The sequence below is a fragment of the Perna viridis genome, chromosome 9, assembly GCF_037379345.1.
Source record: "Perna viridis isolate PV_CMFRI_1.1 ecotype Kerala chromosome 9, ASM3737934v1, whole genome shotgun sequence".
NCBI lineage: Eukaryota > Metazoa > Mollusca > Bivalvia > Mytilida > Mytilidae > Perna > Perna viridis.
Genome location: NC_142453.1, coordinates 29,476,731 through 29,600,541, shown reverse-complemented (window position 1 = coordinate 29,600,541; position 123,811 = coordinate 29,476,731). Strand labels below are relative to the sequence as shown.

Sequence of the window (123,811 nt, the reverse complement as noted above, 5' to 3'; positions counted from 1 at the left end):
TTTCCTTCGTTTGATTTATGATTTTAATCGATTAACTTTCTTTGCATTAATCTGAATTAAAAGCTTGTATTTAGGAAAGAGCGCGAATATTTCTTTTTCAAAAACTCGGTAGCCACCAAATAACATGACTTTTCCATGGGGCATTTTTTATTAAAAGTTATAACTCATACCCGACCATCGCACTCGCGGTGTACAATTTATCAATATATCGAAGTGGCAGTTGAAGCTAAGCTCAGCGGGTCAGAATACCCGAAAACAGTATCTATTTGATTTGTCAAACGTTCCCGGCCTGAAATACCTGGACAATCCGGCTGCTTCCAAATTTCCGGTTCTTCTTTGATATTTCCGTTTAGTATATGGAAGTTTGTCTATTGCCTGGAGTTTATCAAGTCGGTAACATTGTTATTATCTTTTACTATGCATGCGATATCTACAATAGCAAAAGGAAGAGATATAGTGAAACACAACAAATGCATCAACGTATAACCTTTACAAAAGTAGTAAATACTTACGGAGATCACCAAAAGGTCTTAGGTTGTCGATTCACAGTTAATCAATCAACAAATGGTTTGTTCATGTTGGATGTAGACTTATACACACATTCTACTATACAAAAAGATATATAGCATCATAACATTTTAACGCAAAAAAGATGAAAGTATAAAAAATACCCACGTTACCTTACAGAAAAAAGCCACTGTTCCAAATCCGTACATGATTTCAATGGGAGTTGTGAGAGTTAAGGTTTGTAGACAGCAAATTAAGCACTGACATGTATTCAAAAACTGAAAATAATTTCTGTATCAAGCTTTGATTTGATTGAGTAAATACGTGTTCTCAAATAGTATCTGCGATATAGCTACATTAAACAAGGATTTAAGTACCCACAGCTAGTTCCAACATTTCTAACATTATAAGCAATACACTATACGTTGTAAAGTAAAAAAAAAACCTAGTATATTTGTATGTTTTATCATTACATTTCCCTTTTCAAGTTTTTAGAATCAAATTCGTTTTACATTTTGCGAAAACATATCCGTCAATGCATGGATTTCCACATCAGAGGCTTTTGCAATCAAACTTACATGAACTTGTTAAAGTTGTCAAGATCTTTTTGATACAGTTGTATATCATATCGTTTTTGCTTTTTTGTCTATCATATCTTTTTTGGCAACTTAGTAACCATTTGCAATGATCGAAATGCATTTTGAGGCTGTTGGTTTAAAAACCAATTTATACATACATATCAAAATTTTACGTACATGTGACTTTTAGTAATCGCCTACATAAAAAAAAAGTTTCAAAGCTTACCAGGGAAATCCGTATCTCTGCATTCACAAAAAATAGCATTGTCTAATGCTGACTTATTGTGTTTTAACAAAAAAATATACTGAAAGTACTTAAATGTATTTTATAGCTTTGCTCTACCACTCTCAATATCATTTAACTAGAATATGTGTTTATTTTGTGTATTTGTGTTTTGATTTCCTCTAAAGAGTTTTTACGTTTTAATTCAAATCTATTAAACGCTAGATGCAGCAAAATGTACTTGTACTGATCCAGATACTGTCCATTCATCTAATACCGACTACTTCAGTTAGATTCAATTTAATCAATATTTTAGCGGTATTTATACTAACTTAACCATATCTCTGACCTTAAAACATCACTGTGAATCGTACTACATCGCGTTACTCTCAATGTTACTATTGTGTATTATTTTGACGAACGAATGAATATCACATTATAATATGAGTTGTGAAACCAGTAAAATGTAGCTATGTATAAGGTTTTAGAGTGGATTTTGTGTATTTTCTCCTGCCATGTACTACAATACGTCGTGCTATAAGTTACAACTCTGAGTAAAACTTACGAGGAGGAGTTATCCTGCCTGCACAAGCTAAATTTGTATATAATCTAGTTGACCGAGTGGTCTTGAGCGTTTGACATGGTGCGGGCGGTGTTCCAATAAATGTCAGAGCAGAGAATGGGTTATAGGGGATCAAATAAACAGTACATGTTACTTCATCAAAAAACATCAAATATGTGTTTCAGAATGTAGTTTCATTGCAGCAAGTATCAGGTATGAGGCACATCAATAAAACAGAACTCAAATATAAAACTGTATTCTATAAAATAAAACAAATATAGGTTGTATTCATTTTTGTGTTTATTATATTTCAAACGTTTAATTCAGATTTTGAACCACTTTTTTTCGGTACACTGTTCAATCGAATCGTGTTTGACACAAGCCTGAGAATGATTACGTTAACATAGAAGGTTAGCAAAACTTCCCACTGATGTTAGAACTGCTAAGTTGCATTTTTGTTGTTGTTTTGTTTTCTCCAGCGTTTGTCTATATTAGACATTTCCCAAGTTTTCCCAAAGACAAAGCTTTCGACAACATTATTCAGTACCTTTGACTAATTTCGTAATGTTTATATAGTAGGTGTAATTGCAAATTCTTTTATCATCATGACAAAATCTGGAAATTATATAGTTTCATTCCTGCAATTTCATTAGTTGTAGATCCTTTTAAGAATGTGGTCTTTTTGAATATTTTGCTCCTTTCCTTTTTGTCGGAATACTCCCTAATTAAATCAATCATTAAGGAAGCTAAATGACTCAAATGGTATAGTATAGTCCGAAGAAGACAATCTGAAAATTTGAAATCAAATTGAATACAAAAAAAAAATGGTGATCAAAAGTATATAATTTGCGTGTATTTTGATACTTTTGATATTTTGGTACATCACAGGTGACTGCAAACACGACTAAAAGTCGGGGAATCTGTTTTACTATGTAAAATATAAAATTGGCAGAAAATATGATAGTAGATTCTGCGTTATTGTACCCTAGCAGCATAGGGACCTGTAAGTACATGCGTTCAGCCATGGTTATATACTGAAAAGAAAGATATGTACCTATACACCAGGCGTCGATTTTACAAAAAATCGTAGGAGTAAAGTTGATCGTAAGTAATGACGTTACAACCTAAATTGTGACGTCATTACTTACGATCAACTTCACGCTTACTACTTTTTGTGAAATCGACCCAGGCGCTGAAGACTGAGGAAAGAACAATTATACAAAGTACCTGAATGTTACTAATTGACTTCAATGGTTAATACAAATTGAGCCATTTTGTAGCATAAGTAGCTTATCCAATATTGTTCAAGAGGAAACAACCTCTTGGGCGGCTTTATATACCGACAGTAGTATGCTCAAATAATCTATTCCTGACAGATCATCTGCTGTCGAGTTTTTTTTTTGTGTGTGATTTTCCTCCTGTTTTTTATGCCAAATTTCTTACAAAATATCCTGACGTAGTTAAAGCTGAATGTATTTAATCTTTAGGAATTTTTCGACACACAAATATACGCGCAAGGAAAGTAATATATGGATCAACCGATATGATCATGATAGGGACAATTTATCTTGGTGTAATAACTCATAAATCAATTAAAGTCTTCATATATGGACTATATTTTTAGACTGGTGATGTTTTCATCAGGAGCATGGATTTTTTTTATCAGGAAGAATTTAAAAAAAAAACAGTACTTATACATTATGTTCTCTACATTTATTTGTTAAAATGTCGGTCTGTTTGAAATTTTGTATATTCTGAAAGCATCGCGGATGTCAATGAAAAATCTTACTTTGGATCTGAATTTATGTCAAATTGACTGACGAACATAGCAATGCAACATTACACCCCTCACAAAGACTAGAACCTGTGATATTCCGCAGATTTCAAGCTTAGAATTTCTGTATGGGGTTTGGAATGTCGTGATTTAGTTCAAATACCCTCGTCTTAAAATGTGTTGCATTATTGGTCATAATTGAATGCATATAGAATGTACTTTTCTATATTTCTATGAATGTATCCCTTCTTTAATCCTGAAATGTTGTTTTATCATACCGTAACTAGGGACAGATTGTTCACAATTAAATAATGATAAAGTTTTGCATAGCATCACACTTCTTAGAAAATCATTGGCCTGTGTGATAAAGTTTAGTATTGAATAGCAGTTGGAATAATAATTCCATTTAATTATTATAACTTTATTAGTACTATTGTTTTAGAACATACCGACTGTGAAAGTACTATTGTTTGTGAGGTACTAATTTTCGTGGTTTTCGTGGGTAGACCAAAACACGAAATTTGGTTCCAACGAAAAGAAGATTTCGTTGAAGTGTATACTGAAAACAACAAAACCACGAATTCAAGAATCTACGAACTTGTGTTTCTTCCCTAATCCACGAAAATTGGTATCCACAAATTGGAGTACTTTCACAGTAATTAATTTTGTGCATCTAAAATATCACCAAACATTAATACCGAGGCATAAAAACTGATGTGAGATAAAATTTTAACATGATCTCTTTATTTTCAATACTTTCTAATTATGTATAAATTTATAAATTTTTCAAAGCTATAAACAAAACAAACTTATCAGATGTCTAATATCCCGTCAAAGATTTTAAGTCTAGTACAATATTTTGCTATTTACATCGGCAAATCTCCTTATCTTCAAAGGTTTAAGTGTCTACATGGAGTAATCCTCATACATGTAGATCAACTAATATTTGATGTATCGAATTAAAACTAATCCAGATTTGTAAACCTTTAAAATATTTTGAGCCATTACTTTCATGACATGCATATATTTTTCTGCATTTCAAATACATCTATTTAAATACGACGTCAAAAAGATATAAAGAAAGTATTTACGTTATTTGAACTGTTTTTATATCAACCACGTTTTAATATGCAATATTAGGACAACGTTGTGTCTGTCAACAATGTTGTTTATTTTACCACACCTTGACGTAGCAACGGGATATTTAGTGCACGTTCCTGTATGTATCAAAATGCTACAGTTTTCATATTCGATATCTTTTAGAGGAGTCCGAATTGCTCTTATAATCGTGTTTCTTTGTACGTGTTACATTGTTATTTTAGTTTCTTTGTTGTATGTGTCTTGGTTCTCTTGATAACTCTTTCATATTATGAATACAATATGAAAGGAAATTGATGTAACAGTATTTCCGTATCTACCCCGTTCCCCCGCGATCTGGTTGTTTTTTTCCTATGAGCTACGCGATACAACATTACGTTACCGGGAACCATGGAAAGAGCACTTTTTCAAGACCAGTTCTACATTAAACGCTGTTGACTAGCATTATAGCTAATGCTAATTGTTAACCATAATTTTATTTTCTTCACTGTTTTACCACTCGCATTTTACTATTGTTCTATTATATTGATCAATAGTGATGTCGTCAAAATACAGAAACAAAAATAATGAAATTGTTGATTGCCAACAAATTAAACCATATCGGACTTGTTTAAGGTTACAACCCTTGAAGTCTGAAACTTGAATATCCAACAGAGGAAAACACGAAATCTTATATGAGCGACACTATTGCCCTAATCAATGATAAAAACGGAAGACCGAGTAAACTGTCAAGCCTTTTGAAGTTATTCGTTTAAATGCTTCACTCGTTATACTATACAAAATAAATAGTGAAATTAGCATTTGCTTTATTATTCGTTCCGTTATTACACGCTAATTTGCAACCAGCAGCCAACATAATAATCGCAAGACATGTAGCTATAGCTACAACATTTTCATTTCTGAATAAGAAAGCTAGTAGTTTTTAATGCATCATTAAAAGAAGTATTTTATTACTTATTTACTCAGAATGCTATATTTTAATGAAATGCACATTGCGCAGATAAAGCGTCATTTATTTCATTACTTGTCCTGCGATATGTATCAAAACGCGCAATATTTGGTATTAAAGTTACAAATTATCATTCCATGTCTGTATTTTTGCCTTGTGATGTAAATAGAGGAATAATAACGTTTAAAAATGAGCCATCGATGTGTTATTTTGAAATCAAATGTTTAATTATAGACCCCCGCCGAAACGCGTAAAATGACATAGATGTAACGGTCCGTGCGTCCGGCCTTTATACTCTGTGGAGGCAACTCCTTATCGGAAACTACTCAACTGGTTTTGTTCAAAATTAGTAGGAATGTTACTCACTACAATTGCATAAACTGAGTACTTTCTACAGAATGTGAGAGCAGAATACTAACTTGCAATATCAAACAAATCTTAAAGACACAATAGTATGTCGATAACCGTTTCAATGTTGTTTTTTTTTAAATTATCATCAGTATGTGTTATCCGCATCTGGTTATAGAAAACTGAATTCTGTCTCGAATATGACGAAAGTGCATGTGTCGAGAAAAGATAGAAACTTCTTCCACGGCTGCTTAAGTTGCTTTGGTATTGACAGTTGTTAGGTTATTATTAAAATCCTTGTTGTCTAATATGAAGGGAACAAATGCAATTCATACAGTATTCTCCCAATGTGAACACAATCAATATTTTCAAAAGTGGTACTTTCTTCCTATTCCGTAAACCACGCTTTTTTAAAAAGATATAATTAATATAAAGTAATATCCAAATCCTCTTTGATAGAGATTTGTCGATTTCGCATAACTGACAGAAGTTCGAACTATGTACTCTGAAAGCGAAATAATAATCTTTTTGTCTTGCGAAGTGCACAAAATATGTTTTGAGTGTCGTTCTTGTTTCTGGGAATCCAAAAACAAACTATCAAATTTTGACAATTCATCCCACTAGTGGACAGATATTAACTCGTTATAGCATAATACGTTTGGCATACATGTTCATAAAGAGATCATTATTACCACCAAAATATCACCAATAGTTCATATCTTTCTTTTGGAAACCGGCACAAACTTGAAACTATTCGATTTTAATCTTATTTCAATGAATAAGTAAAGATATTATTGGTTCATCCCAAAATTCTTAAGTTACTAAAGAAGAAGTTATCCCTTTATTAATATCAAATATGTTTTCATAGATACAAAATAAACAAAATTTTGTTTTCATATAAAGTTGCGATATGCATATTTGAAGTGTTGATAAGAACTCCTTCTTCAAATTAGCAATAAATTGCCGACTATCGGTTACACAAAAGGGCAGCGGGATTTCTGTTCGGCTCAACAATCAGGAAATTAATTATAACTCAAATGTAAGTTATTAACAAATCATAAATCTTTTTTTTGAAGATTAATAACATCATTGCCTCAATTATATAGGTTGCTAAAACCTATGATTAAAATGGATATGAAATTTCAAATTTCAAACATATATCTTAATTGATGATATACCATGCAAGAACATCGATTTATGTACTTGGAATACTATGATTTGCATTTTCATTAAGGCAACTTGTTTTTGTCTTTTAAAAAGAATAGCACACCTATATTATCAGGGATTGATAGTGATCTTTGTAAGAAAAATGGTATTTTACCTTGTGATCGGTAATTCCATATTACCGTTTTGTTTTAGTATTTGTGTTCCTTGTGATGAATGATCCAAACCAACATTATGGTTAACGTAGTATATTTTTTGAGATTTGAAGTGCAATGAAGTCACTGAATGAAGTTGGCTGATGTTGATGAAGAAGTGCATTGGTATCCCACTCAATCTTTCATTACCACGAAGGATTACGAATATAAGTGCGTATTTAAGGGAGGTATTACTTGAATCGAATTGACTTTCCTTCCTCGTCAAGGGCCTTTGCAGGATTAATTTACAAAAAAGATATGTTCGACTCTAAAATCAAAATATTTGATGATTGGTCGATTACCGAATTTTTCGTTTACTTTCTGATTTTCTTTTTATTTTAAAAGCTATAATGGTGAAAGTTGTTTCAAATCTATTTCAAACTGATAACTTTAAAGCCTTCATTTTCTCAAGTAAAACTTAAATACAACAGGAAAATATTTATACCCTTTTTTACATCTTTTCGAAGTAACCAATATTTCATTTTTATCAAAGTCGTACTCGATCTTGTGCAAAAGTGGGATAGCCTAAAGATGCTGCTTTTTTTCTGTAAGTCTCAGACACAACTGATTTGAAATTAATGAAAACAGGAAAAAAAATTTTTTTGGCATATTGTACACTTATTTCGATACAATTTAAGATTGTGTACAATTGTAGAATTATAAGTTGTATGTTTCTGATTCATTTAACAAATTTACACAAATTAATATGTATATGAAATAATCACACAACTAGACTTTGTATTCAGGTAATATAAGTGAATTTCAAGTACTTCTCCTTACAGTCAGCAAGTTGCTGCCTGTATAAACAAATGTAACATGCAACATAAACAAGTTTCGAGTGTTTATGTTTTGTTTGTTTGTTTGTTTGTTGGGGTTTAACGTCCGAGCAGCAATATTTCAGCTATATTCAGACAATGAACATGAAATGGATGATAAAATGAACATGAAATGAAAAAAAAAGGATGGGTCACAAGGATAATAGGGTCGACAAATTTTGATTGCCACTGGAAAAAGGGGGGATGGGTAAGGTCGGGCAATTTAGCCTCCTGTGGCGGACCGCAAAGGTTCCTACGCCTATCGAATACCACAGCAGGGTTCTTTAACGTGCAATGAACGTGGCATATTTCCCAACACGGTGCACGACTATGGTTTGCGGTCAGGTTTTCCTGACAACCCCAGCATGTAACACGCCAGGGGTACCCCATTCCCTCACCTGGGGCACACATCCCAGTTGCTCTGTGGGCAGAGCGCCTAGTCCCCGGCTAGGTTTCTGAGCACTATTTAGTCGCCTTATACGACAAGCTTAGCGCTGCTGCAGGCCTATTCTTTTAACACCCGGACTTGCACGGGGCTCGAGTGTTTAAAACAGTTTATGTTTTATATGTTCATACAGAATCAAAACTTAACATAAACGTCCCCGCGGTAATCTGAAACAATTACATGCCACAGAAGATAAGGTAACTGAAGATTGCAGATACTAAAAACTGTCTTTTTTGCATCATAATGTATCTTTGTTTTTGATATGGGTTTTTCAGTCTAAAATATAACATAACTTCGTAGATATTTGTTGAAAAGCAAAAATTCTACTTTACGACTATATTGTGTTCCCATTGCGTAATTTAATTACGGCATGCGTTCATGTTTCAGTAATAGCCAATATGAACATTTTGCTTTGATTAAAACTGTATTAAGTAGCTGTCTTTGTAAGAATCATGCAAAATCTAAAATATTTGCTATACTCCAAAATAGGCCACATATGCTTCCTTTTGTAAATAAGTTGTTTAAAGGGTCTATATCATGAAATGTGTAATTATTCTTTCAAATCTGCCTGCTCTTAGGGAATAATCAATATTAAAAATCCAATAGATTCTATTGCATTTGAGAGTCATGTTTAGAGTTATCTCCTTTAATTTTGAAATCTACAGTGCATCCAATACTTTTCTTATCTCCGGAGAACAAGGGTTATCTGAAAAACCGAATGTTAATTTCTGTTTACTTTGGCAATGCAAAAAAAAAAAAAAATAAAATTATGTAGGCTTTTCACCCATGAATCACATTTTGCCTGATTCTTAGCTGGAGTGCTACCTAAATACTAAGAGTAATATGGAACACTTAACAATCAATCGTTGTAAAGACGATGTTATAGTCTATATGTACCGGATACGCCAATACATAGTTATCCACATCCGTTCAATAGATGTACGTAGTAAGCTTAGTTATCCAAGCTTTCTTTAATCTACTATTACTTTGAAATGTGAAACATTTTTACTACATTTTGTGTAAATTATCCACTGGGTTTAGGACAAAAATGGAAATACAATTATTATTAATTATTATTTTTTTCATATTTTAAAATTTTGAGAGTATGAACAGACATGTATAGAATTAAAGAAAAATATATAATTATATGTTCTAGTATCATACCTATGATATCATGCTGACTTAATAAAAAAATCATGATATTAACGAAAATAACGGCACACCTACATGACAGTCACAACATTTCAACGAAGTGAAAAACTTTACTTCCGAGTAGTGAAACACGCATTTCCACATTGTCATTTCAGATATAGCAGCCAACAATCATTTCTTACAACTGCTGTTAGGCCTTATCATTAACACATTTGAGCGTTATACCATCGCACTTCCGTGCGACCCCCGAATACCCACGTCCCATCGCGCGTCTGAGTCTAATATATTTTTTTAAACAAATGCAAATTATTCGAGAAGTGACTTTATTAAGTTTTAACTCATTCATTCACGATATGCATTGTTTGAAAATGTCAACGATTCGGTGGTACTTCTGATCGAGTACCAAAGTATTACATGTATTACTTGACTATTCGGTTGGTAATTGGAAGGTATTTATTCCCATCTGCCCGTTTCATACAATTAAAAGTTGAAAAAAGCTAACCGGAAATAAAAATTAAGTAAAAACGAAACTTTTTTTCAGTACGTAATTATTTGATTTACATTCTGTATACTATTAATGTATACATATACAGTCATTTTAGCAATTCAGTAAGAATATGCCTCGTTTCCAATACGACAATTTCAATTCCCTTAATAACCATTGTTAATTTCCTATTCTGTGACAGATTGACGTAAAGTGTTATACGTTTTTACTTCGAGTTGAGATCTTTTTTTTTTTCAGTAAAGATCTCGAAGCATTAATATAATTACTCAATATATCGAATGAACTACTAAGTTGAATTTCGAAACTTTCCTCATAATAAATTACTTAGTATTTGCACATGTATTTGTGTGTTGGTTAGTAACTATTCAAGGTAGTACTCAATTATCAATAGTAAAAAAAAAAACAAGCGAGTATGTCGAGAATCTTTGAGTAGTCTAGTATTGATTAATTACAGAATTTACATCCCTATTGCGACGGATGATTTATATATCAATCAGTTTCATGCTGTGCATTTCATAACATTTTGACAGATCTAAAGAGTACGATCACACATATGACATTGCATGCTTATTCCAAAACGATAGCTCAAAAAACAAATAGCATGTGTTTTAGAGAAAATATCGGTTCAATTTTTTAGCTTATCCCAAAAATTTAATAATACGAGCAAATGATTTAGTTTTGTCATTTGTTTTAATTCGCTATCTTCCTATCATATTGTTTATTGGCTTATCGTATTGTCTCCCCATGTTTTCATTTAAGTCTACTATAGGCGAATTTAAAAAGCATAACGGCGTCTTTACTTGGTAACAAAAGATAACACAGGCTGTTATAACAAAATAATCGGCATATGAAATAATCCGAAAAAAAGATGTCATACCTGTGTGTTATGAAATCTGATCAATTTGTGTTCCTCTGTTGCATATTTCTGGAAACTTTAGTATACGACATGTCCTGCATTCTTCAATTGTGCATTAAAAGAATGTTGGATTTTTTTTTCTAGATGAAGATTGCACTTGCAGTTCTGTTTTTTTGGTACATGGATGGCATCTTCTTTGGGTATGCTAATGAAACAAGATAATCATTGTGATCGTTTACGATTGGGTGAGAAATTCATATTTGCAAAATCAAAATTACAAAATAAACTAAAAATATACCTTACATATTATCATTGTTCACCTTCTTTGATTACTACAAACGGTAAAATGCAGCGTTTTTACTTTTGCGGTAATTATCAAACTTCATTAAATATTTTGTTAGTAACTGATTTAAGTTTAAAGTCAATTGCAAATTTCAATGCTTACAGTATCAAAATAAAATTTAAAAAAAAACCGGTTAACTTATAAAAAACCCACTAAAAACCATGCAAATTTATATTTGTACAGACGACTAGTTATTTTAAAACAAATTGTAAATAGAACTTCGTGAAACATGTAGTCATGTACATTTGTAGTGCAATTGATTTAGAAATATATATTTGCGTGCAACAAATTAAATATAGTGAGAAAATGAGTCATTGTTATATATTCTATTAAAAAAAAAGTAAAAACAAATCAACAGTGTTGTCCATTGTCTAAAAATGCTGAATATCAAGATATGTTTTCTTTGTTCATTAGGTGCTACAATGACCATAACCTCTGGTACAACTGTGCTATCGACAGGAGGCGGTGCAAAAACGACTTCAAGTCCAACGACGACCCCTGACAACTCTGCCGTCTTCGCAATGCCTTTGCATTCTGTTCTGTTCCTTTCAGCGTCAGCCACAGTAATTTTGAACTATAATGGATGATTTAATAAACACTTATTTACAAACTTGTCATTGTCCGTCCGATTTTAGATATTGTCGATAAAACGACGGACGATTTAAGAGTAGCAATAAACCTATCGTGAAAAATAGTTATTTAAATCAGATCGGTACTCCTGTTTCAATGTCTTCAATTTGGTGGGATTTTTTGTTTGCTTGTTTGTTTTTTGCAGACTTTTGTGCTAGATGTGTTTTTTTAATGAAACTGTTAGAGATATTTGAATTGATTAATTTAAATATTTATCATACCTTAACCATGTCTGTAGATGTCTGAAAGAGTAATCAATGGAACCAAGGTTAACTTATTTCTTGTTCATGAGGTCGACCACGTATATAGAGCGATTTTGATCAATAAATGAACAAGACTATCTTATTGATATGCGTTCTTGACTCGTTTTTATTCATTAAAATTATTTATCACTTAACTTTTGCAATTAAACAGAATTGTTCGCAATTTCTGTGTTATTTTTTATGCCTTGACTTTGTCAATCAGCAATATATGCAAAGCTTTGTATTTTGAAAAAAAAGTGATACCACTGGAGATGCACCTCTTACCATAATTGAAAACATGCATTTTAAATATGAGTTTGCAATTTCAGTCCATAGAGCATGAGAACAAAATTTGCGCCGTTTTACATAAACAAAAACATATTGTTTCCCAAATATGTCGTTCGTCATATTGCAGTAGAATCATGAACACTGAAACCATTAAAGTATATAATCTCTATACAGTGTTATCGTTAAATAATGACAGATCAAAAGAAAAAAAATACTGAACATAAATACGAACACTCATTATCTATAAGTCAATGTAAAGATTCGATATTTTTTCTTCACGCATTTTTTTTTTCTATTCAACTATATTGTAATAATGCTTAAAACATTGATTCTAATATAGGGCTTTACGACTATTACGTCAGAGTTTATATTTATTGACAAATTAGAATATTTTATTTTTGTTTGTATCCAGTATTTGCATTAAGTTTGTTACATGTACGTAAATGACCGCTCATGAAAATTTAATTATAATAATGCCATCTAAAATTATCACTCCGTTTCCATAAGCTATTTTAAAGGGACATTTACATTGACTCAGTTTCTGGAAATGAGTGAGCAAGAATGGAGAAGCTGTCTGAGACGGAGATATACTTTAATTACTTGATTTGTTTACGCACATGTGTGATATGTGATGTGGGACCTCGTTGTATGAAAGATTCCGTTAAGAGCCGTATCGTGGCGGATTTTCTTGTTTCATGCGCCAAGTATTCGTAATAATGCATTTTATTTGGCGAGGTTCTAGTTTTCTGTGTTCTTATTTGTCATTAGTCGAAAATATTGGTTGTGTATTTGTGCATTTAACTACACAATTTGAATAACACCGGTAATTATTTTAAAATATAGATGAATCATGAACATGTCTACAAATATGGGCTATATCTCAGGTACTCTCGATAATTACAAAGTAATTGATTAGATTAAAATTAGGATTATAAGCTTAACTGTAAGTCAAGCGTGCATGTTTCCTTGCACCATGAACGGAGAAAAATGTATGCACTGAATAAATGTCTGAACCCTTGCCTAGATTTTAGAAAAAGTAGCACGTTTTCATCCAACATATGTTGATTTAACTACTTTGTATCTAACCTCAATGACAAAGTAATCAACGGAACCAGCTTTTGGGCGGTAATCAATAAATTACATTATGATGATAAAGACGAGACAATGCAAATAGACACAAACAACAAAGAACATGAAATTACCAAAGTAACACCCAGTTTACAATGTATTTATCTTTGGTTGATGAATAACGATAATAGATATAGTGAATATTTCAAAGAAACAACAACAATCCCACCGGAATGACAAATGTCAGCTCAAGGCCACCCATGTGTCTTTATTAAAGGACGAGGAAACCCTCAGGGCAGGGCAGGCTGCAGCATGACCAGAAAACAACTTTTTAATATAGGTACAACGAAATAATTATCCACATATTCTTCAGCAACAAAAAAATTAAACCGAAAATAAAAACAAAAAAAACAAAAACGAAATAATACATACAGAGGCCAGAAATTCCTGACTTGGGACATGTGCAAAACAATGCCGAGGGGTTGTATATTACCCTCATGCGTTTATCATGAAGTACTCTTGATGACAAATATTTCAGATTGTTTGAAGGAAGAAAGACGGATCCATATATCGTAGCATGCTCCCGACCGTATTGTTTGTGACAGAAAAACTCAATAGTGTTGAATAAGGCTTGTCTTATTGTGTAATGGTGAAATGACTGTCTGGACTGTATTTGCTAAGTTTTATTAAAACTCATTCTTCATACATAGACACCAGATAAAATCTAGAAACATTATTAACGGCCGGAATGAGGATTTTTACATCCGACTTAAACGTATTGTTTTAGAGGAACATTAAATAAAGACTTCATTACTTGCGATTCAAAAGAAAAAGGCCTCAACAAAACAATATTGAAGAAGGATACACATAATTCATTTTGCAGTAATGTTATTTGAGGCTATTCCAAGCAATGGTCAAACGAGAAGTCAAACGATTTATGTTCAATATAATAAATGGTAATATCATACAATTAAAAACTCGGAAAATTGGAAATAAGAGGGGTGGAACAGACTTCGTAGAGGCATATTGAAAAGAAATATTGGTTTAAACCAGGTTTATAATGCGCGAACGCTAACCCTGTTGTTACGGTTATTGTTTTTTCTCCTTTATGTTTAAATACAAACAGGCAGCACAAAATAACAACCAAAACAAAGTCAAATCAAATCTGTAGTCAGAACAATAGAGAAGATATAATTATGTTATAATGAAAATACATCGCCTGTATTTTTGTCAGGAACAGACTATTTCTTGATAGGATTGCAAATTATACTTTTTTTCAATAGGAGTATTAGGCATGTCTCTCGGACAACGATAGTGTTTAACGAAGCCATAATAATGGCTACTAAATCTTGGATCTTAAGAACTGAGTGATATAAACACCATATACATGATAACTAGAATATAACTGCACAAGAAAAGTATACGTTTATTTATAATTTTAAAATTCAATTCGAATTTGTCTCGTTGCCTGACATTTGTCTTGAAATGGATTGACGACTATGAATACTATGAGTTTCAGGTCTAAGAATTACACGGAGGAGGTGTATCAGTAGTCACTTTAAATTAGTTCTAGGAGATAAATGGTGAATGTCATTCTTCAAGTTCAATATTATCCTCGGTGTAAAAAAGAAAAAGTGGCAACAAAATTAATTGAAAGAATTTATAATAAAAATTAGTTTAAAATTGGAAATAAATATTAGTGTCTGAATACACGAAATTTGTCCAACCACAATGATAATACGTATCTAATGTTCCGTATGTTTATTACAATTGTAATGGAATTTTAATATATGTAAGCATATGACGATGTTCAACCAAATTCCTTCTTAACTCAAGAATCAATTCCTGCAGTTACCATAACGTTTGGAAAGTATGCAAGTAACGGTATGCATGCAATACAGTGCAAAAAGGACTCTGTCTTACATAAGTCATGTCATGCCCTCTTTTGATACATGTTTTGTATTTTCGATGTTAGTCCATCTTTGGGACAAATATTATACAACAATCAAGTACACACCACAAATAAAACAACATTATTAACCTACTTCCTACCATATGCATCGAAATGCCCATCCTTTATGAACCGAAACTTTCGACAGCTGGTCACTACGAAGCGGTAATTCCTACAGCCAGTCATTACTAAATCATAACCATGCATTAGGAAGTTAAAAACGGGCATCAATACGGAACAAACATGGACTTAATCAAAATGGCGTATATTTCTTATAACTTTTATTAATTGTGACCTGAAAATTTAATTCATTAAATTATGAGATTTAAAGTTTCAGATAGACGGTACTGGGACAAAGTATATTGAATTCTTTAGTGAAATCACATGCATTAATACGGACTCTGATTATTTTTAGCTGAAATAAAGTTGCTTAATAAAAGTATTAATGTATGGCTCTTTCAACATTGGCCCTGTAACATGCCCTTGGTATTAATAATGACCTTAGATGGCTGTAACGGCCCTCGGCGTTGCCTCTGGCCATAACAGCCAATATCATTACCTCGGGCATTTTAGAGAGCCAATATGGAAAAGGCCATACATTGATAATATAATACAACAAAATATCTAAGCGAAATTAACTGATCATATTGATCTTCTTACTTTAATTTTTTTAATGTGTTATAAATATATTGTTGTAAAGAAGTAAGTTCTTTGGATTGTCAAGTGGCCAATGTCATATAAAACAAAAAAATGTAAAACATAAATTTAATAAACAAAACAAACTAAAGTAAATTCAAGATAAATGACATCATGAAATGAATAAACATAAATGTAACTAAATATTAACTCACAAGACAGAACTAACTATAATGGAATGAAATAAACACATAAACTAAATGATTCGCAGTCTCAACACACCACCATTTTTTCTGCACACCTCCCGGTAAGGTCGAACGTTGCATGTACTGTAAAATTAACGAATGAAATGGGTTGTTTCCCTTGGACTTTTGTTATAATTATAACTGGACGAAATATAGACTAATTTCACACATTTTTTGTAGATTTCTACATTGACGAAGAGAACACCAGATGATATTTATTTCACTATAATGCTGTATTCAGTAAGCCATGACTGGTTAAACGAACATATCTAGCACGGACTTCTCGGTTACTTTACAAATTAATATAACGGACTTTGTGCTCCAAAAATAATAAATTCCTAGCTTTCCAACGGTTTTTTTTAATCACCGACATTACTTCACCGACTCTAGGCGTTATTACACCATCTCGGGAACATCAGGTTGATAACCATTTTATCACCGACAGGTCGACGCTTCTAGCTATGTGCAAGACGCACACCAAAACCGGGTCTAAAAACCCCTAAGTATTGTAAACATTAGCCTAGGGATATCCATGTCCTGAATTGACAATTATAATTCCCCACTGCTACTTTACCAAACTCAACGCTTCACTCAATGACCATGTGCCAACTGATATAAACCTCACCTGTTAAATTTCTATACGTGTACAATCTCGTGATTTCACAAAAGGTCTACTTGATTCGATTTACCGGTGTTAGTGGTATTTAAAGCTAGGATAGTTTAAATAGTCCTGTATGGAAAAAATGTAAACGACAATTAACTGAAGTTTGTTACAAATGTCCCTTTCCTAAAGACTAAAGAACATTTAGTCCAACCAAAACACAAACTTCAGAAAAGTTCTGTAAGAAATATATATAAAATCACAATACAAAATGTACATGAATATCATAATAAAAAATTATGTAACACTCAGGGGTTGTCTAAACGTCATCACATCTTGATAACACATCTGCAACAATATTCGTCTTGCCTGCAATGTAACAAATATTATATTTAAATTCCTGAAGTATCAAACTCCAACGTAGTAACCGTTGGTTGGTAGTTTTCATTCTCTGTAACCACTGTAAAGGAGCGTGATCTGTATTAATAGTAAACTCTTTACCCTCAAGGAAATTTCTCAATGTTTTTACCGCCCAAATGATAGCAAAGCACTCTTTCTCTACCACTGCATAGTTGCATTCAGATCCGGAAAGTTTCTTGCTGATAAACATGATTGGATGTCTCCCATCGTCAAACTCTTGTTCAAGCACAGCACCTAGACCCTTTCCTGATGCACCAGTCTGCAAAATAAACTTTTTAGAAAAATCTGGACTCCGTAATACAGAGTCACTACAAATACAATCTTTCAGTTTGTCAAAAGCTTTTTGTGTTGTGTCTGACCATTTAACTTTGTTTGGTGCGTTTTTCTTTGTGAGGTCAGTTAACGGTACAGATATGTCTGAAAACTGTGGTATGAATTTCCTGTAAAAGCCGATGAGACCGAGGAATGATCTGACCTGTTTCTTAGTTACAGGTGCCGGAAACTGCCGTATAGCGGAAACTTTGTCCTGTACAGGTTTAAGCTTACCACTTCCTGCAATGTGACCTAAAAATTCCAGCTCACCATAACCAAATAAACATTTACTTGGTTTTGCCTGTCTAAGCGAATCAAATACTGCTCGTAAATGCTCAATATGATACTCCCACGTGTCGCTAAATATGCCAATATCGTCGATGAATGAATCAGCGAACTCGTCGTATCCTGCCAAAACTTTGCCCATCATACGAACAAAAGTAGCACCTGAATTCATCATTCCAAACGGAGCAACAGTAAACTGATAATGTCCGAACGGTGAAATAAATGCGCTCTTCTGTCGACTAGCTGAATCAAGGGGGACTTGCCAATAGCCCTTCGTTAAATCTAATTTACTTATGTATCGTGCTCTGCTGACTTTATTTAGTACTTCATCCATTCTAGGCATCAAAACCGGATCAAAGATTGTCTGTTTGTTTAAGTCCCGATAATCGACACAAAAACGAATTGTATTGTCTTTTTTCTTAACTAATACTATAGGAGCCGCATCCGGACTATCGGAAGGCTCAACAATACCTGCAGCTAACATATCATCAATCTTTTTCTTAACTTTGTCTCTAAGTGCGTATGGTACTGGATACGGACGCTTGTATATTGGTTCATCTGTTTTTGTAATTACTTTATGTTCTATAATATTGGTTACCTTAGGTACATCACTAAAGATGTCTTCATACTCAGACAGTAGTTCTTGTAGCTGTTTGTTCTCTTCAACTGTCAGCTCTGGAGAAATGTTAACATCTTCAACACTTTCTTTTCTACGTACGACGGGAGTAATTGCTGTATTCATCTCACTGTCATCTGTACCTTCATCTGTGTTAAGACCTGAAATTACCTTTAAGCACGCAGCAACATCTGCTTTAACAGTATTACCCTTATCATTATCTACCCTTTCATGCCATAATTTGAGCATATTAACATGAAATACTTTTTCTTTTCCTCCTCTTACTCTGATTTTATAGTCAACTGGACTAACTTTGTCAGTAACTTCAAACGGTCCTTTCCAACTAGCTAATAACTTTGATGTATGTGTAGGCAATAACACCAGTACTTTTTGGCCAACCTCTAACTTCCTATCTCTTGCTTTTCTATCATAGTATAGTTTTTGTCTCTGTTTTGCCTGTTTCTCGTTTCCAGTGGCATACTCAGCCATTGTTCTCATTTTTTCTCTTGTATCTAATAAATAGCTCAATACAGAATGTTGACATGTACTCGGCTCTTCCCACTCCTCTTTCAGCACCACAAGAGGACCTCTTATATGTCTGCCATACAACAGTTCAAATGGCGGAAACCCAGTGCTCTCATTTGGCATCTCTCTATATGCAAATAATAAGTAGGGGATATATTCATCCCATGTCTTTGGCTTTGCTCTTGCATATGCTTTCAACATTTTCCTTAGTACACCATTGAACTTTTCGCAAAGTCCATTACACATTGCATGATAAGGACTAGTGTATAATTTACTTATTTGTAGTAATCTACATACCTCAAGCATCAATTCTGACATAAAGTTACTGCCTTGGTCTGTCAACAGCTCTCTAGCAATGCCAACCCTAGAAAATAGACTTATAAGAGCATTAGCAACGGTACTAGCCTCCTGATCTTTCAAAGGAATCGCTTCAGGGTATTTAGTTGCATAATCAACGCATACTAAAATGTAACGGTTTTTGCTATCAGTCATAGGCAAAGGGCGAACAAAATCAAGAGCAATTCGCTGGAATGGCTCATCAATAGGGGCTATGCTAATCAGAGGAGCTCGTGGTACTCTCCCCTTTGCTGTACCCATTTGACAATCGGGGCACGATCTACAGTATTCTGCTACTTCATTAAATATACCTGGCCAGAAGAAATGCTGCATAATTCGGTCTCTTGTCTTCTTATTCCCAAGATGTCCCGCTAACGGTATATCATGTCCTAAAGAAAGAACTGTCTCTCTCAGCTGTCGTGGTAATACAATCTGATGTATAACTTCACCACTAGGCTTCGTATACACTCTATAAAGTAAATCTGAATTGTACATGAAATACGATTGTTGATCTTGATGATCGTCACAAACATATGATCTTACCTTATCTAAAGTCTCATCACTCTTCTGTAACTTAATCAGCTGTTTCCTGTCACAAACCTTAAAATCATTAGAAATATCTGAAAATTCTATAGGTTGTGATATGGGTGTATCACCACTAAGCCTAACTGTAGTCTCACCTATATTCCTATATTCTTCAACCTGCTTCTTTCTTTGAGACCGAGTCTCAACTGCATGACATGGAATCTTATCCTCTGAAACAAAAACATTTTCACCTCTGGTCTCTGGTACTTTTTCAATACTAAGTGGTACTGAGATATTCACAAAGTTACCAACTATCAAATCTGCGAACGGTGTATCTAAAATCAATGCTTTAACATCGCCTGAAATATAAGGGGTTGAAACATTAATGCACACCTCTGGACACTGCTTCACTGTACCGTCTGCTAAACATATGTCTCTATTATGACCTGTATAATGATCTGAGCTAGTAAATTTACTATGAACAAATACAGTAGAACACCCAGTATCTCTTAAAACAGAGATTTTATCACTGTTAATCTTACCCTCAACTATATCGAGACCATGTACCTGCACTTTGTCTCCATTACATGAAACACCCGGTAACTTAACGGTTATACCACTGATATAGTCATCAACTGTATGACCCTGCTGTGTTTGTATGCATAAACCAAACTTACTTTGCTTATTCGTGCTCTCTTTGGACTTGTTTGCTCTTGAAGAACAATTTGGTGCTTTATGACCTACCTTCTTACAAATAAAGCAAGTTCTAGTCTCTTGTCGTCTTCCTTTCTGTTGAAAATTCTTACCTTGATGCTTTGCCTGATCTATATTTATTCTCATATATGATTGTGGTTTAGAACTAACATGTTCGATTTTATGGGCTTGCTGAAATACCTCTGCTTTTTCTATCAACTCGTCAACAGTTTTCGGTTTCTGCTCCTTAATCCAAAGTTTGAGCTCTTGACTACAACTTACCATCAACTGTTCTCTTGTTACTAAATCAAAAAATTTACTAAAGTCAGTACCTATCTCTTCGCGTTCCAGCCAGTGCCTAAGAAAACCTACTAATCTGACGGCATACTCCTTGAATGATTCATCAGAAGATTGCCGGGCACTTCTGAACTTCTCCCTGTATGTCTCAGCAGTGAGCTCATATCTAGATAAAATAGCAGTCTTAATTTGACCATAATCTCTACTGTCCTCTTCTGACAATCTAGAAAACGCTTCTAAAGCTTTCCCACAAAGTAAAGGGACTAATCTAAGGGCCCATTCTGACTTGGGTATTTTGTGTAGGGTTACTAACTTCTCAAATGACTTCAAAAATATATCTGGGTCTTGATTTTCCTGAAACTTCGGAAGTTTTGATTTCAAATGTGAACTTGTCTGAGGTTGTGCTACACCCTGAGATAATTCTTTCTCTCTAAGTTCTAGCTCTTTTAACTTTACCTCCCTCTCCATCTCAGCCCTTCTCATCTCTCTTTCGGCTGCCCTCTCTTCCCTTTCTGTCGCCTGCATGTTTCTCAACAATTCTAGGCATACCTCTACTTTTTCACCCTTCTCTAACAACTCTGTAACCCATGTTGGCAGACCACCGGTTGCCATACTATATAATACAAAATACAAAAATCAAAAATCAAATAAAAAAAAAAATTCCAACAAACATAAAATAACACAAATATGTGTCAGAATAACACTCTCTGTCTATCTCTGACAGTCAATCTAATATGACAATTGACACAGTGACAATCCCACCGCTGCCACCATTGTAAAGAAGTAAGTTCTTTGGATTGTCAAGTGGCCAATGTCATATAAAACAAAAAAATGTAAAACATAAATTTAATAAACAAAACAAACTAAAGTAAATTCAAGATAAATGACATCATGAAATGAATAAACATAAATGTAACTAAATATTAACTCACAAGACAGAACTAACTATAATGGAATGAAATAAACACATAAACTAAATGATTCGCAGTCTCAACACACCACCATTTTTTCTGCACACCTCCCGGTAAGGTCGAACGTTGCATGTACTGTAAAATTAACGAATGAAATGGGTTGTTTCCCTTGGACTTTTGTTATAATTATAACTGGACGAAATATAGACTAATTACACACATTTTTTGTAGATTTCTATATTGACGAAGAGAACACCAGATGATATATATTTCACTATAATGCTGTATTCAGTAAGCCATGACTGGTTAAACGAACATATCTAGCACGGACTTCTCGGTTACTTTACAAATTAATATAACGGACTTTGTGCTCCAAAAATAATAAATTCCTAGCTTTCCAACGGTTTTTTTTAATCACCGACATTACTTCACCGACTCTAGGCGTTATTACACCATCTCGGGAACATCAGGTTGATAACCATTTTATCACCGACAGGTCGACGCTTCTAGCTATGTGCAAGACGCACACCAAAACCGGGTCTAAAAACCCCTAAGTATTGTAAACATTAGCCTAGGGATATCCATGTCCTGAATTGACAATTATAATTCCCCACTGCTACTTTACCAAACTCAATGCTTCACTCAATGACCATGTGCCGACTGATATAAAACTCACCTGTTAAATTTCTATACGTGTACAATCTCGTGATTTCACAAAAGGTCTACTTGATTCGATTTACCGGTGTTAGTGGTATTTAAAGCTAGGATAGTTTAAATAGTCCTGTATGGAAAAAATGTAAACGACAATTAACTGAAGTTTGTTACAATTGTATTAGATATGTTCGGAATTATGAAATGTACCGTTATGACTAGACGATACAAGAAATATTATATTGCTAAATCAGTAAGCTTGTTACAAATCAAATTATAGCTTAATATATGCATAATTACAAACTTTTTTAGTATTAATGATACACGAATACTGTCACATCATTTGTATCATTATGAACACACAACTAAGAAATAATGATGAGGCGTGGTGTTATACTTATTTACATATTGGTTTGATATTCATATTCGATTTATTTATATTGAGAGTTAGCAAGATATAAAACACGCAAAATAAAAAGACCAAAATGTATGCAAATGAGCACACCATAACTAACATATTGTTTTCATTTCTAACATGACAATATGTTTGTTTATGTGTTGGGGTTTAACGTCCGAGCAGCAGTATTTCAGCTATATTCAGACGATGAACATGAAATTGATGATAAAATGAACATGAAATGATGATGAAATGAAAAAGGGATGGGACACAAGGGCAATGGGGTCGACAAATTTTGATTGCCACTGGAAATAGGGAGAGTTGGGTAGGGTCGGGCAATGTAAGCTCCTGTGGTGGAGCCCTATGGTTCCTACTCCAGGAGAATACCACAGTGGGGTTCTTTAACGTACGAGGAACGTGGCATCTTTCCCAATACGGTGCACCACTATGGTTTGCGGTCAGGTTTTCCGTATTATAGCCTGACAACCCCAGCATGTAGCACGCCAGGGGTACCCCATTCCACCTCCTGGGGCAAACATCCCAGTTGCTATGGGCAGAGCGCCCTAGCCCCCCGTTAGGTTTTTGAGCATTATTTAGTCGCCTTTTACGACAAGCTTAGTGCTGCTGCATGGGAAGCTTGTCTTTAATTTATTTTTCTAGAGAAAAATGACCAACACTTTATTAATGCTGACAACGTTCATGCATCGTTATTTTTCCGCAACTTTCAACCGTTACTTTCCGCCTGTCGCTGACAAAACTAAAGGCAAATTGACTAGCTAATCATGTAGTATACGTTATGATTTGTTTTAGTTTATTTCTTTTTTTAAAGAGATTCTTTTCTTGTGATTAACTTGTAACAACAATCATTATGTCTAGAAGTGTTTGATGCATAGAATAGGAGATACTGATATTATTTGGTCTTATCTAAAAAGTTCAGTGACCGTACAAATTAAAGAACTTATTTTAACTTAATTTATATTATCTAATTTTAATGAATCAACCATTAAATTCATTTATTGCATTAATACAATTTGTTATCATTTATATGTTATCATTTAGTTGAAATTTTTAAATACCTAAGCAATATTCAAAAGAATTTTAAACGGTATAAGCGATTGTGTGTTTTGAAGTCGGTGCAAAGGCATGTACTTTTCCCGCTTTCAAAAGGGTTTTATTTACAAAGGAATGTTATTAGTTCATCATTGGCAGTTTGATATTGGAAGGAATACGATCGAAATACCTTCCACCCAAAACCTTTCATTTTGATACGTTTTTCTGCTGTTTGGTTTCTTTTTTCAGATAGAACAGTATCATCAGTAACCACAAAGCTTCATGACTAACCATAGAATGTGTGTCTAGAAAAAAAAAATGTGTATTGGCGGAAATTATCAATCGTCCTTCTGGTAACCCGGTGGTGACTTTAAAAACGGTTCAATGATGGTTGCCCGTCATTGAACATCAATATATTTATTTCATTCCTGCGTCAACATACAATTTGTTTTTGACAAGTTGATTTTGTTGAGTTGAAGTCATGACAATTTACGCCAAAACCAATAGTTGAGTTGTTTGGTTTAATAGAAGCATAATTAAAATCAATCAAATTGTTTTATTAGGTCACAAAATTATTCAGTTGATCATATTTCAAGAAATTTAAATGAGAAATTCTGTATTTAAAGGATGGTTTTGTTTAATATATGCAATAAGTATAATATATTAACGTAGTTATTGTCCACATATGACTATGCAATTTACGACGTCAAATTTTATTTTATTTTATTTATGCTTCACTATCATTATTACAATTGTAATTTTTATTTATTATTTTTTCTTTTCCTATACATTTTAATTAAAAAAAAATCAAAAGTGGTCAAGCTTATAAATGAGTCAAATTGATCAGGAAGACTGTATGTATTATTATTACTTGGGCTAACACATGCATATTTACATTTGGATAAGAACAATAACATATTATTAAAAGTACCCACTTCCAGAGATTAATTTTGTCCGTATACACTTTCCCTGGAGCTTGGATCATTTTTGTTCAAACACGTTTAACTTTGCTTCCTTTTATAAAATTTTCAGACACAAACACTTCTCGTATATCTCTTTTTCAAAGTCGTTTTTTTTTTCTAAACGGCTGTATGCTTTGAATATTTTCGAGACAGCCTACATCCTGATGTATTGCAGAGTCGTGTTGTTTTCCAATTGAATTTTAAAATGCATAAAATATAGCTTTACAGAATTTAGTTCACTCGACCAAGTTATTTAAAGAAAAACTGCAATGCAAATCATCTTATATAATTCACCACTGAAATTGTCTTTGCTCAACTAATTAAAAGGTATACATGACACTATTAAACTACAAAAAACTAGGCCTAAGTAGCTGGATCCGCTACAAACATGATTAGGGGACCGTCTTTATCTATATATTTAATTATTTGAAACGAGAATGTAACAGAATTATTGTATAAACCAAATTCACCTTTTTCAATTCATTTATAGATCTATACAGTTGAATTGCATATACGTGATACTGTTCATCATGTTTAATACGGAAAACAAACAAGTAATGGTACTATTCAAAAGAGATTGAAGTATTTTGGAGATAAATAACCAGAATAATAATTGACTAAAATTTATGTCCTTACTTTTCTGTTAGTTTTGAAGCTTAGTTATCTATATTACCTCACAAGACGACATATTCCGAAAAAATCTTACAAACGAAAATAGATATCTTGGTTCCTTGATTTCTCTTTTACATCATACGGTCAATTTCTTTGCTAGTGGATTTTGTCCTTGAGGGTATCATCGGCAAATAGTCAATCTGATGGTACAGGAGAAATATTATTGCATCACAGAATAATCGAGGAACCAATATTTTAGCGGGAATCCAGAAAATGTAATCTAGTAGGTACAAAGACCAGACTCGGGTCGTCGCCATGTCTAAAAGGTCCGAACCTGACACACTGTTGTTTTGTAAGTATGCGTCTCTCCAGTTGGGAATCGCAGCACACTCTCATCAGATGGGGGTTCTGTCTCGGCGATACCGATCAAGACTAATCAAACCTACGTCCAGTGTGCTGACCGACAGTTCCAGTACAAAAGTTTGGACATTCACAAATTTATGAAAACGTGCTCTATAACTTCGAATAATGCATTTGACTACAGTGATGACTAACCACACTGTACAATATATGTCAAAACGAGAAACAAATATTGCAAAACATGCGGTTCTGATAATCGACTTTTGCCTTTACAGACAATACTGGTCACACGAAGTCATGACGAATTTGCAAATCAACCAACCTTTTTATGCATTATAATGGAATTCGCAGTCATCGTTAAAAATTAACACCACCAAATTCCCCACTATCAACATTTCGTGGCTAGAGATCAGGAAGGCAATAATCCAGCTGAAAATGAGAAATCACCGGATTTGGACTCGATAACATCAGAAATGCTGAAAGTAGATCTGGAGACTAGCACAAAAGTATTTTACAACTTATTTCAGCACATCTGAAAATATAACACAATTCATAATGACTGACCGAAAGGACTCATTATAAAGCTACCCAAAGCAGATTATTTAAGAGACTGCAACAACGGGCGGGGTATAACCTTACTATCAGTACCCAGGAAGATACTGTTTAAATAGAATTAAATAGAATAGATGATGTAAAAGATGATCTGCTAAAACGAGCAGGCAGGGTTTAGATCAGGTCGAGGATGTATTACCACATATTTACCATCCGTAACATTATAAAGCAAAGTATTAAGTGGCAAAATAAACTAATCCCCAATATTATAGACTTCCAGAAAGCCTTTGATAGCACCAGAGGAGGCTGCTTGTGGGCCATTCTTAGATCATATGGATTAACATCAAACATAGCTGTCTTGATACAAGTTTTCTACAAAAACTATGAATGCTGTGTATTGCATAATGGTCAACAGTCATATTGGTTCCCGGTGACATGAGGGGTACGACAAGGATGTATCATGACCCCTCCTCTATTCATCACTGCAATATTCTGATGTATGATAACAGCACTAGGAAGTAAAAACACAGGCATCAGATGGACCATCAACGGCTTCTTAGAAGACTAAGTTATTGCTGATGACATCTGCTTTCCGTCTAGTAATATTAACAACGAAATTAAATAAAGTAGCACAAATTATAGGCCTGACAACAACAAAAAGAAGACCAAAGTAATGACTGTAAATAGTAACACAGACCAATCAGTCATATTAGAAAATAACATCATAGAAGAGGTTGAGGACTTCAAATATCTTGAAAAGATGTTAAGTAACACCAATAGGACAGCAAAAGACATCAGAGCCAAAATCAGCAAGGCTAAAAATGCATTCTGCCAACTGCAATCCATATGGAGAAGTTAGTCAGTCAGTATGATTGATTGATTGATTGTTGAGGTTTGACGTCCGAGCAGCAATATTTTAGCTATATTTAGGCGATGAACATGAAATGGATGATAAAATGGACATGAATGATGATGAAATGAAACAAGGGATGGGACACAAGGATAATAGGGTCGACAAATTTTGATTGCCACTAGAAAAAGGGAGGATGGGTAGGGTCGGGCAATTTATCCCCCTGTGGCGGAGCCCTATGGTTCCTATTCCGGGAGAATACCACAGTAGAGTCCTTAACGTGATAGGAACGTGGCATCTTTCCCAATACGGTGCACCACTATGGTTTGCGGTAAGGTTTTCCGTATTATAGCCTGACAATCCCAGCATGTAACTCTCGTCACTCCACAATAACTGCCTTCGAAAAATCAAATAAAGAACTATACCTTAAGACCAAGCAGTGCTACGTGGAGATAGAGATACAAATAAGGAGGTGGCGATGGATTGGGCATGTTTTGCAAAAAGAAGGAGCGGATATCACTAAGATTGCACTAATATGGACACCTGATGGGAAGCAAAAAAGAGGACGCCCACAAGAGAAATGACGAAGGAAGACATGGAGGGAAATAGAGTAGAGAGCAAAAGACAGGCAGTTGTGACATCAGCTGGTTGAGGCCTTATGTGCTGATGGACACGAAGAGGATAGATATATTAACAACATTTCAATCTGCATGATCATTCATTTCATCCATGATAGTTACATGTAAGTGACAAAAAGTACTAACCATCGAACCGTCATATCTAAAGCAAAATAGAGAAAGCGAGGGTTAATGTACCCACATAAAAGGTATAAAACTAACGCACACATGTAAATAACGATCCAAGGCGGATAAGGAGGCATTACCATCGGACTTAACTTCAAAATGCGTGCAGTCGTACAGAAACATCTTACATTTTATTATTTTGTAACTAAACTTTACTCTATACCTTACACTCATCTGTATTTCTGTATTTTCTTTACAAAACCAGTTGTCACTCCAATATCTCGGCCTACCTCATCATAATACAGACTTGTGGCCATTATTCTTGATATAAAAAAAAAATCTTTTTAACCAATTTGTGTTAACGGTCAGTATGAAAAAAAAAGAATGTTTATTTCATCCATTTTCGTTTACAATTTTCAACAAAGGCATAAACACGTTGATTTGGCTAAATCCTCCAACATTAAAACGTCACAAAATGATTCTGCTGTATTTCAATCACAAATCGATACCGCCGATTATGTCATATTTCTCTAACTTTTGTATATTTACAAAAATGTTATTGCAGGACCTCTGTAAAGATTGGATATAAAGAACACCACAGACACCATAAAGTCAGGATGGAAAAGTCAAAATCATCGCCAAACTATACGATAAACGCAATTACTTTTATATGGCATTGTCAACTTTCCTTTCATCTGTCATCTATGTCAACATCCATTCATTACCTTTGTATTGGGTTTTGCTATATCACAACTCATGCGTAATTCCAAAGCTTGCCGAAACCCAGCAATGCAGTGATTAGGACCGTGCTAGACCTCTCATAATTATGCTTCTGGAACATTCTTTTTTTTCGAACCGGGTCATTTGCATGAGGATTAGAGTTCTCACTACAAAATTGTTAAAGTCTCGCAAACTCCTCGATCGTTGCACCATGAGATCCTAATTATTCATTGTTTCATAATTTTTCTTTCCTATTCCTCGATGCTTAATGTGCCATTTTATGAACAACTCGACGGGTGTCGTTAAAACAGCAGAGAATATATATCCCTCCGGGCTCATTGTTCATGCTTCCAATTCTTTGTGGAGTCTGGGTAGCTCGTTTACTTTTGATTCGTTGTACAAGGTTGTTTTTGTTATCTTCTTTTGTTAGTTACATATTTATGTTTTGTCCTTTTTTTAACACATGCTTTTAACTACCTTCCATTTCACTACCCTGAAATACTATTTTAGCTTCTGAAGCAAGTATGCTGTGTGCTATATATTAGATAATTTCCTTGGTCAACGAATTTCGTCAACTTCCGATTTCAGGCCAAATACTATGCGGCTTTTTGGTTGCATTTTGTTATGTGTAACAGACCATGAAAAAAAGGGAACTCTCCATTATGATTTTAGTAATACGTCACATTTAATTGAAATAAAATTCCTGTTTAAATATACCGGGTTGGATTGGGCATTGACGTTTTTCTCTTGTAAATGAAAAGTACGACATATGCTAAAGAATACTTGTATTAAAAAACTACATAAAGATTTTACAATACCTTTCCCAGTCATTTTTACAGACAATAACTGGTATTTAGGAACACCAAAATTCTAGACAAATTGATAACAAATGGAATAATATATATATATATATAGCCTAGCTGGCCGAGTGGTCTAGGGCGCTGGACTTTGTGCGGGCGGTGTTGCCATAGATGTCACAGCGGTACGAATTCGTGTCCCGCGGAGGGAACGACAAAAATTTGCTTCGACTACGGTATTCGTGATTACCTTTATAATTTATATCAGTGACTTGGGCATTACTTATTATTACCCATAGCATTGTTCTCGAAAACTTATTTTCATTGCATTTATCCAAAGTAACTGTAACCGTATTTAAATTATGGTTCTGAATGTTTGTATGGAATCAATAGAGTTACCTTTCTTTTGTCGTTTAGTCATTTCAATTGATTATAATATACATACTGTTTAATTCATGAATTTAAGTTGGAGTCTGATTTAAATCTCATAGAGACATAAATAAACATTTAAATTTACCTAAACATGAGTGAAAGATGATAGGTACTAAACTTGCATTCATCCCAGAAAATTGTTGTTAATATTCTTAAATTTGAATGTTTATTTTTGAAAACTGCCCCGTGCAGGCCCGGGTGTCGAAGAATAGGCCTACAGCAGCGCTTGTCGTAAAAGGCGACTAAATGGTGCTCAGAACCCTATCCGGGGAGGGGGGGGCTAAGGCGCTTTGCCCACAGCCCAGCAGGATTGTGTGCCCCATGTGGTCAAATGAGGTACCTTTGGTATGTTGCATGCTGGGGTTTGTCAGGCTATATTACGGAAAACCTGTCCGCAAACCATAGTGATGCACCGTGTTGGGAAAGATGCCACGTTCCTCTCACGTTAAGGACCCTACGGTGGTATTCTCCCGGAGTAGGAACCATAAGGCTCCGCCACAGGAGGCTAAATTGCCCGACCCTACCCACCTCTCCTTATTTCCAGTGGCAATCAAAATTTATCCTTGCGTCACATCCCATTTTTCATTTCATCATCATTTCATGTTCATTTTATCATCCACTTCATGTTCATTGCTTGAATATAACTGAAATATTGCTGCTCGGGCATTAAACCCTAACAATCAATCAATCATTATTTTAGAAAACTAAATCAATGTCATATTTGACTCGAACTTGTACCGCTGAATTTGAAATAGTTAATTTGTCCTATCACATTTTTTCTAATTGACGTCTTTTTAAATAATAAGTTTAAATTTTTCGGAATATGCAAAGAAATAAAATGTTGGATAAAGAAGATGATACTAAGTTTTTTACGATTGAATTATTCCACTTTAGAATTACCTTTAATCAAATTTACAGTCATTACATTTAACTTCAAATATACAATAGTCTCCAGTGTATTTCTGTTTCAAGGAAGACAATTCTATCTTAAAAAAGAAGAAAATAATAAGATACACTTAAAAGCACGTTTCGATTAAAATTATTATTAAACATTTAGACTGAACAAACAAATGCAACATGGTTTTACATGAATTAAGTTTTTGAACTAATTTTAAAAAGATTCTTTTCGAGCATTTATTTTCATCATCATCTAAATTGATATAGATTGCATTCCCGCAAAACTGTTTATTCATGCGTTCGAAGTAATAAAACAATGACCATGCTCTATAATTATTCGCTCTTTTTGGTAAATTTGGTTCTTTAATATTTACGTAAAGCCTTTCCCAGTCCTGTGAAAAGATAACAGTATGATGGAACGTTTCGTATGTGAACATTTGAACATAATGACACTCGTAAATCGCATGATAAGTTACAAAATCAATAATTTAAGTAAATAAAGTTTGAAAACGTGTCATCGTACATGCAAACAAAAATGCATAGTCCAGCACTGATATCAATTCAATCCTCTAAGTTATCAAGCAATTGATAACTCCGTTAAGTGAAATCAAAGATAGGGAAAAGCCATATTCGTAAATTTGAATTAAGCTTAATTTCAAATTGCTTCCAAATTGTAGCAATTAACTTTTTTTCTGCATTTTTTTATAATTTGCATGTTCGGCTGTATTGTGGTCAAGCAGAAGCATGGTGTTAAAAAGAAAACAAACTCGAAATGTATGCAGCAATTCTATCTTATTCATATCTTGTATAGCCCCGTGCAGGTCCGGGTGTCAAAAGATTAGGCCTGCAGTGGTGCTAAGCTTGTCGTAAAAGGCGACTAAATAGTGCTCAGAAACCTAGCCGGGGTTAGGCGCTCTGCCCACAGAGCAACTGGGTTATGTGCCTCGGGTTGTGGAATGGGGTTCCCCTGGCGTGTTACATGCTGGGATTGGAAGGCTATAATACGGAAAACCTGACCGCAAACCATAGTGGTACACCGTGTTTGGTAAGATGCTACATTCCTCGCACATTAACAAACCCTACTGTGGTATTCGACAGGAGCAGGAATCTTTGCGGAGTAGTTGTTAATGTCGAATCGTAGGTTTTGTAGAAAAGCAAATACATGATATGCTTTAAAGTTGAGTTAGATGTACTAAAAAAAGGACGTTTCGGATTACTCACTAACCCCAAACCACACATTGCTGATTTATTTCATATGGCATTTAGTATATGTAAAAACAGGAATTTCTTTGTCGTGGATAGGACCAAATAGAACAATTTTTTTTCACTTTTACAGGTAGAATGAGGATATATAGTAGGGTCTTCAAGACATAACAGAAGCTCGATATGTTTGTTTTTCTGATTACTTAATATAATATCAGCGACAGATTCATGTAAATGATATTTCAAAAAGCCTTTTGTTTACATGATTAACTATGTGATTTACCATTAAATAAAATGAAATTAAGCTATCATTGTCATGAATGGTTTCTTGAAACATGTCTTTACAATAAGAACAAACACTAAATGAAAGTAATAGAAAATGAAATTGTGTGTACTTCTTTATGCTTGAACATACGTTATCTGTTTATAAATTGTTTCACAATTCTTATTATTGGTTTGTTTGATTTTAAAGGACTTTCAGTTACATGTATAGACAATTGTTGTATTTTGAACCCATATAGGCTTTCTGAAACGTGTTTATAGTTTTTATAAAAGGTAAATTTATATATTTTTTTTTATAAAAAAAATTCGAAAGTACCGAACGTTCGTGTTGATATTGGTATTACTTATTATGTGTGATGTATGTACGCTCATGTCTGTTTGAAAAATAATGCACACGTGAAAAAAAAAGACACATACAAAACGAAGACTAATTAACAAGGAAGAGTGTTAAAAATAAATAGCAACGACAATAGCTACAATACACATGATATAAAACAATATGAAATGTTAATTGGTTATATCAGAGGGTTAAGCTATATATTTTTGTAGACCTTCTCGCCTGATCGACTTCAAAATTTACCACATTTGATAATCATATAGTGCTCGTTTCATATGATAATCATATGGTGCTTGATTCGTATGATAAGCATTTGGTACAGAATGTAGTCATAAGAAAATCATATGTTGCTTTATTTATATGATAACCATATTGTAATCATAATATAATTATATGATAATTTAGATATGATTGTCGTCCGAATCTCATATGATTTTCATACGTCAATTTGACAGGAAACATATGGTATTAAAAGTTGTAAAAAAGACATATCAGTATCCTATAATAACTATGCGAATATCATATGTAAACAGAAAGATATGATTAACATAGTACGTTCATTTCATATAGTTATCATACACTTAATGACTTTGATGAGGTTAATATAATCAGTTATTGTCGGCCGAGATGATTATACATCTCGAATGTTGGTAAATCATAATATTGACTGAAATCCAAAGTTATCAATAGTTTTATAATATGGCTATCCACAGTTTCTGAATGAAAATAACATGAGTCTAAATGTAAGCATTTGAGACTTTCCTCATTCATCGTAAATCATAGAAATAGTTTGTTCCCTGTGCGCGTGTATTGTTTTGCTTTTTTGTTTTCTGTTTTTTTTTTTTATGTTTCCCATTAAGTCCATCCCATGATTTACAGGTAAAAAACTCAAATAACCCTTAAAGGTCCGCACTAGAGAATCATCGCCCTGCTAGTACGTTTTACGTCTTCGTAGTAAAGATACTTTTAATTCTGTCGTCGTTAAAGGCTGCAATCAATTTTGGTCTACTTCGGGGACCGGACTATTTACTTCCATGTGATAATGTTGTTAAAGCCGTTTTGAGTGGTTATAAATTCCTACTTCATAATTGTATAAGTCAATGTCGAAATGATCCCCATTCTGATTCGTAGAGCCAAAAACGAGTAATATCTGAATTCCAACCATTGAGACACTTAGGGAATGGCAACCCCGAATCATATAGCACTGTTCTATCGAGTTAACATGACGACCTCGTGTATACGGTTAAGTAAAGCTACGTGTTAGAAGGTAACTCGAGTTGATTGTATGTAAGCAATGAGGTTTAAATTGATGCAGACAGAAAAATATGTTGAAATAGCATTTAAAAAAGCATAGATCATTATTGACAAACATTTTAGAAACTTAATGTTTGTCTTTCCTAGACTCTACTTTATTGCCTTCCAGCATTTATTACGCAAACATGCAAAAGCGGACCAATAAAAGGAAAGGTATGTAACTATTTCCAAATTTCAGGCGTTTCAAATCAATGTGAAAAATCAACTTGGTATAAACCCCATTATTTCTGGTCAAAATGTATTACGGGTAAAGATTGGTGGTACAGGTTACAAATCATAGTATAAAAATGTCACAAAAACCAAAACATATTTAAAATTACTGTATTCTGAAATTTTCTAATCCTCAGTTTATAATTATTGCAATTTTTGTTTTGTTCAATTGTAACATTTTTTCTTCTTCTTTATCTTCAAATACTCATCTTAAATCAGATGCCTTCATCAGAATTGATCATACATGAATGTGGTCATTGATTATGTTACATGGTGTCATATAAATACGTGCCTGTTAGATATGTCTAATAATGTGTGGACATATCACTTATTCAGTCATTTATCAATAATATTGCCTTTTTTTCCCCTTTGAACTGACGTGTGATTAAGTGTTACTTTTTAAATAATTTTCTACCGATTAATCTAATTTATTATGATAGATGCTAAGATTTATTTTTCCCTTTTGACTTATGTGGGTTTTATCTCACCACAAGTAAAATAAGTACTCAGTTCGCGATTTATCAGTGTTTGACGAACAAATTTTACTATATTTAGATTAGTATAAAATAGGTAAGGTTCAATAATTGTCTTATTAGAGAATTATTATTTATTGACGAACGCTACGTATCTTATTTTTTTAAGTACATTCATATTGTTTCTCTACATGAAATACAACAGGATTGTTTCCCTTTAACCTAACCACAATATATATCATGTCCATTCAATAACAGACCAAAATATAACAAGTAGATGTGTTTAAAAAAAAAAGCAAAAGTGGTGTCATTACAATACCATAGTTCAAATGACTCCCTTTTTAGTATAAATGTCACTTGTAATTATTAAACAAATTCATCCTTCTATATATTCCTAAAATGAAATTTGTCTCTTACATCTAAAAAAAAAAACACTTCGAATAAGATAGTTTTGTAACAATATCAATAAATAATCGTATTTTCAGTTGGTAAAAACATTTATACTTAGAAATGTCAGTCATTCACCCATTTTTATATACGCAGCTACTTACAAATATGTTACTTTAACAAAATTTCGCGTGTCTTTAACAATGTAACGGTTCTTGTGAGGTATTTTATTGCAAAATCTTAAGTGTTTGAAAGGTGAGAACAGCTAGCTCCAGCAGCCCTTTTCACAAAGTAAATCGTAAGAGTAAAATTAGTCGTAAGTTGTGACTTAACTCTAATATGACATCATACATCATAACTTACGACTAATTTTACACAAAAGATTTTTTGTGAAAAGGACCGTAGTATTTTAACTGGATTTGTTTATTGAATTAACAATATGTACTTTCTTGATCTTTACATCTTACTAGCCTAAGGTCAGCAACTTATTTTTTGTTCTCATGATATTAAGTTCGTGAAAAATTGTAAGTATTACGTGTAATATCGTTTATTACTTTGTAGTATTGTAAGTTATGATTTTGTCTTTAAGAAGATAGTGTATGAGCAATTCTAGATGATATAGAATTATTTTCTGTTTTTCGAACTGTAGTTTGAACGAAATTAAAGTGTCGACATTGATTGTGCTATGACCTTGTGATAATTTATATATTATAAATACTTTAATTCTTTTTTCAATTGCTTTTCAATATTTCAGTATTCATATTCATATTGTTGCCACTATCGTTTACCATGCCAAGTCAGTAGACTACGGATTTTTCATTTCCTCGTAAGGTATTTGAGTTTAGCAATTTATGTTAAAATGCAAGACAAAACGTAATACTGGTATTATCGAAACACAAAACACTTGACAATAATGATACTCATGTTTGTATACAGATTTACAACGCGCTCGGATGTTATTAAATAACATGTGGACAGTCTAGTAAATCGTTCCCATCGGAAATATGTTAATTTTCAATATTAAAGTGACATAGTTTGAACAGTATCAATATCTTGGCAAATTTATTACTTTTTGAACCTTAATAAAGAACAACTAGAGTGTCATAAAGTTGAGAAAAAAACTTCAAATGAAGAATTGTCTGCATTGCGTAATTTGAACGGATTGAACTTGAATAGTGAATAGATATCGATATTCAGCTAATCTCATTTAACGCTCTTTTATGGTTAAGAAGAGTAACATTAAAAGTATCGAACACTTCTCCGATCCATAATCAAGTCATGTCCACAATAAATATGACAAAATAGATATTATACCACCGGAATGGCTGATACTGCAATGGTGAAATAATAATAAAAAAAGAAACCAATGTAATGTACACTATTAACACTAAGCATTACTAAATTCAGTAATTGGCCTTGTTATATCATAATGCAAAGTACATATTTTGAAAAATCGGTTAAAATTTATTATTTGTTTATATACCTTTGTTCTTAGATAAAGGAGTTACTGTGACTGTAAATTGTGGCGCAATAACTGACATAGAGTATGTAACAAAAATATACCAATTGCTTTAATGATCAATAGGAGGGAACATTCCTTTGTGAGTCATTTCTTTTATCAAGTTAAACTTGAACAATATAAAGAAACATTCATACTTAAAATGATAAATTTGAACATTTCGGAAAAATATTTGACTTTGAAATTAAAAATATTGTTATGAGTAGGATGTAGATAGTCATCAACAAAAAGAAATTCTATCTGTACAATACGCTGATATATATATATATATATATATATATATATATATATATATAACATTATCGTGTGGAATAGTCCAGCTGCTGCATGAGAAAAATCAAGTTGTCTTGCTCGTTCTTCTTCAGTAAGAGATAGCGCATGGAAGATCTGGTAAGGAAAGAAAATCTAGAGGCTGTAAACAGCCTAAATTGGTTACCTACTTAGATAAGTAACATTCCATTTTTGTAAAAGTGACCATGTTTTTTCTTTGAAAAAAAAACATCCTAAGGCTCATACCAAATGAAAAATCATATTAATTTTGATCATATTCAGTTCTATTCAGAACACACCGAGGAAAATACCAAGTTTTGTTTTAATTGATCCAGTAGTGTTAGAGGAGAAGATCTTTTTAAAAGAAATGTCGAAATAGGGCAATGACTCTAAAATGGCATAACAGGTTTACATGAACATGGGACCACTGTTTGATCTTATCACGCTTAACACTTTTACTCTGCCAGATTTGTGCAAACCTTAAGTTCTATTTTAGTAACGGGGGCCATGCTTTCCCACGGATCAAAACACTAAATAACATTCATAACAGGTTTGGTTCTAATTGGTCCAGTTAGCAAATGAAGAAGTAGTCCATTGTGTCAAGGGAATATATTGTTTCCTTTTTTTCGTTTTAACCCTATTTATAAATTATACGAGAATCTTTCATTATGTTTATATGAAATTTATAGATTGATATTTAAAGTGATCATAAGCTCTGTATTCAAAATAGATCCTGTGTCACACAACTTAAGTGCCTAAACAAAAGAAACGTTTCGAGTCAACCTTGCTTCTAGGTTGTTATTCCGTTATTTTATTACTGTTATTGTTTATTTGTTATATTGACGTACTATATATAGTTTTCTGTCGAGATTTGCATCGTTTAAAAATGGTCAATGAGAACTTATCGATTAATACCAGTCGTGAACCCTATTGTAGATTAGACGTCATCTTCTTGTCATTGTATTTATTGTGTCGCTGCTTTGATGGTCTTTCTTAAACATGACTTTACTTCCCTTATTGTGGCTGGGATAAAGTAATTTTATTCGAAACAGTCATAGTATAAAACTTTCAGCCAAAAATAAAATCGCGAATCGTGTTAGCTGATAGAAGCCAAAATCAAAAGTCAAAATCTCTAACGTAATCTGCATATATCATTGGAAGTAAAAAAACTAGCGTGCATGAAAATCAACAATGAAAAAAACATTGGAATACACCCATTATTATAAGTTTTATTGTGTCTTTGTTGCTTTATATTTGAAATACTATTTGCCTTGAAAGGTTGGTAAAATATTACGCCTTTGGAAGATTTACATTATAAAATGTACATTAAAGAAAGCTTAATTAAATGTTTAACATACCATATACATTTGTAAACATAAACAATTACCTTAATTGCGATACTTAATTTCAATTAGGATTTGACAGTGTGGATAATACCTCTCATTATAGATTGAACAAATTTTTTCGCTTGTTTATTTGTTTATATTTTTTTTTTGCTTGTATGTTTGAGAGGCTTATTATTAATTGTTGGTTTAAAATTTTGTTAGTTTTTGTTCGTTAGTTTTTGTTTATGTTTTGTTTGTTTGCTGTTGATGTCATTGTTGTTGTTGCTTTTTATTCTGTTTTTATTTTGTTTACTTTACTTTAATCGTTTATTTATAAATACATATGGAGTACAAAATACTTTTATCTGAATATTTAAGGCTATTTCGGGTGCAATTTAAAACATCTTTATCTACACTATTTTGCTAGATATTGGACATTTTTTTGATTAATTTACGGTACTTTAATCTAATTTGCCCTAAAATATAAAACAATACGTTCTGATTATAGTACGAAAACATCGATTGTATTAGCTCTCAAGTGTTATGTTGGTTTTCATGCATATAGTTATGCATCTGCCTTTTTTCCATGTTACTGTTTTGTTAATATACTTGCTATTCATACAATTTCAACAACATAATCGACTTAAGGTCGTGGAAAACTAAACGAAATGTTGACAAATCCCAGGTTTTGATCTAGATTTACAATGTGTCTACATTGATCTTTCATTCTGGTTCACTAATCACAACGTCAATTTAACGTATTTTCCCTTCTGAAATGACCTACCTGTCACCGTACAAGTTATGCAAGCAACTCGATTCATTTGTAAATTCATTGGATTCTTTGATAGCCTTAACATTTATTTTTGAAAAAAATATAATCTGGGGTTCTTCAGAATAGTAATAATAATACACATACTTATTGGTTGTTTTAATTGCTTGATTTTTAGTGTCATGTTTAATTGCCAACGAAAGTCAACTTCAAAGAATCTTTATTTATATATTTACATGTGAAAACATACTTTGTGGTAAAAGTAAATTAAAGGTTCCAGGTTACCACAGGTCATCAATGACGTTATTATAAGCCATGTAGTTGCTTTAAAGCAAACCTAATCTACGATCTAGTTACTTTTTATATTTGGCCAGGAAATGGATAAATATACGTCTTTAAATGGGTTGGACAACCTGACTAATATTTAAAACATTAAAATTGGCAACAAATACAGAAGAACAATTAAGAAAATCAAATATTCAAAGACACGGCCAAAACGTGAAAGTATGTAAATTAATTAGGCGATTCACATTTGCGATATATACAATAGAATATAACGCATTTGCTTGGGAATACTGGATATTTGCAAAGCAAAAGCGCACACAGGGATACGGATGTAATGTACTGCCACTTGACACCAGGTGCACATATCCTGTCCCGCCAGCAGCACCCGTCACATTGCAAGAGAGTAAGAGTGGGGTTCACTTTGTTGTTACACGCTTAGACGGAAAGTCTTGCCGAAATTGCGATATTTCAGATCTCACAATCAAATTCAAATACTGATAACTTCTGAAGTAATTATATCACAAGGGCAGAATATATTCCCGCCTTACCAGCTTATATGACAATATACTCGCCCTACAAAGAAAATCAGTGTACTAATTACATGCACGACGGTAACGAATCAACCGTGAATAGGCTAGAGATGTTGGTATAGTGTCACTTATAAATGGGAATTCTACAATTTGAAAGTCAAATTAACACGTTACTCTTAAATTTTAGATATTTAAGGTCTATGTTAAAGATAAAGTCAAAGAATCATGCGAAAAGGTCTTACACTGAATTTATGCAGAGGTCAAATATTTTCGGTTAGACTGTGTTTCAATTAATTGAATACTTTTAGTAACATGGCCTAAAACAATTATATAATATGTTATATTACAATAACTGATTTTTTAAATACAAGCCAAACGGTAGCAAATTGATCTGTCCACTTATCAGCTTGAATGATCCATGAAGATAATTGGATGTTCCATGATTTTAATTTTTTTTTTGTTTTGCTTAAAATGCTAGTCTCAGCAAGAAACACAGTTGGGCAACATTAATTAAAAAATTCATTTAAGAATTAAAAGGCATTTTTTTCGCGTCATTTAATGGCAATTATGAATTATTGCAACACAAACGTACATGTTTAGAATTGATGGGGAACAAATTGTTGAAAAATATATGACTAATTTATTCGTCCTAATTTGAGTCCGTTGTTTTAAGTGCTTGGTGACATTCTGTATTTAGCAGTCACATGTATTGATGCTGACATATAATGAGATGACGTTGTTACGTTTAGTTTTGAGTTATCCTAAGCAAAATTTGATTTAAAATACCATTTTGTTAATAAAAAAAGATACGCTGCACTAAACTGTCATTGCATCCTTGACTGCTCGATTCAGACCTTTTCATTTCATGCTTCAAAACGTAAAATGGCTTGATCTCTTTGAAAAATGTATCATTACAAGAGAAAGCCAACAGAGTTGAATAATTGATTTTATAATTCTATTTTTAATACTGCGTCTAAAGAAAGTTAACCTAAATAAATATAATTAGATATATCATACATTTCTTTTTTTTAATATGAAAAACGAAGTAAATGCCAATGTTTGACATGTTCTTGCCAATTGATTGGTCTTTCCTTGATATTGCCCGTTCAAATTTGCACTTCACGATCGGAATTTCCGCTTTTTTTAGAAGATGCATTCTTGTTTACGTTCCTTTCTTTGACAACTGGTGTGTTTAAAATATTGAAAAGTGCAATTGCCCTCCTATAAGTCAAGAAAATGATAAATGATTTGATTGAAGTTATTAATCATAATAATGTAAAAGAAAACGAAATAATTCTACGATTTGAAATTGGCTCATATTTACACCGTTTTCCTTTGTTTAACGTAGTCAAGCTCATACTTTTTTTTGTTTTGTTTTATTTTTACCTTTTCTTATTATTCAGTTGGCAAAGCAATTTCAATATATAGTCTTGCCATTAGCCGACCCATTGGAACATAGTTTAGGTGAATCAAAATGTCGTATTTCCATCAGCAGTTTATCTGATAAGAAGTATGTTAAAATATGGCCCACTGCAGTGGTATATTTTAAGGTGACGTTCCATATTTTCAATAGTAAATACCCGTTGATAATTCTCATTCTTTTTAAAAAAGATTAACGATACGTGTCACAACAAATCAATATTATACAAGGTCTCAGAATGTGATGACACTATTCGCTACACTGCTCCATCGGATCAAAATGACACAGGGGAGATAATGTAAACTTATAGAAGGGTCTGAAAAATTCCCAACGGTGTTAGAACTGTGTAATTTGCGAAGCAAATTTTTTGTCGTTGCCTCGGCGGGACTCGAACTCGTACCGCTGTGACATCTATCGCAACACTGCCTGTACAAAGTCCAGCTGGGTTATGTAAAAATTATAGCCTTCGCTGGCCGGGTCATTCCTCCGGTTTTGCCACAGATGTCACAGTGGTACGAGTTGGGAATTTTTCATACCCTTCTATACTTTCTTTTGATACGATGGAGATCATTACGGCTGATAGCTCTGACTGCGACCAGAAAGAAAGTGATCAATACACTCAAAAATTCAAGAAGACCATTTTATAGGCTCCTAAACCGAATAAAAGTGCCACGCTAGAAAATGTTATTGACAAAAGAAAATCAAATGACAAGCACTTATCCAACAACTACACCTTTCTTCAACATTACGCCCAATGAGAAAAAAAGCAGTACTGTCGTTGAAAAAAACGTTACGATACAGTAATAAAACCAGCAGATAATGGCATTGCCATAGTCGTCATGGATAAAACTAACTACAGCTCAGAGACAATGCGTCAATTTTCGAACGGAAGATTTTATGAAATGCTACCCAGCGACGCTACTAAATCTTCTAGTAAAAATCACTTTAGAATTGAACAAAATGTTCTTACCAATGCAACTTGTCAATGTTTCCAGGCTGACTTTATAGCCGATCTGATTCTAAAGAAAGACCATCGTTTAGCTAGACCCTTTCATCTCAGTTTCCGCTATATAGATGACGTATTATCTTTAAACAATCCTAATTATGAAGCTTTCATACATCGCATCTACCCCAAGGAACTTTAAATAAAGGATACTACAGACACTGTGAAGTCAGTCACATATCTTGACCTACACTTAGATATCGATGGTAATAGAAAACTATTGACCAAATTTTACGACAAACGTGATGAATTTTCATTCAGAATTGTCAACTTTCCTTTCATCTGTGGCAACATCCCTTCAGCACCTGCGTATGGATAGTTCATAACACAACTCATACGTTATGCCAAAGCTTGCCGAGACTACGCAGACATTTTGTATCGCGCTACAATTCTAACAAATAGGCTTCTGGAACAGGGCTATGTTGCTACAAGTTTGAAGTCTTTACTACAGAAGTTTCATGGTCGTCATCATGAACTCATGGATCGTTACGGTGTATCCATCTGCACCATAAAAACGGATTTGTTCAACTTGTCATCTTTTTCCTTTCCTCTTTCGTCTACCCCGGACTTTTTATGAGCAACTCGGCAGATGTTTCTAGAAAAGCAGAGGATGTTTACCCTACCGGTGCACCTGGTCCATGCTCCCAATTGTTAGTGGAGTCTGAGTTGCTCAATTGTTTTTGTTGCTTTGTGTGTATGATTTTAGTTACTTTATGTTCTTTGTTGTGTATGTCTGTTTTCCACGTCTGGTATTTGTCCCTTAATTGCATTTTTTTATTACCGCTATAACCTTGGTTCTTTTGATTACTCTTTCAGTTTTTAGTCGACTCAATATTGGATTGTATTCTTTTGATTGCCTCTATAACATTGGTTCCCTTGATGACTCGTCCAGTTTTTAGTTGCACCTTTACTTATTTTTCTTTGTTATTTTTTTTTATTATTTCAAGGTTTCCCTTGTGGGTGTTTATTTTCCCTGTCCGGCATTTATCCTTAAAATATAAATATCATTTTTTGGTGTCCTTGGCCATTCTCTCATAATATTATATGATGGTTTAGTATATATTTCCAACAAAAAAAAAGAAATTAAGAAGTTTGTAGAAAATTATAAATATCATCCCATCCTAACATGTTCTCCTTATAAAAAATCCTGATAGTTTAAAGCCATAATCAAAGTCCATGTGTGTCATACCCTTTCGTGAAATATGAGGGTTTTGACGTCTTGTTGTCTTTATCTCCAGTTATTTTATGTAATATCTTATTCAGTTCGCTATATGTATGTATGTAGACCTTCTTTGTTTCCTGTTTTCGCGTTGTGACCTTATATTTGGTTTTCAAAGTATTTGAAATATTTACTTAACATGTTTAATCACGTTTTGAATTTTTTTTTTGTGTTTGTTTGTTTGTTTGGTTTTTTTTGTTATGTTTTGTTTGTTTTTCGGTTTCAGTTTGTTTGTTTGTTTGTTTGTTTTTTTTTTATCGTTTTGCATTGTAATTGGCCTTGTGTGTTCTAATATAATTCTTTAGAAATTGCTTTAGTTGATTAACCAAATAGTCAATAAGTCTGCATCTAACAGTTATTACATGTATACATTAAAGCAAATAGTGAATAACTTGTAATTCAAAGATCTAACGTTGCTTTGGTGTCGAACTTCATACAGTGTATAGGTTTTTGTGATTCACTCTACCTCAACTATTTCGCTGATTTTCAAACATATAATTTTTGTAATTTTCTGTTAAGAGACATTGATACTTTTTTTTAAAATCTGAATTATAAGAATGTTGTTCTCCATCTTTTATAATAAAGGAAGACAAGATCTTTCTTTTTTCCTTTACCTCATAAATAAACACACCATTCATAACCTACTAACCCATTTTCTGCTCTTTATCTGAAAATAAAAATCATAGAAAAATAGAATTCCTGAAATCTAAAATTATCCTAATTTTTAAAAATATGCTTTAGTTCAACGTTTTGTTTTACAATATCTTGACCAAATAAAAATTACCATTCTAAGGCATCAGTTTGAGCTGATTTTTAGATAAAGAAGGTTGTTGGATAGGGTTGTGTGTTCACTTCGAGTGGCATAGGACAATACCGATCATGAAAAGGTGTATATGTGACATCTTATTTTGTTCCTCAGCGTACTTACTATCCAAACTGTACCAGAAGGACGTTTAATGATTGCAAACGAAGCTACAGGTAATCTATTTCTACAAAAGGACTATGGTCATGACAAAATATTGCATTATACCAAACAAGAGGTTGATATGCAAGTTGGTATCTTAGTACATATCAAATAGTTGATTATGAATTGCACATATTAAGTTGCTTTTATCATGACTCTGGGGAGAAAAAACATATCGTTGATCCCTACAAATAAAATATTGTCCTCTCAGGGGTTCTAAATTTACGACATGTTTTGTATATTCACTACACGATAGGTATTAAAAAAGTTTAGAAAACATAATTTATTAAAGATCCTCCTTCAAAATGAAAGACATTCCTATTGAACGTGGGTCTTTTCTTTTAATTTCAATATTATTCAAATTTGTAATATGTTGTCAACTTAATAAGATTTCAAAACAAATTATGGCCCATAGAGCAGTATTTTTTACACTTTGGCATATTATATAAGTTTATTGATTACTCATAATTCCTATGATACCGGCAGATGTTCAACTAACTTGTTGTAACATTATATACTAGTAAGCAAGACAATGGTGAGTATACTGTTCTTACATTTCTGTCTTGTCAGTATAAATTTATAAATGTCAAGTTATCAGAAAGCCTATTTTCAAGATCAAAGTTTTATCGGGTAAAAAATTGTATCAAATTTCCAATAATAGAAAATAGTTTTCATATTGAAGAATTGGCAAATACAAAACATAAGTACAACATATTAAAGAGTAATCAAGGGAACCAAGGTTATAGCGGTAATCAAAAGAATGTAATCCAGGGACAAAGACCAGAATGGAAAACAGACATACACAACAAAGAACATAAAGTATCTAAAATCATACATAAAAAGTAACAAAAGTAAATAAGCAACCTGGACTCCAGTAAAAACTGGGAGCATGGACCAGGTGCACCGGTAGGGTAAGCGTACTCTGCTTTTCTAGAAACATCCGCCGGATTGCTCATAAATAGACAAGTCCGGTGTAGACAAACGAGGAAAGAAAACCATGACCCGTTGAATAAATCAGTTTTTTATGGTGCTGATGGACAATAAAAATAATAATATAAAAACAATTCAAGTGATGAATCTATAGTTAACGAGACAATGAGAAATTGAAAATAGTGAAAACATATAATTTTTTTAATATGGCGTGACACGTACGCTTTAACAACTGAGTGCTTGAAATATCGTAATGCCTTGCTTACACTGGCGCAATCATTATAATGAACTGTTCGCTTTTTATTTTATTCTTCGATTTTTATCGTTCACTAATTATGAACGTGACATAATATTATTATTTCTTAATATTCGCCTCTTTTACAATTTTAGCGTAGTACATAATGACATACTGAAATAAAATATAATGTTAAATATTTTAGGCTGTTCTATCAAGTAAACACTTCAGGCTCTTCTATCGACTCCCAAGTAAAACATGTGTAAAAAGTGTCGTCGGGAAAATAAACAAGTACATATGGCTTCCCAGCCGGTACCACCGTTGCAGATTAGTTTAATTTTGAATAACCTGAATTTAAATTATAAAAAAAAACTATAACGAGGAGCCAAATCGAACCGGAAAATTTCAATGGCATTTTACCCATTCAAAATACCATTTGTATGCCGTATGTGAAAGACGGCTTCGGCCAATCCATTGAATCGCTCGGTGAAAAATAATGACATATTTAGTGCCTATCCATGTTAGAATAGGCATAAAGTCAAGGATTTAGAATTTTTTTTCTTCAGTCAATTAAAAATGAACCATTCAACAGTTGTTAAAATGAAATTTGCCTTGATACCTATCAAATTACGAAAATAAAATAAAATATTTTTAAATTGTTCGTAAATGTACAGCTCTTGAATGGTAAATTTCATTAGTGGCATTTACATAATAAACCATTCCCGCTTCACTGCAAAAATCAGTTCCCCGACAAATTATCTGCGTTCCTAATAAAACTATCATAGCATTTTGTTTTGTTTATCCATTTAAACGAAGTAAAAAAAGGTTAATGTTACATATTAAAGCATTTTAACGTAATTGTATAATTTAGGGATAAAATAAAACATTTCAGTACTTTAAAAGCAATTTTCTAACACTACCTAGTCAATCTTTATGTCCCACTCATTCGTAATTTCAAATCGTAATTCCGTTGTGTTCCGATTTTAAAAATTTGTGCAAATGACAATTGATGGTAACAAAGTATGCCACATATTATAACTATAGGTAATTACATTATTTTTTTTTTCATTATTTTTTTGGAGGGCGGTTCCCATATCACACCCGAAACGCAATTATGTTATAATCAATTTATTACATATTGATACAATGTATAATAATATATAATTTAATAAACCAAACATATTAATTCCATAAAAAAAGAACAATAACTCTGCTCAAGGTAATATGAAAAGTAGTTCGAATTTTCGAAGTTCGATACATATTGTTGCAAACACACAGGCTCTATAAATGTATTAAAGCATAGCTTTTTTACGTTTTCTGCCTTTATATCAATAATAATATTAGAGGGTAGGAAACATGTTTCCGGTCCTCGGAACAGCCTAAATGACTTTTCTTTCGATCGACTTTAAACAATCGTTCGCAACAGAACACAAAACTGAGCAAAGTCGTATTTCGTTCATTTTCGTTGAGAGATTCGGAAATGAAAGAGAAATACAATAACAAATTGGACAAGTTGAACAATAATTATTTAATGGTGGTGTAAAATATATGATGAACAGATTAATAAATGGATATCAAATATTACTCTTGACACATGTACCTATCCTCGATTGATATCTTACTTGGACTAAAGCACTCAGCGTTTAATAAAATCAGGGTAATATCAGGGAAACATTTAAAAGATCGTGTACTAATATTTGATATTCGTCTTCCACATTCATGGTCAACCATGAAGTCTAAGTGATATGTTCGTTCCATAAGCTTCTCTCATATATCCCCTAGTCACTTGGGCGTCTTCTATCTTCTGATAGGCAGAGCCTATTTGGCGTAATTTTGTTTACTTTTATCTTATTTGATTTTCAAAATATAAAAGAAAAACATGTCTTTCAACTTATTTGTAATATGAGGAAGGTGAAACCAAAGTCCATTTACAATTAGTCGCACCTGTTATTATTTACTTCAATTTGGTAAAATGTGTCCAGATATACGGTTTTTATTGTCCTCATGCATTCTCCTTTTATCATGGTCTGAAATAGGTATGGACTGAAATGTCCAGCTTTGGTAAGTAACTGCGGGTTGTCATGGTCCGAAATTCCTTTCCTAATTTCTTTTCTAATTATCTGGTATTGACTACGTCATGTTCGTAAACATTCAGGTGCCATGTTTTGATCATCCCTATCTTAGAAAAAGCTCACTTTCGATTTGTATTTAATCATCGAAGCTAGTTTATGTTTCCTAGATTGGTATGGTCCTCAATCGCATTTACCAAGTACACGAATATGAACCTGCTATTATATTGGAATCTGGGTTATTTCGCCTTAATTCCGGTTCGCACCTGAGTGGTTGCGCCCTACTACCGGTTTGCCCTGGGTGGTTTCGCCCTAAATCTTGTTCGCCTTGGGTGGTTTCGACCTGATGTTTGTATTTAAATGCTACCATTGGTAATATGTGTTATAGTATATGTAATATTCAACCATTTCGTAACATCTTGATGAAAAGATAAATGGAATTTCTATACTTTTCTATATTTCTATATTTTCTATATTTTTGATTGAGTATTCATTAAGTTCAACTTTCCCCTTAAATTTCTCTTTGTGGATTTTAAATTTTATGAATTATATTTTGTTTGAATATTCCAGAATAAATTTTCTATATGAAACCAAAATTACCCGACATAAAAGGAAATGATGGGAGGGGGTATGGTTGATCACCGAAACTTTGGCTAAAGAATTTAGGGGCCCACCCCCACACATTTTATATGTTGAAGTCATGACCGTATGTAAATGTCTACAGAAATGCACCAAAATATTTATTTTAGCTAAAAATAAAAGAACATCACAATTTAGATACAAATAAACTTTTATTCAATAAAATAAATCAATATTTCGGTACCAGTCTTTAGCAGACTTTTGTGCACTTTACCACTCTTTGTTTAGTAGTGATGGTATGTTGACAAGGTCGGACTGTCTGGTTACAAGAAATATAAGTTGTCTGCCATAAGGACATGTCAAGATGCGAATTCAAGAATGAAAATGCCAGTTCGAACTTATGTATTTTATACATTTTCGGCAATTGTTTGAAGATCAAAAGTTTGCAAGCTGAGTTAAAGCTGAAAATAACATCTATTGTCAATTACTGTTAGAAGAATATTTCTGTAATAACAATGTCGGTTATATTAATTTTCCCAACAATTGAAAAACCAATCAACATTTCAATAAAATACCTAATTGGTTCTTAATTAGGATTAATTACTTCTTTTCTGCAAACATGTTTTTTTTAACGATTTCTTTTATTTTTCTTTAGAGTACTAATTAGTTTATCATGAATAACAATACCTTTTATTTATTAAAATATCAATCATTTACCTGTTAAGGGCGAAACCACTCACCAATCAGGGCGAAACAACTCGGGGCGAAACAATCCGAACATGTAACTAGGGCGAAACCATCCGTTACCATTATATTGTTTAAAGCTCCCGATTTTACATGCACAAACCAGATATTAATGTTCTTTCTGCTCATAAGTATGCAGGACCCAGTTGATAATACAGGAATTTACGCTCCATTCGGGAGCGTATTATTTTCGATAAAAATTTACACTTATTTAGTAAAATGAGATATTTCAATTTTTTGTTGTTGTTTAACTTTGATTTCATAAGCGGTAAATTGTTCATATATCGTGCATATCCCTCGCTGGTTACATGAGTCAATATTTCAAGCTATCATAGGGTCGCTTATGATATCGCTATGAACCCAGTTTAACTTTGATTTCATAAGCGGTAAATTGTTCATATATCGTGCATATCCCTCGCTGGTTACATGAGTCAATATTTCAAGCTATCATAGGGTCGCTTATGATATCGCTATGAACCCAGTTTAATCCATGGCAAATCCAAGTTCCAAACCGAATAATTATGCGCACACTTATCTAATACAAGGAATTATAAAATTGACTGATAACGATATCACCTGCGACTGATAAAGTTAATGTCCCAGAATGATAACTTTTATCAAAGGTGAAAAAAAAATCACACATCAATATGTTAAATATGAATAAAGACTGGTAGTTAATATGAGGAAGGTGAAACCTTAAACGCTACCGAAAAAAAATATATGAATTCAAACACCTTAATCCTGACGTAATTTTTGTAATTTGTAAAATGTGTAATGATTTTCGGTTTTTATTGTCCTCTTGTATTCCTTTCTTGTCATGGTCTGAAATATGTATGGACTGAAATGTCAAGCTTCCGTAGCTTTGGTTATCATGATCCGAAATTTCTTTGGGTCGACCTGTCCGGTATCGATTACGTAATGTTTGTAAGCATTTGGGTGACATGTTTTGACCATCCAAATCTAAGAAAAAGCTCAGACTCGATTCAATCATCGAAGCTAGTTTATGTTTCCTGCACTGATGTGGTCCTAAATCGCATTTACCAAGTATATGAAAATGAAGCTGCCATAATACTATTTTAAGCTCCCGATTTTACATGTACCAAGCCGGATATTGATATTTTTCCTGTCATAAGTATGCAGGACCCAGTTAATACAGTCAATTACGCTCCCTTCGGGAGCGTAATAATTAAAAGATGCTTAAGGCCTTTTTAACGGAAATAAAGTATTTACAAATATAACTTTGTATCCGTTCTTTTCTTTGTTTAGTATAAGATTGTTTTAACTAAAGTCATTTGATGTCCTTTTTTTAAAAAAAAAAAGATAACAATACAACCCGGAAGATTACAAAGTCATCCCGTAATACAATGCTATAACAGAAAGAAATTTGAGAATCCCTTGATCCATTTGTATAATGAAATACAATGTGCAATTTTCAATTGTTTTCGTTGTACATAATGCATACTATTAAATACAATACCTTGGTGTTTGTGATAAAATTATTCATTACATGGGGTTGGTAATAATATACTTGTTGATAAATCATATATGTTTTTTGATTTACAACCTATGCAATCAATTGTTTTATACTATTTTGAAACGCTAGGTCAATTTTGTGTTTCGTTCCCATCAAACAGACCTGACCTGGTAGAAGGACAGATAAAACTATGCAATAAATTCTTCCTCGTGGCAACTCAGCACTTCTCGATTTCAAACAGGACTGTTTAAACTCATAACCTCTCAAATCTTGAAAATGGCTGATGAAACAAACATTTGATTATGATTCATAAGATTGACAAAACAAAAATATTTTGCTTTTATATTTCTTAATAGCACAGCCAAATATGTTTTTACACTGAACTATTTGAACAATAAGAATGTTTCCGCGGTTATAAGCCTCGTCCGTATACTCGGCTTACATGTATGTCAAGACCGTCTTATTTCATTGCGTGTGTGAATGAGTAAAAAACGTCGGATGGTTTACTAATATATTTTATCTTTCGAAAACAAACCTGCATATTTGAAATAAACAAATAAATCAACAGAAATCATACTTATTGCATATTTCTTAAAACGAATATCTATGCAAAAATCTATTGGTAAATACTGATCGTATTTGGAGTATTAGTAACATCTTCTGAACAATATATCACCTCATTTCTATTACTAATAAATGTATACATTATGATATACGTGTAACTTTTTCTGTTGAAAGTGGGAATATGCTTTTATAATTGTCACTTGCTACAGTATATATATATTTTTAAACATATGAGAAGCCTTTTTTCTTTTAATTTCAGATGAAAGTAACGACTGCATTTTTAATAACCCTTATTATAGCTTTTATGGGCACAGGTTTGTACTCCGTTTACCTGTTTGTACAAAACTATTTGATTTCTGTAAAAAATTGTTTTATAATAGCTGACATACACGTTTTATAATATTTACAGATAACAATTGGTACGTTTTACAAAATATTCGAAATCGAAATGAATTACATTGTTTTAATTTTTGCAATATGCTGTTTTGAGAAAAAATTCGGTTTACAAAAGCTTATATACATGTAGGTAGGTCCTTTAAAAAAGGACTATAAAACTGTTTGGTTATACAATATGTACATATTATTATATGTTACTCAATCTATTAACAGCTGCTGCTCAAACAACCAATTCAACAAATACACCAGATAGTGGTACAAGCCTTACTCCCAGCATCATTATGTTTGGTATTATTGCTATCACAGTTGCCAAAATGATTTTCCAAAGATAGTGAAGACTCTAAACATGGAAAAAGGAGCATATGAGAATACCATGTTATACGGATGACGCAGCATTGGCAAACGACAAAACAAATTTGCATAGTGTTCGATGCCCTTAACTATTTATTGATTGTAGTGATATATGTAAAACTCAATAATCGGTTGATATGAATATATAAAGTGTTTCTATTTATCAAATAAAAAATTGTATCATGCTTTTGAGTCATAAATCCACAAGGCAGCATGTTGAAATGATATTTCAGATTAAAATTTTGTCTGTAAGCTATGCTAGAGAGTATATCAATTTATAAGGCAGTAAAAACCACTCTAGTTTGTTTACTACATTGAGAATCTGCACTAAGACTCTTTGATCACAAACCGTATAAAATTATCTCTTATATGCACGGTTACAATGATAAGATATCTTTCGTATATTTTTTATACACATTGAACCACTATAGGCTAGGGGTTTAAGATCTAGAGATTACTGAAAACACAATCTAAGAAAACAAGAAACTAATATGAATACAAAAGTATAAACAAATATTTTGATTTCCTCTTTGTTATACGGATATACGGAGGCTTGAATTTTCTGGGGTATTTTTGTAAAACAAGGTAGATTTCTGTAACTGAAAAGAAAAAAGAAAAAAAAAAGAAAAAAAGTCCATAGATTATGAAATCAATTTTAAGTAACATTTTGTGTAAGAATCAGGCAATGAGTGGTTCATCATTTTTCTCAATTTGGTATTTTTGCCTCAAACATATTCAAATACATCTAGAAAAGAACAATAAAGCTACTTAAATTTAAGCATTGGCGACGTAGATATTTTTTCACTGCTTATATAAGGATATGTTCGGAAAAAATTTTCCAACCATTTTTCCATTTTTCAATTAAATTTGACCTATCAATATCTTAAAAAGGCAAACTTTACAATCACTTTGACAGTAATTTCTTGAGGTTGTGAGGTATACTCGGATAAAGCAATAAAATTTGTGTATTTTTTCGTTATGTGCCACACCTTATACACATTTTGCCTGATTCTTAGAAGGAGAAGTATTCAAGTTTTGATCAAATGTACTAATATTGTGCATCTACTTTATATCTTTTTATTTAGTTAAACAGAGCAAAGACTTTTATTTCCTTAATTTATCACAGCACATATTTACAAAGTTACGAATTCTCTACATGTATAATGAGCATGAAATCCGTTTTAAAAAGTCAACTTGGTTTGATACATATGCCGAATACATTGAGTAACACATTTTGTTTATAACATACATTGGTCTGACTTTAAGTCAAAAACACGAAGGCAGCCATATTGGCCATATATCTGGGTATAGGATCGTCTTGTACAATCACAGATTACATTTCTGACCGGGAAAAATTTTAATTTTATTTCTTCTGGGTTGTTATAGTGTATGCATCTGCACCGTGATAATCCGATTGTTCAACGTGTCATATTTTTTCTTTTCTATTTTGTCTAATCCAGACTTGACTTTAAATGAGCAACTCGGCGGTTGTAGAAAAGCAGCTAGGACGCCTACCCTACTGGTGCATCTGGGCCATGCTCCCAGTTTTTAGGCCGAGTTACTCATTCATATTTTTTGCTTTTTTCGTGTTATTTTGGTTATTTTATTTTCCTCGTTTTGCGTAACTGTTTTCCTAGTCTGGTCTTTGTCCCTGGATTACATTCCTCTGATTTCCGCTAGAATCCTGGTTCCTTTGATTACTCTTTTTACCTTGTATTTCTGTTACCGTTCGCATCTGACGAATCCGAAGAAATCATCAAATAAAAAATATTCTAAAACGAGAACCATCAAATGTAATCGTAATTTTGTGAAATATCATGGATAGCTAGACTGGTGAATACCATACTCGTATTCAGATTGTACATCGCAAATAAAAGGATGTTAAATTGACGAATCTTATCTTTTACACCTAAAGTTTCCTCATATAAACAAACTTTTGAGCAGACGTTCCACCTGTCCACAGGACTTAAGTAAACAAAATAAGATTCGAGTACGTTCACATCCTAAGTATTACAAAATGTAGGTGTTTGTTGATTAAAAATCGATATTAAATAACACGTCATAGTGTTTACAAGAATTTGATCTTATAGAGCATATTGGCTAATATGTATGGATAAAAATGACACTCATGAAATAAAAGAAGTCTAAATAGCCGAAAAATTGGTTGATTGAATTAACCTGATTTTTAATCTTACAAAATAAATTATTTTGTTTATTTGCGCTCCAAAAGCCGATGCATTTTTTCAAAAGCAACTACTATAGAATAACTCTGATTATAGTCGATAGCTTACTCCATAGCTTATTATATCCGTCCTTCGGTAAAAATAATACCGTTTAAAGAATGCTATCGTTTAACATATCTTTAAACCTTTATTCAAATTTTATTTTGACCTACATCTAGATTACAAATATGTCAATGCATTACTTCCTTGTTCTATTCATATTAGCTGGAAACAGCTTCGTAACATGTTTCGCGCTTTTATGATATATCTCCCAGAGAGAACTAGCGGATCACGTCCGTTTTTCTGTAAAGATAATACGGCTAAAATAGCATGCTATCATACAAAATATCTTTAAACCTCGTTTTGAATTACTAAAAGATAACAGATATACATACCAATGCAGTACTTCCTTGTACTCAATTTGGCGGGAAACAGTTTGATAACATGTTTTTGGCTTTTATAAGATATTTTCTTTCAGTGAACATAGCAGTCAAAATCATGCGAAATTATTTTCGTATTATTCAACGTTATTTGAACAAAAAGCATTTACACTTACACGAGTAAGAATAGAGTAAGAATAGAAAACAAATATAGACTAAAAATTTAATTTAAGGGAAAGAACGCCAACGATGCTCAATTAAAGTAGATCCTCTGTCAAAACATGAACGGCCCAAAACACGTGTGTTCGAAGTAACGTATTTCGGAATTGACGTATATAATTGAAGGTGGTCGTTTGAATCTTTATCGCAGACGCACACAAGTGTCACAGCATTTGTTGCATATCTACGTGGTCAAGATATCAGCAATATAACAACATGTCTTTCATTATCAATAAAGATAAATGTAATATCAGTACAGATAGGTCCGTTTCTCGAAGGCAAAGCTTAAATTCAAATTCTATGTATTTAAATATACTTGCTGTTGGTGTTTAAGTAAAACGGTTATAATGGTATTGTAAATGAATGGTAACCTGAAAGAATTGAAGTTTAAAATAATAATTCAAAATATTAGAAAACGTGATCTTAGTCTTCGAGATACTATGCATATGATCCAAAACAAAGACAATATTTGCAAAAACATACAGAGGCATCAAAATAGAAGAAATATTCAGACATCAAATTCAAAGCATGAAAACGGGAAAACAAACAAGGGACGAGCTATCAACACAATGCAATAACTGAGATAAAAACAAATACATGTGCATATAAAAACGGAAATTCGTTGAAAATGTCATGGTGACATCTATCGTACTTGAATATGATATTTCCGATTAAAGCAATGTTTAACCCAAATAGCAGGTGAGTATATATATACATATATATAACCAACTCTATGCTACATCCCAAATCTGGAATCGATGCGATGCAAATTTGGTCGCTCCATCAGCAGGATTCGAACCCATTCTCTTCTCTGACATCTATGACAACACCGCATTCATCAAGCCCAGAGGTCTATACCACTTGGCCAAATAGGCTATATAAAATGTAGCTTTTGTTAACCGAGTGAAACTACCCCGTACGTACATATGGAGCGCGACCATACGCACATGAGGTAATTGAACTGAATAAACCTTTGATGGTTTCGGGTAAGACAGTAAATGATCAAGAATCTGCAAAGGTATGCAAATACAGCCACTCCGAGTATATTATATATATAAGAAATCCAATGGGATATGTAAAATTTATCATCTTTTTTTAAGTTGAATTACTATATAGACATTTAACATGCATGGAATGTTGATGCACATATTTATATAATCAAGAATACGGATATCTGGAATCGATACAAGGCTGCAAATTTGGTCCCTTCTTTAGCGGGAATCGAATCTTTTCTCTGCCCTAAAATCTATGACAACACAGCTTGAACTAGGTCCAACGCTCTTGACCACTCGGTCAACTATATATATATCTGTTTGTACTTCATTTCAATGTCCTTATGATCGGCTACATGATAAAAGCACGAATTGTATATTGCAATAAAAAATCGGATAAAACTAATCTTCTAGATTCCAGAGTGACATATGTACTTTATGAATAAAAGAGGTTTAACCACAGTCCATTAGTTCAGGATGGAATATTTTGAAATCTTTTTTTTTTATAATCAACCTGCTAGATTTCGAATACTTGGATGAAGGACAAAATCGTTATAAACAAATATATTTAGATCTTTTTTCGGTCAATGCGTTTATCATTGTCATCTAAGAGGTTCTTTTTTTAACAAAATAAAAACGTGCATAGGCAGATCACTTTAGTATCGAATTCAGTTAATTGAAACATTGATCACCACATTGACCTAAATTGGATCATTGGTACAAATCAAATGTTATCTGATGAATAAAGTTTTAACAATCATTTAGAATGCCGTTCAGATAAAAGTACAAAACATTTTAGTAAACATTTTACGATATAAAGAAAATTCGAATATCTTTAAACAAATCTTATATGTTTGTCAATTTTTTTATCATATTGCGGCGTCATTTTGACAGATGTAATTGATTTGTATTTAAAAGTTACAGTTGATGAAATTGTCGAAAATGTAACAATATCATTGTTAACAATCTACAACATTCTCTTTTCATGTTCATTATTTGTCATTCGTAATTGACATGGTCACAATTCGTTCAGGAGTGTGTGACGGTGGGATCGGGAGCTAAGCTATTTCACTACTTAAGCCAAAGGGACTGTAATGTTGGTCGTCTTTGTACACGGGCTGATATGACTACCGTACTCCACCCACTCATCAACCAATGATTTTCAGGTACCTTTAGACCCGTGCATTTTATATCTCGATGAGGCAAAAATCTTTTTTGTAGTTTTTTGTTGTATTTTTATAAATTTTACTTTCTTCAAAGCAAGGTAAATTGATATGATATAAACATAGGTATCACTAGGCAGCAACATATCGAAGCTGTCAAATGGGACGAAAAACGAAAGTTGCGATAACACATAAGGTTTGGAGTAAAATGCAAATTACGCACCACCTACCTTTTTTAAATTTTGCCACACTAGTGTAGCATCTTGTCTTTATAAAAACAATAAATAAAAATATAATCAAGACGCATTTATCCTAAAGCCACCTAAAAAAATCCAATTTTACAATTTTCTGATATTGAAGTCGTGTGACCAGGATACGAGCATAAATACCATAATACTGAAAGCAGCGAGAGCAGGTCACAGAGGCGTTATTTCCAAAATTACCGAGAAATTCGACGAAATTCAAAACTGTGGACAGGAAGACATTGACACTGAGGAGTTTACGAATGTGTTGAAGAAAGCAGGAATTCGTGCGTAAATTGGACGAAGATATTATTCAGGGATTGGATGGACAAGACATGGAAACAGAGAGCATCGAGTCAGATGAGTAAGCATTTTATTCAGAGACCAAATAACACCATATCAGTAAATATTTGTCAGTATACATCCATGTTAAGCGTTATCACTGAAGCCTCATAACTAGCCATAAAAATATACCACTAGTCCCGCAAGCAAGTATCAATGCTATTAACGTTAGCACTATTCAACACAATGCGAGTACGTATGAATCGGAAACCATTTTTCATTCACAGACGGATACGTACTTCTAGTCAAAACCGCCGTAAAACAGTTAGCTCAGATACACAGTATATGGAAGTTTAAGTTGATGTTCTATTCAACGATGGCGCGCAGGGATACTTTATTAACGAGAAGTTAGCGTAATAGTATTATTATAATTTCAATCTAATTAGCATAAGCCTTTTTTCATGCTTTATGGTTGGTTGCTCACCTTTTACAACCTCATCGATGACAGGTTTTTACAACACTATAAATTCCGTGTACAAATCGTAAACAACATCGCTCACTTGCTAACGCATCTAACGGAAAATTTAAACTTGAATACGTTGCGCTATGGAGCGACAGTAAGATAGTTTTAATCTGGCTAAAGTCAGGAAATCGTTACCACTACTAAAAATAGAGTTTCGAAAATCAAAAAAAAAAAAAAAAAAAAAAAAAATCACCACTGGATATGAATGGAATTACTGATCGACAGAATCGGATCCCGCCGCCCTACCTACCCTCGACAAATTTAAACTGAGTAAGTTATGGATAAGAGGTCCGAAATAGATATTGGATGAATCAAAAACTCATGAATGTACAATTCAAGAGAATTCCGGAGAAAACGAGCAGAACAATCCGTGCAAACTCATCACACATAAGCAGAACATGTTCTTGGAATTATTCACATCATAGACATTAGCCGATGTTTGTCATATCAAAATCTTTGCGTGTAACATCTTACGATTTGAGATTCATGAACAAATGTCATAGAAAGGAAAAATTTTACAACAATGAATTGGTCCTTACTGAAATACAAGATGCGCCAACAGAATGGATTCTTGATACACATAGAGATTACGACGACGACGTATTTACAAGTCTTCAAAAGAAATTAACAATAAGCAATTTAGTCAAGCAACTGAAATATACTTCGATAGTGAATGAATTATTCGTTGAAGAGGAGGTCGAATTGAGAATATTTTGACTATAATGTCAGCAAAGGTTCCAGTATTACTTCCGTCAAAAGACATAAACTCCCACAGTTGATAATCACAAACACTCATTGTCGACTTTTACACTCAGGAGTAGGAAGTATCGTCACTACGTTACGCCAATCTTACTGGATTCCTACAAACAGAGAAACTATCAAAACATTCTAGCATCGATGCGTCGTTTGCTGCAAAGTGATGGATAGACCGTAACCATCCAGGATACACCACCCCTACCAGTCATTAGACATTACATTACAGTAGTAGATTGTAAGGGTGCTCTTAAAATTCCACGGACATTCGTGAAGTGAAGGCATACATTAGCCTTTTCGCCTGTGGAAGCACCCGAGCCATTCACTTGAAAGTTGTGAAAGACCTATCGCATGACTCGTCGATTCACCGATCACCAATCTTTACCAAAAGTCATGATCTCCGATAATGCTTCCACATATGTTGGAGGATCTAAAGTTATCGAGAACTTATTTGAAGCACCAATCATTCTAGGGACTTTAAATCATTGTGGAATTACGTGGAAGTTTAACCCAAAACAAGCACCATGGTTTTGCAGCTGGTGGAAGCGCTTAATCGGCTTAACCAAGAACTGTATCCGAAGTCTTAGGCAGATCCCTGGTCAAATACGAAGTTTTAGGACCCGAAATCGAGGCAGTGCTAAATGATAAAACTTTTACCTGTGTGTCATCCGATCCGCTTGATACGGAGGCGCTTTCACCGACGGACTTATTTTACAGGAAGAAGAACTCCGTATAAGATAATAGTACTACCGACGTTATAATGCAGGAGTCAATAAACTATCGAAATGTCATGCTAAAATAAAGGAACATTTCCTGAACAGAAGTAGACGAGAGTACATAACATCACTCAGAGAACAGCGGAGATAACATGGGAGAAACACGAAAAACATTCATATGAGTGATGCCGTCCAAATCAACGATGATTCGAGTAATATTCATCAGACATTAGCCGTCCTAGAAAAAATGATATACGGCAACGATGGATTAGCGAGATCTACCTTCATCCGTACAAAATCTGGATTCACGTCAAGACTGATCAGCCGATTGTACCATTTGGAAGTAACTAACGATCATTCTGAACAAATGGAGCCACGGACAACCAAGTGTGCAGCAAAGCCAAAGATTAGCACTTAATGATAATAATACCTATGAGTCATATCAGTCAAAAACTGCTACAGCTACAGTATTAGAACTTCGGCAAAAAAGCAAACGTTCAGGGAATAACTCTTATAGTGGTTGAGATCTCAATATTGTTGTTTTAAAATAGATCATATTTAGTATTTCTAGTGGATAGATTTTCCTAGTTTTTCTAAAAGATAACCTTGAATAAATATACTTCAGAGTTTTGATATACAAACATAAATCACTTAACTTGATTTCGAGAAAATGAGCTTTAATAAAGGCATTTTCTTTAAAATTGTATATGGATTCTGTATGGAATTTTTACTTGTTCGAGTTCTATATAAAAACTGGAACATAAGATTTCTTCGAAATTTATATGAAGAACAATTAACTGACATTCTTTTATATTTTATCGGAAAAAAAAAATCCGATGATTTTGCACTTTTGATAAATTCCTATTATACAATCGCCACAAGTTATTAAAATAACCCCAGAAGTACGTATTTATTATGATAGTACTAAACAGAAAATACCAAAAAATAAGAGGAGGACTAGGTTTTTTTTTCAAAATCCCTTAGAGATATCACCACCTTATTGGTACCATTTAGTGTTTTTTTAATACGTACTATCTCAGGAAGACTTAGACTCTCAAACAACTCAGTCACAAAAATCTGGACTTTTTTACCCAGTAGGGTACCAATATAAGCTTATACTGAAAAGAATCCGAGAATATTATTTGGCAACAAATTGACTCTATATTGGGAGGTATTTAGGTATATTAGGTACCTGAAAATGAACATGAAGTTGATGAGTGGGGTGTACAGTGGACCCTCCCAGCCCAAGTAATACCTGTTGTATACGTGTACTTCGAAAAGTACAATTTATTAAGATATACAATGTGTTTTATTTTAAGTGAAACAAACTGTAAATTTAATACATTTTTTTTTTAAATTGGGGAGGAAAGTTTAAAGCGACGGAGTTTATGATTTGATATTATATCGAAAGGCATATTTTCCCGGCAATTGCAAGAAAAATGATGGATATATGGTCCGGCAAAATCAATACAACACTGGAAATGATATTACCATAGAGTATGGGGATATTTTGGTCTTTAAAACAACTGCACAAAAATACATTTGAGGTAGGTGTATTTTCGAAAGCTAAGTGTGTTTGTACATACACATGATTCGAATATGAAACATTGGATTTGTCCGATTTGAATTTTTCAGCAGAGCAGAATTTCATAAATCTAAAGCAAGTACTAGTATATCGAACATGTATCTAGTCTTCTCAGAAACTACATTTTTCGTAGCACATATAAGAGAGTAATCAAGGGAACCAAGGTTATAGCGGTAATCAAAAGAATGTATTCCAGGGACAAAGACCAGACATGGCAAACAGACCTACACAACAAAGAACATAAAGTAACTAAAATCATACATACAAAGTAACAAAAGTAAATGAGCAACTCGGACTCCACTAAAAACTGGGAGCATGGACCAGGTGCACCGGTGGGGTAAGCGTCCTCTGCTTTTCTAGAACCACCCGCCGAGTTGATCATATCTTGTAGCAACATAACCCTGTTCCAGAAGCCTATTCGTTAGAGTTCTAGCGCGATACAAAAGTCTGCGTAGTTTCGGCAAGCTCTGGCATAATGTATGAGTTGTGATATGAACACTCCATACGCAGGTGCTGAAGGGATGTTGCCACAGATGAAAGGAAAGTTGACAATCTGAATGAAAAGTCATCACGTTTGTCGTAAAGTTTGGTCAATAGTTTTCCTTTCCCCTCGATTTCTAAGTGTAGGTCAAGATATGAGGCTGACTTCACAGTGTCTGTAGTATCCTTTATCTGAAGTTCTTTGGGTAGATGCGATGTATCAAATCCCCGAAATTAGGATTGTTTAAAGATAATACGTCATCTATATATCGGAAACTGAGATTGAAGGATATAGCCAAATGATATTCTTTCTTTCTGATCAGATCAGCTAAAAAGTCAGCCTCATAAGAATGAAGGAATAGGTCAGCAATTAAAGGAGCACAACTTGTTCCCATTGGAATGCCGACCGTTTGTTGAAAAACACGTCCACCACACTGGACAAATATGCTGTCAATTAAAAATTCCAGCATTTTGTTAACATCTTCCTCTGTATATTTGGAAGATGATTTGGGATTATTTCTTACAAAGTATGAGGAATCTCTACCAAGAACTATACATTTGTATCTAGGTGTACCATCTTGTTTTGAAAAACAACGATGTATAATGTTTTTAAGTCGGGATTTTAACTGAGTATGGGGAATAGAAGTATACAGTGTTGAAAAATCATAGGTTTTAATGCTATTATATTTAGATAATAGTCTTGAACTGATTGTCTCCAAAAGATCTTTCGAATTTTTCAGGATCCACATTGAATTAATACCACTACGGGAGTAACAAGTGTTGTGGTAGGACTGTAGACCCTCTTTGACAAGTTTTGAGTATAGAAGTTAAAAGTTTTGAAAGAGGGTTGATGGTACATTTTGCAGATCCAGCTATGAAACGTTGTTTGTATGGATTCTTGTGAAGTTAAGGAATCCAGTACATAGACGGTAAATCACAATCATGGTCATTGGTAGAGAGACCAAAAGAGGATAGCACAGATTTATGGTTTTCTACAATCTCTTCTTTGGAGAGAGTGGTAGCAGCGTAGGTCTTATCACTGCTATTATTTTCTACGTCTTCCTCTGATAATAAACATTGGATATAAAACGTTTTGCAGACAAAAACAATGTTGTTTTGGGCTTTGTCTGCTGGTACGACAACATATTTGTCATGTATAATAGACAATGTTTTTGCTACATCGGGGTCTTTGAAAACTGATGTAGCCTTGGTACTCATTGACCTACTTAAAACTTTCATTCGTTTCAAAATTAAAGACCTCCGGCCTTTAACCACTCTGACAGAGAATCAATGTCTTCTTGTTCTCGTTTTATCCATTTTCTTGCATAGTCCTCGACGGCATCCATAAGAACTTTAAAGTTATAATTCCAATTTATGGTTCGTGGTTCACGGTACTTGGGACCTTTAGAAAGGATATTACGCAGAGATTCGTTTTCGATAATGGTTAAATCTCTCGTAACGACGTGACCAGGAGGACCATATTTGAATGTAGAGGTTTTGTAAGAACAGTCAGGTGGTTTATCCTTGAAGTCCTCAATCTCGAGGTTCTGCAATAGCCTTTTATAATTGAAAATTTTGGATGCGATGGGTGAAGTATAGGAATATGAAATAATTGTTATGGATTTGTCTTTGAAATATGGGGGAATTTTGTTGGTAACGTATTGGTGATGGAGTATGTTAGCCAAATTAATTGCATCTATACCTTTGTTGACAAACAGTAGTGGAAGAAATTATCGTTTTTCTTCATCTTGACCTTTCACACAAACTGGTTTAAAGAGTATGTGGAAACCAATATCCAAAATGATGGCAACAAGTCTGTATAATGATGAGGTGGGGTCAGAAACAGGAGTGTCAAGACTTGTTTTGTAAAGTGAGTGTAGTAGAGTGAGAGGTATAGAATAAAGTTTGGTACTAATGTGATGAAGTCCAAGAGGTTTTTGTATGAAAGGAAGGAGACTATCTATGGAGACATCATGTAACTTAGGTGACGTATAGTGGCGATGGCCATGACTCCTTTTCCGTTTTGGATTGGTTTTTTGTCAAATAAATTCATCACATTTATGCTATTGTTATATTGGATTGCCAAGGTTTCCTATACTTTTGATGTTGTCATTGCATCCGTAAGGTATTGCAGTACCTAGTCTGCGTATCCAGTATTCCTCTCTTTCCCTACGATAGTTTTTACTTAGAACGGGACTGTTCGTAGGAAAGTAAATTTGTTCTAAAATACGAACTTTCATGGAGAGGATTGGATGATTTTGTTGATTAAAGTGTTGATAAATTGTCGGGAATTTGGTGGTGTTAATTCCCGAACGATGACCGCACATTCTTTTATTTAATTGTTCTTGCGTTTCTCCGACATATATTAAACCACATAAGTTGCATTCTAATCCATATATTAAATTTGTTGATTTGCAACTTAAGTCATCGTGACTTCTTGTATGGAAGGTTTTGTTTGTAAGGGAACTGGAAAAGTTAGGGTCGGTTATAAGAATGTTGCATGTTTTGCAATTTTTAATGCCACATTTTGATATGGTACAATGTGGTTCGTCATCGTTGTAGTCAAATATATCGTTTAAAGTGATGGAACATGGTTTGATAATTTTAAAATTGTCAGAATTTTTGTACTGGAGTAGATGGTCTGCAAACTGAACGTGTGATTGGGTACTTTTATTTGAATTGGTCGGGGCACTTTCCATACCAGATGCGAGTGATTCCCATCTGGAGACACCACATACTTACAAGACAACAGAGTGTCCGATCTGCTGTCAGGTTCGGACCTTTTTATACTCAGTTTTTCTTTCATTCCTCTTGTTAAAACCATTAATTTTAAAACTTGTATTACTGGGTTGATGATACCTTCGGGGACAAAATCCACCAGCAGAGGTATCGACCCAGTGGTGTGAAAGAAAAATCAAGGGAACCAAGGTTATAGCGGTAATCAAAAGAATGTAATCCAGGGACAAAGACCAGACATGGAAAACAGATATACACAACAAAGAACATAAAGTAACTAAAATCATACATACAAAGTAACAAAAGTTAAAGAGCAACTCGGACTCCACTAAAAACTGGGAGCATGGACAAGGTGCACCGGTAGGGTAAGCGTCCTCTGTTTTTCTAGAAACACCCGCCGAGTTGCTCATAAAAAGTCAAGTCCGGGGTAGACAAACGAGGGAAGGAAAATGATAGCATCATTGAAATGATAGCATCATTTGTGATACACTATTAATTTAAACGTGTGTTGTCATTTCTTTAAACATGATTTGCGGCTCATTTCATTATATAATTTCTTCATAGATGCAATAACTATACTTTCTTACAAACGTTTCTAATCGTGACAGAGTAATCAAGGGAACCAAGGTTACAGTGGTAATCAAAAGAATGTAATCCAGGGACAAAGACCAGACTGCGTAGTTTCGGCAAGCCCTGGCATAACGTATGAGTTGTGATATGAACACTCCATACGCAGGTGCTGAAGGGATATTGCCACAGATGAAAGGAAAGTTGACAATTCTGAATGAAAAGTCATCACGTTTGTCGTAAAGTGTGGTCAATAGTTTTCCTTTACTATCGATTTCTAAGTGTAGGTCAAGATATGAGGCCGACTTTACATTGTCTGTAGTATCCGTTATCTGAAGTTCTTTGGGTAGATGCGATGTATCAAATCCCCGAAATTAGGATTGTTTAAAGATAATATGTCATCTATATATCGGAAACTGAGATTGAAGGATCTAGCCAAACGATATTCTTTCTTTCGGATCAGATCAGCTATAATGTCAGCCTCATTAGAGTGAAGGAAGTTAAGCTTAAAGATTATTGGGTTTCTGACCACTGCATAATACCGTCTATTACAAAGCTAACCTTGTACATCAATGCAGTTATTCCACATGCACGTGTATTCATTTTTATACGATATATGATAATCACTTTTAAAACAAAGTACATCACTACACTGTTCAAATAAGGAGATGATTTATGGATTAATTTTAATCTTATCGTTTTTATTTATTGATATGGTCTAAACAACAATTCAGTAACGTATATCGCAAGCACTAATTTGATCATATGTTAAGGAGACAAATAACCAAATACCTACAAATCAAAATATGACCAATAACTCAACTTCCTTCTCATGTTCGTGTCCTTAAAATTATAGTCAAGATTTTCCTGTAAAAAAAAACAGAAAAGAGTAACATAGAATATATGATGTATATAGAATGGTGTAAATATAAAGTATTTAGGTTCCCGCATTATGAAACAGTCATGCTCTTTTTTCTCCTTTATCTAGGAATGCGATCAAAATTTTTAATGAGATATTGTAGTTTTAGCTCAATGAAATCTTTGTTTCGGTAAGATTACGCTTTTTGAGTTTCGTGATGTTGATACAAGTTCCGATATTTCACAAAAAAAAAAAAAAAAAAAAAAAAAAAAAAAAAAACACAACTGAATTTTAAACTAATTATTGTTGCAGATAAACAATGTTTTTTGGTAACAATATTTTGACGCAGAAATATCAAATTTGACCATTTTTTCTCTGCGTGGAGGCGTGGAAAATCCATAACCATCCCACTTATAAATTTCTCACGTTTTAAGACTCTTTCTACAAAACTGAAGTTTAGAGTTCGAAATGGCTTACACTTTATGGTAACTAATCAGTAATAATCACTGGGATGGTATAATATTGTTTTATTTTTTTAAAGTTACTGCTCATTTAAATCTTAAAATGGTTTTGGTCAGGTAAGGTAAGTCAAAAATATGATTTCATGTTATATCAAAAAGAATTTTAAAGGCCTATATTCTGAACGTAAATAAACTAAAAGACTGTGTAAAATATAAGAATTGCCAATAATGAAAACGTGTGGTTAAATTATGCATACACACACACAAACACATAAAGAACTACAGTCACACAATGTTATCTAATGCATCTGAAATACTATAAATGTAAAGCATTCTGGATTACCGTTTAAAAAAATGAAATCCTCCATTATATTTTTGATATTTTTCAAGGTGTGTGTCCTTAATGAATTTGATCCAAATAATCAAACAAAAGATTGAATTTTTCCCATTGAAGTGGTATAGAAAAAAGGCATTATTTCACAACAAATGTGAATTTTGATACGTTGTTTGGTCTATGAGGCGTCCTGATAAAATAATTTTATTCATTTTTCTCGATATCTACTGACTTAAGTCAAACATTTGTAACTAAAAGACTATTTAACTATTAATTCATTACAGGAACATGTTATATGATGTATACTGTAAATTGATCATAGTTTGACCACATTCTAGATTTATTTTGTTTAGATGAATACCTAGAAACGCATAATCATTCTATTTATAACGTTTTCAAAGAAGTGGATTTTTTAGACAAACGGCAAATAAGTTCAGAGTTCAGAAACGTTTACGCTTTACTAGTAACCAATCATACGTAATTAAAACCGTTGGGATGGTATAATAACGGTTGTCTGTTTTAAGTTTCCACATACGCATCTTTCTTTAATAAAAAGGGTTTTGTCAGGTAAGGTAAAATTATAGAGTAAAGTAAAATTATTTTTAAATAGCATTACAAAATCGCACAAATATAGGTCCAAAATGAACCAACAAAGTATGTTGATTATCAAAAGTGCAATAAACATACATATATATCTTGCTGAAATAAATCCTATTTGATCATATATTTTTTCACGTGTGTGAATGCGTGTATTTAGTAATTAATTAGAGCTTTTTTTATCTTTGTGCAAAGGAAGTAATTCTATAAGGAAATAACTAAAAATGTTTAACATATATATGTAGTAAAAAATGTATATCTTTAATTCGCTAAATCAAACTGAACATATATTCTTTCCAGATAAAGACGAAATACCAGGAAATTGTTCAAACTGCAACATCGTTGGATATCATGTCACTTGTACGTATATTACAGTATGAATGATTTTACTGTTAGGGTTTTGCAAATTTTAAAGCTATTTAAATCGGGCGTGCATCACACTATGACTGTACAGAAACAAATAAGATGCAAATCTTGAAGAAGGTGTTTTGAATGTTTTCTGTCAATTTCCAATTTAATTTATAAAGATAGGAAAAAATAAGATATAACTTAGTTAAGTTAAAAAAAATTAAAAATCAATGATACTTCAATTTTAATAGCATTTTAAATTTATAACTGCAGTAAACACATATTGTATTTTGTTTATTTTTTTTTCACTCAAAGTTCAAGCGCTACCATACTCTATATTTAAAACAAACTGGGATAGTAGGGGCTTAGTATAATTGCAGTAGCAATATTAACTCTGACATTATAGTAAATGATAGATATAACATTTTAACTAAATAATTTATCTTTATTTTTTAAAAGAATTACATAATAACTTTTAATTTTGATTACTTGGGTAAAATATAGCTCGGAAATGCTCTTATTTTTTAAAGAATAATTTATTGAAAAAACTGAATAACCCAATTATGACAATGAGTTGTATGATTTGTACTGAAGTTGTATCATAAAGTGTTCTGGGGCTATTGGTAATATTTAAATTACTCATGGTTATCAAATGATTATCACTTGATTTACATACGATAAGTGCAAAACGTTTTGTAAGTAAACATCTGGTCTGGTGCTGGCTTGTCAGTTAACTGTTTGTAGTATTATGTTTTTATAACACAACGTATTACAAGTTTCTTTATTTAAGGTTTAATTAGGGATTCGGACATTTTAACTGAATTTTAGATATGTTTAATGGTGTAATTTTTTTTTTCGACAGTGACCAGTTTCAAAAGGGGGAGGATTGTGATCGCGTCAGTCCTTTCGCTTTATCTGTGAAAAATTTTGTGTTGTGAATAGCTGCAGCCTGTACTGCAGTCGCGTGAACTTTCTTGAACTGACACTTTTTTCATCCCGTTGGGGTTGTTGTCTCTGACATATTCACCATACCAAATTATCTTCTTTCATCATCTTAACTAGATTTTATCAATAATTTACCGTTATTTTGATAACAAAATCGGTAGTTCCATGCTCTAAATTGTCAGAGACGTCAAGTACCGGTAACGTCACGAGATAAAACTGTTATGACGCTTATACTCGCAAAGGTCCTGGATTTGTTACACTGAAAATATAAGATAATTCACTACTCCATCAAAATTGTATTAAAATTAAGAGATACCTTTGAATTTATAACATATGTTATTGTCAGATAATGGCTTAATAATAATTAATAACAGTTTGTTTAATTGTTTTAGATACTGGAAATGACTGCACGGTTTCTCGTTCTGTTTATGTCATTAATTTGTTCAGGTAAGAATGATATGATATACAGTTTGTTTTGAAAGTTGTATATGAATGTGTTTAATATTTTACTACTATTTAAGTTTTGTTATTTCCAAGACAAAATGATAATTGTCAATTTATAACTATTTTACATAATGCAAGGGGAGTTGGCTCCAGTTTATTTTTCTCATTTTGTTGATTTGACTGTTCATTTATTGTATGTAATTAGTTTACTGCGCAAGGCACATGAACAAATTATTGATGCTTAAAAACCATCTTAATTCATTGGATTCATTAAGTGCGCTTAGCTATCAGTACATTTTGTATGCAAACTATGACTGAACTGGAGTGACAGAAATAAAAATAAATCAAAGAATGGTTTTAATACATCAGAGAGATGGCCCCATTGTCTTCCTTTTGACTGTTGCGTAATGTAATTTATATAATTAAAATACCACAATATCGTTCTTGTACACGCATTGATTATTAACAAAGTATTTTGGTAATTAAAGGATGCAAATTTTAATTCTACATTATCTTGGAGCTTACATAAATCAATCCATCTGTTTGTACTTTATGTAACGCTAAAGAGACATTTGAATATTACACATAATTCTATTATTGTTTCCATTTTTTAACCATAGTTGAGGCACAGAATAATTCATCATCACCAGATAACGCTGCCAGTGCCCTTAATCCCAGTATTATGATGTTTGGTGTTCTAGCTGTAGTAGTTGCTAGAGTCTTTTTAAAAAGATAGACATGGACTTATTTCGGATTAGAGCAAATGAAAACGGTCGTCAGAAATACTTTAAATTGTTTGATGCACTTGTGTGGTTTCATGAATATAATTGTAATATGCACTTATTGATTATTTAAATTGATTCCTTGTGCATTGTATTAAATTATTGTGTTGCCAATGAATATAATGATAAACCATCATATAAGAGGTAAGGAAATTGTTTTGTCGGTCTTTCCATTACTCGGGCGTAGGATTACTTTTGCAGAAAACTGACGTTCCGTTCGCTGATTTTACACTTCCGGCAAACAAAAAAAAAACAAAAAAAAACAAAAAACAAAAAACAAAAACAAAAAAAAAAAAAAAAAAAAAAAAAAAAAACAAAGCATACAATAATACACTTTACCTTACACTAGACGCTAATCATATATGGTACCAGTATCGAATTGCACATCCCTTAGCGGGTGTACGTCAAAACATGGATGCTAGAAAAATATAGTGCATTTTCTTTTTGCCTCTCTACAAACTAATGTTTTGTCAAAAGATATGAACAATAATAAAAATGTTCCACCGAAAAGGTGAAAGTAGGGAAAATGGCTATTTATAGTTCAAGACTACTTTTCTGTCCGATCTTCGTGGACTCACCCTATTTTCTTTGCGGGAAATTATTTTTTCACATGTCCTTAGAAATGCTACATAAGTGAAAGTTTTATTGAATCAATTTACATATTTAAAAAAAAAAACTTAAAAATATGCACTTCACTATAGAAGTCTATGGGAAAATTAATACGATACTAAGACCATGTGGCAATTTAAGATACAATTAACCATAGAAAAAAAAACAAATATTAAATGATGTTCGGGTCGACGGTCAAAAATCATTTCCACTACTTTTCACATTCAGTTTTTTTAATCGTGATATTATCGAAATTAAAGCGCTTACCCCTTTCAATATATTTAAATGTTATAAATATCTTTCATGACATTTATAAAACTATTTCCTATTGAAAACAGGGGAAAAATAATGACCTAATGATTCCTTTGTGGCCCATAGAAATCATCAGTTAATTAACAATGTAAGAATGTTTACTGCAATGAAACCTTGACATGAATTACGTGTCAGCTTTAATTTTCTATAGTCATTCATTTTTTTTCTAGAGCAATGTATTTGATAAAAGGCTAAAGGAAGTGTAGAGTTTCCTTCATTGCAGGGTTATTTGACTTCATAACAAAGCATAAATTGATTGAATTCTTTTAAATCAAACGAAAAACAAAAAGTGTCGTATGCATCACCAAAACCAAAACATTGTAGATATTTATCGGGTAGTACAGCGTGAGTTGTTTAACAGTTTTCAATTAGTCAACGTTTAAGCGCTAAATATCGAGTATACCTTCATAAGTAACAAATATATACACATATTTATGTATTTTCACCTTATTCATTAATATGATAAATATAAACGGGTGCGGTTCTTAAGGGGACATGTCATGATTTTACATCAAAAATTATCCTTTAAAGAAGATGCTTAGGTCCACCTTTGTACTTAAAAAAAAGTGACGTTGAAAGCGGAAAAAATACTGCATTTTTTTTTACACTTTAGTGCCGACACTACACATAATTTGAAAATAAACTAAAAACGTCCGGGTTTCTTTTTTTTTAAATTACGTCCGGCCTTTTTACACAAGTAACGCTTATCTTTTTCCGTGTATAACAAAATACGACAATTGTCAAAATACAAAAATACCAGATATATTTTTTGTTTTCAATTTCGGTATGCTGTACACATACGGCATACCAAAATCGATGGAGTAAACTCTTTTACTTTACATCTTAGGTGTGTTGACACACATCCACAAACACATAAAAACTTAAATGAAATGGTCTGGCCGTCACAAGAAAATTTAAGCTGAACAGAATACCTCAATTGTCATTGCTTTTCATGTTTTATTTGAGACATCACTCGAATGATAACTACATGTGCATTTAATTGCAACATACCAAATACATACAGAACGATAATTCAGTCTTTGTTGTGTGTGTTTTTTTCTTTTTTTTATTACTTTTAATGTCCTGGCTCCCTTTCCCCTGTCAATAACAAATGATAATTTAATGGAAATACTGTAGTGTGTCATTACATATTTGTTCCATAGGAGGTTTAAAAAGTTTACAAACATGTTAACAACTCAATTGACCTAAATTTGTTACGTTCAACTGATAACAAAATAATTGAGTTTTTTTCCTGTATTGTTATTTGTTTTCAACGAAAGAATATTTTGATCTAAACGCTTGGGATATGAAATTATACAAAACTACATAATTATTTGAAACACTACATAATTGTAAGGTAGAACGAGTCTTTTTTGTTCTTTTTATCACGTTTAATTGACTACTATTTGTATGTTTTTAACCGTTTTTTATCTTTTAAAAGTAACTTCTTATTTAGCACTGGTATGCACGATTAAATAAGCAATGTCACACTTGATATATAATAAATTTGATTACATAATTGGGCAATACAGACAAAAACTTATGAAATGGGTTTTGTTCGACATATTTACAAATTATAAATTGCCTTTTAATTTGAATAACTGTCCAGAAGCAATACGCATCTAAATGTTGAAATATCTTGTCATAGTTTCAGGTATTGCACATATATTAAGTTGTCAATCACAAATACAAATCTTAGCGAATGGTACATTTTTGGAAGTGTCAATAAAAAGCTTCGTCGAAATTTATAATGGACACAACAAATGGTTTGGACACCAAACTTTAAATTCAATTTTAAAATTTTCCAGACCAAATATTTTTTTAAATCGATTTATTCGCGTGTGGCCCATTTGACTTCTTTGACAAAGGGTCGACAAATTTTGATTGCCACTAGAAAAAGGGGGGATGGGTAAGGTCGGGCAATTTAGCCTCCTGTGGCGGAGCGCAAAGGTTCCTACTCCTATCGAATACCACAGCAGGGTTCTTTAACGTGTGAGGAACGTGGCATCTTTCCCAACACGGTGCACCACAATGGTTTGCGGTCAGGTTTTCCGTATTATAGCCTGACAACCCCAGCATGTAACATGCCAGGGGTACCCCATTCCACCACCTGGGGGACACATCCCAGTTGCTCTGTGGGCAGAGCGCCTAACCCCCGGCTAGGTTTCTGAGCACTATTTAGTCGCCTTTTACGACAAGCTTAGCGCTGCTGCAGGCCTATTCTTTTAAACACGCGGACCTGCACGGGGCACTGGTTGATACATGGAGGGAATTAAATGGCAATACACAACAATACACTTGGCGGCGAAAAGATAAAACGCAGGGAAGTAGAATTGATTTGATACTCATTAGTAAAGATTTTGTTAATCTAATTGACAATTGTAAAATCAAACCAGCTGTTATTAATAACACAGATCACCAGAGTGTGTGTAGGAAATTTAAAGCCTGTGTATAAGAAAAGTGAAAAGGCTATTGGACATTAAATAACTCTATTTTACAAGACTGTGAATATGTGAACTTGATTAACACGTTGATTGATAATACTTTTAACAGTAACCATTTCATTAATGGGGATTTACGTTTACATTGGGATATTTTTTAAGATACATGTAAGGGAAAATACTCTTCAATATTGTCGAAAGAAATTAAATCGGGAACATTAGAGGGAATTAGAAAAGGTGTTACGCGGAAAATATGAATCGAAAGATTCAGATAGTGATAATACAAGTCTAGATAGAAATATCAATGAACTTGAAATAGAAATTACAAATATATACGAACAGAGGATGATTGGGGCACAAATAAGGGCTAGAGAAAAATGGGTAGAGTTCGGATTTAGAGGGTAGTAATGCATATATTTTTGAAACTGTTGTTCTGTCACACAGAGAAGAAGTTTTGATAATTCTTTAAGCTTTATTGATGAACCAACCTCCGGAGAGGGTAAAATACTGAAAATACAAAATATGACAGTCCTTACAACATGTACTACAGAAATAAATGAATACATGTACATAAAATATGGCAATACAAAAATCATATTATGAAAATGATTCAACTCCTAAAAAGGTTTGAAAACATATCGAAAGGTTGCGGTAAAATATTGGCGATTAACAAGAAAAAGCAGAAAAATCGATGCCCACATTACTTTCCATGAAAAATTAAAAAGATTCGCATGTATTCCTACAGTGATTTTCAATACATAAAAGGTCAAAATTTAGGACGTAAAAAAATCCACCGAACGTGACCCTTTTGCGATGCAACAAATAAAAAATAAGGGCGTAAAGGTTTGCTTAAAATCATAAGAAGGGGTTGATATTGATATTATATGGGTTTACAGTTAAAAAATAAGAAAACATACAACGAATGGTATGACGCAATGGAAAATCAATGTAACATCGTGAACTACCGAAAGATATGCAAAATACAGGTTAACCAGGACTTTAAATATATCTCAAAAGTATTATAATATGTTATAAAGTTACACTTTGGTGCCATGAGCTACTTAGAAGTATATCAAAGTATAAAATACGCAAAACATGTGAGTTTTGATATGCCGGAACCATTCAAGATATTACGAGAAAATGAATCAACGACGGAACCCACATGAAAAATATACATATTACAGAACACTCCCCTCCTGATTTTACCAAATAAAATCACTACAAAATTTCACTTAACCAAAATGCTTAACTAGCATTAATCAGTCAATATAAAAGGAAGGTACTTTATGTAATCAGTACATATGACACAACGGAAAATAAGTCATTGTTCGTCTCTGAATAGCAATGGAACAAGTTCAACTACAGGTCGGATAAAGGTACTAAACTTATTGTCCCTATAGAGTTTTACTTCAACTTTTCTTACAAGATTATCGTCACTTGGAAAAACTTGTGTTACAATGGCTGAAGGCCACACCGATCTATGCAATTCTTTCTCTCTGAGAAGAACAATGTCCCCAACGCTCAAGTTGACTTCCGGTTGATGCCACTTTCGCCTGACTTGAAGAGACGAGATATACTCCTTTGTCCATCTGGACCAAAACTCGTCAGATAAACCCTGTACGAGTTTCCACTGATGTCGTAACATGTCCTTAAATCCAAATTGGGGAAACGGAACATAATCATCTTGACCTTTTTTATGAGTTAACAACTCGGATGGTGACAAAATATCTGGGTTTTCAGGATCTGATGAAACTGGAAGCAAAGGACGTGAATTCACTATGGCCGAAACCTCTGCCATAAATGTCTCAAGCGAATCGTGTGTAAGTCTATTCTTGTCCTTTGACAACATATCATCCAAAATCGTTCTACATAATCCAATCATGCGCTCCCAAGAGCCTCCAAAATGTGACGCATGTGGTAGGTTAAACTTCCACAGAGTTCCGTATGAAGATAAAGTTTTGAGACCTTTCCGCCCTCAATGAATTCCGCTTCTATTCCTAAGTCCTGAATCGCACCAATAAAGTTGGTTCCCCTGTCCGATCGCACTAATTTGACGGGCCCACGGATCGCAACGAATCGACGGAAAGCATTGATGAATGCTCCACTACTCATTTCATCCACAACTTCCAAGTGAATCGCTCTGGAAACTAAGCAAGTAAATAAAATCGTCCATCGCTTCTGCTGAGCCGAACCACCGCGAGTCTTACGTTGGAGAACTGACCACAGTCCGAAGGTGTCAAGACCCACGAAAGTAAACGGAGGACCAGGGGACAATCTGTCCTCGGGAAGATCTGACATTTGCTGAACTTGAAAATGTCCACGAGATTTCCTACAAATCACACAATGACGAATTATAGAAGAAACGAGTCTCTTATTTCCTATCACCCAATAACCAGCAGAACGAAGAGCCCCTTCTGTCATGTGTCTTCCTTGATGATGAATGCTACTGTGATAATGACGCACTAAGAGACTGGCTAAGTGATGGTCTTTCGGAACAATTATTGGTTGTGAGTTGCAAGAACTGGTACTTTTCAGTCTGCCACCAACTTTGAGAACAATGTTTCTATCCAGAATAGGCGCAAGGGGAAGAATGTTGGACTTACTTGACAAACTATTTCCATTTCGCAACGCGTCAGTGTCATCTCTATAAGTGTCCTGTTGCACAACTTCAACAATGAATTGTTCTACTTCTGAGCGAGTCGGTTCACCTTGATTAAGACGTTTCCTGATCACACGTTTCAGAAACAAGATGGCTCTTACTAGACTTTTCCATGTAGAAAAGAAGGCAAATCTCTGTGCCATTGATTTACGACTCTTAACTTCTGTTTTGTTCACAATTATGTCCTTACGAACTTCCGGATCGTCGTCAGAATCTATATGTTGGAAATCACATGTAGTAAGTGGTGTGTCACTGCGCAAAAAATCAGGACCAGTTAGATATGCTGAAGTTCTCAAGTTTTTGGCGTCGAGCCGTCTTGTGGCAATGTCTGCAGGGTTTATGTCAGTCGGTACAAATCTCCACTGAGACGGTGAACTCGCTGCTCGTATTCTATTTACTCTGTTTGTGACGTATACGTAAAATCTCCGGACGACGTTTGACAAATAGCCTAGAACTATCTTGCTATCAGTATAATAGTAAAAGTCATATGAACTGATATCCAAATGCTCTTTCACTAAGTCTGCCACTTCGATAGAGAGAACCGCCGCACAGAGCTCGAGCCGGGGAATAGTATGACCATACATGGGTGACACCTTCGATTTACCTAACAGAAACGCAACATCACACCCTTTTTCCGTAATCAACTTCAAATAAGCAACTGATGCTATAGCATCTTTCGACGCATCACTAAAGATGTGTACCTCCTTTCACAAAGCTTCACAGAATAAAATGTTCGAATATTTAAGAGGTACCTGAAGATTCTCCAGATGAACAAGAGACCAAACCCATTGCTCCCATTTCGAATTCAGCTGAGGCGGGAACTCTTCATCCCAGTCGACGGGACCCGAGACAGTAGAGATCATTTCCCTTAGAAGAAGTTTCCCATACGTAGTCACGGGTGCGGCAAAACCTATGGGATCAAAGAGACTATTTATGACTGATAGAGCACCTCTACGGGTAAACGGTTTACTTTCACCAGAAACTTTGAACACGAAACAGTCATTAGAAATATCCCACGACAATCCTAGACTCCGTTGAACAGGTAGACTATCAGACCCTAGATTCAAATTCTTGATGTCAGTCGACAAATCATCAGGTTGAAAACTTTGTAATACAGTTGTACTGTTTGATACAATTTTATGTAGACGTAACCTTCCGCCAACCTCTAACGCTTTCTGTGTACGTTTCATCAGATTTACTGCGGTGTCACTATCGGGGCAAGAAATCAGTCCATCATCAACGTAAAAGTTTTTACACACAAAATTTTGGACGTCTTCATCGGCACACTCTACGGATTTCCTGAGACAGAAAGTTGCGATAGATGGTGATGGGGAGTTCCCAAACACATGGACAGTCATCCTGTAGTATGTTAATGGTCGTGAAATGTCATTGTTCTCATGCCACACGAAACGCAAATAGTCACGATGACCCTGATCTACTTTGAAATTGTAAAACATCAGCACATCATTTAACGAAGTTCCACCAAATGCAGCCGAAGAATCAAACATAACTCTAACCTTTTGGGGTTTTTTGGGATGGTACACCCCGAAGAATGGTAAGTACCAGCACTCACTACTATCCTGCAAGGGTGGTGCTAACTCCGCATGTTCGTTGTTGAACATTTTACCCATGAATTCAATAACGTGTTTCTTCTTGACCTCGTCTCTCTGAAGCGAACGATCTAATGACTTAACTCGCTGCAAAGCTTGACTTTTATTGTTCGGCAATAACCGTCTATTTTCATGGAAGGGAAGTGGTGCTACCCAACGATTGTCACTATCCTTCGTAACTTTCATTTCCATAAGATCTATGAATAGCTTGTCTTCCACCGATGAACCGAGCCTTTCGTCCTGTGATGTTTTCTCGAAAAAAGAATTATGTTTGACAGTAAATGTGTTCACGCATGGTTCCATACACGTTGCTCGTCCATTAGGGAGAATGTGAGTAATGTTAACAGTTATATCATGACGATGTGTCGCAGCAACACAAGATTCTCCGTCCACTACCCATCCAAGCGGCAATCTATGCGCATAAGGTACCACCTAATCTCTGCTCCAAGACATGATGCGCTCGTAATACATCACGCCCTATAAGAAGTTCGATCTGAATGTCATTATCAATGGGTGATATACATGACGCTAGATCACGAAGATGAGAGAAGTTTGCAACTACTTCCGGTGAAGGTATTTCATGCCTGTTATTTGGAATATCTGTACATTCCACAAGAGAAGGAATCTTAATCTTGACACTATGATCCAAGGGTTCAACAACGTAATTGCTACCTTTTCTACCACTAGATGATGTTTTTCCTGAACAGGGAGACAACGTAAAGTTTACGTACTCGGAATTGTCATTAAAACTATCAAAGAACTCGGGTTTACCTGGAGAATAGTTGCTTTGATCATCTATGAGTGCGTAGACTATGCGGGCCTGTGTTGGATTGTTTTCGTGATATACATGGACTTGAATTATCTTAGCACATGATTTGCTGTAGATTCTATTATCACCACAAACTTGGATACATGAAGAAATGACACTAGGCTGATACTCCCCTCCATGCCGGTTGTTATGTTCTGAAACATTAGCACCTTTGTCATGAGAGGTTTTACGCGGACCTTGATCATTCGACACATGAAGACCAGAGGGATGATCTGACTTATTACAAATGTCACATTTTATCGTTTCTCTACACTTATTCTGAGTATGCCGTTTTAAGCTACAACAGCGAAAACACAGTTTGTTTCTCTTAAGAATTTCAAATCGCTCTTTCAGAGGTTTACTTTGAAAACCCTGCACTGATTCAAATTGTGAGTTGTAGAGTTGTGTAATGGACAAACTAACTTCTCCTCTGATGGAGAGCTTGCAGATAGTTCAGTTTTCCTTGCACTTACTCGAAACTGTGGCTGATTACTAGCGGGTGGTTTGACAGACGTAGTACTACTATCGAACTGAAAACTTGGGTCGGTACGCCATTTTGCCATATCGTAAATGAAGTTCACGAAATAGTCCAAAGGAGGAAAAAACAAACCATGTTGACTTTTGTAACTGTTGGCTCGCGATGACCATTTATCCTGAATACTTGTAGGTAAACAAGATACAACCTTATTCACACCAGTAGACGAATCGTACATCGCAGAATACAAAGGGTTGGTTTTTGCACATTGAATCTCACACAATATATCATATAAGTCGTACAGGCGCTGACTGTCAGTAGCTGAGTTTGAAAGTTTAGGAAAACTAGCAAGTTTTTTCCTCAAGCATGCTTCAATTAATTCAGGATTGCCATACCTATTATCGAGCCTATCCCAGACCTTGTTTACGGCATCCGCGTGAGATCCTGCACTCGCCCTTTTTATACATTCCGGCTGTTTAGATGAGTCTGGACCCAACCATTTGATCATAAGATCAAGTTGTTCTGATGGTGTAACTTAAAGTTCAGACATGACGTCCTTAAACGTCTGCTTCCATGACAAATATTGAATAGGGCTGTCATTATATTTAATGAGACGTGAAAGTACTACATCTTCCCTTGCCATGATTTTAGGGATCGTTTGACACAAACCTACTTGAGGGTCATTTGAAACGGCGGCACATTAACTGGTGCATATTGCTGGTAAAATGGTGTCATAGGCACACTAGTTGTCACTGATTGAAAAGGTAAGCCCAATTGGCGGTACAAATGTAGGCACTGAATGACTATGAGTTTGATGTGATATTTGATGGTTTACACGTGTATTCCTATAGTCAGATTATATATTTGTATGAGTTGGTAAAGACATGAACGGTTCATTTGAATGCACAAAAGTTTGAGTAGTTGAAGTCAACATGCCACTACTCGAGGGCTGTGTAAGTGACTGTGGTTGCACAGGTGTTGTGAATATGTGTTCAGAATATTTAACAGGTGTTTCAGTTTTATTGTCTGTAAAGTGTTTTTCAATAAACTCATTTGTTCTAGATCGACGAGTTTCACTAACAACAGAGTCTGTTTCTGCTTTATCAACTACCTCAGCACGTTCCATTACCTTTAGTTCTGTTTCTATAACATCCGCTTCCTGTTTCACTTGTATGAGACTCATTTCTGCATCTAAAGCTGCTTTCTGTTTCATGATCATTGCCTGTTGCTGAACATATTTCATTTTCGTCTTGGCTGCTTCTAATTGAGCCTTTTTCTGAATAATTGACTTACTCGAACCATTTGTACGATTTGACACAATACTGCTCGCTCGTTTACTTGTGGTGTTCCTACATTGACTTAGAACCTGTGTTACTACTATTTTTACATGATCTCTGAACGTAAGATGTGCAATTCTCTCTTCTTCACTTTCTGCTGTTCTTGTTTTTGAAAGGAAGTCTTGAAGTATATCAAAGTATAAAATACGCAAAACATGTGAGTTTTGATATGCCGGAACCATTCAAGATATTACGAAAACATGAATCAACGACGGAAACCACATGAAAAATATACGTATTACGGAACAACTGTCCTAGAATCCGATCTCAATAAAAATAACATGTCAGTGTGCGATGGAAAGATTACTGCTCAGGAGTGTACTAAGGCAATTTTTCATATGAAACTTTATAAATCACCTGGCTTAGATGGCTTATCAGTAGAACTTCATCGAAAATTCTGGGAAAAGTTAAAATTTGTAATTGTAAAAGTGTTCAACATGGGTTATGAAGATGGTATGCCTTCAAATTCCCAGAGAATAAGTGTATTGTCTCTTCTGTTTAAGAAAGGAGATTCCTTAGACATTAGTAACTATCGTCCAATTTCCTTATTAAATGTAGATTTGAAGATATTATCTGAAACTTGTGTTACCAAAACTCATTAACTAAAATCAGACTGGTTATGTCAAAAGTAGGTTTATATGTTTTAACTTAAGACAGATACAAGATGTGATTGATTATGCCGAGACATATAGGATAGATGGCGCTATAGTTTTTGTAGATTTCTCGAAGGCCTATGACTCTCTTGAATGGAATTTCATGTTTACAGTTCTGAAACATTTTGGCTTCAATGATTCGTTTATTAGGTGGGTCAAAACATTATATTCAGATATCCAAACATGTATAATAAATAATAGGTGGGTATCACAAACTTTTAAGAATTTTAGATGCGTTCGACAAGGATGTCCTTTATCAGCTTTGTTATTTGTTCTGGCTGTGGAAATCATTGCGCTTCGTATCAGAAAAGATCAAAATATTAAAGGCATTCAAATCAAGTTAGATAAGGAAAATAGGTGTATTAAGATCTCTCAATTGGCTGATGATACTACATTATTTTGTAGTTCTAAAAACGATGTAGAGAAAGCCATAAACGAGTTTGAAATTTTTGGATCTTTTTCGGGGCTTTAGCTCAATAGAGAAAAGACAGAAGGAATCTGGGTTGGAAATCTTAAATCATGTAAAGATAAGGTCGCTGGGATAGGATGGACCGATAAACTGATAAAGGCTTTAGGGATATATTTTGGACATGATAGGGTAGAATGTTCAAGATTGAATTGGGATAAACGAATAGAAAAAATGCATTAACTCTTTGCAGCCTGGAAGAAAAGAAAGCTTACTATTTTAGGGAGAATTCGTATAATCAAAGCATTAATTATACCCTTTTTTGAACTTTACTTGTCTGGTCACTGTTATACCAGAACAGATTATAAAGGAAATAGAAAATAAATGCTTTAGCTTTATATGGGAAAACAAACCCGATAAAGTCAAAAGAAACTTTATCATTGGTTCAAACCAGAAGGGGGGATTGAATATGATTGATTTAAGAAGCTATTTTATGTCCTTAAAATCTTCTTGGGTTAAAAGATTAGTGGTTGGGAATCTTGACAATTGGAAAGTTATTCCAATCAAATATTTGAATGGTATTGGATACAATTGGTTGATATTCATAGCCAACATAGATTTAGCTAGTATAAAAAAGCTACTTCAAAATATCCCCGAATTCTACAGGGATGTTATTAAATGTTGGGTTATTGCTGGGGGTGGTCAAGATAAAGATCCTTCGGATTTTATAGGGATCAGAAACAACTTATTTGGTGTAATAAATTTATCAAATACAAAAATTAGTCAATCTGCTTCGAACATTGGATAAAAAGCGATATTATATACATAAATGATATTCTAGATGATCAAAATCAAATTTCGGAGAAAGTTGTTTTCAACAAACGTCAACAAAAAAGCAACTGGATAGCAGAATTAAATATTCTGAAAGAAGCTATACCGCATAAATGGAAACCTCTCTTAAAGACAAATGAATCATTTAAAACTAAAGTGAATATTAAGAGGGAAAGCTTTACCTGGAAACTTTCGTTTCTAGATGTAGCTAATATTACAAATCATTAGTTAAAGATAAATTTGAAGATTCTATTGGCTTTCAAAAATGGGTGAGAATTTTCAGTTCTCAAGAAACATTTTTCAAGGAAAATTTATATCTTAACTATTTAACAGAAAACAAATTAAAAGAATTTAGATGGAAGGTGATACAATATATCATTCCAACAAAAAATATTGTTTCAATGGAAGATAGTTGCAAATCCTTTATGTAGTCTTTGTCAACAGGAAGATTTTTTTTCATTTCTTTATCTCATGTCCATACTTAAAACCATTCTGGAATGAGAGTAATAATGTCTTTAGAAAATCTGGCATAAATTCTAATATTAAACTAGAACATATTGTCTTGGGATATAAGATTGCTGGTGAAAAGTAATTTTTTATTAACTATATATTGACAATACTTGCTTTTTCTGTCTACAAAGTTTATTATATATCCGGACAAAAATCCAAAAATGTAAATGTTTCTCCATTTTTATGAAAGAATACAAGAAAAGAATAAGTGATGTTTAGGAAACTTTTGGTAGATTACCTGTATGTCTATTCGTACTTATCGATTATTTACTTTATAAATTGAAAGTTTATGAATATATATATATGTATGTATTTTTTATAACTAGTTATTACCCTGGATAACTAGAGGAATTTACAGGGAACACCATGAAAAGCTTGGGTTCAAGGTGCTATGTGTAACAAGCGTAACTGAAAAAAAGTATTTATTTGTTGTTAAAAAAAAGAACATTTCTTTGGTGGCTAGCAAAATCATATCAAAATTAAGGAACAATTGGCCAACCACAAATTAAATTTTTGCAAGGAAACAGTGTCTCCAGAGACGACTGCACCATAACAATATAGGTCCACAATTTTTTGCAGCCTTATAAAAAACATATCTGCTAACTCGGACCTATAGACAGCTGTCAAACAGGTAAGAAAGTTTAAGATTAATAAGGAGTATACTCGAACTATATCAAATTTGGCCATGAAAAATAAATGTGGTCAAATCAACATGGATGTTGAAGAACATATATTAAGTAGTGTGTAATACAAATCCTGTGAAGTTTCATTACATTCCATTCAGTGATGTAGCCACCCCATTTGTTTGCATAACAGAAGGAAGTATGGATGGAATGAAGGACAAACACCTCTTTCACTATATATCCCCATTTGCAAACCTGCCAATATTGCAGTGGGAATATAAGAAACAAGGTTTATAAAAGGATGAACACCTCTCAAAATAGGCTTTTTCTTCTTTTTCAATCATTGATATTTATTATAAATAGTAGGTTTTTACATAATCATCAACTATATACATTGAAAATTAATTCTATGTCATTCTTTCACACTATGTACAATTAAAATGAATATAGTGTTTATACAAGTTTCACAAATGGGTCCATTTCTGGTACATTAAGAGTTAAGACTCTTGTGGAGTACATAATTCCTGAAAATGGTACTTGTAACTTTCACCAGCAGGAACTTGGAGCTATTTTGGTGCTGTGTTACACATATTTAATATTTAGTTATAACCCATCTATTATAAGGATAATTCAAAAGCAAAAGCCTTAAAAATATGAAATACAATTAAACTTTTTAAGAACAGACTACAGTACCTGAAGCAATCTATGCAACTATTTGGCAGAATGTAGATAAATCTGACTGATTCGTAACAAATCATTGATTCATCAGATTATGGTTTTGAAATGATGATCCATTTAACTGATTTTCATCAGAACAACATGAAGTTGCACAAATCATACCCTCACCCATTTAGGAAGTTGATATGGAAGAGCAACTAAATCACTTACAACAAATGCCTTATCTACGTGAAGTTAATTTGAAATCAATCCATCAAGATTTTTATAACAAAATTTTTCTCCATTTTTCAAATACTGTGAAAAATGGCCAAGTCCCACAAAACAGGAAGTTAGTATCAGAGCAACAGAAATTGCTTACAACATATGCTTCATCTACATGAAGTAAAATACCAAATTTGCAATCAATTCATTCAGTGGGAGTCAAGATTTTTGTGAAGAAAATTTTCATGATAATTCCATGAAACATTGTAAAGTCCAACGAAACAAAAAAGTTATATCGGAGAGTAGTCGAAATCAATCCATAAATCAGGAGCTACAAAAAAATTGAGATGAAAAATTTGGACAAATAGACGGAACAACGGAGGGACAATGATATTCCAGTATACAACCCATCTGTTGAGTGAGGGTATCATTAAAATATTACAGGAATGGAAATTAGCAAGAGCCCAGTAGCCAACAGCCCTTAAATTTTGACCTGGGCTAATGAATTTTTTAAATCAATTGCCCAGCTGGCTACTGAAATATTCTCCAATTATAAATAGAAAATAGCTCTGGGGTACCAAATTAGTTAAGCTACTGGATTCTGTTTTTAGGGGCCCAGTCAGCCACTATGTAAAAATTGCCAATTTCTGTCCCTGTAATATATATGTTTAAGACAACTTTCAGTTAACTTCACTTCAAAATATAAAAATCCAGCTTCAAATTTTATTCGCAAACAAATAAAAAATAGAAGCTCTAGAGATCCTGAATCACTCATCTGGTCAAAAATAGTCTTTTCAGCTTTTTAAAGGTGGACTCTTGACCTTACCGTACTATTGTCACAAATATCATTTAATCCATAGAGAGCATATTAGTTATCCAACTGGTTTTCATATTTGAAAAATAAATCAAAATACAAAAACATGAATGATCACCTGATGAAAAGATTATTTTCCAATATCAATGACTAATTTGTAACTGTTCTCAAAAGGCTGGCCAAAAATGTTACACAGATCGGTTAAGATAAAGTATACTAGCATGTTCAGATAACAACTAATGAAAATATTATGATATTTGAAAACTGAAATGCAATACAGAAATCTGACAACATTTTCAAGGACAAATGCTTTTGTCAAAAGTACCGTAGAAGTAAGATAGTACAGTTTTCATTTACATGCAGGATCTTCAAGCAAAACACATAGAACAAAGGATAATCTAATACAGTATTTTCTAATTCAGTAAACTGATCAAGGCATCAAAGAACTTGCTCCGGTCTTCAGTTTTCATTTCCATAACTGAAATAAAGAAGGCAGTGTCCCAAATTATATTACATTTTATTTCTAATATTCATTTTAATTCTAAGTATTACAAATGTCAAAATATATAAAACACCTAAGCTTCATTCCATGTATTGCACATGGTAGAACCTCTTGGTGATGGGTTTGGCTTCCTATTTCGATCATTGTGGTTTTGAGTACTTCTTATATACAATTATTTTTTGGAGTAAGATTTTCCTATATATTTGATTTTAAAGCTGGCAGTAAGGGGTAACTCCTTGAAGCACTGAATACAGCATATCCAAATTTACAATAAGTATAATTGGTATTCTGTATTGTATAATCAGTTAAGTGTCAGTCTCTGTAAGAATCAGTCTCAGTGGGTGAAACATGGTATGAGAAAAACCACCATTTTGAAAGTTAGAATCATGGAAAAACAGACAAGATTTTCCATATTATTTTGGTAAACAAATTATAATTTCATTGATATGCACTGAAAATGAACATTTCAAGAACAGATAACTGTCAAAACCTCATTATTCTAACATTTATTTAAAATTTCTGAGCAAATCTAGTGATGTAGAGATTAGATAAGGGTCTTTTCAAATAGAGAAAGCATCCTTGAGTGAAATTATACTGCCAAATTGGTGGGTTTTCTGATTTTTCTCATTTTACCTGATTCATTCAACAACATACACTTAAGTACAGTTCCTTGAATGGGTTATGCATGTTTTATTTTAACTGAGAAACAATGATAAAAATTGGTATTTTCTATAATGTGAGAAGGGTTTTCACTCTTTTTCAGACATCAAATTCAAGGATATTTCTAGGGATTTGACAGGATTTTAGTACTTTTTACTTATAGTATTAATAAGAAAGTGTGTAACAACTGTGTATATTACATCTTGTTTTTACTCAATACAGGTTTTGGTGGAGACAACAATGCTTGTGGAATTGTTTTATTTTTTTTTTTGCATGTCTTAGTTGTTCTTGTTTCCTATGCTGGATTTTTTCTTTGTTGTAAATTTAGTTTATTAAAAAATTTATAGCATTCACTGACAGTCACCACCATGCTTATTTTTAACATGACCATTGCATAGTGGTAAAAACTGAGCTTGATCTATACCATTTGCTAAACATTTCAAGACCTTTGCATTACGCATATTCAAGATTAGGGTTGACCTCTACCAAGTCACCATTTTTGTTTTATCCAAAGAAATGACCTCTAATTACTACCTATTTAATGTACAGGTACAACCATCAACTAAGACACAAGGGAAGTAATTCAAGTTGTTTTAGACTTCTAATTACTTAACTCGCATGGATTTTCCAGCTTTTTCCTCCACTTTCCTGTTTTGCCTGCCCAGTTACATTTTGTTATAGTTGTAATGCTTATGAAGAAAAAAACTTACTGTATGTGTCAAAACTGTCATGTAAAGTCCTGGAGTTAGTACTGACAGCTGCCTGCTCAAATGCTTTACCAAAGAAACTGGAATGTAATGATAACAATTCTGTCATTCAAATATTAATAATAGTGTCTATGTAAATAACATATTTTGAAAAAAGGAGGAGGATTGTGATCATGGCAAATTACTTTAACCCTACCACATTATTTGCACCTGTCCAAATTCAGGAATTTCAGGCCTCTGTATGTCTTCGTTTGTTTTTACTTTCAGTTTACATTTATGTTGCTGGAGTATATCGGGGGGGGGCAGCTATTATATCGCTGTACCTGTGTATAATGACCTGGGGCAAGCTGCATCCTGCACTGTGGTGCGAGTTTCCTGGTTATTCATTTAAGACCTATGGGTGGCCTTTAGCTGACATTTTTTTAAACTGATAAATCTTCATTCAATATTTGTTTAAGTTTACAAAATTGATACACTTCAAACATTACATTTTCAATGCGAATAAATTCTTTTTTTTTAAGTTTGTTATTCAGGTATAACTGCCCTTAATTTTATTATGAACCAAAGGGAGACATAATTGACAAAATATAAGTCAAAACACAATAAATGTCTGCATTGAAGTGAAGGAAGATCATGTTTAAAAAACAGAAATATGCAGATTACAGTTGTAGATATTTCTTGCAACTCAAAATTTAACAAAAATTAAATGTACTTGCCCACACCTACAGAAAAGAAACAAGAAATGAATATGTAACCAACACAGAAGACATATTCACAAACAATGCAAACCGCTTTACAGAAGCTTTTCACTTAATTTCAAATCATTACAAATGTTTCAAGATTTTAGCTAAAAATGAAATACATGTATATTGCCGGAAAATATCAAATTCATTTGAGAAGCTTAGGAACAGTCAGATCAGAAGGGTTCCCCAAGCTAATCTGAGTGTTTCCAATTGAGTACAAAAAAATATATTGATATTTTTGGCAATGTGCATGTATTGTTTTTTATCCTGAAACAACATTCAGTCATTGCCTAAATAAAACATGCGATATTTGTCCAAAACAGTTTATTTTTTCAGCAATCATTTTAGCACGAGGATCGGCGAGAGCACCTTTAAACCTGTTTTCCGGTTTTTGTCTTTGCTCATAACTGGAATGGTAACCAGTAGACGATATCATACAGAAGAGAAATAAGGCTTTGCATTATTTGACACTTTTTATTAGTATAGTAGAAAACTTAATTGCAGAATAAATTTCAATCTCTTACTTTTTCCTTTCATCATCTAACTGTAAAGGGGGAATGCCAATAACTAATGTGGTTCCCTGTTCATCTAAAGGTGCTCCTAGGACCAGCGGTAAACTCTTTGCTCTTTTGTTACGACTCTGTCATAAATAAAGAAAGAGCTACTTCAACACCACATCAACAACTTTATGACTTGGTGACAACCACTGCGAATAACTAGTGAAGCCAAAAATGTCCAATATACATTTTCTGTGTAAGAAATTAAGAATCTAACACCTGTATGAGTGCATGATAGTGAAATCTCAGACACCTAAGGGTAAGATTTAATCGTTCTCTAACCAGGCTCTGCCAACTTGGGTAACTATTACATCTGACGGTGTTCTAGGATTCCTATTTCCCGTTACCTAGGACAAGTGAAATTTGGGTCAGGGAAGTTAGGTACTTATTTACACTTTCCCGTGGCAAGTTGAAAACTTTATATGCTGTAAGGATTTGTTTTGTTAGGAAAGCAGTCACTGACTGTGGAAAAGTTGATTTTATATGGATTTTTCCTGAGGATGCCTCAATTTCTGAAAAATCCTAGAACACTGTCTTACCCAAGGGTATATGAGATTCCCTATGAGGTGTTTGATTCTTTTTCTCACTTTGAGTAAGTTTTCTGATAAAATATTTGAACTAAAATGACCTGCATTTAAAAGCATATCAGGCCAGTGATAGATCACTTCAAAAAAGTATAAACATACTGCAAGAAATAATCAATCACCAGTTATTCTTGATAAATAGACTTTTAAAAGAATATCCAATCACATTCAATATTGGTAGGAAAGGATCCATTATTAACTTTTTATTCAAATGTTTCAATATTTTTTACAGGAAAGCACACGTTCTGTAACCCGCGAGTGAGATAAGGAAATCTCACGCAATTAAATAGAAATATTTTGTCTCTTTCGTGAAAAAAAAAACCTTTGCCTAATATTTCAGCTATATTCAGGCGATGAACATGAAGTGGATGATAAAATGAACACGAAATGATGATGAAATGGGAAAAAAAAAGATGGAACACAAGGACAATGGGGTCGAGACATTTTGATTGCCACGGGAAACAGGGAGAGGTGGGAAGACTTGCTCAATCTTCATAAAAAGAGAGAAATTTTGCAATTTTAATTAGTCTAAGGTCAAATTACTTGAGGAATCCAAATGTTATGGCATTCTAAACTATGACAGGTTAGTGGGTGGGTAGGTTTTCTAGCAATGTATTCTAACATATATTTACTACAATATTTACCATATTTTGGTGAGTATTAAGCGCATATTTTTACATAGAAATTATTTCCGGAACATGGGGGTACATATTATGCATTATATAAGAATTGGCCATGAAATAAAAGATACTGGGTAATGTAAACTAACAAACTGAAAGTAAAATGTTACTGAAATAAATTTGATCTAATCATCAAATACACTTTAAGTATTGAATTTTAGTGATATTTTCTTCAAATCATGTTCAAATGTATTAATAACATTTCAAACACAGGTTGTACAATATTTCCTTCTTATAAAGCATGGTTAGAAATTAATATAAAGCAACTAAAAATCAAAAAGGAACATAGTGCTTTTTTGAAAACCCTCCATATCAAATGCTTTTGCAGCTGACAATGATTATTTCCATACCTATTTTGATTGTTTCTTACATTTTTTTTCTTAACCATTTGTTTTTAAATGAAAAATTGCAAAATTTGAGTTACAAACAAAACCAGGAATGTCCGATTTTCCTGACTTTCGATTTTGTTTTATAGGCCATTTCATACATCCTGAATCAATTTTATCAAGCTTCGAAATTAAAATTATCCAATTTATGTAGCTACTGGTTTTCACATGTTTTAGTCTGCATACAAGTGTCTTTCCTTTATATATTCCTAGGAAATACTGCATCAAGGTAAATAAATTGACCAAACAAGTGCAAAATACCAATCTTTTGTCTTACAAAATTTTACTGCAATCCAAGTATAAAAAACTTTTTTTTCACACGTGTAGACCTTCAAAATTGCAATGGGTATTATACACACCAAATTTCAATATATACAAAGGCAAGTACTGTTAATCAACCTACATTTGCACACTTTTGAGATTGACAATTAGGAAATGTTTATTGGTGTTGCTGTTAATGGCAGACCTGTTCACACTACTTGATGACAATCCTTAGTTTTCACTGTATTCTATGGAAATGATACGTAAAATCCTGAGCTCTATGAAATTTTTTCATAGGTACAATGGAGATATTCTTGATCTGTAGATTGTAATTTGTAGTTAAAATTCAGAAAATACAGAGAATCTGTATTAAAGTAAACATCTTTGCCGTGGTCGTTTCCCCAGTTACCCCTACTTAACCCTGCTTCCTAACATAAAGACGAACTCAAATACTATAATTGCAGAAATTATTGCAATGTTTCTATTATTGTGAATAATGCCAATGGATTAAAATTGCAATGACTAAAATATGCGTTGAGGAAATGTCTACATTACTGATGTAGGATATTTCTCAACATAGCAAAAAACTATGATTGCAGCTCGTAATTAAATGCCAAAATTGCAATAATCAATGCAGGCAACAACTTCTGCATGAACTGTCCCTAGTTTTTAGGTAAAAACATTGTATCTTACCACAGAACAATGAGCTTCCAGAGTGAACCTAGCGAGTCTAATCAAACACTGAGGCCTAGAGAAAAATTTTACATCCATTGTCCCCTGGAATGCAAAAAGGAAATAAGAAGCAATAGATACATAGGGATATCACAAAAATCATTGAATAAACAAAAAAAAAACCAAATAAATTAAAACAGCAATTGAAGCATACAGCTTAAAAGATCCATGCATATAATAAACAAGACATTTGTTGAAATTTTTTCTTAGCATTAAACATTAATTGCAAATTTTAAGTCTGTTCTTGTCTATAATCTACATTAAATCATGGTCATTGTATACCACACCATTTCAAACCAAGGAGTATAATTATCAAATGAAGACTGAGGAGAGCTATGAGTAAACCCTCTACAACCTACCTCTTGAATAAAAGCATACAGAAATGGACCAGCTGAAATAACTTGATGCATGTCGAGGAAAGTCTGGACCTGTGTAACTATGGCTTTGGTCTGTTTCTTGGCTAGTTCTATTGACTTCTCTAAAGATGCTACATTGGTTCTGTAAAGTAAATATAAACCTTGAAGAAAAAAATTTCCTTACATTCATAATACATGTACTGTAATTGCTCTTAATTTTAGGGTGTTTTAGTTTCCTCAAATTTCACAATCAGTAATTATTTTCAAATATGCATATCATTCAAAGCACCTATGATATCATGTTTTATGGTTTACATAAAAGAGACATCAACTGAGATCAATATCTTTTTCAAAGTCTTCCATAACATACAAAATCACAAATTATGGGTGTGTCAGAAACAAATTTTGTAAATGAAAACTGCATACTTTTTTCAACTTTGTCTTTGTACCAGGAGGGGGATGCGTGGTATACACCAAAACAATGCGTTTCTAGATGTTTTTCTGGAGACATAACTTTCAGGAATCAGAACCAAAGTTGTCAAAAAAGACAACATTGAGCCATTTGAACATTGAGAACAGTTTCATAAGAAATAATCTAATGAAGTTTTACTGCTATTTAATAGTTGTTTTATCCCGTAATGCCATTTCTAACATTTATAGTTTGTACCAAAAGCTATAACTAGCTTCTAATTCTCTCCCAAAACATGCAGTTCTAATTATAACTTCTTCACATTGGAGTGTCAAATACACAATAACAGGAAAGCCAACCTGTCCTCAGGCCCATTGTCATTTAATTGTCAAATAACAAAAGATCAATTTAAAAGTAAAAAGCGATTGTCACTAAATCTTTAATCCACTTGATAAACTGTTTTGAGATGTCAAGCTTGACAAATTAAAATATCACTTTTATTAAGTGTCGGATTTGAGGTCATTGTTTTAGTTTAACCCCTGATTTGCATACAACCAGGAAGTAAAAACAATCAATAGATGGCTTGGAAATGCAAGGAAACATGAAAAATTACTTTTATTGAAAAGATTAATAATGAAATAATACACATTTCTGGGAATTTAGCAGAATCTTTTCATCTCAATGTTGTCTTCCACTGGTGATTTTTCCTCACTTCCCAATGTGTGTTTTACATGGAAATGATCTCCCTTGCCAAAAAAGGGGATGCACGGTATACACAGTGGTATACAGTAGTTTTTGAAATACTTCATCAAAAGTGTGATGAACACAGTATTATAGTATATCCCTGACTTGCTGAGATGGGATATCAATGTGCCAACAAATGACTTAAGTTATGTCATAAAATAATAAGGGATTTTTTTCCATATCGGCCTGTAGAATTAACAGTTCCTATTCTCAATAGTTGGATATATCTACCTACCTTTGCAAAACATCTAAAGCACTTAGGAAATTATCTGTACTACTTTTATGTTTATCCTGAAATACAATGAACAAATCTTGTAAAATAAATACCCACAAAAATAAGTACGGTTACAATACAATATCTTTTAATGTGGATGAATATAAGCCATTTTAACAAAGAGATGTTGTTACTTACATGTATTAAAAACATCAGTTTTTAGGCATAGTTTAAAACTACGTTTCTCAAACATCATTGCCAACATATACAAATACATTTTGTATCTCATTCTTGTTGGTTAATTGTACATAAGCTTGTTGTTTTAATTTTCAGCATAGATCTCATTCATGTGTTGACTTACTAGAAAAGGAACATCTAATGGAACATTAAGGAGGTAGACCTAAGGTATGGGACACAACTCTTACAAATCACTGGAACGTTTGTATTTACCATTGTACAACAACCTCATGTAAGCATCGAAGTAATTTGAACTCATTTCATTCTGTTTCAAAGGAAATCTTAAAAGGCTTTGGTGAAATTGAATATGATACAAATATATCACTGATTTAAAGAGTTGTCCCTTACCCTAGGTCTACCTCCTTAAGTAATATCCTGTCATATTGTGGAAAATAATCCATGCACATAAAATAAACTGTTATCACAGAGATAAGTCTCTCCAGTTTAATTTTGTCAATATTGAATGTGTGTATGTTCAATATTTTTTTGTGTGTTGCTGTCATATTTTGTACAATTATATGAAATTACAAAATTATCGTTTTTGTGTTACCACTACAAAATGCACTACGCGACAGATGGGTGAACACTCAACTAAACTTTTCTGGAGGCCATCACAAAATACCTCGCCACTTTGTGTGGCAGGGTACAAAAAGTGGTCACATAATTACAACATGTTTGATAACTAAATTTATCAGTATTATGAAATAGGAAAGGACTTATAAAAATAAGTTTCAAGAGAATTAATAACTTACAAGTACGTGAAACAGTGTTCTAGTAACAGAAGTAACTTACAATATTTTCCAAAGTAGAAACACATGCCAGGACATAATCTGATGCACACAACTTGTTTTTATATCCATATTGTGCTGAAAATGATGGAATCACAACATCTTGGTTTGTCAGGCTAAAAATATATAGAAAACTTATTGATAAAAATAAACGTTCCTTTATCTCTACATAAGATCTAGGCTTTAAATTTAAAGAAAATCACAGTTGCTTTATATCTATTTCTTCAATAATGTTCCTGTCTTTATTCTGGAGATTTATATGTACCATTCATAACAAGTTTTAACCTTGGTAAAAAACTAAGATCATGATATAATTTATGTGGTCAAAACTGAATTTACTAATTATACAGTTAAAGCCTATGAAAATATCTTAATATCCCCATATTCACATGTAGTATTAAGTAATGATCGTTTTAAGCAAAATGTAATATGTCATATTCGGTTTTAATCAAGAGGAAGTTAATGACAAACATATTTACATGGAAGCACCTTTTGAAAATGATTTCAGTAGCCTTACCCATATTTAGTCATGTGGTCCTGAATCATCTGTTTAATATTATGTCGTAATGATGTTTCCATTGATGAAAATTTCTGTTTACATTGAGTTAAAGGCATTCTGTAAAATCAGAATAAAAAAAATTAAACAATTACAGCTATTTTGATATTCATCATAAAGATCAGTTTTAAAATCCAAAATCCATAAGAAATATTGCACAGTATTGTAATTGATTACTTACTGCAAGAGCTTAACTTTCATGTTGAGTGTAGTATATCATTCAAAGCTGAATGTTGTCCTCTTGTATATGTATTTCTATGAACTAATAATATTTAAAATGATGTCAAAACAATATGTTTAAATCATTTCGAAAGAATTTTGACATAAAAATTGTGTGGTAAAATTACAAACATTAATTGCATAAAGCCTCTTTTAAGGGGAGATACTTGGTGGGAAAATGTTCTATCGAAATGTTAGGGTATATATTTTTTTTTATTTTACAAGAAAAAGTCTGATGACCCCCAATTTTCTTTTTTGAAATATGAAAGAATGTCAGTGAAGTGTTTTTGATATTACTTCAGAAGAAACTCTATCTACCAGTTTTTTTTAAAGAATGTCAAATAGTGAAATTCCACACAGAATCTATATAAAAATTGACTTTAATAAGGCTCAGTTATCTAAAAAAATCAAGTTCGGTGACCTATGCATTTTTTACATTAAAATTCTAAAGTATATTAATTCAATGTAATAATCCAGAAAAAAAATTGACACATGTATCTTCTGGAAATATTAGGTATGATCTACCTTAATCTACATCTCTATTCAGCTTATTATAACCTTTTAAAGAGTAATCATGAGAACTAGGGGTGTAAAGATACTTTTTTTCTCGAACATTACATATCGCAATATTGGATATGCTCGACAGTATTATCATGACACATTTTAAGAGACGTGTGTCCCTCATTGGCATCGTAAGCAGCTATGACATACCGTGAACCGAATTGGCTGAAAAAATACAGCGATTTTGATACATATGGTGAATTGTTTCCCACTTAATGGGAACCAAACATTTGTTCATACTTGCAAGTCACATATACATGTAATTCCCGTGCTTAATTCTATGTTTAATATGACAAACAGTCACATTTTTCCATTAATCTTCAATATGTTAAAAGAATTAATCATAATACAGTAACTTACCCCATTTCTGCCAAAAACTCATGCAATCTTTTTTGACCTTTCAGTGTCCAAACTTTGAATTTACAAGCCATATTTACAGAATGACAAATACTCTCAAACAGTGACCAATGTCTATATAATGTTAATTGCAGTTCTTCATCAAACACTATTTTTAAACAGTTTATAGATATAATATTGTCTTCATCCTCTCCCCTAAAAAATAAACACACTATGTATTAAGTAAAATATGTTAAGCTAATTACTACCAGAAGTCTCAATTGATTACATTCATTTCCTATAATAAACCTCATGAAACTGATTTTGTAATTTGCTTGTAAGTGGTGAAAAAAAGAAAGTTCTGTGGTTTGTTGTGTTATCTTTTCTGTTAACATTCTTTTAGAAATAGAATTAAGAAACAGAGATGCTGAAAATACAACATTAGTATTTTAGTTTTTCAGTATTATATTTATAAAGTTAATACCAATCTACCAATTAAAACAGTGTTTTTAATTTCATATATTATGGACAATATATATACATCAATTATACCATTTGACACCATCGAAGTGGACAGATTCCTAAGGTATAATTGATTGTTTGCGTAAAAGGAACTGTGACTAAGTGATAACCTTGAAGTCAATGGGACATGACTGCGGAGACATACCAATGAAATGATAGATTTGTGGTAGAATGATGCTATTGCAACTGTGTACAAAATATGATTGACCAAGCATAAGTGGTTCATCTCAAACTGACCTTATCAGAAACTTAACATAAAAGCCTTAACTTTTTGAAGCTAAAAGACCACGTCTGTGGGGTCATATGCACGAAATGGATACAGATTGTGATAGAGTGATGCTAATCCAACAGCATACCAAATATGATTGACATAGCATAAATGCTTCTTAGAAAACTTAACAAGAAATTCTTCATGTTGACACAGGAAGCTCAATGCCTTAGTCTCACCATACATTACAGGTGAGCGACAATAAAAAAATTACTCTAAGTGCTTCACAATAATAAACACAAAAATGCAAGCAAATCAGTCAAAAGTTGTTTAAAAGGACATTTAAGCGATCCATTTATAAAGTACTGTGTGGTGTGCAATTTGTTTTGTGATCTTTTAATTTTTCAAATAACCAAAATTAGCATTTCGTTCATTTAAATGACATCTTTTCTCATTAGAAATACTATTAAATCCATGTCATTTGTGTTCAAAACTAATCATAATTACATTATTTGTAAAAAAAAAAATGCCTTAAATTAAGAGCAATAGTATATACCTGTGATTATGCCTTGCCACATGTGACTGAAGTGTCATTACATCATCTATATATTTATCTCTTGGTGTCTTATAATGTACATATTGGTCTGTTACACCTACCACAGCTAACCTACAATAAAATAGACATTATGCAAATGAGCAAACATTGAAAAAACAATGCACCGTGCATGAAGAAGTAAAGTAAATTTCTAACCGTTTTACTGGATATACAACATAATACAATTATGGGGGGGAGGGGGGAGAAATACTTTATGATTTAAGATCTGTTTATGAAACTTAATGATAATCAAAGTTTTTGGTCATATTAAAAACATTCTAATATGATTTGATTCAAAGCTCTTTAAACCACAGCCATGGTAAAACAGTAATAAACACATGACCAACATTTTTACTGCAATTCATAGGCTGCATCTATTAAAAAATATGAAGAAACTATTCCTACTAGAATCGAAATAAATCACGGAAACTCAATTTTATCATTGTTTTATAAAAGGCTAGCAGTTTATGTCGTTATTTAACCCCTCGCTATCGCTCAGCCCTAGGATAAAACTGTGACATAATTGACCAACCTGTGGTAAAACAGTGATAAAATGGAGGTTTTATACATAAATGACCTGTTAAATCCTAAATTTAGTGAATTGTAGACAGTAATTTTCAGATGAAATTTGTAGAAAATGCAGAGAATTTGGAAAGGTAAACACCTTTGAATATCCCGTGGCTGTACACCTAATATAGTACTAGATAGTACTCATCCTTTTTCAGCTAACAGTGTCTTTTTTTTTAAGTAAATTTTTTCACTGTAAAAAGTAATTCAATGCTTACATGTAAAAGGATGATGATAAGTGATAATTCATGTATACTAATAATTGAATTTAAGACTACTCATTTGCAGTAATTCCTAAGGTATTTTTGCTACAACTGAACCTTTGATATCAAGTTAAATGTCAATTCAATATAAAATTTTATAAATTTCATTAAAAAATTCAATTAACATTTCTTTTAGCATGATAGATTTTCAGGTTCTTCCAAAGTCAAGATATAGAATGCACACATATACACAAATTTGTCAATATGTTCATTATTAAAATGAATAAATGCTTGTTTACAATACATACTTCTCAATATACTTTTTTGTTTCACGCAAAATATATGAAAATGTGTTTTTTAGGGTACGTTATTTTATGTGATTTGAGATTTTCCCCAATAAAAAATGCAAAAGCAAGGCAAAGTATATTCCACAGCAAGATATATGTAATGATATGTGTAAACCTCTCCCTTAAGAATCAATGTGCTTTCAAATATAACTCTCTCTAAGCTTACCAAACTAAGTCATTGGTATCTTTAGACATCTTCCATGCAAGCTCAAACATTATTAGAGAAGCCTGAAGTGTAAATATTGTAATATCTTTAATAATAATAGTCATACAACAAATTTTTGTACATAACAATAATAGAAAGCAGCACATATATTTTTGACATCTAGTAAATATGCAATACATGTGCAAATCAAATAAGGTCATATAATTAAAATCAAAAACAAGTCAAGGACAAGTTGAAGTATAGATCCTCTCTCCATACAAAAAAAAATAAATCAGAGATCTCTAAGTCAACACATAATTAAATAGTTATAAAGATTAAAAATGTATTATATCTGGAAAAAATTCCAGGGTATTTATTCTGACAGTTCACAAGCCGGAAAACGTTGTTTTAGGCAGGCTGTTGTATTACTGTTTCAAAAATTGCAGTTGTATAGCTATTTATGTAGACATTTCAGGGACAAACCAGATCGGTATGACTAAGGAATTTGGTTAGTTGGATATCAAAAACTAACCCCTCGTAGTCATAATGGCATCACTGACCCCTCTAATAAGTGTTTTTTCACTTATTTTCTGAAATCCAAAATAATTCAAAATTCTTTAAATGCCGTGTTTGACTATAATGTAGAAAATATTAGTATGTTATCCATTTCATCAAGAAAAAAAATGGATTTTACCTTACAAAAATTACAAAATAATTCCTTCAAAAAAACAAAATTGCATATATCTTCTTTTGATTTCACAGTACATTAAGTAACTTTTCCTGATGACAATTTTACAAGGAAACACTGAAACTTAAATTCTAAACAACAAAATTGTATATTAAATACATATACCCAGCCTCGAGTGAAAATCCAAATACATGTACTTGAAAACAATATAAGCCATTTAACAAAAATAGTTCAAACAAAAAGTTTGTATGTCTACAGTTCAAAACAATACATCCTCCTGAATATGGAAGAGATTCATCAAGTTACTAAGAGACATTATGAACAGAAGGGAGAGAAAGAGTAATCAAGGGAACCAAGGTTATAGCGGTAATCAAAAGAATGTAATCCAGAGACAAAGACCAGACATGGAGAACAGACATACACAACAAAGAACATAAAGTAACTAAAATCATACATACAAAGTAACAAAAGTAAATGAGCAACTCGGACTCCACTAAAAACTGGGAGCATGGACCAGGTGCACCGGTAGGGTAAGCGTCCTCTGCTTTTCTAGAAACACCTGCCGAGTTGCTCATAAAAAGTCAAAGTCCGGGGTAGACAAACGAGGAAAGGAAAACTATGACCTGTTGAATAAATCAGAAAGAAGAAATCATAGCACGACCATGTCCATTTCATGTCAAGAGACAACAAATTATAACACTGCTTAACTGACATAACTTACTGATGTTCCATAAGTAGAAAACTGGTTATATTCAAAAATAATCTTCTGTCTATTTTCATCCCATAATCTTCTTTCTCGCCGTTTATCTAGAGCCTCATCATCAAATCTCCGTCTTTTCCCTGACCTATCTGAACTATCACTGTCATTCCCTGAATCATCATCTGACTAAAATGGATATCAAAGAAGTTAGATTAAATAATTAGTCACATGAAACAAACATACAATTTGTATATAACATACATGTATATAAATGCTGTTGAATTAGGAATTTTTCTGCTTTCCATGGGAAAGTTTTATATGAATGTTTACTTTCCCACAACATGCAAAATTCACAAATATAACTTTAAAATATTATTCCCTTGGCACAATTTCAATTCCTACAGGTTATGGGGAACCAGAAATCTTGAGCTAATACATAGGCAGAATATTTCTTTAGGTGTAAGTATCCATAACCGAGGTGAAATATGGACAAAAGGAAAGTAAAATGGTAACTCAATACTAAACTAGAAACTGAGCAGTCTTTTCTCTTTGAAGTAATGTTTAATATTTAAGGTCTGCATTAGGTTTATCAAGATGTTAACAACTATAACATGAAGTTTACTAGCCTGCAGGTGCAATATGTATTTCCGGTAACCCGACTGACCCGAACCTACTGAAATGATTCACTTATTACCACTAGGGCTTATCTGTATTGAAGATCTGCACCCCACCCCACCCCCCCAAAAAACACATTTTTTTAAGGCCTAGTTAGGATCAACGATGATTGTAGAATATCCATAACAAAACAGAAGATAACTACATTTTCCTTGGAAAATGCTGAATAAACCAATTAAAATAAGACCTATCAATTGTTCTATTCAGTCACTGCATGTAGTATCTAACTAATCTAAAAATATGATGAGCTTTCTGATCAGCCAAAAAGATTCTGAAAAGGTCATCTGATCAGAAAGTAGACTGGAGTGTGGCTAGATCTTACATGCAGTGACTAAATGGAACTACATGTTCCTATCATACATGTATATATCACAGGATAGACTTACATCCTCATCCCTGAACAAAACATCATATTCTGGCAGATCTTCGAACTCTTCTTCTTTCATTAACAATTTGACCTGGACTGCATTATATACATTGTGGACATCCACAGGTCTATGGCTTAAATATGGGACAAAGTTATTTTTAGTTAACACTTAATGTATAATACTATCTTTTTGAACTCCTTTAAAATGTCAAAAATCACATTCAGTCAAAAGGCCATCCAGCCAAATGATATAACAACAAGAAAATGGCTGCAACATTCTTGAGGAGACAAATTTTCAAATACAATAGTTATCTCCCTTTTTTACAATGTCGAAAATTTCTAATAAAAAGTGGTGATTTATAATCATTAATATAGTGTCTTATCATGCCCAAAAATTGTAGTGTAAATTTTGATACTGGGAGATTTACAAGTTGCCTACAGATATTTGATTGTCATTAAATTGAATTTGTAAAGTCATTAGACCTTTACTTCTGTCCTTGCTAAACTGAAATAGCTCAAGGTAAATATCAGTTTTGCTATAATGTGAACTACTGAACTAATAAACATGTAGCTTAATCTCTGAATCAACTGTTAAACTGCATGTACAAAAGGTTTCTGTTTGAATGGTCACAGAGATTAAGTTCCATTGTTACTAAGTTTACTTAGCAAAATTGATATTTATTAAGGGCTATACCAGTTCAACAAGATCAGAATTAAGAGTTAAATTATTACAATGAAAAAAAAAATGGGCAAAATAAAATTGTGTAATCATATTCATAAACTACATTTACCTATCACAGACATAAAACTTTACACTCTCCTCAGGTTGTAGATGTTCTACCAGGTCTGTTGAGGCACCACAGTTTATAAATAGGACATGTTTTACCTGTAAAAACAGAAAAATGTCTGGTATTATAACACACATGTCCATGTACAAACAGATTGTGTGACATGATAATATTCATATCTTAACCACACAGCACGAACAGAAACCAATACATCAATAGTATATAGACTGATTTTCAACTTACAACAAAAAATATTGTCAGTTTCCTGCTACCATACCAACTGTTTTTTTGTCCCTACCCTAAACATTTTATGGCAATTTCGGTTCAAGCACTGTTAAGAGTTTTAATTGTTTCTTCATTAATCCAATATAAAATGTTTTGATAATAAAATACTTTCCTTACCTACCAACCCTATGTTTTTCTTGCTGGGGTAGGAAACAAGAGTACTTTGTTTATAGGCATTGCATAATTTTTCTTAAGCAAAAGTGTAATAACTTCAAAAATGCTTGATGCCAATTATAGTTTAGTGAACAAAGGACATCTTCCCTTCCCTCCCTAGAAACCCTAGTGGAAACCCCAAAAAATCAGATGGAACAGATGGAAGTAATATGGAAAAAAACTTTTTAAGACATCTGGATTTTAGAGATCCCTTTCCAAACTAAGGTACTTTTAACTGGAAATGATCAACAGTCAATCTAGTTTTAGAATGTAAACAACAGTTCTGAAGCTTGACACTTCAGGACCATATCTTACCCCTTCTGAATTTTCAACATAAGCTTTTTCCAAGTCTTCCTTTCCAGATACAGGAACTATAGTGTATAAAATCTGATCACACTGGAATAAATACTGAAAAATAGTACTTATACTATTAATGAACACCTCTGAGACACATATTAAACATACATATATTGTGAAATAACGACCTTAATTTGCCTAGAACTTTAACTGTCATTTAACTGGTCTGCTTCCCAGGTCTTAAAACAGTTTTCTAAATAACAGAAGATTTTCAAATATCTTATGGCAGATGCAAATACCACTTTAAAAAATATACATGTGCGTCATTAAATTTGACCCCATTTTCTCATAGCTTTTTTAAAAACCCAACTCAAAAACACTCATTCAGTACCAGCCTGGAATCAGATCCTGGGCCTATGGCACTGTTTCATGGCACTTTACCAATTTAAATAAATATGCTTCACCAGCAAATGGAGCACAGTATTTAAAATATCTATGGAGCACAGTATTTAAATCTGATCTATAACAAAAACCATTATACTTGCTTTGTTTTAAACAAACATGCTGAGATAGCAAAGTACATAATGCCACCGAACTAAGACTTATTTCTGACTCTTGGTCAACCAGTAACTGCTGAATTTTAAAACTGTTGTAACAAAGAAGTAGTGACCACAGACTTGAAAGATAGTCATACAAGACATAATCTATGTCCGCCTAACTCACTGCAAGTACAGAACTGAGTTTTCCTATATTCATACAAAATTTGTGAGTTGCCATTGTTTTTTTTATGTAAAGGTACATGTATATAAAACAAATTGTAGTAAAAAATCATTAACTATTTCTTATTTGTTGTTAGTTGAAAATCAGGTTGATTGATTGTTGTGCTTAAATGCCATTTCAGCGACCAGGGCTATATCACAGCAAGAACATTTAACAAAAAAATCAGGTTGCAAAAAACATTGTTTATATAACAATCACATTTAATGTGTGTTTGTATGTTCATCATAATTTGGGAAAACCTTTAAAATGTAATTCCAGAAAAAAATTATTTCTTACCTGCAATATTTTACAGGCACATAGAGCATCAACATCAAATGCTACCAAAACCAGAACTCTCTGAAAAAAATTCAATATGATTGAATGAATAGATGATAAGAAATTGGCACCAAAATGTACATGTACAATGTAGGTTACTTACAGGCATTAAGTAAAATCTAGAGCTGAGTATCACGAGAATTTGACAACACAGTACATATCATGATATCTAGAAAAAAATATATTATGATATGTATTGCCCCCCCCCTTACACAGACAGCACACAATCTTCTTTTTATCACCTTGTAGAAATGGAAAGTGATTCCGGACTGACAATACCATATGTGAAACGTCCATGATTATGATAATTAAGTACAAATAAATCCTGTTGGAAATGAAAAGGACCTTGGTGTAATCTTTCAAGACAATCCTAAATTTGATAAGCATATTATTATTAGTGTAAACAAAGCACAAACAGTACTTTCCTTAATCAGTAGATCTTTCAATTATATGGAAAAAGATAAGTTTATTATATCATAAAAATCGATAGTTGTCGTTCATTAACATGTTCTGCAAGTACAACTGTGTGGTCACCATATTTCAAGAAAGACATTCCTAAAATTAAGAAAACTTAGCACCCTGCTAGGAAGTTAGTACTTGAAGACAGATAAAAAGCGGTTGGCTTACCTACTAGGATCACAGATGTGATATGATTCAGGTGTTCAAAACTTTACAAAGGAGTTCTTCATGATGTCATCACTTACCTGTGATTCAGTTTTGGTTGGCACAAAATCCACTGACTGGCATGGGGCATCAACTTTATATCAACATAACTTTTTTTTCCTTTTTTAAGATAATTGAAAAATTCTTTTGGTTCCCAAAATTGCAAATAAATTTCTTTTTATCATGGAATTTTTAAATAAATATTCAGTAATAATACTATATGTACATGAGATTTTAATTATAATTTTATATGAAAATAGAGGTTTACATATAAATATGACTACAAAATTATTTTTCAAATAGAAGAGTTGTAAATTCACATTCAAAATATGAATTATTTTATCTAAATGAAACATTTTACAGAATCAAAATTGGATATAAAATAATGAAGTTATAAAGTTTTGAGAATTGGGATTCTAACCATGAAATTGTCAATTGTTTATTTAGTTGTTAATCTGCCAACCAATTTGACATTTAATGATATGCAAATTAGGAAATGAATATAACATCACTAATGCGGTCTCACTAATTACTAACAAAAAGCGTCAAGAAGCAACAAGAAATTGATCTAGCGACAAGAACTTTGAATTAGTGACAAGAAACTAAAAAATACAGGCAAGAGGAGAGAGACTATATTTATTTGCTGTTTGAATTATAAAAAGTTGAAAAAATAGAAATATTTGTAAGAAGTTATAAATCCCTGGTTATATTAAAAAAAAAATTGTACATGCAAAGTTGATAAAAACAGACATTAATACACATTCATGTCTCTGGAAAAAACTTGCCATATAAGGTTTAAAATTTCGAGAAACTAATATTTGCGAAAATTTGAGTTTAAAACTGCTATGTTTTTATCAAAAGATTAAACTATATGTTATCTATTTCTTTGTCTTTGATGTTATATGCCATTTTTATTTTTAAAAAATATTTAAAGTCATTCTTAAAGAATGCAGATATGTCAGGATTCTACATCATTCTAAATTCCAATAGATTTGTATATTTATGCATATCAGCCAATCGGATTAAATAAGTTATGACATTCATCCACGCGCCAGTCAACAAGGTGTTAATCACTGACTTATGGTGGCATGCGGGCTTTCCCCGTCACATGGGTCATTAAATTGTTAATTGAGGTACATGTAGTTATGATATTAATTACCTAAAAGAAGCCACTCACCCTTTGATCTCACAATCAAGAGTTTTGGTAGCTAGAATTGTTGTAACCTTCAGAATCAAACACACTGATTCTTTTGATGTAAAAATTAACAACAGTTATTGGCTGTCCGATTCAGTCAGTCTATCCACCTAGAAATGGGTTCATGCATAAGTCAGTTGTATCCTTAATGTTACCTTTGATCCACTAAAGGGAAAAGTAAAGGAACCTTTGGTTCTAATGAGGACTGGGTCTTGCTTCGGGTTCAGCAAGACATGGACACCTGACCATTTTATCAGGTATATATGTTTACACATGTATGTAAATATTAATAAAAATAAAATAAATAAATATTTGCATGACAAAAGAAAAATATACTAAATTTAGAAAATTCATAAATGATATTCACAAATTTTAACATGAAAATGATTTGAGTAAAATTCAATGCTTATCTTTATTAGTATAATTTAAAATTCAAAGAAAATGTTTTTTTTCTCTTTTGTTTTGTTTTTTTGTTGTATACCAATTCCAAATTGGCAGAGCACTCTAGATGAGACAAACAATAATAAAATGAACATTATAAAACACAAGTTACTTCAGTATCTAAATTAAAAAATTGAACGAATTACAAATTTACAAAACAAAGAAAATTGGAAAAAATAATTTGGTCCTTTACATTTGCATTTAATTCCACAATTTTTGGCAAAGCATTACTGATGAGACTTCAATAGTTGAAACATGTGCCTCAAAATTTTTAAACATTTTTATTTCATTTAAAAAAAAAAACGATCATTTTGGAACTTTTGTCAACTTTAAGCATGTGCATAACGCAAAAACCTCAATAAAACGATATGCAATTATTCTGTTATTTTTTGACAAAGCGTTACTGATGAGACTTCAATAGTCAAAACACGTGCCTCAAAATTTTTAAACATGTTTACTTTATTTTAAACTAAACAAAAATAGATTTAAAAAAAACCACAACAATCAATTTAGTACTTGGTTAACTTTAAGCACATGTAAAACGCACAAACCACAATAAAATATAGCATCGGAATTTTGATAAATACAGATGGATAACTTTACTATTAAAATCACAAAATTTATTTAGCTCAAAGAATCATTTCCTCTTCATTCTTTTGTCACTAACTTTTGTATTTTAAACCTCACATGGCAAATTCATATCAACTATTCAAGTACAAAAGTTTTTTTTAAATATAACTTCTAACAATCGTCTCCATTTTCAGTTCTCCTATTAAAAAAGATAATTTTTTTCATATTTTTATTATTCAAACAACAAATAAATATAGTCTATCTCCTCTTGTCAGTATTGTTTAGTTTCTTGTTGCTAATTCAAGTTTGTTGTCACTTCTTGTCACAATTAGTGAGACCCTCACCAATGAGATTGGAAAACTCTCCTATATTAAATGGTCAAGCAGTTTATCGAATAAATCAACATGTGAACACCTGTGGAAGAAGTGATACAACCCATCTTCTTCATTCGTTGGAATAACGTATGGTTAAACAATTGAATGTCAACCGAGTCCGTATCAGCAAAATCTGTGAATATTTTCAAGAGAAAACCCGGTTGAACAAGGGAAATTAGAAAGAAAATCCATAGTGTCATAGGGCACTGCTCAAATGTGTACATGTTAGAAACATTTTTTATATATTGAGGTGGCCCAAATAATCAAAGATGTATCAGGTTTTCCGCAGAAGTCATGTAGATTACAGTTACAGGAAGGTAGATAATGTGCTTTTGCAGTTGTGCCAGTGTTAAGACATCGTCTTAATGACGATAGATGACAACATAAGTGAAAGAAGTCTTTACTTTACCTGATGTAAAATTTCATCATAAAAACCTTTTCGTAGGTCTTTGACAAACATGTTCGTGTTATTTCGCAAAATTTCTCATTTCGATTCTGGCGGGGGTACTACCGGAAGTGAAAAATAAAACGCAAAATGTTACATTAACTTTGATTGGATATTATCTAAAACCGAAAGTACATTTTAAACCAATCAAACCGGTGTTCTTTGTTATTGAGTGGTTGAAGTATTTCAACATCAAATTTGCGCTTAGTTACAAGACTTTTGCAACGATTTGAAACAATTGGATTTCGACACCGATTTCATACTTTCACTTTCGAAAAACACTCGTCACTGTCTATTTACAGAATTTGTTCAACAATCTTTTAAAAATGGTAACTATGCTTTTATTAGAATATTTTAACAAACATATGAATAAGGTTCTTGAAGGGCCTTGGAAACTTACTTACTTACTTTTCCTATTTGTCCTGGATCGGACTCAAAGCTTGAACCAGTATCCGCCATCTTCCTCTGTCTTTCGCCACAATCTAGCACAAACTGTGCTTGTCCCATTGAACAGCCCATTTCCTCTAACTTAGATTTTATAGTTCTTTGCCCCCCCCCCCGTCAGCTTAAGTACACGGCTTTGGTAATTGTTCACGTTGTTTGATAAATTATCATTGTTGTTTAAACTTTCTGAAATATTAACTGGTGTTATCTCCCTCGCCTCAGTAGTTTTTAACATTTATTTAATTATTTGTTTATGCTTATCAATTAAGTTTTCACCTTTTTTCTCCTACTTATGTAAATTGCTTTTTTTAAATAAATTATTATTATTTTTTATAAGTTTACTACAGTCATCCATCTTTTTTTATACTTGAAAATACAAATTTATGTAATATTTTTAACCATATGCAATATTTTAAAAATGTGTGGACGAAATATACTGTGGCTGAGATTACTATGGCCGAAGTGGTAGTGTGGCCGAAACGACTTGCATCGCCAACTTTTCCCAGTATCCAAATGATGTTTTGCTAAAATATTCATTCTTATGGTATGTTAAGGACTGAAAATTGCATGAGATGTGAAAAAGTTTTTTTAAATTCCTTTCTTATTAAGGAAATGATGTATATTTGTCTAGTATTTCTTGTTTAATTGGTTTTCTGAAGTCGAAAGGTCTAAAATGTGTAACTGGAAGTTGCTTTACCAAATTAATTATTGAATATTTCTCACTTTCCTATCCAAATTTTACGGTTTTCTAAAATCAGTAAGAGGTTAGAACTTCACTTTAAGACTTGATAAAGTTTTGAAAGATTTGATATTGTTTTAAAAAATATGTGATTGAGTTCGAATTCCATAGCATACATATACATGTATCTAGCGTCAATCCCCATACCAGCAAAGAATTGATACAATCTTTTCCAGAATGAAAAATAAAGTCCTATAAACAGATTCTGATGCGATTTTAATTTATCGTCAATGAAAATCTTGATAATATTGTGATGTTCCTATGTCAAATATGCATTTAAATTGTACAGATAACAAAAATACCAGACTTTGATTTTTGGGTAAAGAAATTTCGGGGTACACATTTTAGACCTTTTGAAAAGAGAAAATAAAAAAAAAAAATTATATTTTTCGACAAACATTTTAAAAATCATTATATCTAGCCTAGCTATCATATCATTTTGTAAGTATGTATCAACTTTCAGTTGGAAATATCATGTAATAATGAAGAAATTGCCAAAACAGGTGGTACGGGTACGGGTTACACATTTTAGACCATACCCTCTTTTCAGGTGGTGTCCAATGAAGGGCTATCTTGGGTTTTCTGTTCTGGGTCTGGGGATTTCTCATTGCATGCAGAAGCCATCTCATTCTTCTTTGCATTTTCAATACAATGCTCTTACTTTTGCATGTCTGGTGCAGGTCTATTTTGCTGATCTTATTCGACCAGACGATGTGGTTTATTTTCCTAAGACAGCTGTTGTGAAATACCTCTACTTTCATATGTCACTGTCAATAACAGGCAAGCATTTGTACCCATACAGGAGGACTGCTTTAATATTACTCTTGTTAAGTTGGAGTTTGGTCCTCAGGCACTAGTTGTTGGACTTCCATATGGGCTGAAGTTGAGCAAGTGCTGAGTGTGCTTTATGGAGCCTTGCTTTTATGTCTTTCCCAGTTCCATTATCTTTACTTAGATTGCTTCCTAGGTAAGTAAAATCATCTATTTCCTCTACAGGCTCTCTATTTAGGACTACAGGTTCTGTTGGTGCATTGATTGTCATCACCTTTGTCTTCTTGGCACTGGAACTAGTTAGTTTGGAAAGGATATTTTATTTATCAGTCTTTTCTGTTAAATGGTTGTCTGCAAAGTCTAGGTCCTCTAGGTGGCTGAACAGGGTCTATTGAATACCTCTCTTTTGAATACCTCTCTTTTGAATACCTCTCTTTTGAATACCTCTCTTTTTATCATCTGTTGTTTTGTCTTTGGATCCAATCAATGACCATTAAAAAGAGAATACATGTAGGTGATAACATACACAGTGTACATCCTTGCTCCTGCCTTACTCCTGATTTGATACTGAATGGATCTGATATTGTCTTTTCCAAGATGACTCTGTACTCAAAGTTTGAGCAGAATGATCTCAAAAGATTGCATATCTTCGCCGATATTCCATACGGTTTTACTATTTTCCACAATGTTTCCCTGTGCACACTGCCAAATGCCTTCTTGAATACTATGAAGTTGATGTATAGTGGCATTTGCCATTCAATACATTCAGGGCCTAATCTAGTGGGAGAAATGAGTAAACAATTCTCTTTGTTTGTGCTTACTTTTCCTTTTTGTCTTTGACATGGAGAAGCTTTTTGTAATAGATATCGTAGAAAAAACGTTTATATTGTTATTTTTTCAGACATTATTTACTTAACTTCTCCTTTTCTGGATGTCTAGAATAGGCCTGTTCTATAATTTTACGAATGCCAAAAATCTGGTCCACACACAGCCTTCCTTTCCTGAATCCAGCTTGTTCTTCTCACAATTTTATGTCAACCATTTTATCTATTCTGTTCAGAAGCATGCTACACAAAATTTTATTGGGGAGTGAAAGCAGCCTTGGGAATAGCTGAGACTTTATCTAATCATACATAAAGCACACCTTTCAGAGCTTAATTAAGGTGTGTTTACACTTGTTTAAAACCTTTTGGCGATCTCTGAAAGTATTTACTATTTTGTATTTAGCTGGTTACGCACTTGTGAATTTGTTGTATTTTACCATATCCATTGTCTTTTCAAATGTATGATGGTTCATACTATAAGACTTTTTGTAAGCGGTATTCATGGTTGTGAGTAAGCTTTTTAAGCAAAACAGTTTGATTATTTTATACATGTAATTTAATCTTATTTCCATGTATTGTTTTAGTTTGGAAGGTTTGGAGGAAACTTCTTTGGACCTGACATTGGTGGGGCAATGGGAACATTCAAACAGACTTACAGATGTTACTCTGTCACTATGTTAGACAATAGAGAGGATGTAGAGAGAGGTGGAAAAAGTAAGTTTTCACAATCTTGTACTTATATAGTGATCCATATGTCTGGACAATTTATGCAACTATAATGCAAGTTAAATATACATGTTTAAAACCATTTTACCTTATGAAATCAGATCTATGTATTGTTTGGGAGTAATTGCTTTTTATACTTAAAAATTTGAATATCTAATCTAACCAGATTTACTTCCTGAAAATTTGAATGATAAAAAATGACATCATGAAAAAAAAACATTGACCTTCAAACTTCCAAAAATAGAACAAAGAAATCAAGTGAAACTTAAGATAAATTTATTATTAGCTTGACAAAAAAAGGGAAGAATCGTCTCAAATCCTGCATACTTAAGATTTAAGTAATTGCATAACAAAGAGAATTACATGTACTTTGTAAAATTTCTGCTGTCAGCATCAATCTAATTAAAGAATAATCAAGGGAATCAAGATTCTTGTGGAAATCCAGGGACAAAGGCCAGACATGGAAAACAGACAAACACAAGTAGCTCTTGTAATTTGTTTGAACTACATGTACAATCCCACATTCAACAAAGCTAGTTTTAATTAGATTATTCTTAGCAATTACATAAGATACTTGTATAACCTCTTTGATCTTTTGGTACAAGTATATTTGAAAATAAGGGTAACAACAAAATTTACGAACACAAATCTGATCCATAATCAAGTCAAGTCCAAAATAAATCTTACAAAACAGATACTACACTATTGGGGTACGTGGAAAAGTAGACAAACAGAATATTTTTTTCTAATCTTTTTTCATTGGTTAGTTTTTTTTTTTTGGTTTTTTTTTCAGTCATTATGCCACCATCAGCCTTAGATCAACTGAGTAAGTATCAGTTTATTATGTGAAAGAATGCTTTTGTACATGTGCATGCTAAAGTAGTTAGGAAACAATTTGACAGTGAACACATTTAATTGAAATTCAAAGATTTGTGGCTGTGGAATGTGCTGTACTCTGAGAATACACCTATTTTAGCTGTATTGCAAATGCAATTTGCTTCTGCAAAATTTAAATTTATTGTATTGTAGAAACACTATATTGTATTTTACATACCAAACTTAACAAATCTTCAACATCCAATCATATACATTTGTATATTGTTATTATTGTAACATTAATTTTTAGGGGGGGGAAACAAGTACTGATTTTCAAAGTTTGATTGCAAACAGAACAATCTTAACCAAATATCTTTGGGAGGGGTAAGTTCTATCCATTGTAGAAAATATAATATTGTTTGTCAGAAGTATTGTAGGTTTGACCTGTCTTGCTTAAGTTTTGGGTAAGATTTTAGATATGTACTCAAAATTGTGTTTACTTTTGGTAGACTAAAGAAGACATTAAGATAATCCTAAAACTTCAACAGAGTTTAGAATAATTTTAATGGCCTTAATTCGTCTACTTCTAAAATGTTTACACTCTTATATTTTTTTCTCTTTTAGCACGCTTGCATATTCAATATCCAATGTTGTTTAAACTTAGAAATAATCAACAAGCCAGACATACACATTGTGGAGTTTTAGAATTTGTTGCTGATGAGGGTAGAATTTACATACCATATTGGGTGAGAAAAATAATAATATTAAAACAATATAAGAAAGTGTTTCTACACCTTTGAGTTCCTTGCCTGCTACTTTGCTATTTATAGTTTTAGGAGAACTATACCCATGTGGATCACTTCTTAGTCTTTACGACCTAATTGAAATAGAATATTGTCCTTTTAACAAGGGTCATGGCTGAAACTTGTGTGACTTTTGAAAAAGTATGATAAAAACTGCAAATACTTTCCCAGAAAGCCAATACTCAGATTTTAAATAATGAAAAGTGTGAGACTTCACATAACTCAGGAATACTTGGTTGTACCAATTTTCTGGTACCATTGTTAACAATCTTGTTTTTATTACTGTTCTTGTGTAGACATGTCCCTCTATGCCTTGTAATAGTCCTTTTTCATATTCCCGACTTTGACTTCTGTTTTTAAGATTTTAAGCAAAGGGGAGTAACTTTCTACAAATTTGTCATCCAACAGACTCAGGTATACTATCAAATTGGAGCAAAGGGCAGCAGTAAATTTCAGATTCAAGTATTCAATTTCTTTGAGCCGCAGTAAGTTCTTGGATACTTTTAAATGACTTGATTTCAAACCATTCAGGTACTTACCGAAGTGAAAATAGTTTATGGTAAGTTTCCATGAAAAATGTTAACTGTTTTTCCTTTCCCCAGTGAGACCGCCACCCAGTTCATTAGATATTGGTGGGTTATGTCCCTTTGAAAAACTTTTCTAAAATGGCTTGCATTCTGTAAATATGTAAACAACTGTTATATGTTGTAGATGATGAGGAATTTACTACTTGAGGAAGGAGATCTTGTTGAAGTAGAAAATGTATCATTACAAGTGGCTACCTTCACTAAATTCCAGCCACAATCTGTTGACTTTCTGGATATTACCAACCCTAAAGCTGTGTATCCTTTAATGAATTTTTAAGTTTGAAACTCAATGAAATTATCTCCATACAGAAAATTAATGGGTATTATTTTATAAGGAAATAAAAGTTACTTTGTTATATACATGTAGTAGATTGCATGACAAATAGATGGCCTTGAATTTATAGGGTGTTCATCTCTTCCTCCATATTTTGAAGTAAGGATAATGGCTGTATACCTCTTTATCTACACAAAAGCTAAGCAGCATGGAGATATTTTGGCTTATCATTCAAAACTCCAGAGTATTTCAAGAATCAAGAATTTGTTAAAATTGTGTGTGTTTTGTATGTATTTAAGTGTTACTTAGATGTTATGGAGCATTTTGACTTGTTCTTTTGTCTTCATTTAAATAACCAGAAGACAGTGTATGCATTAAAACACAGAAGTCATTTCACAAAACCTTAACCAACTTTAAGATTGGAAAATATGCTGAGGAACTTTGCCTGTTTGACAAGAGGAGATGTCATATCAATCAAATACAATGAGAGGGTAAGGCCAATCAAATTTAAGTTCTTAAGTTCTCAGGTCATTGTTAGAATCTCATAAAGATTTTCTACTTCATGAAAAAGGAAAGATATTTATTATTGAGTTAATATATTCAGCATTTTTATGGCATGGTATTTACGTATATGTGCTTATAGACATTCAGCCAGACTGGAATAGGTATCACACAGGCCCACAGAAATGGGTCAGGGAAGTGAATTCAAAGTGAGAGTAGTCTTTAAATTTATTTGAAATTAAAACGTGAAATTCAAAAAGAAAGAGAAAATAAAAAAAGAGTTATTTACAGTGTCTTTACCCAGTGCACTGAATTATTCTTTAAAAAAATATTTCCTAAAACGTTACATAAACCATTGTTGTTTGATTATTTTGTTCAGTGTGCAATAAAATACATTAATTATTTTTAGAAATTTTTATGGTACAATCAGTTTTAAATAAATTGCTTGAAGTGGTATATGTCATAATGTTATACATTTTTTTATAAGTGTATTTAGAAGCATGTTCTTATTTTTTTGTGAATATTTAAATAACATGTAGACCTAAATTGTAAATATTACAATTTACTTGGTGAATATCATGTGTATGGACTGATTGCATTTCAGTAACAGCACTGACTGTAATCAGTTACTTATCATTACTTTTTTTTTATTATCAAAAGGAATATGAGCTATGTGTTCTGGAGACGAAGCCAGATGATGCCATTTCTATAATAGAGTGTGATATGAATGTAAGTTTAGTTTTCAAATTCAAAATCTAGAACAAGTAAGTCTATATCATATATATGTATATAATAGATTTGCATTGGTTGCCAGTTAGCATTCTCTATCAAACCTGTATATCTATATCTTTTGAAAGAAAATATCCTCAAATGTAGAGTTGAGTTACATCAAGTGTTTATATGATTGAAGGATGGATCCAGACAGAGTTAAGAATTAATGCATTAAATACAACTTTTGAAACAACAGAATTGTTGCAAGGGAAGTAACAGAGAACTCCATTATTTTACAGGTGGACTTTGCACCCCCTGTGGGTTACAAGGAACCACAACGTCCAGTTAAGAAAGAAGATGAAGATGTTGAAATGGATGTAAGTTATTCTACTGAGTAACTTATTCAATGCAAGCAAAGTTTGGATCATATAGATCTGTCAATGTAGGATTTATTTGTCCATCAAGATTAAAGTTTTGGTTTAGGTGGAAGTTTTCTTTATCATGATTTCGTCACTTAACAATGAAACTTGGTGCTCATAATTCCATCATTAAAAGCTTCCCGTTCATAATATAAAGGTTGCAACTCATTTTAATTTTGTTGTTCTAACAAGAGGACTGATTCTTAGTTAAAATATGAGACATATATATTTTATATAATTTCAGACACATATTGACCCATCAGAACTAATTGATCAGTCATTTAAGGTAAGATCATGAAACCGTGGAATATAAACTGATTTTCAGATCTGTTCATTTAAGTTTCATTCAGTCATCAATGATACAAGTACTCCATTAAATTATGGTTCAGTCAAAATCATTTGCATGAAGGAATATACCAGTAATTATTGTCAGATGACTCCAAAGTGAGTTAATCCAACTTTATGGTTTAAGATTATAACATTTTGTAAGTGCAACTCTTCCTAAACTGTTCAAAGGGAAACAATCCAACTTTATGGTTTTTAAATTAAACTTATAACTGTTTAAAGTGAAGGTTATTCTCTTTGTAAGGTTGCTCTTATTATTAGTTCTTTTTTTTACTGTTAAGGAATAACTGTTATATTTTTTATGGTCTATGGGAAAATAACTTTCTAATATGACGTCTTCATATTGTCATAACAGTATATGTCGGCACAACCCCCACCTTTAGCACCTGCACACTGTCTCTTTTCTTTCGCTGTTGCTTTGAGATTTGTACTCATTTTAACATGGGTTTGGCCTTTATATTCGTATTTAACACTTCACTGTTGCTCGTTGTTATATATTCGAATATAAATGCCGTACCCATCTTAAAATGAGTACAAATCAACCCCCTCCATGAATTATTTCTTAATCATTCATGTGGTGCATGGCAGATTATTTTTTTTGAAGGCGTTGAGGTTATTTCAAATAGACCCAAAATATAACAATCATTCCTTATAATTTAATTCTGATAATAAAATTTAAGGAGTAAATCAGCCAAATAGGTTGATAAAGTCACAGTCTCATTACAAAATTTGGTCTATGAGATGACGGACAAAATTTTTCATGCAATCAGAAAGCATGTTGCATATGAAATTAAATTATTGAATAATAATACATTTTTAGCTATTGCTATTGCCATCACTTGGGTATGTCGTCGTTGTCGTTAACAATTTTTCAAAACTCTTCTCCTCTGAAATACTTGACCAATTGGAACCAAACTTGGTATGAATGTTCCGTTTGGGTATCCTGCATAGAGCTGATGTGGGCATTTTTTATCCGTCGAAAAACATGGCAGACGTTACTAAAAATAGAACATAGGGGTCAGACAATAGTTTTTCGCATATATCTCCAAAATGGTTAGGTTTAGCCAAATTCTGACACCAGGTAAAAGTGTTCAGCATAATGAGATCTATTTGCGGTCAAGTTTTCATTTTAATCTATTAAGCCATGTTGAAGTTATTGCCCTTTTTCAAAGTTTTTTGCTATTTTTAATGTTATTTCTTTCAAAAATCTTCTCCTCTGACACTATTTTACCAGTTGAAACAAATCTTGGTATAAATGTTTCTTGGGGTATCTTGCATAGAATTGAAGTGGGGATTTTTGATCCCTTGAAAAAGATGGCCACTGTTACTAAAATAGAACATAGGGGTCAGACAGTAGTTTTTTACATATATCTCCAAAACTGTAAGGTTTAGCCAAATTATTTCAATAGCTGAAATGATCCTTATTTGTAGGACTACAAAAGTGTTCAGGCATAAAATTTGTCAGACGCCTTCTTATAAGAGTTATTGCCCTTTACAGGGGAAAATGACAGTTTTTTTTTGTTTTTTTTGTACAGTTTTCAGCCAATGTCTCACAAACTATGATAGATTTAGACTTTCATTTACTGAAATGATCGTTATAAGTCCTATCAAATTTTTCCTTAGTCAAAATTGTTGGACAACTTCTTGTTTAATTTATTGCCCTTGAAAGGCAAAATTCAACCAGGTGAGCGATTCAGGCTCCTGGGAGCCTCTTGTTGTATGTAGATTTGTTTACTAAGGTCCCCTGTAACTTTTTTAAAGTTTTTTTTTTTTCAACCCCTCCTTTGACCCTTAGTAAGGGGATTACCCATTTTATTCTTTTATGACAAAAATTGAAATATATAAACAAACATATCATGTTATTTTCTTCTTTTGAATACTGTATGAAGTACCTGCATCAGGAATTAAAGAACATTAAAAAAGTAAAACAGAATGTCTTCCTTCAAATCCTCATAAGTTTTCTTGAGAAAAGGCATTAGATATAAGAAATGAAGTTCGAATTGCTTCACTAAGGTTTAGCACTTGATTGTATTTTCAGGCCTTCAGTGGATCTGGTAATAGGTTGGATGGTAAAAAGAAAGGGTTAGAGGTCGCCTCAGATGAGGTACCATCAGTGCAATTAAAAAGGTAAAAGTGATATATAAATGGTTTATAGCAAATACATTGCAGTATATTCATTGGTATTAGCAACTTCATTGCTTTTCCGTTGTTCTGCTGTCTGATATCTCTTGCTACCTCTGGTAAACTAAAATTATTGACAATTTTCTAGGACGCCATTATGTCAAATCGAATGTGAAATTGTTGATGAACAGAATAATGCCAGTTAGTATGTCTTAACATAACATCATATTTTGTTGTATCCAGATTATTGTAATATTTTCTGTGTTGACTTATATTGAGTTTTACTTTTTTATTTATTTTAGAGGGATACCAAACTACAATCATAAGAAAGGCACAATAACATTCATCAGATCACGTAGAAATGTCGCAGATAATGGCGAGGTTTGTATTCAAGATTTATTGAGTTTTAAATGATCCTGACCATAGCCAACATGGACATTGTATTTTGTATTTACTTGTGAATTGTTAAAATATAACTGTTTTTGACCTGATTTTCTCATTACAATTCCTTTTCCTACGCAATCGGTATAGTTTCACTTTTTTACCTTTTGACCTTAAAGATGCTGTTCTATGGAGACACAAGTCACTTGATCCCAATTCTGTTTCGAAAAAACTATATTGGAAATTGAAAATTGCGTGCCATGTGTTATTTTCTTGAATGAATAATAGAAAATTTTAAGTTAAAAGAACAAAATTTTACTGTGTCATCTTTTTTTTAAAGATAGTACTTGTATTACTGTAAATTGTATATTTACTTGTAAATCATATTAATTTCTGCTTTTTGTTGTAAATCAGGGCTGAAATTTCAAATTGAATTAGTCTAATTTCTCACAAAGATACAGAAAGTATTTTTTTCTGCATTTCCTACGTAATATTTCTGTAGGTAGAGCATAATATGTTCAAAAATACAAAAATATCAGTTTTATGTATTGTAAATTTCAAAATGCTGTACATGTGTTTCAAGGAGTAACCTCTCATCAGCAGCATTAAAATCAAATATGTAGGAAGATCATAATCAAAATATTAGTTGTATACAAGAAGTATTCATAACCAAATCTATCGAAAGAGGAAGCCAAATCTATCACAGAGAGGTTTTACCATATGCAATGCAAGGAATGAAGCCCCAGTGTTTTACATATTTTTAAATTTGGAATACTGCAAAATTTCATAAATAGGGTAGATAAAATATGATATATTCCGGGATTAGACAAGTCTGACTACTGGGTTGGTGAATACCCTCGGGAACCTCAGGTCCACCAGCTGCGGTATCAACCCAGTGGTTTTAATTATGAAATACTTTAACAGTAGTGACAATATTTCTGGAGATTAGTGACATATAAAGTTTGAAAACTTGAGATATTTATTATTGAGTTAATATATTAAACATTTTTATGGCATGGTATTTATGTGCTTATAGACATTCAGCCAAACTGGAATAGGTATCACACAGGCCCACAGAAATGGGTCAGGGAAGTGAATTCAAAGTGAGAGTAGTCTTTAGATTTATTTGAAATTAAAACATGAAATTCAAAAAGAAAGAGAAAGTAAAAAAAAAAGTTTTTTACAGTGTCTTGACCCGGTGCACTGAATTATTCTTTAAAAAAATGGACAACTGTTTACCTTACCTTGCCTCTTTTTTTCAATGATTTTATAATAATTAGAAAATATGCAATGCTTGGAGGTAGGTGTTGCTTAAATCATATAAGTTTACATCAATGGAGAAAAGATTTCACCTTGCTACCATAAGTTTGGTCTTATTGCTAAATTGATTTAATTTGGTGGTTTCATGTCAACTCCAACTTTTCCCCAAAGCAATCCTTAAATATGTCAAGGCAATAATAATAATCAAGGAAATACAATTTAATTTATTTAATTTTAGGGTAAAGATGACAAAGAGTTTGAAGCTTTCTCAGGGGAAGGACAGATGTTGAGAAAAAAGGGAAGAAAGTGATTTGTTTCTGACAATTTCAGACTTTAGAAGGGTTTGTGCTTGTACTAGAGTAACAGAATGGGTACGGAAGTGATAATACCTTAAAACTGGGCCTCATATTGAGAGAGAGTATTGTTTGTTTTGTTTGCAGCTGAAGTTCACTCCCATCGATACATGACATTTTTGATAGGGCTGCAATCTGGTCTTAGAAGAAATTTTAAGTCCATCTTACAATTATGCTTTTGTTATCTATTTTACTTTAACTCAATTTATCAAAAGAAGAGAAAATAATTGTTCCATTTTTATTAATTTCATAGACTTAAATTCTTCAAATATTTTTTTTTTTGGTAAGTATGAGTAATACGTTATGATATTATCAATATTTGTAGAGTCATAATTGGTTGGTTTATATTGTTAATGCATTTTCATGCACCTTTAATGTTATAGAAGAACTATTTTGATTTATTTAATGAATTAATTACAAATTCTGTCGTTCCAACATAGTTAGTATACATAATGTTTTGAAATATGAATCTCCTTTCAGCTCTATATTTTGACATTCTTATGTTGAATCAACCACCTGTAAATTAGCAGAAAAAAATTGTCAAGTGATAGGTTTGAAAAATGATGTGAGAGTTACATGATAAAGATGTTGGTAAACAGTGAAAATGAATTGTGTGTGATGTGTTGGTATACTTGTTTTACTTTGAATGTTAAATAATTTATTTATTTCCTATTCATAGAATCTTATAAAATAAATATTTGAAAATATTTCTTGTTGTCTATTTTTCTTTCTTAAAAAATATAGCACATTTGTGACACTCTGTGTGTTTTGTTTTGGTATAAATGGAAACTGGACTGTACAGCCATTAGTTTGATTATTGATGTATTTTTTTCTCAAACCAATAGCCTGGAAAAATAACTACAATCTTCACCCAGATCTACTACTTTTTCGAAAAAATGTGGCCATATTTGTGTCTTTCCCTCAAAATAAACATGTATAGATAGCACTTTGCTCGAGACAACATTGATGATTCATTATTGAATTTTGCTCCTTATTTAAAAAAGTTTCAAAATAAACGCATCTTCTTGTTAATCATACAATGGTGTTGTTATATGGCTATTTTTATATAAAGCCTGTATCAGGTTCTAGGTAGTCATAATAGGTCGAGATTATCTGTTCAGGCCTGAGGCAACACTGTGGGCCTATTCAGCTGATAAAGGTTCAATACAACTGTTCAATGACCTAATACAGGCTTTAAATGAAAATATCCATTTTATAATGACACCTTTATTAACCAGTTGCTTAAAATCACAATATTTTACTTGTCAGCTAATCAAAACAACTATAGTCAACTCCATAAATTCAGTATAAATCTGTGCTTTTAAAAAATGCCACATTTTTTTTTCTGACCAGAAACGAAAGTTAATCAAGGGAACCAAGGTTATAGCGGGAATCAAAAGAATGCAATCCAGGGACAAAGACCAGACATGGAAAACAGACATACACAGCAAAGAACACAAAGTAACTAAACTCATACACATAAAGTAAGAAAAGCAAATGAGCAACTCGGGCTCCACTAAAATTGGAAGCATGGACCAGGTGCACTGGTAGCTCTGGCATAACGTATGAGTTGTGATATGAACACTCATACGCAGGTGCTGATGGAATGTTGCCACAGATGAAAGGAAAGTTGACAATTCTGAATGAAAAGTCATCACGTTTGCGATGTATCAAATCTCCAAAATTAGGATTCTTTAAAGATAATGTGTCATCTTTATAGCGGAAACTGAGATTAAAGGATCTAGCTAAACGATATTCTTTCTTTCGGATCAGATCAGCTAAAAAGTCAGTCTCATAAGAGTAAAGAAATACGTCAGCAAGTGGAGGAGCGAGCACAATTTGTTCCCATTGGAATGCCGACCATTTGTTGAAAGAGTAATCAAGGGAACCAAGGTTGTAGTGGTAATCAAAAGAATGTATTCCAGAGATAAAGACCAGACATGGAAAACAGACACACACAACAAAGAACATAAAGTAACTAAAATCATACATACAAAGTAACAAAAGTAAATGAGCAACTCGGACTCCACTAAAAACTAGGAGCATGGACCAGGTGCACCGGTAGGGTAAGCGTCCTCTGCTTTTCTAGAAACACCCGCCGAGTTGCTCATAAAAAGTCAAGTCCGGGGTAGACAAACGAGGAAAGGAAAACTATGACCCGTTGAACAAATCAGTTTTGATCGTGGATCGATATGGTGGTGATGGACACACCATAGCGATCCACGAGTTCATAACGACCATAAAAATAAAATAAATTCTGTAGTGATGACTTCAATCTTGTAGCAACATAACCTTGTTCCAGAAGCCTATTTGTTAGAGTTCTAGCGTGATACAAAAAGTCTGCGTAGTTTCGGCAATCTCTGGCATAACATATTAGTTGTGATATGAACACTCCATACGCAGGAGCCCAAATGATGTTTCCACAGATAAAAAAATAGTTGACAATTCTGAATGAAAAGTCATCACGTTTGTCGTAAAGTTTGGTCAATAGTTTTCCTTTACCATCGATTTCTAAGTGTAGATCAAGATATGAGGCTTCATGATATATCAAAACTCGCCAACCACTTTGAACAAATATGTTGTCGATTGAAAATTCCAGCATTTTGTAAACCTCTTCTTTATATTTGGAAGATGATATGGAATTATTTCTTACAAAGTATGAGGAATCTCTACCAAGAACTATATATTTTTATCTAGGTGTACCATAAACAATACAAATTAACACAGGGCTCTTGCCTATAATATAGATATAAGGCACATGGCCTGTATTAATCTGTACTGGTTGTGTATAAAACCTGGGATTCAAAATTACTTCAACAATGCTTGCATGATTTAATGATCCATTGTATTTTAGTCATTAGTGTAGAACTTATTTCAAATGTTAATAAAGGCAGTAAATGTAAGAAAAGATCTGTGGCTTTTTCCTTTGTTTCCATGATAAGCAGCTGACCTAGTAACTTGAATGAATTTGACCATTATGATCACCACATTTAAACGGTAGTGGATATTCAGATTTAATTGTTTTTCAATACCGGTACTTAGGAATGATTTGGCTGGTATGTATATATATATTTTTAGAAATATCCAATATGCCCCTTTATTTCATTTTTACTGTACACGAAAGGTTTCATTATCAAATGTATTGACAACATATACTTTTCTATACATAATTCGAGCTGGAAATGATTATCAAGTGTTTCACTCTTCATATAAAGCATACACAATTTGCATGGCACAATCTTTGTTGTATATTATTTCCTTATATGAAATGCTAGCGAAATCTTATATTAATTTTTTTTATGCAGGCAAACGAATACTTATGAAAATCAATTTACCATACATAAACTATGATGTGTTTAAAAAACCTCGATCAAGCATCAAACATGCTATTAAATAACCATATATTCAAATGGTATCTTTTGTGGAAGATGTTTACAAAAATGCTGGAATTTTTAATCGACAATATATTTGTCCAGTTATTCAACAGACGGTCGGCATTCCAATGGGAACAAATTGTGCTCATTTAATTGCTGACCTATTTCCTTCACTCTTATGAGGCTGACTTTATAGCTGATCTGATCAGAAAGAAAGAATATCGTTGGCTAGATCCTTCAATCTCAGTTTCCGCTATATACATGACATATTATCTCTAAACAATCCTAATATCGGGGATTTGATACATCGCATCTACCCAAAAGAATTGAGATAAAGGATACTACAGACACTGTGAAGTCAGCTTCATATCTTGACCTACACTTTACATTTTGATGGTAAAGGAAAACTATTGACCAAACTTTACGACAAACGTGATGATTTTTCATTCAGAATTGTCAACTTTCCTTTCATCTGTGGCAACATCCCTTCAGCACCTGGGGTATGAGTGTTCATATCACAACTCATACGTTATGCCAGAGATTGCCGAAACGACTTTTTGCATCACGCTAGAACTCTAACAAATAGGCTTCTGGAATAAGGTTATGTTGCTACAAGATTGAAGACATCACTACAGAAGTTTTATGGTCGTCATCATGAACTCGTGGATCATTATCGTGTATCCATCACCACCATGAAAACTGATTTATTCAACGGGTCATGGTTTTCCTTTCCTCGTTTGTCTACCCCGGACTTGACTTTTTATGAGCAACTCGGCGGGTGTTTCTAGAAAAGCAGAGGACGCTTACCCTACCGGTGGACCTGGTCCATGCTCCCAGTTTTTAGTGGAGTCCGAGTTGCTCATTCACTTTTGTTACTTTGTATGTATGATTTTAGTTACTTTATGTTCTTTGTTGTGTGTGTCTGTTTTCCATGTCTGGTCTTTGTCCCTGGATAACATTCTTTTGATTACCGCTATAACCGTGGTTCCCTTTATTACTCTTTTATCATATACCTGTACAATATTCATACTATTATGTCATGATGACAAAATTAATAGCAACAACGTTAAATGTATTATTAAATGGCATTGAAGACCACATTTTTTATTTAACAGGTTTAATAGATGAACCATAATAAACGTAGTTCAAAGGTTAAATGGACTTAACATACGGTACAGTAGAATTTGGTGTTTTTGTTTTATTTTCATTCTGTAAAAAGTAATCAACAAGTTTGTTGAAACTTCAATGTAGTTTAATAATTGTTATGTTTCATTGTTGTTCGAAGTATTCAATATGCAGACATAAATTCGGGTTTTTTTATGTTTCTTGTTAATGTGTTATTGTATGAGCTTTCATCTTACAATTATAATATTCCATGCAAAACACAAAATGACAATACACTTTGAACACTCATTTTTGAGATGATAAACAAAAAAGTGAAATATTTCAAATGCCATTACAACTGATATTTTATATATATATTTTCGACGAAAGATTTTCCGTTTATCGTAACATTCCACTCGCTATTGCGGATACTGGTTGATTCAAACTACGATTATGCCATTCAATTGTATTTTGCCATACATGAACCACTAATTGAAGGCACATTTGATTAAAAAAACAGTACGTGTAGTACCGTCAGATGTTAGATTTTAAGAATACACTTTATATAAAAATCAATGCAATTAAAACTACGCTTTTGTAAACACTATGTAGATGCACAAAGCAGCATATCCTACCGTTATATAAAAATCTTATTCAACGAGCGAGGACATCTGCTTCTTTGAAATTCTTACTATTTTTATATTTTATTCTAAGGATGTTTACACAGTTTTAATAATATCTATTACTGTTTTGTCACTATCGGAGGCAGTTGCTAAGTCCACAGGTACGTCTGGATAGGTAATGTTGAGACTACAGTTGTTTGCGATTTTGGCTAAAATTTCGTCAGATGTTTTCAGGAAAACAAGTGGTTAAATAACTCAAATTAAAAAGAATTCAAATTATAACACAAATCCTACTCTAGTACATGGACATTTTATTTTATTTTGACAGACTGAATATGTCATTTCGAAATCAAAATGCTATGTCTATGTAAAGAGACCGTAAATAAACAACATGGCAATATATAAAATACTTATATAGTAGGTGAAACAAACTGAAAATTTATACGTCAAGTAAGGCAAATTCTTTAGTGAGGATTGTTTATAATTTTTGACCAGATTATGCGGAAAAAAAAAC

At 32.9% G+C, this 123,811-nt stretch overlaps 5 protein-coding genes and 3 long non-coding RNA genes across 15 annotated transcripts; 4 read left to right on the top strand and 4 right to left on the bottom strand.

Moving 5' to 3' along the window:
• Positions 1-6,894: 6,894 nt before the first annotated feature.
• Positions 6,895-12,561, top strand: LOC148607694 (uncharacterized). Its single transcript, XR_015915258.1, has 3 exons — positions 6,895-7,078; positions 11,315-11,370; positions 11,928-12,561. It is a non-coding gene; the product is annotated as an uncharacterized LOC148607694 (long non-coding RNA).
• A 4,932-nt stretch (positions 12,562-17,493) lies between these two features.
• Positions 17,494-22,109, bottom strand: LOC148607693 (uncharacterized). The gene has a single exon (XM_088543560.1). The coding sequence runs from the start codon at positions 21,793-21,795 to the stop codon at positions 17,494-17,496; it is 4,302 nt and encodes a 1,433-aa protein (XP_088399686.1). The 5' UTR covers positions 21,796-22,109.
• A 13,430-nt stretch (positions 22,110-35,539) lies between these two features.
• On the top strand, positions 35,540-52,154 carry LOC148607692 (uncharacterized). Of its 6 annotated transcripts, none has more exons than XR_015915281.1 (3): positions 35,540-35,578; positions 51,482-51,536; positions 51,832-52,154. It is a non-coding gene; the product is annotated as an uncharacterized LOC148607692 (long non-coding RNA). The 6 variants fall into 6 exon arrangements; XR_015915282.1 differs by lacking the exon at positions 35,540-35,578 and adding an exon at positions 35,724-35,799; XR_015915283.1 differs by lacking the exon at positions 35,540-35,578 and adding an exon at positions 35,789-35,847.
• Positions 52,155-66,950: 14,796 nt separating this feature from the next.
• Positions 66,951-69,686, top strand: LOC148607691 (uncharacterized). The gene is made up of 4 exons (XR_015915250.1): positions 66,951-67,050; positions 67,381-67,440; positions 68,766-68,820; positions 69,438-69,686. It is a non-coding gene; the product is annotated as an uncharacterized LOC148607691 (long non-coding RNA).
• A 5,153-nt stretch (positions 69,687-74,839) lies between these two features.
• LOC148607690 (uncharacterized) lies at positions 74,840-76,204 on the bottom strand. The gene has a single exon (XM_088543559.1). The coding sequence runs from the start codon at positions 76,202-76,204 to the stop codon at positions 74,840-74,842; it is 1,365 nt and encodes a 454-aa protein (XP_088399685.1).
• Positions 76,205-76,327: 123 nt separating this feature from the next.
• On the bottom strand, positions 76,328-77,533 carry LOC148607689 (uncharacterized). The gene has a single exon (XM_088543558.1). It carries the CDS (start codon positions 77,531-77,533, stop codon positions 76,328-76,330), a length of 1,206 nt encoding a protein of 401 aa, XP_088399684.1.
• A 5,663-nt stretch (positions 77,534-83,196) lies between these two features.
• LOC148607688 (cell division control protein 45 homolog) lies at positions 83,197-106,205 on the bottom strand. Of its 2 annotated transcripts, none has more exons than XM_088544248.1 (17): positions 106,086-106,205; positions 102,395-102,454; positions 101,357-101,449; positions 100,607-100,701; positions 99,835-99,949; positions 98,795-98,959; positions 97,407-97,468; positions 96,085-96,195; positions 94,823-95,014; positions 93,644-93,742; positions 93,131-93,242; positions 92,123-92,178; positions 90,738-90,876; positions 90,340-90,423; positions 87,703-87,818; positions 86,439-86,515; positions 83,197-85,044 (listed from the first exon to the last, which is right to left on the bottom strand). In XM_088544248.1, exons 1-17 carry the CDS (start codon positions 106,134-106,136, stop codon positions 84,980-84,982), a joined length of 1,692 nt encoding a protein of 563 aa, XP_088400374.1. In that variant the 5' UTR covers positions 106,137-106,205; the 3' UTR covers positions 83,197-84,979. The 2 variants fall into 2 exon arrangements, with proteins under 2 accessions (XP_088400374.1, XP_088400375.1); XM_088544249.1 differs by lacking the exon at positions 106,086-106,205 and adding an exon at positions 102,537-102,557.
• A 107-nt stretch (positions 106,206-106,312) lies between these two features.
• On the top strand, positions 106,313-118,903 carry LOC148607687 (ubiquitin recognition factor in ER-associated degradation protein 1-like). 2 transcript variants are annotated; one of them, XM_088544250.1, is made up of 12 exons: positions 106,313-106,450; positions 109,484-109,613; positions 110,419-110,451; positions 111,066-111,187; positions 111,956-112,086; positions 112,524-112,596; positions 113,267-113,335; positions 113,617-113,694; positions 113,981-114,022; positions 116,120-116,208; positions 116,505-116,583; positions 118,082-118,903. In XM_088544250.1, the coding sequence occupies exons 1-12, from the start codon at positions 106,448-106,450 to the stop codon at positions 118,151-118,153; spliced, it is 921 nt and encodes a 306-aa protein (XP_088400376.1). In that variant the 5' UTR covers positions 106,313-106,447; the 3' UTR covers positions 118,154-118,903. The 2 variants fall into 2 exon arrangements, with proteins under 2 accessions (XP_088400376.1, XP_088400377.1); XM_088544251.1 differs by lacking the exon at positions 106,313-106,450 and adding an exon at positions 106,978-107,109 and having other exon boundaries at positions 118,082-118,299.
• The last annotated feature ends 4,908 nt before the right edge of the window (positions 118,904-123,811 follow it).

Coding starts and splice junctions, on each gene's coding strand:
- LOC148607690 (XM_088543559.1), bottom strand. CDS start 76,204: ATGTATGGTCATACTATTCCCCGGCTCGAGCTCTGTGCGGCGGTTCTC.
- LOC148607688 (XM_088544248.1), bottom strand. CDS start 106,136: ATGTTTGTCAAAGACCTACGAAAAGGTTTTTATGATGAAATTTTACAT. Junction 102,455..106,085: donor ATGATGAAATTTTACATCAG/GTAAAGTAAAGA, acceptor AATTTTTTTCAG/AGAGTTCTGGTTTTGGTAGC. Junction 85,045..86,438: donor TGACAGTTTTGACACATACA/GTAAGTTTTTTT, acceptor TCTTTATTTCAG/TTATGGAAATGAAAACTGAA.
- LOC148607693 (XM_088543560.1), bottom strand. CDS start 21,795: ATGGCAACCGGTGGTCTGCCAACATGGGTTACAGAGTTGTTAGAGAAG.
- LOC148607687 (XM_088544250.1), top strand. Junction 113,695..113,980: donor ATGAAGATGTTGAAATGGAT/GTAAGTTATTCT, acceptor ATATAATTTCAG/ACACATATTGACCCATCAGA. Junction 116,584..118,081: donor ATGTCGCAGATAATGGCGAG/GTTTGTATTCAA, acceptor ATTTAATTTTAG/GGTAAAGATGACAAAGAGTT.
- LOC148607689 (XM_088543558.1), bottom strand. CDS start 77,533: ATGGAACCATGCGTGAACACATTTACTGTCAAACATAATTCTTTTTTC.